At 37.4% G+C, this 142176-nt stretch overlaps 15 protein-coding genes and 1 long non-coding RNA gene across 17 annotated transcripts; 7 read left to right on the forward strand and 9 right to left on the reverse strand.

The window, feature by feature from the left end:
• Positions 1-876: 876 nt before the first annotated feature.
• On the forward strand, positions 877-1842 carry LOC137732764 (uncharacterized mitochondrial protein AtMg00810-like). Its single transcript, XM_068472039.1, has one exon. It carries the CDS (start codon positions 877-879, stop codon positions 1840-1842), a length of 966 nt encoding a protein of 321 aa, XP_068328140.1.
• Positions 1843-8362: 6520 nt separating this feature from the next.
• LOC137730651 (uncharacterized) lies at positions 8363-18462 on the forward strand. The gene is made up of 25 exons (XM_068469624.1): positions 8363-8517; positions 8881-9088; positions 12319-12536; positions 12803-12908; positions 13234-13335; positions 13683-13742; positions 13842-13920; positions 14345-14492; positions 14666-14789; positions 14956-15136; positions 15459-15487; positions 15679-15827; positions 15943-16045; positions 16180-16275; positions 16364-16419; positions 16526-16649; positions 16776-16838; positions 16937-16996; positions 17084-17245; positions 17350-17420; positions 17498-17591; positions 17701-17837; positions 17932-18012; positions 18114-18219; positions 18302-18462. The coding sequence occupies exons 2-25, from the start codon at positions 8915-8917 to the stop codon at positions 18365-18367; spliced, it is 2589 nt and encodes an 862-aa protein (XP_068325725.1). The 5' UTR covers positions 8363-8517; positions 8881-8914; the 3' UTR covers positions 18368-18462.
• A 1330-nt stretch (positions 18463-19792) lies between these two features.
• LOC137730652 (heterogeneous nuclear ribonucleoprotein 1-like) lies at positions 19793-22832 on the reverse strand. The gene is made up of 2 exons (XM_068469625.1): positions 22436-22832; positions 19793-21320 (listed from the first exon to the last, which is right to left on the reverse strand). Exons 1-2 carry the CDS (start codon positions 22655-22657, stop codon positions 20142-20144), a joined length of 1401 nt encoding a protein of 466 aa, XP_068325726.1. The 5' UTR covers positions 22658-22832; the 3' UTR covers positions 19793-20141.
• Positions 22833-27460: 4628 nt separating this feature from the next.
• On the forward strand, positions 27461-28917 carry LOC137730471 (uncharacterized). Its single transcript, XM_068469461.1, has 3 exons — positions 27461-27645; positions 27773-27861; positions 27962-28917. Exons 1-3 carry the CDS (start codon positions 27562-27564, stop codon positions 28614-28616), a joined length of 828 nt encoding a protein of 275 aa, XP_068325562.1. The 5' UTR covers positions 27461-27561; the 3' UTR covers positions 28617-28917.
• A 446-nt stretch (positions 28918-29363) lies between these two features.
• LOC137732342 (uncharacterized) lies at positions 29364-32409 on the reverse strand. Its single transcript, XM_068471652.1, has 2 exons — positions 32020-32409; positions 29364-29810 (listed from the first exon to the last, which is right to left on the reverse strand). Exons 1-2 carry the CDS (start codon positions 32259-32261, stop codon positions 29753-29755), a joined length of 300 nt encoding a protein of 99 aa, XP_068327753.1. The 5' UTR covers positions 32262-32409; the 3' UTR covers positions 29364-29752.
• A 7031-nt stretch (positions 32410-39440) lies between these two features.
• Positions 39441-43134, forward strand: LOC137730449 (actin-related protein 2/3 complex subunit 2B-like). Of its 2 annotated transcripts, XM_068469437.1 has the most exons (10): positions 39441-39529; positions 40311-40377; positions 40528-40735; positions 41151-41317; positions 41422-41499; positions 41699-41831; positions 42007-42098; positions 42220-42276; positions 42422-42500; positions 42809-43134. In XM_068469437.1, the coding sequence occupies exons 1-10, from the start codon at positions 39441-39443 to the stop codon at positions 42997-42999; spliced, it is 1161 nt and encodes a 386-aa protein (XP_068325538.1). In that variant the 3' UTR covers positions 43000-43134. The 2 variants fall into 2 exon arrangements, with proteins under 2 accessions (XP_068325538.1, XP_068325539.1); XM_068469438.1 differs by lacking the exon at positions 42422-42500 and having other exon boundaries at positions 39471-39529; positions 42220-42326; positions 42825-43002.
• LOC137730451 (uncharacterized) lies at positions 39788-41688 on the reverse strand. Its single transcript, XR_011068164.1, has 3 exons — positions 40857-41688; positions 40461-40672; positions 39788-40076 (listed from the first exon to the last, which is right to left on the reverse strand). It is a non-coding gene; the product is annotated as an uncharacterized lncRNA (long non-coding RNA).
• A 1789-nt stretch (positions 43135-44923) lies between the features above and the next one.
• Positions 44924-45790, reverse strand: LOC137732765 (uncharacterized). Its single transcript, XM_068472040.1, has one exon. The coding sequence runs from the start codon at positions 45788-45790 to the stop codon at positions 44924-44926; it is 867 nt and encodes a 288-aa protein (XP_068328141.1).
• A 1256-nt stretch (positions 45791-47046) lies between these two features.
• LOC137732240 (pentatricopeptide repeat-containing protein At1g80550, mitochondrial) lies at positions 47047-49291 on the forward strand. The gene has a single exon (XM_068471541.1). The coding sequence runs from the start codon at positions 47202-47204 to the stop codon at positions 48561-48563; it is 1362 nt and encodes a 453-aa protein (XP_068327642.1). The 5' UTR covers positions 47047-47201; the 3' UTR covers positions 48564-49291.
• A 2174-nt stretch (positions 49292-51465) lies between these two features.
• On the forward strand, positions 51466-52770 carry LOC137731503 (protein PROTON GRADIENT REGULATION 5, chloroplastic-like). The gene is made up of 2 exons (XM_068470621.1): positions 51466-51834; positions 52473-52770. Exons 1-2 carry the CDS (start codon positions 51571-51573, stop codon positions 52575-52577), a joined length of 369 nt encoding a protein of 122 aa, XP_068326722.1. The 5' UTR covers positions 51466-51570; the 3' UTR covers positions 52578-52770.
• Positions 52771-53276: 506 nt separating this feature from the next.
• Positions 53277-55687, reverse strand: LOC137731501 (eukaryotic translation initiation factor). Its single transcript, XM_068470620.1, has 5 exons — positions 55364-55687; positions 54637-54805; positions 54136-54261; positions 53686-53751; positions 53277-53614 (listed from the first exon to the last, which is right to left on the reverse strand). The coding sequence occupies exons 1-5, from the start codon at positions 55594-55596 to the stop codon at positions 53567-53569; spliced, it is 642 nt and encodes a 213-aa protein (XP_068326721.1). The 5' UTR covers positions 55597-55687; the 3' UTR covers positions 53277-53566.
• Positions 55688-70245: 14558 nt separating this feature from the next.
• LOC137732407 (peroxygenase-like) lies at positions 70246-72494 on the forward strand. The gene is made up of 6 exons (XM_068471715.1): positions 70246-70416; positions 70921-71070; positions 71361-71446; positions 71789-71883; positions 71976-72101; positions 72194-72494. Exons 1-6 carry the CDS (start codon positions 70302-70304, stop codon positions 72345-72347), a joined length of 726 nt encoding a protein of 241 aa, XP_068327816.1. The 5' UTR covers positions 70246-70301; the 3' UTR covers positions 72348-72494.
• LOC137732406 (acid phosphatase 1-like) lies at positions 72454-73770 on the reverse strand. Its single transcript, XM_068471714.1, has 3 exons — positions 73324-73770; positions 73026-73235; positions 72454-72756 (listed from the first exon to the last, which is right to left on the reverse strand). The coding sequence occupies exons 1-3, from the start codon at positions 73707-73709 to the stop codon at positions 72579-72581; spliced, it is 774 nt and encodes a 257-aa protein (XP_068327815.1). The 5' UTR covers positions 73710-73770; the 3' UTR covers positions 72454-72578.
• A 955-nt stretch (positions 73771-74725) lies between these two features.
• On the reverse strand, positions 74726-77328 carry LOC137730793 (large ribosomal subunit protein uL14x/uL14z/uL14y). Its single transcript, XM_068469752.1, has 4 exons — positions 77228-77328; positions 76512-76796; positions 75100-75141; positions 74726-74987 (listed from the first exon to the last, which is right to left on the reverse strand). Exons 1-4 carry the CDS (start codon positions 77238-77240, stop codon positions 74905-74907), a joined length of 423 nt encoding a protein of 140 aa, XP_068325853.1. The 5' UTR covers positions 77241-77328; the 3' UTR covers positions 74726-74904.
• A 28764-nt stretch (positions 77329-106092) lies between these two features.
• Positions 106093-109860, reverse strand: LOC137731135 (uncharacterized). Its single transcript, XM_068470227.1, has 4 exons — positions 109612-109860; positions 109380-109454; positions 106789-108662; positions 106093-106375 (listed from the first exon to the last, which is right to left on the reverse strand). Exons 3-4 carry the CDS (start codon positions 108520-108522, stop codon positions 106178-106180), a joined length of 1932 nt encoding a protein of 643 aa, XP_068326328.1. The 5' UTR covers positions 108523-108662; positions 109380-109454; positions 109612-109860; the 3' UTR covers positions 106093-106177.
• Positions 109861-117655: 7795 nt separating this feature from the next.
• On the reverse strand, positions 117656-122436 carry LOC137732401 (uncharacterized). The gene is made up of 5 exons (XM_068471710.1): positions 122175-122436; positions 119660-120484; positions 118883-119068; positions 118621-118746; positions 117656-118464 (listed from the first exon to the last, which is right to left on the reverse strand). Exons 1-5 carry the CDS (start codon positions 122217-122219, stop codon positions 118357-118359), a joined length of 1290 nt encoding a protein of 429 aa, XP_068327811.1. The 5' UTR covers positions 122220-122436; the 3' UTR covers positions 117656-118356.
• Between the last annotated feature and the right edge of the window lie 19740 nt (positions 122437-142176).

Here is a 142176-nt window from a genome sequence, read left to right on the forward strand (position 1 = left end):
TGATCCCAGAGCAACCAACTGTGTTTTCTTAGGTTACTTATCCACCTAGAAAGGTTACAAGTGTTACAATCCAATCACAATGAAGCTTATGGTTTCAAAGAATGTAAGGTTTGATGAAAACATGCCCTACTTCTCAAAGAAACTAAGTTATGCAAATCAAGGGGAGTTTTTTAGTGACATGTTTCCTTTGCCCAGTGTCCTTTATTACCAAGAAAGCCCTACATCACGTGACACTTCAACCTTATCGCCAGAGCTATCTTCACCTCAAGCTACAAACATTGAACCTCAAGTCCTAATTTGTCGAAATCCTTCTAGGGTTCGACAGTCCCCACTTCGACTACATGATTATGTCACTTATACTTTTACATGTCCTCTCATAGATTTTGTTTCCTATAAGTAGTTTTCACCCTCTCATACCTCATTTCTTAGTACCTTGGATAGTACTCATGAACCACAAACATTTCAAGAAGCAAATGGACTTGAAATTTGGCCAAATGCAATCAAGGATGAACTGCAAGCCCTTCATGACAACAAAACCTAGAGTGTAGTTAAACTTCCCAAAGGGAAGAACGTAGTGGGCAGTCGTTGGGTGTACAAAACAAAGTTCAACTTAGATGGGACTATTGAAAGACATAAAGCTCGTTTGGTGGCTCATGGCTTTACTCAAACTTATGGCTTGGATTACTAGGAAACCTTTGCTCCAGTCACCAAAATGAACATTGTAAGGGTTCTATTGTCAGTTGCTATAAATCAATCTTAGCCTCTCTATCAAATGGATGTGAAGAACACCTTTTTGCATGGGGAATTAGAGGAGGAAGTGTACATGAAACTTCCATAAGGTCATCCTCAATCTGGTGATCCTGACATGGTTTGTAAATGCACAAATTCATTTATGGATTGAAACAGTCTCCACGTGCATGGTATGCAAAACTAAGCTTCATCCTTGAAAAGTTTGATTTTCGAAGAAGCAATGCTGACTCCTCACTATTTGTTCGTGTTGGCTCAGTTGGGAAATTAATTGTTTTAATCTATGTTGATGATCTCATAGTGACAGGTAACAACGTTGAAGAAGTCCATTCTCTCAAGCTTGCTCTTCAAAGCAAATTTGCAATCAAAGATTTGGGGACTCTCAAATATTTCTTTGGTAATGAGCTTGCCACTTCACAACAAGGCCTCTTTCTCAATCAAAGGAAATATATCCCTGATCTCTTGAAGGAATCTGGCTTAATGGATTGCAAACCTGTGTGCACTCCTCTGGATAATAAGCTACAACTCACTACTCACAGTGAAGCTCTTTCCAATGTCACTAAGTATCGAAGGTTGGTAAGAAAACTCATTTATCTCACAATCACGTGTTTTGATATCTCCTATGCTGTCAGTATCGTGAGTCAATTTATGCATGCTCCTACATTAGTTCATATGCAAATTATGAATAGAATTCTTCGTTATCTCAAAGGGTCTGTTGGTCGAGGGCTCTTAATGACAAAGAATGATAGCACTACTGCCATGGGTTACACAGATGCTGGTTGGGCCGAGAATTCCCTTGATCGCAAGTTAACTACAGGTTTTTGTACCTTTGTAGGTGGCAATTTGGTAACAAGGCGCAGCAAGAAACAAAGTGTTGTAACTCGATCCAGTGCAGAGGCCAAGTATCAAGCTATGGCTTCCCCTGTTTGTGAGCTTATTTGGCTAAAAAGCCTTTTGTTTGATATAGGATTTCCCAGCAATGAACCTATGTCTATGTTTTGTGACAATCAAGCTGCCATGCATATTGCTTCCAATCATGTCTTTCACGAGAGAACGAAACATATTGAAGTGGATTGCCACTATGTTCGAGCATAAGTTCAATCCAAAATCATAAACACTCACTACACTCGCATTTATGATCAACTGGTTGACATTTTTACCAAGCCTCTCCCTACGGTTCAGTTTCTGTGCATTATATCCAAGCTTGGCTCAAGGGATCCCCTCAATCCAGCTTAAGGAGGAGTGTTGGAAGATTGAAAGATTGGATGCTATTGGAAAAAGCAACTCTTGGTGGGCAAGAGATTGTTTCACATTGCTTTAGCCTACAATTAAGGGATCATGTTTCCTTGTTATTGTAAAATAGTTAGTGGCTTTCCAATGAGTAATTTAGGGAGCTGATTGGGGACTGATTGGAGGTTGTCTTTACTCCGTTCCTTTCTCTATATATGTTCCAACTTGTAAATGATTTACACATGAAATATACATAAAAAATTCAATAGATTTTAACTTTACAATCAAAGATTTATTTACGCTTTAAATATCAAGTCATGTAATAAGTACTATAAAATAATAATAAAATTGATATCATCCTCCGATCAGCCTTTTTTTTTTTTTTTTGAAATATTAAGCATTTAAGCAGTACTTTAGTGTCCTAACGTAAGTGAAATGTCACGGAAAAGATTTCTGCAAATCTTACCTATGCATGGCACTAACCACGGTTCTTACGCTTTGGTTCTGACAACTTTGAATGTCGTAAATACTGAAATATGTTTCTTTTTTCTGGTCAAGAAATTTAAGAGGATACGGACACAAAGCATGGAGGTGGTTTGCTGGAGTAATTGTCCTTTTGCTCTTAGAATTGAAACAATGGTGGGTACGGATAAGGACACATGGTCCCTGCTATTCAGCTGCGGTGGTGTTGGGTGATCTTTCGTCAGGTACTGTTTATATTTAATTTTAAATAAAAAATTTACAATAATTTCTGACCACATAATATACGATGAATGGATGTAATTGAAGGATTTCCAGAATCCTCACAAAAAGGATCCAAAGAGGATCCTCATTCCTTCTTTAGATTCATTTTGCAATGGCACTACCAGTGAGACCCACAACCGTAAATTAATAATAAATAACAATTAATAATAATAATATAGGTAAATTTACCATTGCAATAGCTTCTTCTTATCTGATTTAAAATTTGTTTATCTATGTTTACGTATAATAATAAACATGTTATAAACTTTGTATTTAAGTGTGATTGTGTAAATCTTAAATTAGATCTGATACTAGTCATTCTTCCTTATTAGGACTTGTTGGAGAAGAAGGATTCTTCCCTCCATTATTACTATAAATAAAGACATTACATAGGGGGAATAACATATTCTTTACACAACCCTACAAATACATCTCTCTCCCTACTCTCTCTGTTGCGCCTCCTCTCTCTCCTTGTCAGATTAATATAAGCTACAACACGTTATCAGCACGCTCCTACCGTTGTGCTTAGGAATCTGACATGGAAGTTTTTTACATCAAATCAGTTCATCAATATCATCACGCAATCAGGTTTTTCCAAAACAACTGTTTTTATCTCGACAATTTTGCAGCCCTGATAGCATGAACATTCACCATAATGAATGACCCAACTTTACGTTTTTCAAATTTTAGATTCTACGCTGGAATATTCTTTGGTCCTCACCCGAGCCCATCTGGGCTTGGCTAACGCTCGATCCAAAATACCAGTCCTTTGGGCTTTGGTGTTTCTCTCAACCCAGTGAAGAGATTTGTTTATTTGGGCTCACATATTGCAGCCCATAACTAGCTGCTTGGCCCGCGAACGACACCAGCCCAATTGGGCTTTGGTATTCTCGTGTCCCGCGTTACATTAGAACCGAGTATGCGTGGCTGTTGTGGATTTCCTTCACCGCAGTATACTGGATCCCAGCCTCTGTGCTGGTGCATCAGTGTACACAATGCACAAGATTGTAGCCCTCTTTTGAGCCTCTACCATCTGAGCATGTGCCTGTAACCCATCTCTGTGCATATTGGCTTATTGCCCTAGCTCGACCCGCTCCAAATCCAACCCATATTTAGGCTTAGACCACGACACCAAATTTTTGAAGCCTACCTGTGTGGGCTTTGGTCTATTATTTTGGGTCCCGAGTTTAATTGTCCATTTTTTTAGATAATTTGGGTTTTATAATTTTTTCACCCAAACTTTAATTTTGGCCCAACGTCCAAATAATTAATTCAATTATAATCATAGGCCCCGAAGACTTACTTGTATATATTTGTTGCATATTTCTGTATATATATATATATATATGTGTGTTTGTTTGCAAGTACTATGAACCTGAAGTTCATAAACTTTTCTTGACAAAAACTAATTGAATGGATTTAAGTTTTTCGAACGTTTATGCATGTGACCGGTTCAATTAATTTTATTTCTAGGTATGACTAGTGGGAAAGTTAGTTGACTGGTAGATAGTGCAACCACGCACACCGTTTTGTGTGAACACATCTATTTCACTAACTTCATACCCAAGAATGCACCTCTAACAAACCCTCTTAGGGTCATCCAACCTGATCGAAGGATACGGTAAGGCATGTATAATGTTGTCCAATGGTACAATCTAGACCATTGATGAGGCACTTTATTCTCCATGTTCCAGAAGAACGTTATTGAGTTTCAAGGACATTAGAGATAATAATTATCACGCTGAAACCTATGTAGAAAATGGAGTTGAATTTATGTGCATCACTTCTTATGAATATGTCCAGAGGCGCATTCTAGAGAAGATGGAGCGTATCCCGAGTGGTCTGTATACTACAACATACACCCTATAGAGAGCCACTATGTGGCCGGCCCTACCTTTGGGACCGCGCACGAAATTACACTTTGGCATGATCGTTTGGAACACTCTGGACGATACAGCAATGCGCCGTATCCGTAAATCATTACATGGGCAATCACTAACCCGAAGTTTAGGTTCGTTCAAGGAATCGCATGTCAAACATGCTCCATGGGAATGCTTATTATTATGACTTCTTATGGAAAGATTCGTTTGAAGCCTCCTTTTTTTTTTACAAAGGATTCAGGGGGGACATTTGTGGACCGATTCACCCTCCCTGCGAACCATTTAGTTATTTTATGGTTTTGGTTGACGCTTCCACACGTTGGTCACACGTGTGCTTGTTGTCCACAAGGAACGCTACATTCTCCAAACTATTGGCTTAGATTAACAAGCTCAATGCTCACCACCCTGATTATCCAATCAAATATATTCGATTGGATAATGCTGGAGAATTCACATCTAAAACTTTTGAATTTAAATTTTAAGATATTATTATTAGCACTCCAAAATTTTCGTTATGCACTCCAAACTTATATCTAACTATTTCGTCCCATTTCCAAACACATGCATGATTTTCTTGAAGAAAGAAAATTAAACGTAAACCTGTTTATTTTATTTTTTTTATTTTATTTTATATTTTAAATTGTATAATAAATTATTCTTATAAATTTGTGCGCAACGAACCTATATTATATCTGTAACATCCCACATCGACCAACGGAAAGGGGATGATGTGCCTTATATGTACATGCCCACCTCCATATAGCACGAGGCCTTTTGGGGACTCACTATCTTCGGATTCCATCGGAACTTCGAAGTTAAGTGAGTTCGGGCGAAAGCATTCCCAAGATGGATGACTCACTAGGAAGTTCTCATGTGAGATCCTAAAAACAAAACCGTGAGGGAATGGTAAGCCTAGAGTGGACAATATCGTGCTACGGCAGAGCCGATCTAGGTTGTGACTGAATGGTATCAAAGCCACTCTGCCGTGTGGTGCAAGTGTGCCGACGAGGACATCGGGCCCCTAAGGGGGGGTGGATTGTAACATCCCACATCGACCAAGTCACATCCCAGACCGGCTCTGCCGTAGCACGATATTGTCCGCTCTAGGCTTACCATTCCCTCACAGTTTTGTTTCTGGGAACTCACACGAGAACTTCCCAGTGGATCACCCATCCTAGGAATGTTCTCCCCCGAACTCGCTTAACTTCGGAGTTTTGATGGAATCCGAAGCCAGTGAGTCCCCAAAAGGCCTCGTGCTATATGGAGGTGGGCATGTACGTATAAGGCACATCACCCCCTCTTCAGCATACTCGCATCACACTACAGAGTGGCTCTGATACCATTTTGTCACATCACAAACCGGCTCCGCCGTAGCACAATATTGTCCACTTTGGCTCCCGACCACGCCCTCACGGTTTTGTTTCTGGGAATAGGTCTGAGCGGAACAAGTCCGGGCGCCAAACAAAGGAAGCAGGAATTTTATTTTTTTTATTTTTTTTAAGACTTCGTGCAACCAATTCTTTGTTATGTAACAAAACCCTAAAAATTGGGAGGGCGGACACCAAAAACGGGGCACATGAAATTTTTTTTTTTAAAAAAAAAAATTAAGACTTTGCACGACCAATATTTCGTCAAGTAAAGTCTTTTCCTTCGTCACGCAAAGTGATATGGTTTTTAAAACCAAAATAACTCCTCCACAATTTTCTCAATGTCTCTCTCTATTCTTTTACCTCTCTTTATTTCCCTCTCCCCAAATCCGACCCTTTCTCTCTCACACTTACTCCTCTCACTCAATCTCTCATCTCTCTCTGCTTTTTCTATCTCTCACTCTCACTCACTCTCTCATCTCTCTCTCACTATCTTCTCTAACTCTCTCACACTCACTCCTCTCTCCCTTTCTCACTCACTCTCAATCTTGCCAAAAGGTATTTTCTCCCGAAATTTTAATTTATTTTTTCATTAATATGTGTTTTTGGAGTTAGTTTTGGGTTTGGGGTGGGATTTGGGGTTGCCAATTTTAGGGGAGATTATGCCGATTTTTTGGTATTATTTTATGTTTGTTTTTGGTTATTTGACCATGTTTGTTTTTTCATAGGAAATCGTGGGACTTTGAAGGCGAAAGTTGAGGATTTGGAAGCAATCGGACCATATCCCTCGCCACTACCACCACAATAGACTTGTATTAGGCTTTTATTATTGTACTTTATTAATTTATGAGTACATTTTAAATATTATATATATATATATATATATTAGATAATTTGATCACTATTTTTCATATGTAGTTTTATTTTGATATGTCAATTTAAATTAAAGTAATTAAAAAATAAAGTCACACAATTAATTAAATTAAAAAGTAAAAGTTTGAAAAATCTTGCGCTACCAAATGTTTCTTCGTGCAAACAATTAATATAATTAAATTAAAATAAGAGAAATAATTAAGAAAAAGTCAAAAACCTTGTGTGACAAAATATTTAGTCATGCAAAATATTAAATTAATTTAATTAAATTAAAAAATTAAAAACCAAAAAAACTTTGCTCAACGAAGATTAATTTTCATCACACAAACCCTATCTTCACGAGCTTTGCACGATGAATCATGCACGACCAAAATTTCGTCACGCAAGGTTTTGAGTGACGAAATCATACTTTGCATAACAAACTTATTTCATCGCCCAAAGTGTTTTTTGTAGTAGTGTAAATATAAATCAAAAAATAGAAAGCCTCAGATCAAGGCTAAAGTGTATATCTTAAACTAAAACTAAACTGTACATAGTGCATAATATACTTGTAAAGAATGGAGAAAAGTAAAGTAGGGGGAGAGAAGTCATAAAACAACAAAGTAGAACCAGAGAAGTGAAAAAAATAGTGGGGTTATGCATACGGCCTTTTTGAAAAAATGTCTTATTTATATAAAAATAATAATTAAAAAATAATATAAAATAAAAGAGGTTCGGTTTGGTTCCTCCAGTTCCTAATATTTCCAAACCGAAATCGAAACTGATTTGAGATGGTTCGGTTCGATTTTTGTTTCGATTTTGACTTTTTCGGTCAATGCTTTTTTTTTACAGGTTTTTATTTTGTCATGGTTCGGCGGTTTTTATGCCCACAAAATCAAAAAGCCACAATGGGTTGGATGCAAACATAAATTATAACGAAAATTCTTGAAGGAGTTTAAAATCATACATTGAGGATAAGGATGACCAACTATAGCGGAACCGGTTTAAACTAATACTTAATAATTTCTAATGAATTTAAATTTTTAAAAATTATTATTTGCACTTCAAAATTTTCATTATACACTTCAAACTTATATCTAACTATTTCATCCCATTTCCAAACACATGCATGATTTTCTTGAAGGAAGAAAATTAAACGTAAAACGTTTGATTGGGGAGAGGCCGATTTGGATTAGGACTTGTACATATGGTGTCTAATTGACCAAATTTCATGGAAACTTGGCAAAAACCTAGCTACCAAAATGTGCGGACGGTAACAAATTATTTAGAATCTTTATGGCTTTGAGACAACTACGACTGTCCATGCTCCATCTTTTTGAAAATTATATCTTAAGAACTTGTTTATTCCATTAATATTATTCTCTAATACACGCACACAAAATGTTCTGATTCCTTGTTAGTTGCAGATGCAATATTTGTGAAGTAATGAGATGATGGAGTAATTAGTTAATTTAATAAATAGTCCTAACACTCTAAATAATTAATTATCTCATCGCAAGTATAAATGGACCAGCATAGCGCATTGTCAGTATTATGTGGACCTAGACCTTACTTGGCTTATCTGTTTACTGTTTTTTTCTGGGACTGAGGATGAGAGGGTAAGGTTGCAAACTTAACGGTGACCTTTCTGCTTCCATCTTATCAGTTTCAAAAACTCGGAAGCTCTTAACATTGTGGTAACATTTACTGTTTTAAACTTCTCTTCCTCACGGGATTCTAGTGAACTAGTTTAATGACATTGCTGTCAAAATTTTCCCATCAGTACGAAGTGTTTACATTTGAGGAAAAATGGTGGAATTTATGTATTTTGAGTCCATGAAAATGATAGCATTGGAAGGTTAATGTGGGTGAATTTAGGTCTTTCATTCAAGTTCTTTTTTATTCATGGAAGTGATTTCTACTCGTATATGTTTTTGTGCAGAAGATAAAAAGGAGTGCGGGAATCGTTTTCTTATTTTTTTTCGTGCTCAAGTTTACAAATTTTCTCTTTGCTTCTTTAAAGCAGCTTCGCATTTTTTCTGGGTTAATTTTTTCCGCAGGAGGATTATTTGAAGTGAAAAACTGAGTGAAAAGATGAGAGTGGCAGTGATTGGTGCTGGGATTAGTGGGTTGGTGTCTGCCTATGTTCTTGCAAAGGAAGGGGTGGAAGTGGTGCTGTATGAGAAGGATGACTACTTGGGCGGCCATGCCAGGACTGTCACATTTGATGGTGTTGATTTGGACCTCGGTTTCATGGTCTTCAATCGTGTAAGTATTTTCTTGTTCTCTGAAATTTGCTTTTGAAAATTAGCCTCTCTCTCTCTCTCTCTCTCTCTCTCTCTCTCTCTCTCTCTGTTCTCTTGCTTGGTAAGTAGTCAAATCTTAAGCTAAGATTAATCCTCCGACTTGTTTGAGTTCAAATTCGAACTTATGTTCTGTAAACAAACTTGCTTCACAATGTTTAAAAGGTTTATCGGCACTTCTGTACTACAAGACCACTCCAACCTATTGGGATCAAGCTTTAAAATTTAAGCCATAAAATTTTAAGACGTACCTCAGAAATTGTTTTTCTCCTCCAATCCTTATGGTTTAAAATTTTAGGCCGAGATTATTAAATAATAATTGTAGCATAATTTTTATTTTTCGCTAATTTTTTTAAAAATCAAATTTGTGTAGATTATCCTAATTTATTTTTCTAAACATTTTAATCTAAAAATATTTAAATTTCAATAAGTAATTGAAAATCATACAAATACATAACTATTTATAACGTTTTAAGTTAAATTTGATTTAAATAATTATCTTAAATTATTTTAGACGTTAGATTTAATTTTGAGCCATCAAATCTTTTTTTTTTTTACTATTAGATTTGATCTCATTTGATCATAGCCATTAGATTACAAGTAAAAAACAAAAATAAAAAAGTTTTGATATTTAACAAATTGGTGGGTCCATAATAATTTAAGCCAGCTTAAATCCTTGGGAGAATTTAGCCCAGAGATATATTTTCTCTCCAGAATTTATTTTAGCCCAATGGTTGGAGATGGTTTGGAAGGTTTTAAAGTCTATATTTTAAGTTTTATCTCATAAGTTAGATATGATCTAAATGAGTAGGGCATATAAATTTTTTGGATCGCCAATGACATTTCACAAAATGTAATTTCAAAGTAAAACAATAAAATTAGTTAATTTAGTTTAGTTCATCAATTTATTTAAAGCTATTATTGACACTAAAAAAAATCAACTTGTACTTACCCAGTAAAATAGATTTAAAAAAAAAAAATCAAAAGGTTAACGATTAAATAATTATTAAGTTCGTTTTGCAATTTTTTTTTTTTTTTTTAGTGAAAGTAAATCAATTTAGTTTGGAATGTCAATAAAAAGGTCTCCAGAAATGCTAGCTAAAAAAATTAGACTGATTAATAATTAGACACTGATGAAACCCAAAAGAAAAATTATGAGGTGATGTAATTTTAGTTCTTGTATGTATACAGTTTGGAAAATCTCTCGACGACGAACAGAGGTGTTCGGAATATTTGTACTCTGTGTTTCTGGTTGTTTACCAATTTCTTGGTGTGTATTAATGTTTTCAGCTTTAATGATCTATCGATTTCAATCATGGGAGTTGGTAAGGACACATGGTGAAATAGTGAAATTATTTATGTCTTTTTTTTTTTTTTTTTTTGGGTGAATAAGTTAAGAGGAAATTATAGACACAGCATGGGAGTTGGTAAGGACACATGGTCCCCGCTATTCAGTGGCGGTGCTGGTGGTGGGTGGTACCCCTTCTTTTAAAAGTAAACTAATGAAAAATATTTAAAAACTTTGAGTTTTAATGATAAGGACAAAAAAAAGGATAAAGTGAATAGTATCAAGATTGACTTTTTAGTATAAAAATATGATTTTTCGTTAAAGTAAACAATAAAACTCCCTACTTTTAAACTTGCAAATGAGGCAAAGTAGCTCGAGTATTGCGGGACCGACGTAAAACTGTCATTGCAATCAACCTAGCTCCGTGTAGACCGAGCTAATGTAGCGTTTGGCAACTAAGAAAGCTATGAGGTGATAAGTGCCATTTAGCTTAACCTATACGACTAATCAGGGGCGGCCCAGGCCCAATGCAGGCAAGACGACTATCCGGGGTCCAAAAAAATGAGAGCACCAAAATTATTAGAATGGTATATTTATATATGTTTTCATAAAAGTATAAATTTATAAAATTTGGTTCAATGACACAGAAATTTAACTAGTAAGTGGTGGATTTCTCATTTGAAAATAATGAGGAGGTCTTGGGTTCAGCACACCACTTGTGCTTATTTACTTTCCAATTTTTACAAATTTCTTTTCCTAAGAGTATAAATTTATAAAATTTGGTTAAAGAATTAAGAAGTTTAATTAGAAGCAATGGTTTTTGTTGTTTAAGATTGACGAGAGATCCTAAGTTCGAAATGCTACGTGCATGTTTATTCTTTTCAATTTTTACAAATTTTTGTTTGATTGTTAATTTATTTTTAGTTATTAGCTAGTAGTTATGTGGGTTGTTATTTTTAAATATTTGTTTCAATTCAAGTCTAATCTTCAACAATGAGTAATACGTAGAACAAATTTTTAGAGCAAATTTGCAAATTATATGATGTGTCATCAAAAGGTTTAATTTAGTGACTATTCATTACTAATACATATCATTTAAAGACTCGAAAACATCATTATTTTTTTAGTCCCATATTGACAAGGTTGGTAAATAAGAAAAAATGTCTCACGATTTATACAAAAATACTTTCAAAGTTCAGAAGGAAAACAAAAGTCATCATCTATCTACTTGTAGGCCCGGAGTTTTTTTGTTTCCTTCTCTCAATACAGAATAAATTAGTTTTTCTGTGTTTCTAAATTATTGAATTTGAAATGTTTTTCTAAGTATAATTTTATTGATGTCTTACGTGTGAAAATAAATAAATTTCTTATATAAAGTTAAGGCATTTTTTTTGGCGTCGCCCTAGGCTTCAAAAATCTTTGGACCGGCCCTGCAATTAATGGTAATGGAAAATAACTTTGAATGTAGAAAAAAAATGCACAATAAGGAGCTAAATGATTAATATGGTCGCTTGTGCATTTTATATCCTTTCATTTTGTTACCTAACAATTAATATTAATTTAATTTTAAGATATGATATTGTCCACAACTTAGTCAATAGATCTAATACCTTGGCGTTTAGTCAGGCCAACGTTGGGTTTCATGTTAAAAGGTTTTGGTGCTATTAGTAGCAGAACAATAACTTGTAGATTACTAAGAATTTCTCATATCATATATTGTTCTAAATCCTTGACTTGTATCAAGCCATACAACAACATTAGCTATGTAACGTGTTAAAACTAGAGCATTTAACTCAAAATCAATTGAAAATAATACAGACGTCAAGGAGCTTATATGGTATGATGCAAGGCTTAGAATTTCTGATGTGTGACTGTATATTCCTGTATATTTGAAAACTGGACTGCAGGTAACTTATCCAAATATGATGGAGTTCTTTGAGAGCCTTGGGGTTGATATGGAGACATCTGACATGTCCTTCTCAGCGAGCTTAGACAATGGACGGGGGTGTGAATGGGGCAGCAGAAATGGTTTGTCGGGCTTGTTTGCACAAAAGACCAACTTGATCAATCCATACTTCTGGCAAATGCTTCGAGAAATAACAAAGTTTAAACATGATGCAATCAAGTAAGTAACAACTAAATGGTCATCTGTCACCGTCATGTTATAATTTATATATTAGGGTAATTTTCTCGCAGTAGAATATGTTTATCCTGTCATATACATTGTGAATCTAATATACACGTTTAGATAATGACAAGTATCACTAATGATCTAAATTCAGAGTTTAACGGCATAAGTATCTCAGGCAAGTGGAAAAAGAAAAAAAAAAGATTGTTTTATTGCAGTTACATCTAAATGATGAAATATGATTTTGATGCTTTTTGTTGCAGTTATCTTGGGGAGCTTGAGAACAACCCGGACATTGATCGCAGTGAAACCTTGGGGCAGTTTATCAAGTCACGTGGCTACTCTGAATTGTTTCAGAAGGCTTATCTTGTGAGACTACTACTTAAGCAATTTGAGCCTTTCGGTTCACTTTTTTCGAAAAATTATTTTGCAGTACTGAAATATAGTTACATGGTAAAATACCAGTATACGACGTGATTGATCATATCTTCATTTTACAGTACAATATCAATAAATATCTACTTATATTTACCATAACAATCAATCATGTTTATCGTATTTCACTACCACACAGACGTTGCCCATGCCTTTTGAACTTAAAAAGCGAAAGAAATTACTTGCATGTGTGAGTTAAGTTTATTCAGTTACTTGATGGGCATTGCAATGGCAATGACATTCATTATTGTAAGTGCAGGTTCCAGTATGTGGGTCAATCTGGTCTTGTCCTTCAGAAGGAGTTATGAGCTTCTCAGCCTTCTGTGTTCTTTCATTTTGTCGCAATCATCATCTACTTCAGGTACATTCATATATTTCTCCCCTTCAGTTAACCCCAAAAGACTATTTTAAAATGTAGCATAACATATGAACTCTTTTAGAAACTAGTGGTTTTCTCTTTCGATGTCGGAAGAGGTTTTAGGTTCAAATCCCCTCTCAACAAGTGACAAGAAAAAGTATCTCCTATGATAACATGGTTTAGCTAGAATGTGAGGTCTAAATCAAAACCAATCTGAGTCGGTAGCACTATGTCTAGTGATATTTGCCTTTACTTGTAAGTGAAGGGTCTTAGGTTCGACTCACATGAATAGCAAGTTAGGAACCTAACTAAGTACTTACTCTTTTGGCTTTGCCCTGGTTTATTTGTAGCTATTTGGGCGTCCACAGTGGCTTACTGTCAGATGGCGTTCACATTGTTATGTGAAGAAGGTGCTAATTTGTTGCTTCTGGGAATAACCTATATACATTGTTTGCCTTATTTCCATAGTTTTAGGGTTCTAATTTAAAGTAATTTGGATTACATTTCAGGTCAGAGAAGTTCTGGAGAGTAAAGGCTGTCACATAAGAACTAGCTCTGAAGTACATAGGGTTTCCACATCTGATGAGGGTCGGTAGTGACATTGATAGTTGAGACTCCATTTTCTTCCTTATATATGAACTTGTTTCTCATGTGATGACTCATTTGTTGGCTTGATATACATTGTTGCCCCATTCCCTTGACGGGTTTAGCTTTTGGGGCTAGCCGTTGCTCTACATAATAACATAATCAGGAATCAGGGGCAACCAGATTCCTCCTGCGGAATTAAGATTTCTCTTTCTATACATTGTCGGAGGGTATACAATTCAAACACTTTAATTGCACTATCCAACTTCGTGTCTGTTTGTTTCCATTTCTTGATTTGATCCTGTATGAGTTCTTGCAGTACTACAATTTTTCTTGGTTTAACTTGTTAGTAGAACTTGGCATGGCTTATTTTTGTGTGGATTTCTTAAAACTTAAGTATTAACATAGTTTATATGAGATATATCAGGTTGCACTGTAATCTCTGGTGATGGTTTGGAGGAAGTATTCAATGGATGCATAATGGCTGTCCACGCTCCTGATGCCGTGAGAATTCTAGGCGACCAGGCCACATCAGATGAGTTGAGAGTTCTTGGTGCTTTCCAATATGTGTACAGGTACACTTTGTTTCCCCCCACTGAATTATCATTTGCAGTGACAATTAATTTCAGTTTCCAAGTGACTATCCTGATAACTATTGGATAATTGTCATTCTGCTGGAGGATGGCAATTGCTGCTCCTGGAGCTAATTCACTCAATACACTATCATTGTTGAACTCTCTATTGGCAGTGACATTTTTCTGCATCGTGACAAAAATTTAATGCCCCGCAACCCAGCAGCATGGAGTGCGTGGAATTTTCTCGGAAGTAATGGCAACAAAGTTTGTTTGACATACTGGCTCAATGTGCTCCAGGTAAAATAGTGTGTTAGACTTAACATTAGAAACATGGACTCTGATCTAATATGTTCTATATTGTTCCTTGTGTGGTTAAGATTTGGAGGAAGTTGTGGAACTCGAAAAAATTGATCACTTTGCTGTTCAACGATTTAACCAGTCCGTGGAATTTCGGAATGTGCAGAACATTGATGAAACCGGTCTTCCATTTCTTGTGACCCTGAATCCAGAACACACACCAAAACATACCTTGCTTAAGTGGTCGACAAGCCATCCAGTCCCATCTGTTGCTGCATCAAAGGCTTCGCTTGAGCTTCCTCGTATTCAAGGAAAAAGAGGAATTTGGTTTTGTGGAGCATATCAGGGTGAGTTTTACCTGCTCAGGAGAAGTTAACAGTTTTTCAGCTATCAAATATTTTCGCTATCTTGAATAAAGACACAATTGAATGTCATTACTCCTTCATATTGACCGAAAATGTGTTTAGATGAATATCTTGCTACTCAAGTATGAAAACATGTTTCTTGCTAATGAATTAACTACAAGTATGAAAACATGTTTCTTGCTAATGAATTAACTACATGAGTACCATATTCAGGATTACCTTAATTTTCATGGCTCAGAGCTGATATTTTTGTGTTCCGAATCATCTGACCGTCTAATGTTACATTTTTTTTTTTTCTCTTCAGGGTATGGCTTCCATGAGGATGGACTAAAGGTACGGTATGACAAAATAAGTTCTTAAAGATCATTTTACTGTATTAACCAATTCAACATGTTATGTAAAAAGATTCAAAATTGATTGACATCCTACACATTTATTCGTTTTTGGTTAAGTGATACAGTGCTGCCTAAGAATCTATCAAATTGGTGGATTTCAGCTTAACAGTGAAGTGTACTACTTTGCAGGCTGGAATGGATGCAGCACTTGGTTTGCTTGGAAAAGGATGTGCCCTCTTGGACAACCCAAAACACATGGTTCCGTCGCTGACAGAAACAGGGGCACGCCTTTTTGTTACTAGATTTCTTGCACATTTTATCTCTACCGGATGTTTGATGTGAGTAGTACTTGTGTTTCATAAGAATCTTCCAGTTATTGCTTCCTTTCTTTTATTGTGTCGAATAAGTTATATACTTAATCAAGATAATTCATATATCATTGTCATCGAATAGTTTCTTAGAGGAAGGAGGAACAATTTTCACCTTTGAGGGAACCGGAAAAGGGTGTTCTCTGAAATGTGTTATTAAAGTTCATAGTCCTCAGTTTTACTGGAAGGTATGTATTGTTACTATGATTTTGACACTTTTTGTGTGAATTATGTGCTGCACGAAATTAACGTCAAGGGAAATGATCTCATTGTGAAAGCAAGAAATCACTTTCACTGATAAGCAGTACGATTTGTTTGGCAGGTAATGACACAGGCTGATTTAGGCCTAGCAGATGCATATATCAATGGGGATTTTTCATTCGTTGACAAAGACAAAGGTCTTTTAAATCTTATAATGGTAAGATAATTCATCAGTGTCAGGTGCAAAATCATTTGTGTACTTTGCAGATTCACAGAAATGATCGTCTTGCTAATTCATTTTCCAGATTCTCATCGCCAACAGAGACGCAAATTCTTCGGACTCAAAACTGACCAAGAAAAGGTGTGATGAGACTTGGTTACTAGCTTAAACTTGAATAATGATATAGCTCTTATCTAGTGGTTAATGAAATCTCAATACAATCCGGACTCACCTATTTTCGCTGTAGGGGATGGTGGACGCCACTGTTATTCACTGCTAGTATAGCATCAGCAAAATACTTTTTCCAGCATGTTTCGAGGCAAAATACTCTCACTCAGGCTCGCAGGAACATCTCTCGTCATTATGACCTGGTATACAAATCATGACCTTGAAATTCATTGTTATTTTCTATCTTTTCCCATTGAGGATCTTAAAGGTATTTGGAACGGAGCCTAGGATCTCGTCACAGCTCACTATTAGCTTTCTGTGTGTTCTAGAGTAATGAACTATTCTCGCTGTTCTTGGACGAGACAATGACGTATTCCAGTGCTGTATTTAAGGTCAGAATACTTGGCTTCCAATCAGTTTACACTGCATGAAAGAAAGTACACTGTATTTTTAACTTATATCTCGGTTTCTATGTTAAATCATTCTATAGACAGAAAATGAAGACTTAAAGGTTGCTCAGCTGAGGAAAATCTCCATTCTGATTGAAAAGGCAAGTCTCTTTTATATTAACAACTCCGTCAGGTGGTTGTCCTTCTTTCTGTGCTATGTCAATTTGTTTTTCCTTCCAATAATTCAGGCTAGAATTAAAAAGAACCATGAAGTTCTGGAGATTGGATGCGGTTGGGGAAGCTTAGCTATTAAAGTCGTCAAACAAACAGGTTGCAAATACACCGGGATCACACTGTCCGAGGAACAACTGAAATATGCACAAGAGAAAGTGAAAGAGGCTGGCCTTCAGGTATCAAATGTTGTGAATAGCATGTTTATATAAGCATATATCAAGGGTTTTGAATGCATGTGCACGTACGCGAACTATATGTAATTTCGGTTGAATTCTACCAGGACCGCATCAAATTTCTTCTGTGCGATTACCGCCAGCTTGCTAACAACAAATATGACAGAATTATATCTTGGTTAGTGTTGCTCCGACCAAGTTTAGTTCATGAATAATGCTCCTGGAAATAACTTGATCCGTGGTGGAATTTTGCAGCGAGATGCTAGAAAGCGTGGGGCATGAATTTATGGACGAATTCTTTTCGTGCTGTGAATCTGTGCTAGCAGAAAATGGCCTTCTTGTTCTACAGGTAACATTGCAACAAGTTGTTAGTTCATTGACTGATAAATTGTAACTCCTATAAACTGTGACATCCAATATGTTGCTAATAGTTAAGGGTGGTTTATCATTCCTTACAGTTCATATCAATACCAGATCAGCGCTACGATGAGTACAGGCGAAGTTCAGACTTCATAAAGGAATATATTTTTCCGGGTGGATGTCTACCTTCGTTAAGTAGGGTAACATCGGCAATGGCTGCTTCTTCCAGACTCTGGTATGATCTGTTATCACGGGAACAAATCCATCGTTCGGTTTAAATTGGTGGTATGCGATTTTTGTTTTGACTTTCGCAAACTTCATTCCTGCAGTGTGGAGCACCTGGAAAACATTGGAATCCATTACTTCCAAACACTCAGATATTGGAGAAAAAAATTCTTGGACAGACAAAGGTAAGAAGATTTGATCTAAACTCTGAATCCTCCCCAAAGGCATTTTAGAGTAAGCATGATTTAGACATTGTAAATGTTGATGAAATACTTTGGATGTGTAGTGAAATACTCGCTCTTGGATTCGATGAAAAGTTCATCCGGACGTGGGAGTATTATTTTGATTATTGCGCGGCCGGTTTTAGGACGTATACTCTTGGAAATTACCAGGTACATTTCTACACCTTGAAACACATTGATGAATGCTGTTTGAAGCTACAAGCACAGCTAAAAGTACAGATATGCGATGCAGATGGTGTTTTCACGCCCCGGCAATGTTCCGGCATTCAGCAATCCGTACGAAGGCAAGTGTTGCTGATTTTCCTGTTATTTTTCCTTGCTTTAATTTTAATTTCTCACAATCAAGCTCAAGCTGACTTGCTTTAATTTTAATTATTATTTTTCATAATAAAACTGTTTTCTTTTATTTATTTATATGGCATCAAGGCCGCCTTGTTTCTTAAAGAAGCTTACTTGCAACGGGGATGCAATGGTAGCGGTATCAAGCCCGATCACGCACGTCCCCGTTGCATGGTAGTCCTTCAATGTGTGGCGGAAGTTAGCACCTTCACGGCGAAGATTGAAAACAAAAACCATCTGCTTTGGTTTGTGATCGAAAGGATGAGAGCCATCGCCTACATCTTTTGAAGATACTAAAGCAATGTATCAAAACTCTGTTGGTGAGGTTGTGCCATTAAATCCAACTCGATCACGTTAAGTGCACACGTTTGCGCCAATATAGTGATCAAGTAAACACAACTGAAACAACTAGGCATTTACCATCTTTTCCTTTGCCCAATTTGAAGGAATCTAAAACATAGGAAGAACAGTTGTACATAGAAACAAGATAAGACTTCTACCTCACCGCACTACCTCCGGGCTTTTCGAAGCACACAACGCTCACCACAACACAAGAAAGAAGACAAAGTAACAAGACATGGAACAAGGCAAGAAATAGGGCAGGGTACTCTAAAACAAGGACAGGAGAAAAACAAAACAGCCTGTAGTGTTACAACAGTCATGATTCTTACTCAAATACTGCATAACGAAATCTACCGTGATCTCAAATTTGGATAAATAAATGAATAAAAAAGCAATGGCTCGTCTACTTCATTCTAAAGTTCTAAACTATTTTTAACAGACACCTCCTTTCTGCTTCTCTAATTATCCTACGATCAACAGAGTTCCACAATCAAATAGTGATACTGGGTAAGCTGCTCAAGTCAACATACCGTAGGCCGAGGCTGTTCACCTCACAATCTGTCATGCAACCACAAACCTGAGTGACGTTTACGATACCAATGACGTGAGCTGGAGGACTCTGCAGAATTTGACAGAGTTGGCATGGCCTGACTGGAGAATGACCTGATTAATTTCAAGTGAACAAACTTCCCAAAATTTCATTCCATCTCGAACATACCCCCAATGAACATGCCCCACCATGAAGCTCGTCTTCAGCCATGATGGACACTTCACTTTACAACTCGTGCACTTCCTCCTGTACAACACAAGGCCAAATACAGGGGAAAATGATTATGCCATCGTCAAATGTCAACTACCACTACGACTATCGCTACCCATTACGAAGTGAACAGCCCATAGCTCCATTGCTATCAGAGAACTACCCTCACTACATCTTTGTAATTCCTACTTGTCATATCAAATCAAGCATAGCACCTAGTGGCCAAACTTCCTAAAGCATCTAATCTTCAGCAAAAAATAAACGGAAAATAAAGCAATGATAAGATTTCAAACAACAGAATACTTTAGCTTTAACACTACGGTCAAAAAGGTAAATGCTACTAGCAGCTTGTAGACAATTATAAGCACGCCAAATTTAACACCACTCAGAAGCAAAAATTAAATAGGAGCATCTAGTGCGCACTAAAATACTATTTATTATAGGCTACCAAAATAGAAACTGCAAACTACTAGAACTTAAGCAATCCAACCAGTCCCAAAGCATTGTCATCCAACTTGAGCTGTTCTTGCTACTGCCGCTCGTCAAGAGAAACCATTACTAGCTCATGCATAAAGAGATACAGATCCATAAAACAGGATGCAATTTCAATTGAAACAGTCAACCATCAAAATTACTGCTGCTGGGATTGTCGTGCCTGAGCACTTCCATACCCACTACCATAACCAACTTGTCCACCATTTGCCTGACCACCATAATTTCCAGAAGCTTGTGATGGATCAGATCTCCAACCAGCATTTCCATAACCTGCATTTCCATTTGAATCGCCATAGCCACTTCCACCGTAGCCACCAGTACTACCTTGCTCCCCACCTGGAGCACCAACATTGTTATTTGGGACACTCCCCGAACGTCCTCCAACAGCTCCATATCCAGACGGATTTGCATAGGACGCATCCGTTCCACTGTACCCACCATAACCATAACCTTGAGTTCCATACCCAGCCGCTGCACTAGGTGATTGACCAGCAGGTGCAGAACCAGGGCCACCACTGCCTGTACCTGCACTGCCAGAAACACCCCAAGGAGCAGTATTCCCATACCCCATAGCACCATATCCAGAGGGAGCTTGAGAGCTCCACGCACTTCTAGGGGCACCTGGCGGACCACTAGCATAACCGGCATTTGGGGCATTAGGGTTTCCATATGCAGCAGCTGCTGGCCCTCCATAACCAGTATTGGTACCTCCATAACTTCCATAACTGCCATAGCCAATTCCATTACTGGTAGGACCATACCCGTAACTGGGTGCACTATACCCAGAAGAACCATAAGGTGGAAACCCACCTCCAGCACTCTGGGATTGCATGTACCTATTGGAGTCCATTCGGACATCATATGAATTTGGGTTGCCAGCAGATACCCCATAGCCTTGATAACCACCACCACCAGCACCGCCACCACCTTGACCGCCGCCCATGCTACGGCTACCCCCACCGGGGTTGGCATCTTTGGGAAGAGCCCGCTTAACTTCCACTTGCTTACCATTTAAATCATGAAATGTCTTGTGCAAAACCCTATCAACAGCTTCTTCAGTGTCAAATGAAATAAACCCAAAACCACGAGGACGTCCAGTACTTTGGTCATACATTACTACTACATCAGTTACATGGCCATAAGATTCAAAATACTCACGGAATCCTTCCTCACTAAGAGTGGGGGGCAACCCTCCAACAAATATCTTCTTGGTCCTAACATTTCCCCCACTTCCTGCACTTCTAGTAGGATTAGCATTTCCAACTCTTCCAGTGGTTTGCTGCTCCTCTCTTGATAGGGCCCTCTTAGCCTCAACCTGAAAATTCAAACTAGTGATTATGCAGCAGAAGTAAAAATACCTTGTGTGTCACGGATGTGGATCTTAAATAACAAGCAAGAGCCAAAGCAACTTTATAGAAATAATACTCAAAGCCTCAATGGTGTCAATATATCAATGGGTATCATAAGCAACACTGACAAGAAAATATTGTCCATAAGGACCATTTTTTAAATTAGTTACCGACCCGAACATGTGCAGCCAGTACAAAATGGTTAAAAGGTGACTTATAGTGGCATGGCTCATACAAGAACCACTTTAGATATATAAAATGTAGCATCGCTGCAGCAGAACAACTAGGTTAGAAAGGAATATCCTCTTCTGAGGCAAGAAAGATAAATCCTCTTTGGAAGCCTAACACATTGAAGTATGGTACAATTTCTCTTTCTACACGATTTTCTATACAATCCATAGAAAAGTTTCCAGAACTGTTACAAGCTAAAATGTTAGCATCATTATCATTGTGGGATGTAAAACACTTGACATGCAAACCAGTCGTAAACCCTAAACCCTTAACCCAGTCACAGACATAACAAAGAATGATTTCATAGCATGTAAATAAATACACATCCAGACATTTGTTCACAAGAATAACTTATTGCTCACTACTGCAAACCAACAGAAGTACAACAGAACAACATGTATACCATCAGCTTAGAAAAACACATTAGAAGCTTCCAATACAAATGTTTTTGACTCTTGCTCCTTGGTATAAATACAGTGAACACAATTAATCAAAGACTAAAGCTCTTAACAAGCAAACGTTATGTTCTATTTAGCAGCCAAGCCGTAGTTTTACAAATTCAATTAAAGTCTTACTTGCAAACATATTAGCAACCAGCAAACCAGAAAAACTGCAACCATACATACTTCAATGTCCAATAAAATAAAGCTGGACACGAGAATGAATACATTCACAACCAGACTATCAGAATTACAAAACCTAGAAACTAAATCTCAAAAAATCAAATAAAATTAACAATGACCAGCTTAAGCGCACTAAAAAATAGAGGCCCAATTAGCTTAACACCAAATTAAACAAAAACCCACTAAAAATAAAAAAAACAAATAAAAAATGGGAATCTGAATCTCACCGTTCTACCATCGATGGTGTGCTTATCCTGAAGAACCCTATCGAGAACAGCAGGATCTACAAAAACCACAAACCCAAAACCCCTGGGGCGGCCGGAGACCTTGTCCCTCATGACCACCGTCTGCAAAACGTCGCCGTAGTTGCTGAAGTACTCTTTAAGCTTATCCTCCGAGGTCTCCCATGAAATCCCACCAATAAAAAGCTTCCCCTGATCTGAATCCATGCGGGTTTTCACTTCACTGCCTCTCCTTCTCACTGACTGCGTGTGAGAATGAAAGCTTCGATCTTTATGTAATTTCGGAGGTGTGTTTTTGGATTTTGGGGGTTTGGGATTTGGGAGAGAAAGGAAGGGTTTGTGGCCGACTAAAGAGAGAGAGAACGGGGTTCGAGTGCGTATGTATGCTTCGAGATTGGGGGAAGTTTGGGACTTGGGAGATGGAAGTACGCGTTTGGACGGATGAGATTTGCTGCATTGGTTGGTCGGGAAGACTTTGATGTTTTGTACGGTTTGGATTTGATGTAAGTCGAAATCCGCCAGTGAGTTGGCTCATTGTCACGTGAGATGCACAGAGACGACACCTCATTCATAGTAACTGGGAAAATCGTCACACTAACATGACATCATTTCATTTCCAAATTGTTTGTTTTTTTAGCATCATCTAATAATTGTTTTAGAAAAAAAAAAATTCAATTAATTTAAGGACTGTTTAGTTATTCATATAAATCAAAGAAATTGATAGTTCATCATTAGGATGAAGTTTGTTCTTATAATCATTAATTTGTTTTACACAGGTGAATGACTATAAATGTTCTTTAAAGCGAAAGAATTTTTTTTAAAATGATCTTTAGATGATAATAAAGAAACTAAATGATTTTGATTATAATATTTGTAAGGTAAAATAATATCAAGTTAGAGAGGAAGTATCATCCTCCTCAAAATATAGTTTATGCACCAAAATTAGTTCAATCGTTTCCTGTCCAATGGTTTGTGCTATGAAAGCTAATAAATTAAAATAACCACCATGGGGTGGCTTAGTGATTGGGACGAATTCCATACCTATATTCCATACGACACGTCTTGGGTTCAATTTATGATGCTTGTGAATCGCACGATGGTAGCCAGGAGAGGCTGAAATGCCTCTGTGAGTATTTCCCGCCCTTGGAAGGGTGAATGTCGTGGTGACGCCACCAGCTGGTCCCCTTTTTAAATATAAAATAATTAAAATGAATTTAGGCTTTGTTTTGTGAACTTGTAAGGCTATCTCCAACTCAAGGGTGAGAAATTTGCTCATATTAGTGCTGGTGAATTGCACAATGGTGACCAAAAGTAGGCAAAAATACCTCTGTGAATTTTCGTAGCCCCTAAAGGGTGGACTGTTGTGGCGAAGCCACCAGCTGGTCCCTCTTTTAAAAAGAAAATAATTGAAATGAATTTTATGTTTTATTTTGTGAACTTGTAAGGCTATTTCCAACTCAAGGGTGAGAAATTTCAACATTTAGCCCCATATTTTCAACTATTCAACAATATGTATAAGGTTAGTCAGTTTTTTCCTACAAGGTAAGGACCTATATTCCATCCTCAACTTGATAATTTGTTAAACTTTTGTATTTCTTTGATCTTGTTTTTGCTAGTAGTTTTTGTATAATTTATCTTGTTTTTACGAACATTTTGATATGTAAAAAAATTCAAATTCAAATTCAAAAAAATTTGTTAAGATACTTTTGAGTTGGACATCATTGGATTCAATATGACAACTATTTTTGACATAATGTGAACTATTTGTTTGGATATCCTACATACTAAAAATTTAATATTTTAAGATTTTTTTCTCTTACTTTTCTGATTTCATATCTTTTCATATCTTATCTTATCAGATTTCCCACACATTTGTTATCTTCAATTCTTTCTTTATAAGAAGAAGGAATTCTAGGCAAACACACACCTCCTTCTTAAATCTCATACTTTTGCTTAAGCACTTTCATTTTTCAATGGGTTCAGTCGTGAGAAGCAAATTCATATACTAGAAGCATTTGATATAGAAGAAGACAACCATCAAAACGTTGTTGTTATTGCTCGTCACCAGGCATTGTTGGAGGCTTGTGATAGGCGAAACATGGCGGTTTGGGTTGCTGGTCATGAAGTTGTTCATCGTGAAAGATAAATTTGGCATGAGAACCTTCTGAACGACTACTTCATTCTCCACCCTACTTTTGGACCTTCTAAATTCCGTAGGCGACATCGACTGGTAGAAGGGATGCTTATCGTGCACTCCTCCGCAAACAATCTATTTGACATATTGCATTTGACACGCGGGGCCTGCCCTTGTCTTGTCTTCACATGATGCAACTACAAGCTAAAGGGCCAGGGGCCTTAGCCCACTTGCTTCCCTTATCCATCTAAGGGGGTTGCAGACCCAAATTCCCACCCCCAAACTCAAAATCCCATTTGCCCCAAATTTTGGGTTTTTTTGTTTTTTTGTTTTTTTTTTTTGTTTTGTTTTAATAGACTATATCTATTATGAACAATAGGTAAAGGAAGTTGGGGTTCCATCATAATTTCAACATAAATGTGTACACAAATGTTGTCTTCATCAGAAAGAGAATCTTCATGAGGTAATTGTTCGATTATGATGGTATTAATTAGAGTAGGATTAGGGAGTGTTGAGAGGTCGTAAAGCAATTCCACCTTTTAAGGAAATAATTGTCCAAGCAATTACATAATAGGCAAATGATTTTTCCAAACAATTGGTATTAAAAAATTAACAAAAGATGACCTACGTATCCAACACATCAAACAAAAACAAAAAGATGGACAGGACTATCTTTCTCACACTTCATCACTTTTAATCTCTCTCTCATCTCCCATTCTTCTCCAACTTCACAAACCTCTACACCTTTTAGCAACCCACCACCGCCTAACTCCAACTCATCATCATTCCCCTTTCAATCCCTCTCATACTATACCAACTGCCTATCCCACCTCCACTCCCGTCACAACGACATTTTCTCCCCTGTCGTCTTTGGTGCCACCATGTCAAATTTTAACAAAATCAGAGTCTGTGTCATTTGAGTATTCATGGATCTAATCTGGATCCGATTCAAAGGGCTTGCAATTGCCAAAATCTCCAGTTACTTCACTTGGGTCTCGTGAATATTTGTGTTCTTCAACGTTAATTGCAACGGCAGAGCATTTTCGTTTGTTGCACTGTCTGGTTTGATGACGAAGATATTCTGGTGACTATTAACGCTCAAAACTGGTGAGGCTAACAAAGACCATAATGATCGTATGTTGGCCCTTGGTGGGCTCAGGATTTAGGATGGTAACAATTGAACAACAACAATAATGATTAAGTGGTTTACTCCTAAAAATTGGGCTATGTCCTCTGAGTCTCTGGAATATATTGAATACAAGGTTACAAATAGGCTCTCAATGAGCTCCTAGTTCCCGAGGTCAAACATTTTACCTCATTTCCATTTAATGAGAAAAATGCATAGATTTGACATGCTAGTTGTCAATTCACTCTTTGCCCAACACGTGGCAACGAAGTGACATTTATGTAGATCCACTTGCATGCTTTCTTAGGAGGACAACACATGCCGAGCCCCTTGCTCAACTTTGGAGTTGGTGGGAACTTGCACCCGAGCGCCCTATTGATCAACTGTTATGTCCCTTCATAAGCTTATGTTCTCTTAGATAGCTGCTGCACGGCATGGAATTGACGTCTGAGTAGGCATTGCCCTCTATTCCTAGGACTTCGTGTTGTAAAGCTGTCAGTTCACCAATTTGTCATTCGAGGATTGGAAAGTACTTTGTTGGGAAGCGTTCGGCCTAATCACTGATAGGCAATCTGGATTGCCGAGCCATCTTCTGTAACACTCGGGTTTGTTCTCCCAATCTCATCGAGCCTTGGCCTTTCCTTCGACTTCCTCTTCAATGAAGACAATGATGCCGCCTTATTCAACACATCATATAAAAATTTGAACGTGGCTAACGTCACCATAACACATATCCACTAGGGTACACAGTCGGGCATGAATTGACTGGGTGGGTAGTGCGGCACAACTGGGCTCACCAATTGCCTTAGTTTCAGGGCTGGGTTGGAGTATGATTTTTTCAATTTTTTGGGCAATGGGCTGGTGCTGCTCTTAAATCTCCCCCTGAATGGGCAAAGTTGAGAGGTCTTGGATCATAGCAATACTACCCCGTTTGATCATGAACATATTCTATAAATATACGCTTCGCGACACGTGAGTCCAAGTTACTTTTTGGTGCTTGAGGATTAAGACGTGGTGAACTTCTAAGTGTTGGAGGAGAGTTGAATAGGAGTTCGAAAGTTTAAGATATTGGACGGAATGTGGTTAATAAGGTAGAGACACGGCCATAAAAGCTTTCCAATAACATCGATATCACACTTAAATCAACTCCACAAATATGAGAAAATAAGGACAAAAGTAATTTCCTAAGGGATCCAAATTATGTTAGTGTCTTGTGCCATAACCAAATTTCACTTTTTTGCTTCTCCGTTTTATCACCACCAGCCTTGAAAGCTTGAACGAATTGTTTTGTCACTATTCACACCACCCACTATAAGAGTGAATGAATAATTTGTCATAGATCACATGTCATATGATTCGTTTGATCAGAACTCAATAATTCATATACTATTATGTGGTGGTATATAGACGAGCAGTCTCGAGAAGAAAAATATTTTAAGATGTCAAGTAAATTTAACATCTCTCAACGGTCAACTTCCAATAAAGTAGATTCGAATTTCGTATAAGGCAACGGATTCCTTGTCCAAATTACCAAAGAAACATGACTCCTTCCATAAATTCCCATGAATCAAAAAGGCAAACAAATAATAAACCAAAAAGCTTTGTTTGTTGTCTCTGCCTCCCTGCCTTATTAAACCCGTGCACCCACCACATCCCTTTCATCATCATTCGACTCCCCAACGTTACTATTTTCAAAAACCCTTTGGACTTGGAGCCAAACGGATTTAAAAACTTCCCATGTCCACCGTCACCTCCTAAACCCCTTTTCCTTCTATCTGTCTGCCTATATCAAACCACATTCCTCACTGCTGCGAAAACTAATGAGGAGCTGGTAGCTAGGGGACTTCTACTATGGGGTGTTTTCTTGCCTGTTTCGGTATCTCTAAGAAGAAAAAGCGGCGAAAACCCGCTACTAAAGCCGCCGGTGGTGACCATGTACATTTCTTTATCTTAACCTCAATCCATGCTTTCAAGTTTCAGTTTTTGTGTTTTGATGTGTTGGTGTCACAATATTAACCCAAAGTCGGGATGTTTGATTTTTTATTTTATGATGTTGCTGTAGAGACGTGTGAGTTATGTACCACTCGATTCATCTGTCACAATTATTGGTGTTGATGGTGCAAAAGAATGTTCGAAATCTGAACTATGCAGGTCAGTTCTTGCTTTTAATCTCCGACCTTGTATTGAGATTTGATCTTTGGAACGATTATTTTACCGGCATTCGTTTTCGTTGAATATTTTGTTGTTTCAGAGACAAGGCAAAGGAGCAGACAAGGTTGAAAACCCGAAAGAAAGTTAGCTTCAATCCGAATGTGCAGACCTATGAGCCTATTTCGACCGATTACCGTTCCTTGGAGAGCCATGAGGAGGAAGACTTGGAAGAAAAGAATGTCAAAAGCCTTTCCACTTCAGCATCTAAAGGGGATTCAACTACATTGAGATTGGGACTGTTTCCCTCATACTACAGGTACCAAAATGTACGGGACAGCTACGAAGAAGAGGAAGGCGACTCAGATGACAATGATGTCGATGTTGATGACGAGGATGACTACTATGATGACGATGAAGAGAGTGATATCGATGAACAACGAACAAGCCGAGTAGGGTTTCCGGAGGAACTGTGTTCTGCCTCTAGAAATGGAGAATCGGAGTATCCAAATGCTAGGGATTATAAGTATGTACATTCTGTACTGAGTCCAGTAGAGAATCTCATACAGTGGAAAGCAGCGAAAGCGAAAACAGCAGCACCACAAAAGCACCAAAAGGAGAATATTGCATTATTTCAACAACCCCAGATGCCTTATAGCAGCAGGTCGAATGTTAACCGGTCCACGAAACCTCTATTGCAACAAATCCCAGTTCATGCCAGTCTTTCGAGTTGGTTAAATTCGCAAAGTACTAATTAGTCGGAGGAGACCGGATTGAATCTTGATCGTCAATAGTTGCACAGTTTCTGTAACTGGAAATTAGTGCATTGGACAGATTACATTTCATTCATGGCAAAAAAGAGAAGTTGATACAAAAGGTGTGATTTTTTGGGGGATTTGTTGGATGTGTTTGTGCATTTGTTTCTGAGTGTCTTGATTCTTGTAAAAGAGAATGTTTGATAGATTTGTGCTCGTATTGGGGGGCTTGGTTGTTTGTGTAAGAAATTGACTGTAATTCTGGCAGAGAAATATATGAGAACCCAGATTACTGAACAATGGTTTGCCGCAAAAGATTTGATGGGTATTTTGGTCTTGGCAAATCTTGGATTTGCGGAGTCAGGAATTTTCGAGGGGGTGGGCTACCTAATTTTTTACCTTACATTTGGAGTATCTTAGTAAAGTACGTGAGTTAGCGCTACCACACTAAACAAAACCTAAAACAAGCAGAATAGTACGGATAAACTTTTTCTCACCCCAAAAGGTCCGGTTAAGCTTGTGTATGTCTCTCTCTATGTCATGTGGAGAGAGACATAAGAGAATATACAAACGGTTACAAGACTGAAGCTGAGCGGGCCAAGTTGGTGGGATGAGTTTTAAAATTCACTCTACCAAATAGTGCAAGGATGCAGGATGGATGATGTCTTTTCTCCTTTCTGTCAAGTGCTGAAGGAATAGAGAAGAAAAGGAACAAACAGAATCGAAGCACGTTTATTTAACATGATATGGTTATCAAAGTATGCTGTAATTCTAATTACATACAAAGTACAAATTATGCATATCGTAAAACAAAATAATTCTCGACTGTGTTTGATATATTACATAATGTGGAAGCCAAATTGCCGTTATCTATGTCTGCTTTCATCCCCGGAAGATGGTCCACTCAGTTTGCATCTGGTTATAACGGCAGTCATGGAAACTTAACCCAAAAATGGTACTATACTTGGATGCAAGGCATGGGAGACTGGCTGTCTTGCTTTGGTCTCAGGACCTTTGGTCCATCCTTGACGCACTGTGTTATAAAAGAGGCAGTAAAATTCATAACAATCAGCTTCGAGAAAATTCCTAATCGAATTACCCAGCAAACGTATCCTGATAAACGGTGTACCGAATGATATCTACATGATGGTACATATGCAAGAATCTGCATCCTCATCATCAGAATCACTAACATCGCTGCAGATGAACAATGAGACAGGGTCAGAAACTAGTAAGTCGAAAATAAATGTTAACAGTTATTTCATACGGGTGCAAATACCATCATAAATAGTTACTACTGCATTAGTAATTTTGTTTTCCAACTTTAACCTGATTACAAGCACATAGGTACGCCATGAGAGATTTCTTACTTCAATCTAGCAAAATGTAGCAAAGCAGAGTATATATTTTCATTTGAGCAATCAATAAAAGATGTGCTAAAACAACACTTTGTGATAATTTGTTTTTCCAATTCCTTGAGTGCACGTCGCACACACTCACGTACTAAGACACCGGTGAGAAGTTACTTCCTATGTGAATTGCAGAGAGTCATTATGTTTATGCAGACAATTGAGCGCCAGATAAAAGGATATTTCAGTATCGATAGCACGAAAATGAAGGTTACCATGTTCATAACAGACCAGAGACATGAAGGTGCCCATTCTCAGCAGTTCCATAACAGGCCAAAAAGTTGTGGAGTAACGATTAATCGACTTTACGAACATTTAGGGCAAAAGAAAAAAAGTAAATATATTACGATAAAGTCAAAAGAACTTGACGTCAAGAGCACATTCAAGCGTTTAGTCACGCACATCTGCATATCCACACAAAAATGGATGTCATCTACTAAAGTATCACATTTCATAGTCAAGATTAGATAATGTACTAATAGTCATATTAGTCAACCCCACTCGTGATAAAGACCACTAAAATGCCTATAATTTATTAAATTTAATAAGTCTAACTTAACAAAGGCAGAGACCAAATGCCTCCAACATACTTTCCCGTTATTTAACAAGCGCAAAACATTGCTCTAGAATCATGGACCAGAAAACATTGAAAAAAATGACCCAGATCATCAGGAATTTGTAGCCCATGCAAACTTGGCTTAGGCATTTCATCTGCCTCGCCATGTTTGGCAATATTATTCATATACTATATATATACACACACATAAAAACAAAGAAAAATAATTCATCAAATGCCTTGTTTTGTATTAACTTAAGTTCACAACAAGAAATCTAGGCAGAGAGGATCAGAGAGGATCAGAGCAGGTGCCTTACATTATTAAGGTAAGATTCTCGATGAGATGAAAGCAGATCTATTCATCTAACTGAATTGACACTAAAAGGGTGAATTACAAGGTTTTGATATTATATGGTATTCATGGGAGGTCTAATGGGGGTACCTTTGGCATTGATAACTATTTCTTAAAAGAAAAAGGGAATTTTATTAGCACTCCAAAATAGTAATCTTACAATCATTCCTCCCTTAACATTTCATATTGAGGAGTGCACGATGTCTATTTTGGAGTGCCAATAACAGCTCCCAAACAAAAACTGAACGAAGATTGTGACTTGACAAAGATGGATATAATGGAAACTTTTCCAGAGCTCATATACAGAAAATTAAACAAAACCTCAAATATTCAACTAACCAAACCTACTCTAACGATATAACAATAAACACTCGTTCACCGTAGTAGAATGGAACCTGAATTTTTCGACTCTTAAAGTCTCATGCCTCAAAATCAAATAGGTTACAAGGGTAGGAAGAGTTGATAATCACTTCAACTCACTTTTGTGGCAATAGAAGTCAAGTAATTAACTAATTAGTAGAATCACAAGCTAAATTCACTTCTGTAGTCTATCCAAAATGATGCCAAATATCTTTTTCAAAAAACCATGTAACCTATGCTGTCAGGCAACCAAGCTAAGAAGGACTACAACATTGTAAACAAAACGGGTGGCTGCAGGCTTGGACGACGGCAGATGCCTATAGGGACAACGGAGAAACCCAAACCGCAAAGAAGTGCAGCTGGCTGGTAACGGTAATTACAAAAAGTAAACTAGAAAGCCGGCCCCTGTAAATAGATAATGTGGGATAGCAGAATTGGAAAGTGTCATCACAGACGGAAGGGACAAATAAATAAGAGACGAAGACAGTAAATTCTAAAGCTAACCGCGGCATAAATGACGCCTGAATCAAAGTCAATACGTAGAGTATAACAGCAACATGAAATTAAGAGACAAAGATATTGGCCAACAGTCAATCAAAATTCCAACAACCAGATCACAACGACGACAACGATAACTAAACAAAGCAAAAAAAACAAAAAAAAAAAAATTGCAACAATTTGATCAAAAGAATGCACATGTAACGAGATAGAATTCAGGAAATGCATTACCTCGGTTCGAATTCCAGGACCTCAACAAGCTTATTCCCATTCCTATCATTCCACTGCACTTTTCGCCGAGTCTTATTCGTTTTCCTCGACATGCCCCCTCTCCGAGGAGGCAACAAAGAATTAGACTCACTGTCTTCATCTCCATTAACATTTTCCTCAACTTTCTGAGAGTCTCCGGTATCCGACGTCGTCTCAGTTTTACACCCATTAGCAGTACTAGCATCCTTAGCATCCGTATCCATCAACAAATTCACAGCCCGACCCAACAAAATCGCACCCCAAAAGAATCCAAATTCAACCAGAAACCCTTCCAATTTCTGAAATTTATCAAAAACCCAGTTGATCCAAATACCTGATTTGGATAAATTCGCAAAACTATCCCCTGAAGTTCAAATCTTGCAGGTCGTAGTGGACGTGAATCGCCATTTCCGCGAAAAGTCAACGCCCATCCTCGACGCACAGCTTCAAACAGCAATGGGATGAAATGGAAAAGACGACGAAATCGAAAGAGAGAAGAAGGAAAGCCTGGCAATTATTAAAAAGTAGGAAAATATTTCACTGGGAAAATCCTGACATTTTCCAGAGAAGGTGACGAAAAATGTACAGTTTCTTTTTCTTATTAGACCCCTTTGCAGGAATAGGAAAACGTGGTCTAATAAATGAATACTCTGAACCGAGAATCATCATGGTCACCGGACCAACGGATCCGGATTTTTTAAATATCATCCAACGTTTCACTTGTTTTGATTTTAAAAATCATAATAATTTTTTATTGTTGGATAAAATTTTAAAGGCTTATATCATTTGATACAGTGATCTTGTTAGAAGAGATTCAGAGAAATATCTTTCCCTCTGACTGAAGAATAATACGATAGTTTTCTTTATTATTTGTTTTTAAATTAACCAGCTGGTGGCTTTGTTAAAGTAATCTTTTTTTTTTTAAAGATCAGAAAAACTCACAAAAATAAAGGCGTTTCAATCTTTTTCAATCATTATTGTGTGATTCAGGAGCTTCATAAATTCAATTTAAAATATTTCGGTGTCAATTTATTTTACATTTTTATATTTTTTTAAAACGACCCTGACAATATTACTTTTTGTCACCTATGATAAAAATCTTATTTGCTTGATTTGAAAGGGCCGGATGAGATGAGAGAACGCGACGGTAAAAGTAAACAACTCATAATTTGCATGAGTTTAATTTCTTTATGGGCTAACACGTGGCAGGATATGAGGGTATGTGTGTGTGGTAGTTAATGTCGTTGTAACAGTGAGGGTTGGCGGCGTCAACACTCAACACTATGAAATACAGCCAAACGGTACAATTGTACAGCCGACATGTTTTATCTTCTTTTTCTCTATTTTGGAATTTAGTCCCCCTTTTTTTTAAAATCAGATAATGACATTTTTTTTTATTTGAGTAAATTGCTGATTTCTTTTGAACTTTTATTTAGTTTTCATTTTTTAAAATCAAGGATTCCAATTTTTTTTTTTGGTTGATTTTCCTTGCAAGTTTTTCATTCATTCCATCCAAATTTCTGTTATATGAAAGTATGTGCACAACATGTGAGAGTAGTTCAGTCGCTTTGTTCTTTAAAATAATTGAAAACTCTAGGCTAAAATGTCGACCTATGCAAATCTGTGTGTGTGACATCACACATCGCCCAAGGGAGTGATCCTTAAATGTATATTCCCATCCCTACCTAGCACGAGGCATTTTGGTAGCTCACTGGCTTCAGGTTCCGTAGGAACTCCGAAGTTAAGCGAGAAGGGGGCTAGAGCAATCCCATGATGGGTGACCCAATGGGAAGTTACTTGTGAGTTCCCAAAAACAAAACCGTGAGGGCGTGGTCGGGGCCCAAAGCGGACAATATCGTGCTACGGTGGTGGAGCGGGGCCCGGGAAGTGGTCCTGCCCGGGCCGGGATGTGACAATTTGGTATCAGAGCCTAACCCTGGCTGTGGTGTACCGACGAGGACGTCGGGCCCCTAAGGGGGGTGGATTGTGACATCCCACATCGCCCAGGGGAGTGATCCTTAAATGTATATTCTCATCCCTACCTAGCACGAGGCCTTTTGGGAGCTCATTGGCTTCGGGTTCCGTAGGAACTCCGAAGTTAAGCGAGAAAGGGGCTAGAGCAATCCCATGATGGGTGACCCACTGGGAAGTTGCTCGTGAGTTCCCAAAAACAAAACCGTGAGGGCGTGGTCGGGGCCCAAAGCGGACAATATCATGCTACGGTGGTGGAGCGGGGCCCGGGAAGTGGTCCCGTCCGGCCCGGGATGTGACAGTGTGATTCTATAACTTTTGTGTCTAAAGGTCTAATGAAGTGATGCTTTAGAGTTAGCGTTAATTTGGATGAAATCTATGGAAAACTCATGGTAAGGGGCAATCGGCCAAAAATTAGTTTTAAGTCCTTGATTTTCCAATTAAAAAGTTTAGGGGGTAAATCGAAAGTTAAGTGAGAGTTCAAGAAGAAATCAGCAGTTTACCTTTTTTTTTTTTTTTTTTTTTTTTTTGGATAGTGTTATTGACGCATTCTTGTTCATTTTTGTCAATTAATTTTCTTTAATTTGTTCGATCCAACAACTCAAAATTGAAAAGGGTGCGTGAGAAAGAAAAATAGGCGTATGGATAGCATTATCTTATTTTTTTTAGCTTTACTTTTTGAAATGTGTGATATTCATTTTTTGTATATGAAATATATTTATACTAAGAGATGGAAGGAATGAATTAGATCAAACTCGACTTTGACAAAATTTATATTTAAGAATTTGACTTATAAATGAAAAAATATCATTAAACAACAAAACCAAGTATTCCTTGAAATGCTAAGAATTCGTACAAGCATGATCCACATTTTATTTATTTACAATCTTTAGGGGAAATGTGGGCAATATTGAACTTTGATCAGGACAGTATAAATTAATTGAGCGATATATATCATCAAACTTTTTTTCTTTATAATTGGTGCCATTGTATAACAATACCATTCATAGTGCCAAAAATGCTTTTTCTTCTTTCAGCTTTCAAAAATCAAAATAAAAAATGAATTAAATAAGTGCAAAGTCGAAAATAGTTTTTAAATAAAAAATTCAGAAGAAACAACCTCACCCACATAAAAAAGTTAGTGGCCTTTTTCATGAATTTGTCACAAATAAAAAATTGTAAAAAGTTTTTTTCTCAAGAATTAAAAATCCAACAAAAAATAAATTAAATACCAAATAGTCAATTAGCTCGTGGCAAGAGGCTAGTAGAAAAGAAAATGGCTTGCCTTTCAATGCATGTCAACTTTTGAAATGGTTAGGCACACCAACTTAGCAATATTAACGTTGTCTTATTGTCCTACATAAGTTTGCTAATTCACTCCGAATTTTTTCATAATATGTATTGTTGCGTGGTTTGAAAGGTAACGGTTAAATCTTGTATATAGAGATCTAATGAATATTTACACTGGTTGAATTTGAATAAAACTCATACCATTAAATAAAACGTAATATGATATATATTATTGTGTGATTTGAAAAATAATGGTTAAATCTTGTATATAGAGATCAAATGAATATTTACACCGGCTGAATTTGAATAATACTCATACCATTAAATAAGAGGTAACATGATAATTGACCTCATAGTACTGGAGCTAATTTCATGTGTCAGACTTTTTATTTTTAAAGGAATCTTGATGGGGACCATTGTACATGTTCTTCCAGAGGGAAGAGGAAGACACAAGAGCATAATTTTGCATTAAAAAAAGGGACTAAATACTAGTTTGGTATTAAAGTGATTTTATAAAAAGTGGATATAAAAAAAAACTAAACTTAAAAATATGTTTGGTAAACACTTAAAAACAGCTTATTTTCACATTTTTGTGTGAAAAAAAAAAAAACTAAAAATGTGAAGCAATAAAAATGAGCTTATTCTCACAGCACAGCAGAAACGGCTTATTCTCATGGCACAACAAACGGTTTTTTTTTTTCAACACATAGTAATACCAAACCAGCCCTAAGATTGTCTCTTCTCCTACTTTATAGCCGTCCATTTCTTGCCAAGGTAATTTAAGGCTCCAGATTACGCCACGTCACCAACAACACTCAAGTTTATTTAAGCCCAATTTTCCTAACTCTTACGCTGCCATTCCCGCCCCCTCCAATCTGCCATAGGCATAGCCTGTGTTTGTAAAACCTTTTATATAGAGTGATGTTATTTTTATCCCAATATCTTATCTTCCCACTCACCTTTTAATGAATTTTTTTAATTACAAATTTGTCCATTTGTAAAAAGATTGATAAGAACATTAGTTATCTTGTTTTGCTTAATTTAAAAAAAAAAAAAAAAAAAAAAAGTTGGGCGTGGGAGGCGATTTGTCTACCTTAAACCCTAACTCATATTTTCATCTTCTTTCATTCAGAGAAAGTAAAAAAAATATAACAATGGACTTAGAAGATGACTTTTTCATTGAAGAGGTGGAAGATGACGCTTCTACAGAAGAGGTGGAAGATGATGCTTCTACAGAAGAGGTGGAAGATGATGCTTTTACAGAAGAGGTAGAAGATTATGTTTCCATTGAAAAGGTAGAAGAATAATTTGTGTGTGAATCATTTGAATTTGTCTATCGTATTTTTGAATTTTTCATCGAATTATTTTGGATTTGGATACCTCTTTCGTTTTCATTTGAATTTGTAGACCTTAGTGGTTTTCATTTACATATTATTTTTTGTTTATATTTTTTTAAGGGACAATTTTATAATTTCATATGTATGTATATATTAAAGGTTATTTTGAGAATAATAGTGGGTGGGGAAATAACATTTTAATTTTTGAACTTTTTAAGGTGGGTGAGATTATAACGTGGATGAAAAAATAAGACAACGGAGTGGTCTAATAGCTCTCTTTATATATTTGTTTTGTTATATACTATGTTTTTGTTGCTAATACAAAAGTAAGAGGGCTTTTGCTGGAAAACAAAATTTCATAAGCCTAGAATGCATATTCAAAACTAATAAGCCTGGATTGCAGCATCAAACTCTGCAGATTCAAAATTAAACACTTGGACTTTAGCACCAAAAACGGCAGATTCAAAATTTCACAAAAAATATTTGTTTTGCAGAAACCAACGGTATGAGTGCTTTGAATCTTTCTTCCTCCTCATATGTCGTTCCATAAAAGCACCATAAGGTGCAAAATTGTGCACACAATATCCTCACCATCATCAATGGTACTTTTTATTCTTAAATCAAGGGATTCCCTATATTGTTCTTGAAAATCCTCAAATATTGTTGCTAAGACAAAAGTAAGAGTGGTTTTATGGTAGGAAAATTGGAGTGGGAGGGAAAGGCAGAAGAAAAGCCAGAAAAATTGGGTTTTAAAGAAACTTGAGTGTTATTGGTGACGTGGCTAAATCTGGAGTCTTAAACTAACTTGTCATGGAATGAACAAGTGATAAGGTAGGAGGGGATGGAAAAGGATAAAAAGTAGGAGGAGAGACAATCTTGGTCCGCAAATATGATATGGTGACTTGGATAGCAGCAGTGGTCGAGATTATATCGAGAATAGCCACATAATTATCAAAAGGGAAATGATGAGATAAATTCCAAGAGGCATGATAGAATCGAAATACATCATACAACCTATCATCGAAGGTATCCGCTCCTATAAGTACAACACGACAGTCAATTTGAAGGGACTTTCAAATCAATACATAAATTTGTCCTGCGTAATTTCTCGCTCTATGAGAACGCTCTTGCTTTTGAGAATACAATTGACCTCCCTAACTTCGTCAAGCATACCTCTCAATTTGTGTTAAATAGCTTTATGACTGACAACCGCCAACATCTCTAGTTTATGTTAAACAGCTCTAGAGCCATTGAGTCAGACGACCGAGGAGCATCTCATAGTTTGTGTAAACAACTCTACTCCAAGTTCGATTGACTACCTATCCAAGTCTTTGTCAACAATGGTTATTTGAGTCCTTGTTGGAAGATGTCACTTCATTAGCTTTCTCGATGGAGTGAGGTGTTACCGGGTGACATTGTTCGGCACAATGAAAACCGAACCCATTTTACGATTAGATACTCATAAGTACACTTCAGAGTTCGGCATTCCGACAGGCGAACCACATTTACAATCAAGACACTTTATATCTTTCGAGTATTTATGTCCATACAGTCTAGTATCGATTCGGCGCACTTATATTTGCACAAATATAATTGAAGCAATCGAGCTTGGTGCAAATGATTCGTGAACTTCGCAGTGACTAGCAGCCTTGTCTTCAGGTTCTAGGACCCAAAGGTTGAGACGAGTTCCTTCCTCGTAAGCACTCAGATAAGAAGTCAGCAATGCGTTTGACACCACCACCACCACATCATTTACTCACCGACCAAGCTCGGTTGTCGAGTTGGCACGCCCTGCATTCAACCAAAAGTAGTGTTCTAAAAATCGACTTAAGCGGCCGTTTACGACGACCCACCATTGTGATTATATCAAAAGCGTTCAATTAGTCGGCGCCTAGATGGCCGACTGGGAGGGCTAGGCGGCCTCTGGCCGGTTATGTAACTTAAAAAAAAAAAAAATACAAAAGTTATGGTTGCAAAGGTTGTGCATCTCCGCTTCTTGTTGCGTTTTCATCGTGTCCTGCATCGTGTCCCCTCCTGCGTGGGTAGAAGAGGAGTCGGCATAAAACATTTAATGAGAGAAACCTCTATAAAATTGAAATTGCAGAGAAGAAAAAGTGAGACGGCGCAAAGGTTGTGTTGACTAGGGTTAGAGTTAGAGATTTTAAATTAGCTGATATGTCTTTTAAAATTAGGGAATAAATTATATTATTTATTTGATGTGAAAAAAACGAGGCTCAATCCTTTTTTGAATGAAAAACAAGGCCCATCAATTATTAAAATATATAGGCTTATAAAAAATGTTACAAAACCAAGAGAAAGCATCCTAAAATTTTACATATATACTCATATTTTATAATATATGTAATAAATTAATCTATATGTCATTTTATTTTGCAATTTATGTATCTTGATACAATTATGTATTTTTTTAAATGTAAACAGACGCTTATTTTTACCCACAACAAAGTTTTTATGAGACAATGAGGATTGCATCGAGGATTTAACATAGAAGATATTACTTTACTATGTTTCTTCAGTGACTTGGATTGCATGCAAAGGTACAACTTAAATAAATCCACCAAGAAATGAGCACAGTGACAGAAAAGTGCTTTTGCTTTGTATTTTATTCACTGACAAGTTAGCAGCAAAGAAGAGTGAGTAGGCAAGTTGCTTCAGAAGTTGCTAAACTTGATTGCAACATTGAACTTAATTTTTACTCCAATTTCTATTTGTCCAAAAGCAGTTGTTGGCTGTGACATTGTATATATTTACATCCCACCCACCCATTTGAAATTAGGAGGAGATATGAGGGGTAGAAAATTTCCGGGAGTCAGGATGGCATGCTTAGAGAGGGCATCCCCAGCTTTGAAGGGAATTCTGCTCAAACGGTACCGGTAAGTACATTCGAGTTTTCGTGCTTACAATACTTGATTCGAGATACGTATTGTAGCAAATTTGTTACGTTATGTTCTTCACAGATTAGAAAGAGCTGCTTAGCAATAATCATATAGAAATTTAGATGTCTGCATTCCTGAAAAGAGTTGAAACAGTAAACTGTTACTGCTGTTAATCAGTTATAATCAGTGTGCATGTAAGGCAGCATTATCTTCATCCATCAGTGTCAAGCAAGCCATCATCCGGCGACGTTTTACAAAGCGTAAAAGCTAAAAGAGCGAAAACTAAGACCGAGAAATACGGGAAGAAAATTTGACATTGTAAATTTCTTCAGTAAAAAAAATAGAGCAAATACAAGAGATTTAACAAGATTATTGACAATGGAACAGAAAAATGTCGTAGACAGAAATTATTACAAAAATGTATAAATGGTAGGAATTTGGTGACAGGGAGCTGTGGTTTCCAGGTAGATAAGCATTATGTGTCCAGCAATGAGTTGTGGGTAGCACAAACCTGTATATATGGTTCTCCCACTAAAACCAGTACCTGCGACATATTTCACCAAATTGAAGAGAAATGTCACGTTCACCATCTTATCGTCTAAACTCGAAGCTGGTTGAATAGAAGAATTCCTAAACAGCGCTGTTTTTGTGGTGTTTAATTAATAATGGAATGATAAATTACTAAAAGCTTTTTCCCAGCTCGAAGATGGTTGAAGCTGTCAGTATTTTACAAACGAAAACACATTCTGATAATTAGTAATTGTTGCTTTCATAACAGTGACAGCAATTTCATGGAGATTGATCATCACTTATACGAATTCGGTTCTGTTGAATACCATATCCAGGTGAGTCCTCAGTGTGTACAGATTGAATTTAAAACATTGTAGCCAAGATGTGAAGCTAGTAATAATGTGTGGGTGGAAAATACCTCATCATATGGTTTTTCAAGCAGGTAATTTGATATCTCTTCTGATGATTTTCGTGTAATAAAACAGTCTTCAGCATCAGATACACATTATATCTACTTGTCAGTGTCAACCCCGCTCCTTTCCCAGGGAGTCATGCGTCCGTATGGGATTTCACAATATACTAAACAGATGGTAAAGGGAATTCGTCCTGACATTGTGGAGATTGTTGAACCTGCAAAAGAAGGATACCAGCTTACTTTGAGACTTGATTTTTCTGGGATTCCAATTGGAAAAGGTTCTATATTCTTTCACACATCATCCCAATAATATACAAAAATTTAGTCATATCATATATGTCAAACATAGCTTGTTACCAAGATGCTTGCAAATTTCATTTTGTTTAGATGACTGCTCACCTTGATAGCCAAAAGAACAAAAGGAAACAAAATAATGAAACTCTGTAACCAATTACGCTAACAATGCTTTCTTGAATTCCAAGCTTCTTTTTCCTCCCATCCCTATAAATAAAGATGACATAACTTGTCAATATGGCAACACACCACGAGCTGCAGTGAACGTCTCAAAACAAGTCTGAATAGTATGGAAAGCAGCTACGTCCTGCATATTTAATCAGTACGATAGTAAAACCATTTTCGTACAGTACTGTCGATGCTAACATTGTAATTATGCATGCATTTTTCTCTCTCTAGATTCTGTGAAGGTAATTGCAGACATTGCTGCTGTGCAAGCAGTAATCTTAAGTTCTCAGCTGAAAGAAATGTTGATGAATGTTAACCCTCAAGATACATCGCAAGGAATGTATAAGCCACTCAAACTCGAATATCACCCAAGAGAGCCTTTCTTTATTATTAGACAGGTAAATCATTAGCAAAATTAAGAAGAGTGCTGATTCAACTGAACTTATTCTAATTAATTTACTCTATAGTTCTAATGTACAATGAAGATATTCATGTTTAACAGCCACAGAAAATCATAGCAGTATTCCCGATACGTTTCAAAGACAAAACAGATGTCACTATTGCAACAGCATTCTTTCAGGTTTGTGACTGACGACTGATACAGTGAAGTAAAGATTTTCTTATTAGTAGTCAATGAAATCATACTATTCCTGCTAATGTAAAGATTCTTATTAGTACAGTCAATGATCTCACCCTTCCTGCTATTCCTTGCAATAACTGGTTTACATTTTATTTTTCTTGATTTTCTATTTTGATCTCCTTCTGGGGAATGGAGACAGGAGCTTATGGATGTCGGAAGTTCTGAAAAATGGAGGAAAGCGCCTCCTTGTTGCTGGTCACCCATTCCACCTCCAGAGTTAAGAGGAGAAACTTTTGAAGATTTGAGTACGAATGGAGGATTTGTCTCTTTTGGTATCGTCTTAGACTCCAATCTAAGTATTCCAAGTATAAACTTTCCTCTTAATCACTATAGATTTTAAAATTTCCAGTAACGAAGCTGCTTACTTAGCTTATGGTTGGTTTTCCATATATGAGATGAACATCAGCTAGACTCAGTCTAACACATTTGGTATTGACTTATATACAGAGATTTCTTCACGTCATGTCGAAGGTAAAAGACTAGACAAGACAGTATGGAGTTTACTGAATTTCTATGCCTATGTTAAATACCATGTAAAGGTAAAAACTCTACTATTTTATCGGGTTTCTACTTTTCCTTGTTGAGAAAATTCTCGCCTTATTCTAGAAATTTTCAACCAATGCATGGTTACATATTTAGTTAACAAGTTTGTTCAAGCAGAGCACCAGAAGTTTTATTCAGAGAAGGATGAGAAAGCGTCTTGAAGGACTAGTTGAGGTAAAAGTAAACCCTGAAATACCAAATCAACTCAAGAATAATTTTTACCAGTAAACAATCTATTTCCCTTCCCTCATATGCAAAAGTCATTTTGGAGGAATACCCCAACAAGATGAGAAAACTAATATTCTTTACATGCTTGCAGGTCCTGGGTAAGCGAAGAAACACAGAAGAAAAAGAAAAAGACGAGGAAGAAGAAAAAGAGGGAAACCACAAGGTTCCAGGTGTGCTTTAAGCCTGCATACTTTGACAAACTCACCAACTACTATAAGTATATAAAAAGAACTTAGCTAATTTCATTACCACTCACTAATTTCACAAACTCACAAATTCATAGGACAGATTCCATGCAATCCATGGAATGGAGTATTTTAGAAAGTTCTCAAAATAGAAGCTTTACAATGATAAAGTGACTGGTCATTACATTATTCTTATTAACTTCTGTAAGCAAACTATTTCTGACCAACAACAATTCATATTTTCTTGATTCCTGGTTATAACTCTCTCATTGCTTGCTTTGAAGCAAATGCAGGATGCATGAACATGAGAAAACTGATCAAGATATCAAAACCTAAAGTCCTACAGCGAAGGTATGATGACTTGAGCACGAAAATCAAGAGAATCCGTTGGCGGATTAAAATCCATGGATTTGGGCGTTTTCGTCGTCGATGGTTGAAAATGCCAAAGTTTTCTTCTTCAATGGGATATATCAGATTAGAATAAGTTATTTCCCTACCTTATATGTTAGCTATTTATGACAGCAGTTAGAATAATGAACAATGCCCCCTATACTGCTACTTATGCGGAAACAATACAAAGACTGTAGATACCAAGTGAGTACTGTTTATAAACCTTCATGTGTTTTAAACTGGAACTCTATCGTAGCTTAATTTGTATGTCTTAGTATGTAATTCTGTGAAAGTCAGATAAACAGACCAGATTGATAACATGTTGTCCAAAACAATCAAATGATTCAGTTTGTTTTAAAATTTAAGAAAATAAGACAGTACTCACAGACATTTGCTGTACAAAGTTATGGCAACATCCATGAAAGGAAAAATAAGCAACGAGCACCAAGACAGCAGTTATGTATAAATTCAAAACTTGAAACATTAATAGTATAGTCATAAATTTGAAAATTAGAATCAACCAGTGAGATGATAGCTAGAGAAGTTTGGTGTAGCTGGTTTACTTGCTGCGGAAATAAGTAATTTGTGTGTTCTGAACATTTAAACAGAAAGATGTGAAAATAAATAGCAAAAAAATAGTAATACCTTATTTTGTGCTGGATTACTGAGATACTATTAAGAGGTTGAGGATTGACTTACCAGGGAATTTACCAGCTTCCACAATGAATCCTGATCATAGGAGGCCTTTAAACTGTCAGTTGTTAATAGCATTTCCAACTTCTAAGGAATCCTTTCAAATTTCAACTTTCATTCTCCTCCCTTAAAATGCATGTGGTTCACTGTACATTTTGAAGGAGGGAAAGAACATTGTATGTGGATAGTAAATTATTGATAAACTATGGAAACAGCTGATTTCTGTACCAAGGCACATATGTAGCCAAGATGCAACAGTACAGATTCTAAAAGTTTAAACATTAGGCAACCAGTCCACCAAATGCATTGCCAATACTTATTTCATACTAAAACATGTCTTGGTAAGCTACCTTATAAAGAGAAGCAAACAAAATTGAAGCCACAAGGTGAACAGTATCAACAAAGACAGATTACAGTGCTTGTTATGTTTCTGAAAAGCTGCTGTTTTAAATCCATTTGACGCCATTGTCATTGAGCTCTCCAATTGTTAACTTTCAGAAGATAACCTTTAGAGTCTTACTTTTTTCTGTTTTTAGCCTTCACCTATCCTTTTCTTCTAGATCCTAATTCCTAAAGCTTGAAGATCAACCAAAACATGGTATGTTGAACAGATAAATAGACGATGCAACCAGAATCGAGGAAATCTCATTTTTTATGGATGTGGAAAAATACAACATAGACTGATACTATTCCCTTACCATTGAACAAATGTGAGATCTTCACTTTTATCTGGTCCTCAGTTGACAAAATATTTCTGTTTGGTTCTCTGTTACTTAAAAATTGCAGCCTGAGTGTGAATATCCAAACACTGCAAAAGCTTGATATGTTGTTTTGAAAAACCAATTCAAATTTGATAAATGGAACAAGAGGTAGCTGTCATCAATGAATTCACTTAGATCATGCTCTTAAATTGAAGCAGTTTTATTTCCAATCATCAAAGAGAAAAACCAATTTGTACACTGCAATTGGCACATGCAGAAAGGAAGATCTTGAAGGTGGTTCCAAATGATGAAGATAAAAGGGATATCGAAAGTAAGTGAAACATAGAGTTGTAGCTACACAACTAGCGCTAATTTGTGAAAATGCACACAAACACAGGTCGTAAACTCTTTATGAGGATTACTGATACATCGAAAAAAACCAAGTTATCCATATAATAATTAATCTCAACTGGAGACAATCTAAAAACCAAATGACGGCAAGCCATTAAAAAAAAGAGGAAAACACTACAAACTGAAGTGAAAGAATGAACAAAAGAATAAAATCTCCATTATATCTGAAACTTTGTACCAAAATTGACAGTTAACGAAAACAGAACAAGCATTTCATTCAAGCTCAATCTCACCGCCAGGAGGCATCAACACATGCTCCGAATCTAGCTGTGCTAGAAACGGACCACTGCCCTCGCCACCCTGCAAGTTCCAGTTACTTGCCAGCAAAGCAAACAACACAAAACTCAATACCAACACCGCAATCGCATGCCCGATGAACAAGAGCATCATCACAGCAACACCCCTTAAGCCGTCCTCCTCAAGGTCACATTTCCACTCAGCATTGTCCTGGTTAGGCCACACTGACATTTTCTTACACCCGTTTAACCCAAATGCATCAGTGTACAAGGACAACCCCAGTTGCAAAATCCAAGTGCCCTTAAAAATCAATCCAGAGGACAAGAAAAACTCGGCGAAAAACGAACATGGCCTAATCGACAAATACAGGCAAGAAAATGCACAAATTAGAGTCAATGCAGCTAGCATATCATACACAGCGCCACCAAGACCCGAAATTCCCTTGCCGATCACAGAGTACTCAACGAAAAAGGAAACCGCTGCGAAAACGAAGACGAACCCTTCATTGAAATTCAAAGGGTCGATGTTTTCACGGAAGATGATCAGAAGGACGAGTGCCCAGAACATGAAAATGGCGGCTGATTGCTGGAAGAAGGCGAAGCGGTAGGTGGGGTGGCCGGAAAAGGCCAGAAATATGAAGATTTCGGAGAAGGAGGCGATGGGGAGGGCGATGGTGAGAGAGTACAAATCGAAGTTTTTCCATTTGGGTTCTGAGAAGTACCAAGCTTTGGATCGGTAGAGAGATGGGTTCTTGAGGTAGAGGGCGGAGGAGCAGATGAGGCGGCGGAGGCCTATGGGGAAGAGGAGGGCGAAGGCGGAGAAATGGGTTGCTAGTGATGCCATGTGAATTTATGAATTTTCTGATGTTTGCTTCTTCTGGTATGTGTTTGTTTCTGCTTTTCCTGCCTTTTTTCGTTTCGTTTCGTTCCGTTCCGTCCGTTGACGTTATGATTCTTGTGAACTTGTGAGGAAAGCTGTGAAATTCAGAGACACATCTTTTACCCCTTATCCTTTACTCTCACAGAAGGATTTTTTGTTTTTTTTTTTATTCAATTGGATTCTTTATTAAACCATCAAAGTTCCAACTATCTACAATTTAAACGTAAGTATCAAAAATTAAAGTTGCGTCTTAATAAATCACGCTGCCAAATAACACTTTTCACTTTAGCTTTCTTAGTTTCCTTTATTTCGATGAAAGTTGGTTTATATTAAAGCAGAGTGCTACCAACTTTCTCGCTTAATTTCTCATTTTAATATTCTCACTTCTACTCATGTCAAGTATACTCTACTAGCACCCAAAACTAAAAATTTAATTACCTTTTAGTTATACATTAGAAAGTGGGATTCTCTAACATCTTACAGTTTAACGTCAATTCATGTGCCAACATTAGAAAATATTGTGTTAAAAGTATGAGGTGACATAGAGTCTATAGAGAGTCCCACTTTTGAGAAAGACCTCTCAAAATTTTCTCTAATTTTTTTTTTTGTTGAATTGGAAGTGCTTATTATTTAATATCTCACCAAAATTGATGTCCAATTAATGTTCCTCCTCATACAGTTCCAATACTAAATAAGATGACAATGTATTACTGACTTCAAAGTTGAAACTACTTACCGAAAGAGCTTGAAATTCTTTACTTAACTAAAAATGCTTTAGTAGAAAAAGAAGCGCTTTTAATTATAAAAGTACTCTCTTGGGTTTTTGATAAATTTTTCTTGTGCTTTTGATAAAAGCGTTTATACATAAAGTGTTTTTTACATAAATTTACATAAACATCTCCAATCGAGTATAATCTAATTGCTACTTCAAGTTGGAGAGAGTTTTACTCAAGTGACATAGCAAATGAAGTTTGTTACTCCATTGCTCCCTCTCGCGAAATTAAATTAAAGGTGCGCATCAAACTACAAAGTCGAACCGTCTTGGCACTGAACCAAATCGTATTGAAATGGTTCAGCCAATAATATTATTGGTTCTATATTAAAACCGCTTCAAATCAAACCAAATTAAACCGAATCAATTCGAAGCTCATATACAGCCCACTTACTCATCATTATGACAATATCAACATAAAAGCCCATGTTCGGCCCACATACTCATCGTCAACCCCAAGTCAGTCTGCAATTTCTCACTCCGGCTCGCTCTTTTCCCTGACGAACAAACAGCTCAAAATTTCCTAAAACCCTGATTTTTTTTTTTTTTTTCCATTCAAATCCCTCTACAAAGTTCGGACCTTTGGAGCCGAAAACTACAGAAATGCTCTCTTCAGCAACCTCTCGACGCCTGAGACCTTTCCTTCTCCTCCGTCTCCGCCAAGCTCAAATCCTCTTGCATTCCTCAGTTCCTCACCCTGTTTCCTCCAAACCCTTTTCAAATCACACCCCCACCGACCCGGAACCCCAATCAAAACCCACTATATACGACCACACCGCCGTCCGCGAGACGCTTTCTTCCTACTGCAACGACTGGAAAAAAGCCCTGGACTTCTTCACCTGGCTGGAAACTGACTGCCACTTCCAGCACACCACCGAGACATACAATCGGATGCTCGACATTCTCGGTAAGTTCTTCGAATTCGAGCTTTCATGGAACTTGATTAACAAAATGAAGCACAACCCAGAAACTGTTCCGAATTATACTACATTTCGTGTATTGTTTAAGAGATATGTGTCTGCCCACCTTGTGAATGAAGCTATAGATGTTTATAATAGATTGGAAGAGTTTGGTTTGAAGGATGAGACTTCTTATTGTAATCTTATTGATGCGCTTTGCGAGTATAAGCATGTGATTGAGGCCCAAGAATTGTGTTTTTGGAAGAACAAAGATTTGGGTTTTGATAAGAGTACTAAGATACATAATTTACTTCTTCGCGGGTGGTTTCGAATGGGGTGGTGGCGCAAGTGTAGGGACTATTGGGAGGAGATGGATCGGAGAGGTGTGCGTAAAGATTTGCATTCGTATTCAGTATATATGGATATATTGTGCAAGAGTGGAAAGCCGTGGAAGGCTGTGAAGTTGTATAAGGAGATGAAGAGCAAAGGGATCAAACTGGATGTGGTGGCGTATAATACAGTTATTCGTGCCATTGGTCTTTCTGACGGTGTTGATTTTTCAAAGCGGCTGTTGAGGGAGATGAAGGAACTGGGGTGTGAACCCAATGTTGGAACGTATAATACAGTTGTAAAGCTTTTGTGCGAGAATGGGAGATATAAGGAGGCGTTCTCGATGCTTTATCAAATGCCTAAGTTGGGTTGTGTTCCGGACGTGATCACTTATCATTGCATTTTTAAGCATCTAGAGAAGCCAAATGAGATTCTTAGACTGTTTGACAGGATGATTGAAAGTGGGGTTCAACCAAGGATGGACACTTTTGTGATGCTTATGAGGAAGTTTGGGAGATGGGGATTCCTCAGACCAATGTTTCTTGTGTGGGATAGGATGGTTAAACTTGGGTGTAGTCCTGATGGGTCTGCTTACAACGCTTTAATTGATGCTCTGGTGGACAAAGGTATGTCAGACATGGCTAGGCATTATGAGGAAGAGATGCTAGCAAGGGGGCTTTCAGCTAAGCCCAGGAAGGAGTTGGGAACGAAACTTGTGACCAGTGATGATGGGTAGTTGCAATATGATTTCTACACCAGCAATCCCAATATGATTTCTACAGCATCTAAATTACTGACATGAGTATCTGGAATACACAATTTTCCACCTGCATCTTTCTATTGAAATGCAAATGGAAGCTAAGGAATACCACCTGAAAAGCGCACTCTGTACTGAAGTATATAGTATATATGGCTCACAGATGATACTATGAAGATGTGCAGTCGAGAACATTAGCCATTGAGGAAAGAGTTTGGGGTGGTAACTGCATATCACTTGATGACCTTTTGTGCTGGGCTTGATATGGAATGGACACCTATTTCCTGCTCATATGAAAATTAAATGTTGAAGACCTTTTTGATTTAGGACATTGCATGCATCCAATGCACCTGTGACTGCTGCCTGTTATTTGAAAATGTTGATTGTATTGGTTGTCCAGAGTCCAGACAATGCTTCTGTTGACTTAAAAAAAGTGTTATTTTACAATGATCATATACGCAAGTTAGGAAGAGTTGGAATCCTTGAAGAAGAGTCTTGTATCAATGCTATTACGGTATTACCCTTCAACTTCATGGTTCATTGCAGCTTGAAATGCAGGCAATCAAAGATTTTTGTAATGGAGATGTAATTTCGGGGAGTGGTGTGGTTGATCTTGGGAAATGCCATTCAGGTAAGTGTATTTAGCCCCTGACTTCCAAATTGTTGGAGATTCATTGGTGGTATTGGCACAAAAGCATTGCTGAAAGTTTTTGGGATTGTTGGTACTATTGATGATGCCTTGATATTACATCATTCTGTCTTATATTTTCTTTCTATGTTTCTTTTTATAAAACATGAGGTTTTCTTGATTGTTTGCCACATGATTCCATGTAAGCAACACTAATATTGGCAAATATAATTTTTGAAGAAAACATCTTTGCTACATCGTTGTGTCTTCCTATATATGATTCAAAAGTTCAATCACACTAGTTTATGCCATAGTGGAAGACTTCAAAACAGTTAGTCACGGTAGTAAACAAAAACCCATCAACTGGCATATATTCCCTTGATGTTATTTAGCAGTTGCAGGTTACCATTGACTCTTGTCGTCATGTTCTTTTAGGTAGACAGGTTCAGTCATCATATGCATTCTTAAACTTTGCTGCTGCACGTAGTGTTGGGTGCAATTGTGGTGGAACAGTTTGACGAGTATGTAAAAGAACATATGTTGCTACGCTTTCTCAAAGGATATTCATTCCTCTTCTTTATTCACACATCTCATACTCTACAGCTGCTATCACCCTGAGGTGTACTATGCTGCAGTTTGTTCAAGCCTGCACTTATAATTTGAATCTTGATCCTTCGTGCGGGAAAAGGACTTGGAAACTGATGTTTGCTGGGTTTCTTCACTTGTTGTGTGTTCTGTTTTATTGTTTTTAACACTACAATTTTCAAATGAACCAGCTATCAGAAGCAATCAGTATTAGCAGCTTCAGCTACCAAAATGTATAGTTCTCACCTAAGGAACTAGTGATAACTTAAAACCATTGCGTGTCCGTTCTAAAGAGATGGGCAAGATATCATGTCTTTGTGGTGTTATCCCCTGAGATTATCTTTGGTTGCAAACTGAATTCTAGTAACTGTAGATACATATGATCGGTACATGTTCTTCAACATGCAGGACGAGCTGGAAGAACTCATCTTGTGAAATGCCATCGGTTATATCTTCCATGGTTTACCGAGTTCCAGAAATTCAGTGTTCATCTCATGCCTGAAGTGGTCTTTATTCGAACTGTTTAATTTTCTTGATTCTCCTTCCTGCAAGTCTAATTTCTTCTTCACTCCTTTTCTTCTCTTTTCAGCCTTTCAGGCATACAATTAGAGTTCCTAAAAGAAATAATAAAAACTCATGTCATGACCAACTGTTCTAGAAGTTCTTCTTTGCTTGTCGATTTTCTTGTTTCGAAGAATCGAAATTAGGGAGCTAGGCTTCCGAAACATCATTTTAATCGAAGAAAAACATGCGTGGAAGAAATTCTTTTCGCAGTTTTTTAATCATGCTGTTTTTGTTTATGGCTTCCAAATTCTAATTTTCCTCATTGTTAAAGCTTTTGCCACTTTTTACCTATAGCGACACTTCTGATGTGCTTCAAGCACCGTCCGCAGGAAGCAAATTTGAAACCTTTCTCTAGAATCTTCTTCTTCTTATGACTTCAACCATCCAAGGTTGAAAATTCATGCTCTTCACATGCACGTGCTAGGAACTAGTTGAATTGTTGACATACAATTTTGCAATAAACACCATCTCATTCTTTATATGTAAGAAGAGTCAATCAGTCATGGGCAAAAACAACTCATTGAATCACAAAACCAACAAAAATCTTGTGCCGTATGTCAATTTGTGTGTTGGAATACAACTTCTTACGTGTTAGTAGTCAAGTTTTTTTCCTTTCAATTTCAACAGACTAGTTCTTTTTAACAACACGGTAATCTAACATACTCTACATTATGAAGAAGGAAATCCGAACTTGAGTGTTGGAGCCGGGCGCATTGTCCGCGCCAACCCGTCACCGACCTGTACAAATTTCAACAGTCTAGTTCAAACCGATGAAGTTCGTGGTTATTATGCACCGTTCTGTTTAATTCAAAGTTTGCTTTCTAAAATGTCCCTGTTTGAAGAGTTTCAAAAAAGGGTTTCTCAAACCAACCGCTGGGATCATCCCACGCATGACAGAGTGGCTTCCAAGAAGGTGACAAGTGGACCAAACCCAATTCAGATTCAGATCCTCCAAACAAATAGGGACCGTCAGTGCCATAAAAGACTACAAATAATACACATATTTGTGGAAAGTTCAAAAAAAAAAAAAAAATGGAACAAAAATCTAAGGCCATAAATATATGTGGCTCCTAACTGCTATCCAATACAATAAACCAAAGGCTCTCGAAATTACACAACAACTATCACAAGTTGAGTCACAAAAACATTAAAGTCCGCAACTTTCTCAGAAACTAGAGCCACGGTTTCTGTTTCTTTTGTGTTGGTTCAATGGCAACCTCAGTTTCTGCAAGTTTGAGTTCGTCGTTCCATGGAAGTTGGGGGAGTTCGGTTGTCGGAGAAGATTATGGGACGCTGGTGAAGGCGGTCCCGAGCCAAGTGAGAGTTGGGAAGGCAGTGAGAGCGCAGCCGATGATGAAGAACGTCAATGAAGGCAAGGGTGTCTTTGCACCTCTTGTTGTTGTCACACGTAACATTGTTGGCAAGAAGAGGTTCAATCAGATTAGAGGCAAAGCTATTGCTTTGCACTCGCAGGTAATTAATATGTAAATCTTCCCCTTGTGTCTAAGATTAAACTTTGGTTAAGTAATGTGTCATTCTTGATCAACCATTAGCATTGTCGATGGTCAATTCTGGGTGTAGTTAGTTTTATCAGCGTGCGTCTCTATACGAACTCAAGTGTGAAAACCCTTTCTCATAATTTACTTTAAAAATAATTAGAATACTGTTCAAAGCAAGAGAAAAAAGGTCACGTATACCACTTTGAAAATGCTTTAAATTGGTAACCATCAAATTTTCAGTTTTTCTTTTTTGTTAATATCAAATTTTCAGCTTCGTTTTCAATTGTTTAAGATGAAAACATAATTGGTAGGTAAAAAGACAAATAGTTGAAAAAATGAGGCTTTTTGTTTGAAGGTAATTTCAATTATGTTCTTTTTGTTCACCTTCTCTTTTTACCTCACAAAACCAAGTAGTGAGAGAGACAGAGTATGGTAACGAGTTAAGATTGTGATAGTTTCACGTTCGGTTCCCTCAAATTATGGAATTGTATACCTTTATAAGCATATAAAGTTTTCCCTGTCCAAGATCTTAGCCTTCATTTGAACCAAAAGAAAAAGGGTGGTATTATATAGATGTTCTTGAATTATTAAGAAACTCTATATTCCCTGCAGGTGATTACCGAATTCTGCAAATCGATCGGAGCAGACGCGAAACAAAGGCAAGGACTGATCCGGCTGGCGAAGAAGAACGGAGAACGGCTGGGGTTCCTCGCATGATCGAATCAGTAGAGCATGGACACCTCCATTTTGTTGTCACAAGTAGAAATTTGATGTTATAGTGTAATTTTCATACTTCATTCCAAAACGACTTCCACATGCATATACTCCCCACCAGCTGGGATTCCTTCAACATGACCACAATGTATAATTTGACGTCTGCTCTCCATAATATATGCACTTTTCATGATCATTCTTCAGTCAAGTTCCACTGTTTCATTACTAAATCTGAGCTGGGCCAGTTGGCTAGGATCGTGTGTCCGCCCCCCTAAACCAAATTTCGGATCTCCTTCTCAAGACATTGATACCGATATAGAAAGTTCTTCACCCGTATCCTCGAAATTTCCCCAATATCGGCCTTCAATAGAGCATAAATGCCGGATTTCCTACAACATCGATTTGAAAAATAAAGAAAGCGGAAGGAAGGGCAACTACAAACCTCAACATTAAAACTGGCAGCCACCGATACCACCAGTATCGGAAATTGGCAGTCAAGATATCCACCCCAATATTATCTGCCTGGCCTATTTGATAGAACCTGGAACGACAACAGAACCCTACAAGTAACATCTTCCCAAACTGAAACTGCTATAAATCTGCAAGTTAACCTTGTAATTGAACCTCAATTAACCATTCGTGAAATCAAACGCTATGGCTAATCAGACACAATATCCATCTACAAGAGCGAGAAATACGAAATCTAGCAATCATGCAGATTTGAATCATTTGATTGTCAACTCAAGTAAAGCATGGGTGTATTACAAACAAAACTAAATTTTAGGTGTACTCTGAGAAATTTTGAATGTTACAAACAAATCTAAGTTTCTGTGTACTTGAGAAAATTTTCTAAATCATAACATAAAGAACAAGATCATACTATGCTAATCAATATATGTAGACAAACATCTCCTCTAGCTTTTCTCAACAGAGAATTTGTGATGGTGTTCACAACTTTGGTAATGAAGAGTGAAGACCTGGCACCAAATCAATTACACATAGTATCGAGGCTTTGCTGATCTTTCCCTTTTAGAATCATCCTGCAATGACAGAAGAAGTGAGAAATAGAATTAAGATAACTCCATCACAAATAATACCGACTGAAACTTACATGGAAGCTGTAGGTGATCTTATCGGTAACATCGATTATCTCCTTCCACTTTCTCCCAATGCTCATCTGCATGACAAGATAAAAAATTCAGCCACTTGCCCACATCTGAAAGTTGCAACAGATCACATGCAAAAATTCAAGGAAATAGAATCAATAATTAATGGATCCACCTATTGCTGATGGGGCAGAGGTCAATCGAGTATATAATATAAAATCAATCTCGTATTAAGAATCATATTTCAGTTGATTAATAAAGATCAGCAATTTTTCATGGATGCTTTCGCTTCTTAGGATATTCAAAGATCTATATCATAGTTCACAGATAAGCTGGGGCTTTAACCATATCATTGTTAACATCAGAGCAGATTAAATTCACCCAAACAGGAATATAGATCAAGCAAACCCACAATGCTTAAAACATCCTATTTAAAGTGTAAGTTTGAATGACACCTGTGCAGCCTCGTTTGCGGCATTCCTAGTCCATAGTGCAAGTTTGTCCTGCCTCTGGCGCACACTTGCTACCACTCCGCATATCTCATCAGCCTCATCAAATTGCTCTCCAATCAGTGCCATCAACTATCCAATAAAATAGAAACCCCTTAGTATCAATTTTCAAGTAAACCTTAACGTAACATGAATCAACCTAAGTGACTAGCCCAATGCACACAATAATCTTCTGCCACAGTGAGCAAGAACCAACCATTCTCACTGCTGAGGAGATCAAGATTATATATAGAGCAATATTCAGTGTCCATATAGTTTAGCATGCTATGTGGCAATATCAATCAAAACCGTTAATTAGGTGAAATCAAGTCTAATTGTATGTCTTGATTCAACGTCTGGAAAGAAGTATCCTGAACTATGATTCCTCTATATGTGTGTGTATTGTGTAAGTGCGCGTGTGTGTGTGAATCAGTATAATGTTTAACTATAAGGAAATCGAAATCTCACAGTCTCTAGCCACATGGTATCAAGGTTAGCCTTCCTGCTGCTGGTGACAGTCCACTTCCCTCCATTAGCACACTCAGGATCCTCCCACTTTGGTTCAACCCCAGCCCGGAACAAGTGGAAGTCTGCATTAACTGTCAATTTGCTGGGCTTGAATACGTGATCATAAAGACTGCAAACAGATTTTGCATCTCAACGTCAAATTTCCGGATTGGAATCAGATTAAAATTCAGAACTTGATTCAAGTGAAGTTGCATATAAGCAGAGTTTGTAGGTCCACAATGAAACTATAATTCGGATGGAGAAGAACCGAAATATTAAAAAATTAACTAAATGCAGCTGGGTAGCTCAATTGTCCGGACTTAAAGAAATTCTCAACTAAATTTTCTCATCAGCAAGCATAATCTAATTACAAAGTTAGAAACGTTAAAGCTCAATTTTTTGAAACAAAAAGACCAAATACTCTGGTACATTACTTGGATTTACAGAAAAATTCCACTAAATTTTCTCATCAACCAAACACGATCTAATTACAAATCACATACCAATAAACAAACTAGCAAAAGTCAGCAAACACCCACATATCACAAATACGAAAACAAAAACCGAATGGAAAAAAATACAGAGAAATAAAATTAATTCAATATTCAAACCCAATAATTGAAAATCCCAAATTAACAAGGGGGAAGAAATGGGGCATTAGGTTTAGGTCATGTAATCTAATTCTTACCACCAAAACTCCTGGACGGTTTCGAAGGTGTAGGCTTTGCGGAGCGAGGAGCCCCACGCAGCACCTTGCTTGGGCTTGGATTGGTTATCGAACCAAAAGGTCCACTTTCTCTCCAGCTTGTGGGGACCGCTGCTTGCCTGTATCTTGGTATCAGAGGCCGCCGCCTCAGCCGCAATATTCTCCTGTGTGTCCACCTCTGTTCGCGGCACCGCTGCTGCTACCTCTGTCGCCATTGTTGTCACTTGTGAAAACCTTTTGAGCCGTCTGTACGTCTGGGTTTTGTTGATTGGAAGGAGGAGGAGAAAGGAGAGAGCACACGGTTTTGGTATCGGGTCCTTATATTTGGAGGATCCGCGAGGCCATTGTTATGTTATGTGCCCCTGGTCTGACCCGATGGGTAGGCTCGCATGAGCACAACTAGGTGGGCCGACAACAATCCAATGTTGTTTGAAGAAATTTTTAACACACGTCATTGTATTATTATGCAAAATGTCGCTGTAGTAACGTACCCATAAATTACTCTCTAAATCATAAATTCAAACTCAACATCTTACAATTTAGTACAAAGAAAGAAGATTCTTATCCCAAACAAAAGCCTAAAAGAGTGGAACGCGGCAACATTTGAGATTTAGTTAAATTCTCACAAAATGAGCGGGTGAATAAAGCTTGGAAGATGATGTATGTACAATCTTTCTCCCAAATTTTAAATAAAAAAATTATCATATTTTCTTAAAATTAGTACTTCAATATGCCTGATATGCCTGATATGTCTAATTGTTTGATTAGAATCTTCTCAAAGGCTCAATTTGAGGTGTTTGTCGCTTGGTGTGGTGTTGACGTTTAATGGTGATGACATTCGTCTATGTTACTGAATGAGAAAATTGGGGTTTTTTTTTATCCGAAGATATTTCATTAAGGATTAAAACATGATTTTAGAAAGTACGTTCAGCTGGGTGTACGTCAAACTGGGTGTATTTTTTCAGTGATCAAATCCTTGATTTGAAAATAGTAAAACACAACAAACAAACATAAGTACATTCTCTACATAACCACCACAAACAGCACAATACAGAAGAACTAGCGGTGTAAATATTCCGCAATAGATCAGTAGTGACAAATTCCAAACCGAGGAATACACAAAACCATCACGAAAATGAGGCCACACAACCTTTGGGCGGCACAAATAAACACAAACTTCAACTAAGCCGACAAGGAAATCACCAACAACTCATCTTCACAAAGAAAAACATGGCAACTTGTTCTGATCATCAAAACCATCACCGTAGAAGAACATGCAAACATAAATTTTTATTTACATCTTTGGGCGAAATGAATAATTTATATTCCACCACTAAGAGCTTTCTGACCATAAAAAATTAAAATGCCCATTCGAAAATATATACTATTTAGTTATTGGGATAGCATAATGGTGAGCAGTGGTGAAGCTACTAAGGTGCAAGGAGGTGTGAGCACACCTTTCGTCGAAAATTGACCCTAAGAGAGAGAATTCGTCCTTCTGCTAGACTATTGTTGTGCTCTTGCGACCATTATTTCGAGCACACCTTTCATTAGAAATTAACCCTAAGAGTGAGAATTCGCCCCTATGTTGGACTGTTGTTGGGCTTATGCGACCATTGTTCTAGGCTAAGCTATGCAGGTCTAGACAGGGTTGGACGAGCACTAAAGGGTATGTAGAGAAGCCAGAATGTGAAAATGTTTTTGTTGCAAAGCTGGCGTGCGTAAGAAAGAAGATAATATCCTTTTTTTTTGGGAATTGTTATTAACACTTCAAAAATCTCATTTTACACTCCAAACTTTCTATAATTAGAAAGAAAAATACACTTGTGAAAAGTGTAGAATGAGATTTTTGGAATGTTAATAACAGTTCTTTTATTTTTATTTTTTATCTTTAACTAATCTTGTATCCCTTTTTTTACATTTAAAATGGTCCCACCATCTTTTCTTTCCTCACCTTTATATTACTTGGTGCAAGGAAGTGCGACCATACCTTAGGTCATTGAAAATCAACTCCAAGAGCGAGAATTCGCTTCTTTGCTAGATTGTTGTTTCACTTATGCGGCCATTGTTCTAGATGGAGCTATGCAAGTCTGGACAGGGTTGGACAGATGCTCAGGGAGCGTTTATGGAGAATGCCAAAAATTTGAAAATGTTTTTGTTGCAAAGTTGGCGTGCGTGGGAAAGACGATGGTAACTTTTTTTTATCTTTTTTTTTTAATCTCTTCTTTTTATCTTGGGGGTTTTAATAAAAATGGCTTGGCACTATTCATTCTTAATCAAAAGGACATTTTGTGTATGAAAAGTCTATAATGGGTCAATCTCTTTTCTTTATTTACTCTTATGTCATTAAAAGCGGTCAACAATGATGTTGACATTTCTGTTTGGAAATACATTATTTTACATGATGCTATTCAATTTATGCTAATTTGCTGTCAACTTTTCATGCTTCCATCATGTTGTCGATGTCATGCAGCTCTTCTTCTGTCAAATTGTTCCAGTACTATCCATCGCCTTCTACTAGCTTTGCGTCTCTTTCTCTATTTTCTTTCACCTTTTAATACATATCCTTTTGTTTCTCCTTTGAAATTTTGAGGCTTCCAGTATGGCTGATGGCAGGCTTTTGACTTGTTGTAAATATGCATTTCTTTTTGCTACTAATATCATATCATACCTAAAATCTTCAAACTCATCTAAGGCAAACATTTGAATCCCTCGAAATTTTAGAATATTGTTGTATGAAGGAGTCCACCTGTGTGGAATAATAGGGTATGGTCTAAAGAACTCTTCATTAATCATGGCTATATGCCTAACTTTCTCCTTATGCATATGTACATACCAATCTGGAGGACTACTAATAAAACTTATGCAAATTTCTTTCCACTTTTCTAGATAATCTTCTGCTACTTTCATAAGTTTTTCAAGAAATGATTCTGGTTGGGAAATATGATTAATGAATATTTTATCAAGATAGCCAAACTCTAATAGTAAAGCAGGGGTAACTTTTACCACATTGTGCTTTTTCTGATGCTCATAACTAAAATGACATGGTCTAAAATCTCTCATGTTATTCCTGGCCACATCTATGCTAACTTCTGGTTTACAAATACAATTATTTGTACTATCATAAAGACATGGTGGATACTTCTTTGTAATAATATTCATCTCTGGTTTTGGATCAAAGATTGACTGATACAAATCACATTGTAATTGTAATTGTAATTCTTTCATGGACTGTGGTGCTCTGCTCAGGATTTCATTTTGTATGTTTGGTGGCATTATTCTTGGTTTTGCTTTTGAAATTTCTTCTAATAAAATATCATCTAATATTAAGTCTAAAGGTAAATTCCTAAGAAAACTTTCATATTTTTCTTGTTTTTCTTTGTCACTCAGATGCTAATGCTGCTCATTATTTTGATGCTGCTCCATTTCAATGTCTTCTTCTAAGAGCTCAATCTTAATCTCTTCCATGGACTTATTAGCCTCTTGTCTTATGGGTTCAATAACCTCTTTTTCTTTATTCTTATGTTGCTCAGTTGTTTCCAAACCTATTTTTAATTCTCTTTTCAGGGTGTTACTTGCCTTTTGCTGCATTATAAGATATTGGAGTTCTTGGTTCATTTTGGTAAACTTACTAAGTAATGACTCATGATCTCTAGAAATGACTTGAAGGTTGTGCTCAAGGGAATGAATATGATGCTGGCTTTGATGGAAATTGAAATTAAAATTATCAACCTTTTGTTCTAAGGCTCTAATTAGTTTTTCATGACCTAACCTTATGCTTAACTGTTTAATTTGGATGTTCCAAAAATTATCTAAGAGAACCTATTGCTTATCAGAGAGTTTTGGTACCCTTATCCTATATCTCAGAGTTAGATTTCTGATTCCTTCAACAATATTGCCATTAAAATTGAAAGTGGGTACTGGTGGTGATGTTGGTCTGCTTATGCTATTTTGAAATCCAATGTATGGTGGAGGTCCATGGTGCATGATTATGCTATTGAAATGTGCTCTTCTGCCTTGTGATTTTGTGCTATTTGAGGATGATGGTCCACGATATTTCATTTCTAATCTTGATAAGATATCAGCTAATGTATTGTTATTACCTTTTATATGTTCAAAAATTGGTTTAAAACCATTTACTGTAATGGAATCAACAAAATTAACCCATCTTTAGGCTGCTTGTTTATTAGCATGTATTTTGTTATAATGAGAAACTATATTTTGACAATTTGTTCTAATTGTAAAAACTTCATTATGTAAAAATAAAGAGAATGTTTCAAGTGAGTTAATTATTCCTAAAATTTCTAAGTCTATTGATGGTAATCTTGACTGTACATCACTAAATTTTTCTGATGAATATTTACAAACTTGTTCGTCAGATTTTGGTGAATCCTTATGCTTTTTCTGATATAGTATACCTGCCCATCTTAATGATGAAACATCTGTTTCAACTATTTTGTAACTATCATCTAATGATAATGTTAATTGCTTAAGTTGAATAATTTCTTCCTTTATATTTTTAACTAATTTAATATCTTCACTATTAAAATACTTTTGTTCAGTTTTGCTAGTTTTACTGTGTAATACTGCTATTTTTCTTCCAAAATCAGGGATAAAATTTATTGCATAATTTAACAATCCTAAAAATGCTTGTAACTTTTTTTTGTCTTCTAACTTATCTGGAAATTCTAAGACATTTTTAGTTATATGATCTTGTAATTGTATTGTGCTTGACTAAAAACTCTATATCTTGCTTTTCTAATGCTATTTTATTTTTACTAATTACAATTCCATTTTCAATAAATTCTTGTAAAATTATCTCTAAGTGCTTCCTATTTTCATTTCTATTTTTACTGTGTACTAAAATATCATCTACATAAACACTACAAAATTTATCATATTTCTTGAAAATTTGCTCCATCTTTCTTTGAAAGATTGATGGAGCATTTTTAAGTCCAAATGACATAACAAGCCACTCAAAATGTCCTTGTAGACAAGTAAAAGTTGTCCACTTAATTGATTATTTTGCTAATCGTATATGCCAGAATCCTGATTTATAATCAAATTTGCTAAAATATTTACTCTCTTGAATTTTATTTATGAGATCATCCTTATTTGGTAGCTTATAACTATCTTCATATGTATTATCATTTAATCTCTTGTAATTATAAACTATTATAGCATTACCTCTCTTTAATTCTAAATGTTTTCTCACAATAAGTGCTGCTGATCTATGTCTAGAGTTGGAAGGTCTAATTACTTTTAAATTTAACAACTCTTTTATTTGCTGTTTAAACTCTTGTTTATCTAATAAGCTACAAGACATATCAGCTGTCTTAATGGTTAAATTTTGATTGATTATATCTAATTTTGCTAATATTTTATTTTTATTCCAATGCAACTGAGGGTCTTCTCCTATAATTTTAGTTTGTTCTGCTAATTGTAATAATTCTTCTAAATTCTTTGGTATATCTAACTGTAATATTTCTATACGAGTTTTTTTCTTCTAAAATCGGATATTCATGTTCAAATATTTCTTCATCAAACTCTTCTATATTATTATGCTCATCCTCTTCTTTTGAGTTTTCTAAATAATAATCATCTTGACTACTAGGTTCTTCTATACTTATGCTTTTATATGCTTCTATATATTACTTTGGTCTGTTATTGTAATACCTTTTTTGAAAAATGTTATGCTAGGATTCATAAATAAAAAACCTTGTAAACTTTTCAAAAAATTCAAATCTAAAATGAATAGGTATGATCCTACTGGTGAAACAAATGTTAATGGTAAATTAAATTCTTGTTTTTCTACTTTAATAAACTCATTATTAATACAATGTGTTAAGTAAACTGGTCTCTCATCAAATTGTGTTATTCTCACTGGTTTTGCTAATTTTTGTCTATATTTTTATGGTACTAATTCTTCTCTTATGACACTATTTGTACTCTCTGTATCTATCATAACTGTCGTTTGTATCTTATCTTCTTTTGCTAATTTTATTTCACAATTTATGGTAATTAAGGAACCATTTTTTTACTTTTATATACTATAAACAATGTTTCCTAATATTTCAGTATTTTCTTGTGATTCTGCTGAATTAATTTCTAATAACTTATTTTTATAACACTTTTCGCACAATATTAAATATGTATTATAGTATTTATTTGCAACCAATTTACTACACTTATGACATTTTTCTGGCCAACCTAAATTAATGTATTTATATTCTTCTTCATGTTGTTCTTCTATGAATACACACATATACTATTCTAAATCACTATTTGTGCTACTTGAATCTTCCGAGTCTGAATCTATAATATTTATACTTTCTATACTATAAATACTCTCATTATCACTCAAATTATCTAAACTATATATTGACTGTATGTCTTCATCTTCTTCTAACTTAAACAACTCCATTAAATGTACTTTTTCTCTCGGCTGTTTACCTAATTTTAGACATTTAGGTCTAATGTGTCCAACTTCTCCACATGAATAACATTTACAGCTACTTTTATCATTTGGTGCTTTATATTTTCTAATCCAAGGTCTACCACTCCTTTTCCTAAATTGTTTTAGAATATATTTTGTCTTCCTATATGTTCTTGAAGGTCTTATGCTGAAATTCTTTTACAACTACTTTTATCATTTGGTGCTTTATATTTTCTAATCCAAGGTCTACCACTCCTTTTCCTAAATTGTTTTAGAATATATTTTGTCTTCCTATATGTTCTTGAAGGTCTTATGCTGAAATTCTTACGCTGTTTGTATGGTTTGTATGATTTATATTTCTTTTTGTATGTTTTCTTATGCTTATTCTTCTTATGACAACCATACTTTTGTGGTAAATCTGTATTTTTACAACTCATGTAAAATTGTTTCCTAATTTGTCTCTTAGCTTTTATTTGACTACACTCTTGTCTAAGTATATCATATACATGTTGAATTCTAGGTCCTATTGCAATATCATTTTTCTTTGGGTGCTTTTACCATTCATTCCAAATCTTTTCACCTATTGGTCCTTTTATTTTTGTCAAATAAATGTCTAATAAATTAATATCACTAATTTTACATGTTTTTCCTAAATATTTAAAGAAATCTGTGATATATTCAGCTATATATTGTAAATCACAAATTTGTAATTGTTCTAAATTTCTAATTGCTCTTTTTTATTCTTGTTCACTTCTGCAATCTAACCTATTATGATCCAAAAATTCTTGTTTAATCAAAGTAACAAAACCATCAATATTAAAATTTGTTTTAGCTGCTTGATGTTATTCTGGATTTTGGACTTTCTATGACTGGAAATAATAAAAAACTAAATCATCTAAAGTATGCTCAAAATAATCTAATGCTCAAAATAATCTAACATATTTTGTGAATTACTAAAATCTAACATTAATGCTGCATGTACTCAACCTTTTTCTCATCTCTCAATCGTTCTTTCCAAATCTTGTGGATCTACACTATCTAAATTTAATATATTAACTGCCATATTAATTTGTTTTAAACCTCTCAAATATGGAATCCTATTTTTTTCTAGGTTTTATCATGCTTTCTTGTATATGGTCTACTCGTGCTCCTTCATTCTAGTGTTCATTTGTTGGTCTAAAAAATTGTTGATCAGTTCTACTTGCGTGTCTTGGATTTGGATTTTCTACTCCTGATGTACTACTTTTTTTCTGTTGGATTACATTCTACTTTGCATTTTGCTCTCAATTCTAATAAATTATTATATTTTTTTTTTATCCTCAAATATGTTCTACTCCTATTTCTAAAATTAAAATTTTCATCTCTTCATCTGAAATTTTATATAGTCCTAAATCATATGTATTATATTTTTCTAAGTATTATTCTTCATCTAAATGATCAAAATCTTCTATAAGTTTATCTACAATATGATCGAAATTTTGCTCAACTAAATTAATATCTAAATTATCAAAAGCCATATGAATACTCTCATTTTCGATCTCACTTTCATCATCTTCTATTTTTTCTAGTTGCTTGTAATTACTAAAGCTAATTGTTGTTTGACCTGTACTAGTTTCATATATTTGTACTTTATCTGGTTGTGTATTTTTTGCTACTTGTAAATTAGGTAATGCCCATTGAGTTCCTTCTAAAAAGCTGGGTTTTACTTCTATCATATTTACATGTTTACTACCAAATGTTTGAACTAAATTTTGAAATTCTAAATTAAACTTATGATTATATCTATTAGACACTTTACCAATATACATTAAGCTAATACACAAATTTTTATATTCACCTTTCATATTATAATTTTTTGTTATTATGCTCACTTTAATATATTTACTAAATTCATTAATTGTCATAACATAATTTGGAATACAACCTATGACTGCTAAGTTTGAACTTATGTCTACTTCAGCTGTTGTTATTGTTGCTTGATGGTGATTATGTGATATCCCACATCGCCCAAGGTAGTGATCCTTAAATGTATATTCCCATCCTTACCTAACACGAGGCCTTTTGGGAGCTCACTGGCTTCGGGTTCCGTAGGAACTCCGAAGTTAAGCGAGAGTGAGGCTTGAGCAATCCCATGATGGGTGACCCACTGGGAAGTTGCTCGTGAGTTCCCAAAAACAAAACCGTGAGGGAATGGTAAGCCCAAAACGGACAATATCGTGCTACGGTGGTGGAGCGGGCCCGGGAAGTGTTCCGCCCCGGGCCGGGATGTGACAAATTGGTATCAGAGCCTAACCCTGGCCGTGATGTGCCGACGAGGACGTCGGGCCCCTAAAGGGGGTGGATTGTGATATCCCACATCGCCCAAGGTAGTGATCCTTAAATGTATATTCCCATCCTTACCTAGCACGAGGCCTTTTGGGAGCTCACTGGCTTCGGGTTCCGTAGGAACTCCGAAGTTAAGCGAGAGTGAGGCTTGAGCAATCCCATGATGGGTGACCCACTGGGAAGTTGCTCGTGAGTTCCCAAAAACAAAACCGTGAGGGAATGGTAAGCCCAAAACGGACAATATCGTGCTACGGTGGTGGAGCGGGCCCGGGAAGTGTTCCGCCCCGGGCCGGGATGTGACAGATTATCCCATCCATCATCATATATATATATACTAAAGCTTTTGTGCCTACTTGTGCTCTAGTTAATCCTGCTATTACAATTAATATTGTTCCTATGTGAATCTGACTAAATTGTGATTTTCTCAAACGAGTAATTGCTTTCTTACTAATTAAATTAAGTGCAGCTTCTTTATCAATACAGCTAACTTCATATTGACTGATGCTACTTAAAATTCTGCTTCTATTTTCAAATAAACCTAATTGGTACAAATTATATTTATTTTTCTGTGTTCTTTCAAAACCTATTATAATAAATTCTTGTGCTTCTTCTTCATTTAGATAAATATTTTCGACTCTAACTACTTCTCTTCCTTTTTTCCTAAAGAGTTCCATTTTCTGTTATCTAAAAGATTTAGCTTAGGTCTTCTATTATTATTTGCACTTAAAGTTAAATTTTCTAATTTATCTATCAAAGATAGTGGAAGTGATGAAGATGCGTTATGTAAAACTTGGTTTATTTCTGCTATTTATTCTTCAACTTGATCTAATTTTTCAACCAAACTTAAAACTAATTGAATAATTAAATAATTTTGCCTAATGGGAATATTTGTGACATCCCGTCCCAAAATTCATGTTAACGTACGTGTGAAATTACAACTTTGCCCCTAGTTCGTTTTCGTCATGTTTTTGGTTGCTTGGTGTGGTGTTGGCAGGTGCTGGACCACACACACACACTCTCACCTTCACTGTCTCTCTGTGTCTTTCCCTGTCTCTCTCTCTCCCGAGTCCTCTTTCCTTCCTCTTCCTTCTGAAAACGTACGGACACACACCAAGAACCATCAAACCTTAGCAGATCGAGGGAACCAACTACACCTTCGAACTCGTGAGGCTGAGGGGAACACAGTCGTACCATTTTCAGGTAAGAACTTCACCGTTTTCACGTCGTTTTCACGAAGACAGTTTGGGGTACTATTCATGCAAAAATTATTCATCACGTTTTAGGGATTTTGAAGCTCGTAGGTAGCTTGGTGGAGTCCCAAGGAGCCTCGGAGTGCTTCGTTTGACGGAAGTGGACGTCAGAATCGCCTGGTTTGAAGTTGGCCGGTTTTTGAGTTTGGAGACAGGTATGATCCCGTGATTTTTAGGCTTTAAAACTGGGCTTTAATTTGGTGCAAGAATCGTGGAAAACGGTTGAGAAACGAGTGAGAAAACGTAGGTTGCAGGTTTTTCCAGTTTCCGGCGCCGGCGACATCGCCGGAGGCTCGCCGGAGAAGGTGACGGAATATTCCGTCAAATCTGAAGGAATATTCCTGACACCGTTGATGGAATCCGTTAGAAATAACGGAATATTCCTCACGGCGTCAGTTGACGCCGTCAGCGTGCCAGGCACGTGCCTGCCCGTGGCCGGCGCGTGGGGGCGCGTGCAGCGGAGGAAAATTTTTCTAAAAATATGGTTGTGATCCTGAGGTTGTGTAGAGCACGTTGGTATATTCAATTGTCCAATTTGAGCAATGTATGAGAAATTATTACGAGAAGTTGGTTATGTGCTTTAAAATTAACGTTTTTATAGTTATTTCGCATATAGGTGATACGTATCCCGAGGACGAGCGTGCGCACTCGAGGCAGGGGGGCTACGACCCTTCCACATACCTATGAGTGGGCTTTTGTTTTCCGTATATACCTATATACATTTACTTTCCCAGAAATTGTTTAAAAAGGGTTAAGTGTTTTATGCCATGCACCATATTATTATCGTTTATGCATCGTTGCATACATTAGTAGTGGTATACATATACATATGCATATTTGGTGCTGTGGACGCACAGGTAAGTGCCAGGTAAGTGGTATACATGTTTATATTTCAGTAGTGGTTTGAGATGCTTAGAGAGCTCATAACCTGCACCCCCGGTGTTAGTGCTCTCGCCCAAAGTAGGGCACAGTCCTTCACATGATGTTCACCTCCCGCACCACACGCTCAGCTTGGATCCAAGTTAGGTGCACAGTCCTGTCGTATAGACCACTTTAGGTGGTTCCGACTCGTAGGTGACCCGCGATTATTCGCACAACCTTCACGTGATCGTAGCACTAGAGCGTACATAGGTATTACACCCAGGCCTGTCGTACAGACCACTTTAGGTGGTTCCGACTCGTGGGCAGGTTCAGTTATTGAGTTTTGAGATTTGAGCTCTATATGCAGCCGTACAGGTCACGTTAGGTGACTCCGGCTGCCAGATTACATAGTATTGTTATGATTTATACTTGAACACTTGCATTTCATTATGAGGTTCCGACTTGGCATATTATTGTGCATGATTGGCATACCCTTGAGCATGTTTGGCATATCTATATACATACGTATATATGTTTATTTTCTGGGAAGTATATAGGTTTTACGGCGAGGGGTTAGAAAGTATTTTACTAAATGGTTTTGGAAAAGCTTTGTTTTTGCCCACTCACGCTTTTGTTTTGCGCCCCTCCAGGTTCTAGTTGCTTAGCAGTTTCGGTGGTTTCCCAGAGGGTTCTCCCGGTTTTTCTGACAGACACTCACCAGCGTAGGGTCACCTTCGGGTGTACTATAGTCGCATCTTTTCTTTTGGACTGCTGTAGACTTGCTCTGAACTTAGCGTCTCACTTACGCTAGCACTTGTTTTAGTACTTTGTATGCTAGTTTTTAATTATTCGTACTTTTATATTACTATCTTATTAGCTTCCGCACGTGCACATGATTACGTCACCTCCGTGTGACGGCCAGCACGCCCTGATCTCGGTCGAGGTGTGTCAATATTACTACTGGCTACTTGTGTTGAAAAATATGTTAAACCTACTGGTTCTGTGTCTAGCTTACTAATTTCTTTCAAAACTTGGATATATTTTCTACTAGTTCTAGAATCGGTCATTAAATTAATAATTTATCTATTTTATTATGCAACTTATCTACTTGTTCACTCAACTCTTTTTGCATTAATTGAATTTTTTGGACTTCTAATTTTAAGTGCTCAACTACTTCTAATGATCTAAGTTCTACTTGCTTAAGCTTACTATCTATGAGGTCAACAAGCTCTTTTATCTCTCTTTTGCTAGGAAACTAATATTATTATCTTCTAACTGAGATGTAATATAGTCTAAATTTTGTCTAATTATTTTTATGGAAATTTTTTGAAAATACTCTAACAACTGATTTAACAAATAATTATGCTTATTATTTTCTAATTTTATATTTTCTGCTTGACTAATAATAAGATCTACAATACTATTGGTTTGTGGATTTTCTTCACTATGCAAAATATGATTATGTTTTCTCAATGGAAAATAACAATCTACATTTTTCTAAAATTACTGCTAACTGGTTTCTTAGAAACTCTCTTTCTTCTCTTAAGGTCTCTAAAATTTGATCTGTTGCTTTTTTTTCTTCTAAAACTTTATGCTGCACTTCTGTGTTATTATATTTACGAATAAATGAAGGATGTTCAAGATAACTAAGATAAAACTTTTGCTTCTTTAGGGTCCTGCTAATTCTTTTGGATATGTATGCTAATTTTCTCTTTATGCTAGTTATAGTTGGATGTCTGGGACAATAAATACCTAGTGGTTGTGGTTGACAAGGTCTATAAGGACAATAATATCTGCTGTTTATACAAAATAAACAAGTGTGATATCAGTTGTATCAATGACTTCCGTCCTCAAGCTACTTTACTATTATAATTGTACTATTAAAATGCTAAACTTGTCTCTGATACCAGATTCTGAAAGCAAGCCTGGTTAAATAGTCGAATGACCATTATAACAACTAGACATAAAACCTTGTACATGGAACTCGACATGTTTCAGCATCACGCCCACTCACAGTACAAGTATAAGGCATTAAAGGCTGAACTCAGAGGTACTCTGGTTAATGTCCAATTATTTGAATGGCAAGCATTCAACTATAACAGAGTGCTCGAATAAAATATGATTGTCAGTTTATCAGGTTAATAATACAACTACAATATTGTTTCCCTGTTTTAGACTAGAAGTCTAAATAAACAAACATAATAAAGAAAGAAAAGAAAGCTTACTTAAGACTTGAAGATTGCTTGAATATGTAAATTTGAACTTTTATTGATGTATAGAATGTTTACAAATATAATTGTTTACAAGAAAGTGTTCACAAGGATGCTATGAAGGCTACAGATGCTTGAAGATGATGTGTGCATATGGTGATAGTATGGTGTTCTTTTATGTTGAGAGTTGAGAGTTGAGAGGTAGTTGTTACAATGAAAGGAATTTCTCCTTATATACACTGAATGAGGATACTAACATACAAAATTCTAATTGAATGGTGTGCATGGTTTCTGAATCTGTAGACACTGTTTCTGATTCTGACGGGATCTTGTCTTGTCTTTCTTTTGCTTTGATAAAGGCCATGTGAACCCATGTGAATCCTCCTGCATGGTTTCTTCTTCTGAAGCCCTCATTTGTCACCATTCTTATGCCCAGTTTGGGTATTATAAAAAAAATTTGTCCTTATGATGAAAATGAAAGTTTTTTGGGTGTTTTGGTTAATTTTCCTTTTTATCTTTAACTAATCCCGGTATCCCTTTTTCCTCTTTAAAATGGTCCCACCATCTTTTCTTTCCTCACTTTTATATTACTTTTTTTTTCTCTCTTAACCAATCTTTTGACTTCTGTTTTTTCATTTTTGAGTGATGTTGTATTAGTTTTTTTTATCTTTTTAAGACCAGGCCATTTCAATTCGTTTATCAAGCTTTGTACCAAATAATATAATTATACCCAATTGTATAACTTTGGCTAAATTTATCGTCTTTAGATTGGACGCGTGTTTTGAGACTACTTTGGAAATGTTAAAACTCTTAAGACATGAGGTTAAAAATATTTAATAACAATAGATTTTCTTTTAGTTATCATAGTTTCTATTTTTTATTTTTTTTAAGTTTTTAAATATCTTCTAATGTGCTTTATGGTGGATATATAGGTTTTATACTGTTTAGTTCTACTAAGAGCAAAGTGCATCGAGATTTTATGCTGAGCAATGTGAATCTTGCATTAGAAGTGATACTTATGCTTGTGATTTCGTGTTCAATTTTTGTACCTTCTGTTCACTTGAGCCACTCTTGTTTCAATCTCTTCATTGACTACACTGTCTATTTTTTAACTTTTTTTTTCTGAATTGTCCAACGTATTTAAAATGACAATAAAACCTAAACGTTTTGCCCATTTCTTTTATAATTTCTGGCTTTGTCACTAATGGTGAAGGTGTATAAGAATGGGTAATGAGGGAGACCAAAATTTTAAACCAAGTTAACAAATCAAATGATGTGTCATCAATATAAAATAAGCATGTTAATTAACGCTTAAGTAATTATTTAATCATCAACAACCACATTATTTGGTTTGCAAATTTAATTTGAATTTTTTTGTCTCTCAAGCATTATTAGTATAAAAATATGTTAGATTCAAACTTTGAAATGTTAACCGAAAACCTTCTCTCACACATGATTTGTGAGAGAAAGGCAGGCATGGCTGATGCAGTTAAGCATAAGATAATCGCAAAAAGAGAAAGAGATACGTTCATGGTGTCCAAGTGTAAGAAGGGAATGAAACAAGATTTGCATGCACTTCTCACATTGAGCCACAACTTACCCTCCAAAATCAGGTGGAGTTTGCATTTCTTGCCACGCATAGCGTATTACTTGCTGCTGACTTTGCCTTTCCCATAGTAATTTTCTCTCTCTACCACCGCTCTTTATAACCAAAATATTCATCACCTAGCTAGTCTTCTATATTTCTGCACCTCCTCCATATGCTAGAGAGAGAGAGAGAGAGAGAGAGAGAGAGAGAGCAAGAAGGTCAGAGAAGATCGCAGAAAACTGTATCGATTATGGCTGCGAGTGCTGTGACGGAGAATGAAGCACTGGCCACACAAGCTCCATATGCACCTGTCACTATTGAGAGGAGAGTCAGGAGTGACTTGGAAACCAAACTTCCTAAACCATGTATGTGAGACCAATTTCATTTTCTTTCTTTCTTGCTATATATATAAATATATCTCTCTCTTTCACTTTTGTATATATTTATAAGCTTATTACTCTTTATTCTTCTTCCAATATCAATATGCACACCGAGATTCCATAACAGGAATCAATGATCTCGATGAGAGAACTAGTTGATTGGGAAATGATAATTGCACACCGTTTTTTTATTTATTTTTTGGCTTTTATGCACCGCTTTTTATTTTTAGTAATTGAATTGAATAAATTAATGAAACGAAAACAAAGAATAAAATTTAACAGAGGTGTGGATGCTGAAGTAAAGGTGTGTTTTATTTATTTATTTTTTTCTACTTTGATAAATTTTTAATTTCTTATTATTCGAAACTTTCCATGACAAAAATGATGGTAATTGTGACATGTTCTGGTAGGTTAGGAAATAAAATGCTAATACAGCACCCCAGCACACTAATTCATATTTAATCATCTTTAACACATACCCAACTACAGATATGCCCAGAGCATTGGTTGCTCCAGACACAGACCATCCAACGGGAACAGTCGGCCATCAGCACCGTGACATGAGTGTTCTTCAGCAGCATGTCGCTTTCTTCGACCAGGACTACAATGGCATTGTCTATCCTTGGGAAACTTTTGCTGGTAAATCTTCATGTTATGTGTCTGCTGCCTTCAACTTACCTTTCCTTACGAGTAATGCTAGAGATACTAAATTTGTAGACAAAATTTGCAAACCAAATGATGTGTCATCAATAGCAAATGAGCACATTTATTAACACTTAGTTGATAATCTAATTATCAACTTCCATGTCATTTAGTTTACAACATTTTGTCTACTGGCTTCAATCTTTCCTTAATTGTACATTAAGCACCCTTGTAGTGGATTTAATTGGTTCTAATGTATTCTTTATTCCTTTCCCTTAAATAATCAGGATTGCGAGCCATCGGTTTCAATCTTATCGCCTCCGTTGTTATGACTGTTCTTATCAATGGGGCTTTGAGTTATCCCACTCTACCTGTAAGTTCCATATTGATTTCCAAACTTCTTTATAAGAAAGGAGATGTTAATTATTTAATTACTAGTAGGCATTCTATGAGTAATTAACTTGTGCCGCTAATCTCACTACTATATCCTAAAGTATAAACTCGCTGCTCTGATACCGTCACACACGAGATGATGTTGTTAACTGCCATATCATGTGCTTAGTTACTGCAATCCGTTTACCTGCATTATGCGATGATCAGTGTGTCTCAAAGCGCGGTGAAAGTGAGTAAATGTGGTAGAGAAGAAAAGCTACTTGACTGAAAAGCGTGACTAATCAAAGATGCTTTGTATCTCTTGAATTTCTAATTTACACAGGGGTGGATTCCTTCTCCTTTCTTTCCCATACACATATACAACATTCACAAGGCAAAGCATGGTAGTGATTCCGGGACTTATGACACAGAAGGAAGGCATGTAATTATAAATTAAATGCGACAAAGTAACGATCTTCGATAATGGCTCGTAAAGAAATCACTAGAATTCATGTTCAATCATTGTGCAGGTTTAGCCCAGCCAACTTGGAGAACATGTTTAGCAAGTATGCCCATACCATGCCTGACAGGTTCACGCTGGGGGAGCTTTGGAAAATGACCGAGGGGAACAGACTTGGATATGACTTCTTTGGATGGTATGCCCTTTCGGGTCCCTAAGACACTACACTTTGGTACAAATTAGTTTTTGTTCTTCACTTGGCTAACTTACAGAGTGTGGTTCGGGCAGGATCGCGAATAAGTTGGAATGGGGGCTATTGTATGTGCTTGCTAGGGATGAAGAGGGTATGCTGTCAAAAGAAGCCGTTAGACGCTGCTTCGATGGAAGCTTGTTCGAGTATTGCGCTAGGATGAATACCGTCGGTAGAGCGAAGATGGGCTAGAACAATATGGAAGCTATGTACCAAAATGCAGTATATGTACGCGTGTAACGATTTAGCTTTTGTTTGAGACGTTGGAACTGTAATAAATTGAGGGATGGTCCTTCACTGTTTCGTACATGATGAAATGATCATAATTTCACTTTTTCATTTATAATTCTTCATTTAAAGCCTATTAAGTTGCATAAAATTCCGATAAAATTGAAGGGATATAAAGTAAAATGTGGTAAATCTTCAGAAAGTGTAGTACATTGGGTTTGGGAGTTTGAATGTCCTTTTGGCGGTAGGAAGTCCATTGATGCTGCTGTATTGGTCTCCCGCAATGCCCCAAATGGTGTAACCATCGGCAATCAATTGCTTTCTCACTCTACTCTTGTAATTCTGCACTCCTCCCAGTTCATCGTCAGTACCACTGAAACCACATACAAGTTAAAACAAATTAGATGCACGATGTACATGAAGAGAGTGAGAAAGATGTGGATTCTCATGCCACGTTAAATTGTCCGCCCAAGACGATAGACACATAAAAGGGTGACCCTGAATTTGGGTTCCCGGCCCCGAGTCCATCAAAATGGACCCGAATGCAGGATGTCACTTTTGTTTGTGTCTTGAGCAGACTAATAACGTGGCACGGAAGTCTCTGTCCATAATGAGAGAGAGAGAGAGAGAGAGAGAGATAACCTCAGTATAAGGCTTGTCCAACCATAATAGCCAACATTGACAAGGTTATCAATTGTGGGTGATCTTAGAAGCTCCCTCCTTGAAGAAACCAAAATGATCTGCAACCCTCTGCCTTTCATCTCATTGAAGAGTTTGAGTGAGTTCTCTAAAGCAGGTGCCTTTCCACAGCTCATCCATTCCTCCAGAGAAGTCAGGTTCAACTTCTCACCCCTACAAACAAATTGCTTTACAAAATTACCACACTTGAAATTTCGTATGCCATCTCATACTTTCGAATCAAACATATATAATGTCCTACCCGAAATTTCGTTTCTTGTAGTAAGGCACGGTCGAAAGGAGCGTATCATCAATGTCGAAAATCCATGCAGCTCTACCATCTTTCTTCAGATTGCAGCTAGTGCTTAGGTACACTAGCGCCTCCTCGACCGCCCTCTCAGAGTCCACCTTGTACTGAGTTGAAGTAATGTATTTTCCAACGTATCCAATGCACTCTTGAGGCACGGTTTCGAACTCTCTGATGTTGTGGAGCTCGACATTCATCCTCCAACTCTCGCAGTAGTTTCTCAAGCTGATGTCCCGTCCATTCTTGGTTCTGTGATCCAATATGTTCCACCGCGACTCGGCGGCTGCAATCGCAATAGAAAGAATCAAAAAACAAAAGAAGAAGCTTTGATTTCTATCCATTTTCAATGGCTTGAGGTACAAGGAGAGGGAGATGGAAAGTGGGTTTAAGTAGGAATTGTATGGGGAAATTGGAGCAAGAAAATGTGACATGGTAACATGGGTTTTGGAACAAGCATTTGTGGTTTGTTTGGCATGTTGTACAAATCACATGGTGGTCCGGCTGGCGAATGCTTTATGATTGATATAATTTTTATTATATATTCCATGCTTTCGTTGTTTGTTTTGAAATTTTATACACAATTATTTTGATTATTCTGTCGGCTCATACATTACGATACACTAGAAATCTTTGCTTCAGATTTAAAAAAAAAAAAAAACCTTCGTTATATTAACAACAATTTGCACTAGATTAAAGCCAAATTGCACTAATCATTCACATCGTCTCGTTAGGAAATTCTTCCTTGCACATTGTTTTCACAAGCTAGCGGTTAGAATTTTAACCAATTGGGAATTGAGGAAATTGTAATAATGGTCTATCAACTTTAACTAAATTGGAGTAATGGTTCATTAACTAAAAATTTGTGACTATTGATTCTTAACTCATCAAAACTTGTAGTTATGATCTTTTTCATCAACTTTGTTAGAACTTCCATCAAAATAAGCCACGTGCCACGCACGTGAGAGTGAATCAAGGGGCTAATATGAAAAACCAATGAGAAAAATTGTAGCAATGTCCCTTAACTTTAACCCAATTGTGAAATGATCTCTCAACTTTAATCCAATTAAAACAATACTTCTCCAACTTTAACCCAATTATAACAAGTCTTTTTAACATGACTCACATCAACATAATTTCAGCAGAGTTGACGATTGCTCCAATTAAGTTCAAATTAAAAAACCATTGCTACAATTTTCTCTTGGGAATAAGTTAAATTTCAATCTTTCTATTTTGTGTTTTGATGTGCAAGAGAGCATCCCTCCAACCTCATAAACGACACAAATCGATTTTGCACCCTTTTATAGATCAATAGGAAGGTAATATTTCAGGAGATTAACAAAATGCAATTTCTAAACTCTGAAAAATAAGCATAATAGTTATATCTAGAACAAAACAGCATCCATTTAAGTTTGCACAACACATCAACAAGATGAAACAAAATTTAGTCATATTTCCGGAACGACCTCCCTTCTAATAACAAAAACAACCATAACTCAATCATACATCTGTCCTATTCAAGAGCACGGCGAGTAACATTTAGACAATGGCATTAGCAGCACTTGCAATCCTAGGCCAGAGATCAGCGCACTCCTTCCCGATTGGACCAGTAATAGCAGACCCTAAACAAACACGCAGAGCAACCGATATGAAAGGGTGACTAAATTAACCTCTCAAAGTGTTACCAAACTTTACAGCTGAGGAAACAGTAAATGGTTATGATTTGGGATGTACCTTTCATTTCTCCCTTCGGATTCACAATAACACCAGCATTATCTGCAGATAAAGCAAACAGTCTCAGTAAGATACAGTGATTAACAATGAAATGCATACAAGACGATGTTTTGTGACACAGTATGTATTAAAAATTTCAGAACAAATGAAATCAATAAAATGTGTATTAGCAATAACAAATATGTAGGGACCAGATGTAACAGATGTGAGCATGTAAAGCAAGGTACGCCTGTAACGATGGGCACTGTCAATTTTCCAGACGTGTAACAGCATCAACTATTAAATAAAGAGGATACTTGACTTCTGTCTGGTTATCTTACAGCTATGTTTAAAACACTTGGAACTAATCAAATAATTCCACACACAATATGTAAGAATAATTATACTACATTATAACCGGTCAAATTCTACAAACATTAATCAATTTCAATGCCAAAACAAGTATGTAGTGACCAAATGGAGCAGATGTGAGCATAAGTGCAAGCACACCTGTAACGATGGGCACTATTGATTTCCCAGACGTGTAACAGCATCAACCACTGGATAAAGAGGACACTTGACTTATGTCTGGTCATCCTAAAGATGCATTGGAACTAAATACAAGGCCGACTTATGTCTGGTCATCCTAAAGATGCATTGGAACTAAATACAAGGCCAGAAATGTAACAGCATCAACCGCCAAATAAAGGGAATGCTCGACTTCTGTGTGGTTATCTTATAGTTATGTGTTAAACACTATCGGAAATAAACGAACAATGCCCAACACAATACAATACGTATGACAGTCTTACTACACTATAAACAGACAAATTCTACAAACATTAATCCATATCAATTCCAAAACAAAAATGTAGTCCCCAAATGGAGCAGATGTGAGCATAAATGCAAGCACACCTGTAACGATGGGCACTATTGATTTTCCAGACGTGTAACGGCATCAACTACTAAAAAAGAGGACACTTGACTTATGTCTGGTAGTCCTAAAGGTGCATTTGAACAAAATAAAAGACATGTATCGAATGGCGAAAGATAAGATTCCATACAGAATAGAATCCAATCGAAAATTATTCGACAGATAAGTTTCATTAGTGTAGCTGGTATTAGGATGTACCAAATCATTGTGCACACATAACTCCACTGATGGAGTTATGTGCCCATAGTGACACTGCTTAACCAGCATTCTGTTTCTCATTCCATAAAGTCATCAAAATTACAATTAGTCAACTCAATATCAAGATCAACAGTTATGCAAGATGATCCGCTCAGAAAACAGAGTACACATCCCAAGATACTTATCATATCATCTAAACAAGAGAACAAACCAACAAGACAATTAGACTGCAACACCTATTGGATAATAACACAATCAGAAACATTATGACACATTAATCAACAAAGGTAATAATATTGACCTTCAAAGTACATGAAGACACCATCCTTTCGGCGCCATGGCTTGCGCTGCCTCACGATGACAGCAGGTAGGACCTTCTTCCTGAGGTCAGGCTTTCCCTTCTTGACAGTGGCCATGACCATGTCACCAACGCAAGCAGATGGCAACCTATTCAAACGACCCTTGATTCCCTTCACGGATATGATGTAAAGATTCTTAGCTCCGGTGTTATCGGCACAGTTCACAGTGGCTGCCACCGGAAGACCCAGTGACATCCTAAACTTGTTTCCAGCGGACCCTCCACGCCCTGGGCCAGAAAACCAACATCAGAACCATATCATACTATAAAATCAAACACCCACAATTTTTAACCTCAGATTCATATGTTTTGCCATATGGAAAGAAATCAAAGACCCAAAATTCAAAATTTGATTTCAAATAATCATACCCCACAATCTAAATCTTATTAGACAAAATGCACAGATGGAGTTTATAACATTTTCATGGCTAAAATCTGATTTGTTAAATCAACATGGAAAATGTTCAATCGAACCAATAAACATTTCATTTTCCTAGAGAAATCAAAGGAATCAGCAACTAAGAAGCTAAAATTGATCAATGACAAACAAAAAGAGATAAAAATTGTTGATTGGCATGCATCAACAAGAAAATCCTAGGAACCAAGCAGAATATTAAGCACAGCGAGTATCAACGAAGGTGGGGCGGCCAAGAACTGACCTCGCTTCGACATCTTGGCTGCTGCGGAAAGGAGACTGAGGGAATGGTAGGGTTTAGCAAATGTATATATATATATAGAGGGAGAGCGACGTAGGGTTTTCTGCGGGTAAAACTTTGTCAAGTTACAATTCGCTCCATTCTCTTTTCTTAAAATACCAAATAGATCGTGGGCCTCTTCAACATTGTGGCCTCGCTGGGTAGTGGGCTTTTGAGAAGGCCTTCTTTCTTCATCGTTGTCGAAGATATCCACAGAAGCCCAACGTTTCATTTCAACTTTTACTTGGGTTTTGGTACATTCCTTATATTGGGCCAATTTGGGCATAGGAACGGTTCGGTTCGGTACAAGGTGGTACCAAAACCAAAGTCGTAACAAAAATTTGGTACCGTTCCAAATGCAGATCGAATTCGGTTCTTAGCCTTTAAGGAACAATTTTGTTCCGAACAAGGCCTGTTTTTGTATTAAAAAAAAGGCCCAAATCAGTTTTGGCCCAAATTTTTACAAATTAAAAAAAATAGGACCAAATCAGTTTTGGTTGGTCCAAATGCACAAAGCACAGCACGAGTCCTTGTTTGCAAACATCAAACAAAAGGTCCTGTATGATTGGTCCAAATGCACAGTGCACAGCACGAGTATCCTATTTCTCAATCGAACGGACATCAAAATTCAAACATCCAATTTCATGACTCTTGCTAGTGTCAAGTTCAAATTTTTGTAACAACATCAACCATATACAAATTCAATCCAACAACAAAGTTCAAGTAAATGCATTATAGAATTAGTACAAACCCAAATGAAAAATCTAAGTTTATGTCAAAGCCTAATGGAATTAGTACAAGCCCAAATGAAAAATCAAAGTTTATGTCAAAGCCTTATGGCAATAATACAACCCAAATGTAATAGCAAAGTTCGACTTAATGCCTTAATAAGTTCAATTCATTTAAAATAAATGCAATTACACCTTAGGGCCTTCACGTTTGACACTCTAGTGGTTGGAGGTTTGGGAGAAGGGGCCTTTGGTTGAGCACTTTTTGAAGCTCAAGGAGGTTGGGTAGGAGCTTGGGAAGCGGATGCTTGAGAAGGCCGGGTAGGAGGATGTGAAAATGACACTTGTTGTTCCGAATTATTAATAGAGAGAGAAGAGATGCTAGATTTCAACAACTCTACATAATACAAAAATATACACAACTTGTAAATACAAAAGAATAAAATTTAGAAAAATTATAACAAATAAGAACTAAGAAGAAATAAGAATCTTACCTGCTTCAATACCTTTGTAGAACTCTAGGTGCTCCAACCAAGGTGCATCATCCTTTAAGGTGATAATACCATCACCCCTCATCCAATTATGCATGCAAATTAATGCCTCCACTGATTTAGGAGTTAAGGAACTCCTAAAATCCAAAATTACTCTCCCAAATACTAAATGCACTCTCCAAAGCCATGATAGATGCTTGAATAGCAAATATGTCTTTTGCAGTCGCCGTTAATATAGAATACTTGCAACCACTAGTCTTTCACCATGAGAGAATTTTAAAAGCGCCCTTGGTTTCTTTGTTGACCTTCTCCAAAGGATCCAACTCCAACTCATCTCCCACCACTTAAATCAATCCAATCATCTTCAAAGGATTCAACAATAGGTAAAGTAGAAGGCTCTCAAGGAGGTGTGGGGATCTTCATGTGCTTACCCACATCAACCCTTGGTTTTTAAATGGATGAATACCATATAACTGATGGATCAGTCAAGAAATCCAACAACATAACCTTCTTGCCACAACATTCTAAAACCTAACTTATCCATGCTTACAATCATCTTCGGTAATGGCTTACCGAAGGGGATATAAAAGGGAAGGCTATATGGGTCGGTTAGCAAAGTTTAAGCCCTCATTTCATTTTTCACTTTGTTTCAAAAATGGCAGGCAATCATTTGAAAAGTTTACATAAAAGTGTTTGAAGATAGAGTTACGGGTGCAGTTCTTACACAAATACTTGGAGTTTTACGAAGGCACCGTTGCTCTCTAACTCCGAAAAACCCCTAAAATTCTTTCAAAGGCTGCAAACATTCACTTATTCCAATACATCTGTTTGGCAAACATAACATCATGACAACATTCAATCCAATGGATCGAAGCATCTGATGATCATCAGCCAGCTGTTAAGTTTTTAGTTGTTTTTTTTATTTTAAACAAATTCTTATTTATCAGGAAGTCAGTTGCTTTTAGCCATTCCTTAAGAGAATCCCAGTTGAATAGGAGATTGTTAGTCATGGGATAGTCGTTACTATTTTTATGCAATTAGATTATTTGTAATTCTATTTAAGTCAGACTATTTTTCAATGAATTGTATGCAGTTTTTCACATAATTTCCTTCATCACATATTAAGCAAAGCTTTCGTAACTTTCAGTTACTAACAAGTGGCTTTAGAGCCTCCATTGGGGGGCCTGATTTGAGAAAACATCAACTTTTTTCTTCTTGCAGCAGCATGATTTGATGGTTTTTTAGAACAACTATATGCAACTTGTAATTCCACCTTTCGATGGTCACTATGACAATTGGAGTATGTTGATGGAGAATTTTCTAAGGTCAAAAGAGTATTGGAGTCTTGTAGAAACTGGCATTGTTAAACTAGCCAGTGGTGGTGTGATGACAGAAGCACAAAGAAAAACACTAGACAATTAGAGGTTGAAGGATCTCAAGGCCAAAAATTATTTGTTCCAAGTTATTGATCGTGCAATTTTAGAGACTATTCTTCAAAAAGACACTTCTAAGCAGATATGGGATTCCATGAAGAAAAAGTATCAAGGCTCAGCAAAGGTGAAAAGGGCACAGCTTCAAGCTCTTCTCAAGGAGTTTGAGATTTTCACATGAAAGCGAGAGAGTCAGTCAATGACTATTTTTCAAGAACTCTTGCAATCGCAAATAAGATGCGAATCCATGATGACAAAATGGTGGACATCACAATAATCGAAAAGATTCTTCGATCGATGTCTATGAAGTTCAACTATGTAGTCTATTCAATTGAGGAGTCGAACGACATTGATGAGCTTTCGATTGATGAGTTACAGAGCTTGTTAGTGCATGAGTAGCGGATGGCGAGCACCACACCTAATGAACAAGCTTTGAAGGTGACAACGCATGGTGGTGAATCTTCAAAGGGATACAGCAAAGGCCGTGGTTGGTCGAGGAAGCGAAGGTTGAGGCAAATGACGTGCAAATTACCAGAAACCATTTGACAAGTCCAAAGTTGAGTGGTATCGCTGTCACAAATATGGTCACTATTAGTATGAGTGCACAGAAAATAAGGAGAAAGCAAATCTTGTAGAGGCAGAAGAAGAAATGCTCTTAATGACATATCTTGACAAAGAGTAACTCCAATCAGATAAGTGGTATTTAGATTCGGGTTGCAATAATCACATGTGTGGAAATAAGGCATTATTTTTTGACTTGGATGAAACTTACCAAGATATTGTGAAGCTTGGGAATGATTCTTGCATTTCTATCATGAGGAAAGGGAATATCAAATTTCATATGAAAGACAACACAATGCAAACAATTTCCAGTGTCTTTGATATTCTAGAATTGGAGAGTAATCTCATTAGCATGGGTCCATTGCAAGAAAAGGGATATACAATAATCATTCAAGCAGGTTATTGCAAAATTCATCATCTAGCGAAGGGCTTAATTGTGGAAGCAAGAATGACAAACAATCACATGTTTCCATTATACATGCAGGACAATGTTCAAAAGTGTTTCTCTACAAAAGTGCATGATTCAATATGGTTATGGCATTTCCGTTATGGATATCTCAATTTCAATGCTGGAAGACTTTGCAAGAGAAAAATATGGTGACAGACCTTCCTCAGATTCATTGTCCCACAGAAGTATGCGAAGAATGTGTTGTTGGCAAACAACATCGGGTTTCCTTTTCCAAAGGAAAAGCATAGAGAGCTGAGCAAACACTACAATTGGTTCACTCAGATATTTGTGGATCAATCAATCCAGCATCAAATGGCAACAAAAGGTACTTCATCACCTTTATTGATGATTATAGTCGAAAGACATGGGTTCATTTCTTACAAAAAAAATCTGAAGCTTTTATTTTTTTTCAAAAGATTTAAAGCTCGAGTTCCATTAAAGTCCTTAGAACAGATCGCGGCAGCTGTGGATGCAAATTTCTTCCTCTTTGTTCTTCGACAAAATTGCACCTACAAAACAAATAACACCTTGGGTCAAGACCAAGAACCTCACGCACCCACGATGAATGAGGGGGCTTTGGCCGAAGAACCTCTGTTGCCAAAGTTAGAATTTAGAGAGAAAAAGTGTTTGGAGAATTTTGAGTATTTAGCAAGAGTACCTAGATTTTTAGAGAAAATGGAGAGCTATTTATAGGGATATGGCCGGCCCTATTAAGAGAATAGGGACCGGCCATTTGGGGTATTTTTTGGGTGCAATTTGTAGTTAATTAACCATTAATAGATTAATTAGGTAATAAATTCATTAATTGACTAATTAACATAATTTGAAAGAAATAATTTGGGAGCTACCTTGTGAGGAAGATTTGATGAGGATGGATGAAATAGATTTTGAATTGTTACCTATTTTGGGCACTTTTGACTTGGTTAAGGGATGATTGCCCACTGTTCGCGCGTAGGAATCCCGATGTGCCTCAAGGGTATTTTTGCCCACTACTTGGTTGAAGGATGGTTAAGGGATGATTGTCTGCTACTCACGTGCAGGATGATTGCCTGCTGCTCGCACTTTTAACTCATATGATTTTGCAAGTTTGTGTGAAATATATGGAATACAAAGGCAACTTACAACTGTGTATACACCATAGCAAAATGGCGTGGTAGAAAGAAAGAATCGCATAATTATGGACATGGTTTGAAGTATGCTGGTGAAAAGAAACATTTCAAAGAGTTTTTGGCCAAAAGCAGTCAATTGGAGTGTCCATGTATTAAATCGAAGTCCTACATTTGCTGTAAAAAATATTACACCAAAAAAAGCTTGAAGTGAAGCCAGGCCAGCGGTTGATCATTTTAGAATTTTTGGGTGCATAGCATATGCACATATTCCACATGTAAAGAGAACAAAGCTAGACGACAAAGGAGTGAAGTGTGTGTTTCTTGGAGTTAGTGATGAGTTTAAGGTGAACAAGCTATGTAATCTCATCACCAGGAAGATAGTCATTAATCGTGATGTTCAGTTTGATGAAGAAAGCACACGGGATTAGAGGAGCACAGAAACTCATCAAAATTCAGTTAATCATGATGAAGTTTATGATGAGATAGAAGAGCAGCCCATTAGTGATCAGAGGATTGAACCTCTAATTCATCTGATAATGATAATGAGGTAGAAGAGCAGCTTCAATCCCCTATTGGTGGCATATAAGTTATATAATCCCATCACTAGGAAGATAGTCATCAGTCATGATGTTCAGTTTGATGAAGAAAACAGATGGGATTGGAGGAGCATATAAACTTATCAAAATTCAATTAATCATGATGAAGTTTATGATGAGATAGAAGAGTAGCCCACTAGTGGTTAGAGGATTAAACCTTCAGTTTAGTCATCTGATAATGATAATGAGGTAGAAGAATAGCTGCAATACCCTATTGGTGATGAGAGAATTGAACCTCCAATTAAGTCCTCTAATGAAGGTCCATCAAATACTTCATCAAGTGTTCTTAATCCACATGAAGATCAGCTAGCAAGACCAACAAATCAAAGACAAAGGAAGATACATGCATGGACGAATGATTATATAAGATGAACTATTTGATAAAGATATCATTGTACAATTTGTTTTATTCGCAGACTTCGACCCTATTAAATTCGAAGATGCAGTGAAGGAAGAAAAATGGAAGAAAGCCATAGATAAAAAATTCAAGCTATAGAAAGAAATGATACTTGGGAGCTTATTGATCTTCCAAAATGGCAAAAGACTATTGGTGTAAAATGGGTTTATAGAACCAAGTTGAATGAGAATGGCGAAATTGAAAAGCACAAAGCTTGGCTAGTGGAAAAATGTTACAAGCTGCAATATGGAGTTGATTACAGGGAAGTGTTTACTCTAGTAGCTAGGCATGACACTATTCGTCTTGTAGTCTCATTGGCAACACAAAATTCTTGGCCTATTTTTAAAATGAACGTGAAATCAGCCTTTTTGAATGAAGATCTCTAGGAGCAAGTTTATGTTAAGCAACCTTCTGGATATGTGCAACAAGGAAGTGAGGAGAAAGTTTACAAATTGAAGAAGGCTTTATACGGACTGAAACAAGCACCCAGAGCTTGGTACAGTAGTATAGATGCCTATTTCTCTAAAGCAGGATTCCATAAATGTCCACATGAGCATATTTTGTTTGTCAAGTCTGAAGATGGAGGTAAAATTTTAATTGTATGTCTATATGTAGATGATCTTATCTACACGGAATGATTGCACAATGTTACAAGAGTTCAAAAATTCCATGAAGGCTGAATTCGAGATAACTGGTTTGGGAATGATGTGTTATTTTCTTAGAATTGAAGTGGTGCAATCATTAGTAGGAATTTTCATTACACAAAAGAAGTATGATAAAGAAATTTTGGAAAGGTTTAACTATTAGAATTGCAATCCGTTCAAATATCCAATTGAACCAGGTTTAAAGTTGCATAAGGATCTTGGTGGCCAAAGAATGGATAACACTTACTACCAACAAATGGTTGGAAGTTTGATGTACTTAACAGCCATTAGGTCGGATGTCATACGTGCAATAAGTCTCATAAGCAGGTACATGGAATTTCCAACAAATCTTCATTTTCAAGCTGCAAAAAGGATGTTTCGTTATCTACAAGGTACAACTGATTTTGGAGTCTTTTATAAGAAAGGAGAAGTTTCAAGACTTATTGGATTCGCTAATAGTGATTATGCGGGTGACTTAGATGAAGAAGAAGTAGTTCTGGTAGTGTTTTTATGATGAGTTGTCATGGTCAACAAGAAAGTAGAAGGTGGTTACTTTGTCCACAACTGAAGTAGAGTTTATAGCTGCAACATCTGCATGTCAAGCTATATTGCTAAGAAGAATTCTTGAAGAGTGATAGAAGCATATTCATGCGACTTAAATGGCTTGTTCTCGTGCATTTACGTTATGTTTCTCTAGTTATTTTAGTCCTTTATGCTTCTTTTGTGTGTTTTCAGGTTCTAAGGGCTTAGGGAGCAAGAAAGTGCATTTTGAGGCTATTTGGGGCACTTTTGGGCAAGGATTGGATAGCTTAATCATGGAGCAAAGAGGATGGACGAAATTGAAGCCTTGTATGCTCTTTGGGGACATCAAACAAAGGGCCTAGCCCAATCAAACAAATCCTTTGAGCCATGGAAAACCTCTAGCCCAATCAAACATATTATGCCATGCAAACCAACCTATTTTAGGCCCTTTCTATGTACTTAAACCCTAGCCCTTTAAACTAGCCCTATTATCACTTATCACTTTCATTCACTTATCATACTCATAATCATCTACACATTTCAACCATTTAAACATATGCATTTCAACTCACATGCACATGCACCACTAATCCCTTCACTTTCATGCCATCATTTCTTCCCCCCCCCAATGCCGTGCACTCCTTGAGCATTTCCAGTTTTTCCCCTTCTCTTTGTATTCACAAGTCACATGCATTCACTTCATCATTACACCACCACTCATTCTTTAAATCCACATGCACATTTAATCATTCATTCAAGCCCCCTTGTGCCATGTTTCCCCCTTTGTTCCCACCCATCACATGCATCATCATCAAACAAACACTCAATGCCGTGCACTCCCACTTCATCATTCCAGCTTTCCAACTTAATTCACATGCATTCCATCCTTTAATATCCAACCCACATGCACTTTAATCATTCAATTACCCCATTCACACACCTTTTCTTCAAAACTAACCTGTGCATTCCCTTGTATTTCCACAATCTTAATCAGCCAACACATGCACAAATCCATCCATGCCGTGGGTTCCCTTTGCTCCCCTTGTGCAATTCCAGTTTTCACATGTGTCCTAGCTGTTTTTCCATCATTCCTCCACACAAATGCTTAAACAAACAGCCATATGTTCCCTCCACTACCCCTATAAATACCCTAGCATTCATTCATTCATGCACATCTCATTTCATACACTTCACACAACACAAACACAACCCTTGTGCCGCAAATCCCCTTCCATTTCTGTGCAGTTTTTCTCCTCCATTGCAGCCACTATCCAACCACTTCCCATCCCTCCAAAACACTTCACATAATCCCCAAAGCTCACCTTAGACCTTGTGCTACAACAACGAGGAAGAAAAGAGTGCCTAAACGTTCATACAATTCAAGTTTGAGTTGTTGGAATGTTTAGGTGTTTCTTTGATTTCAAAGTTTAAATTGAATTCTCTTTGTTTTGTACGTATGAGAATGGAAGAGAAGAGTGCCTAAACGTTCATACAATTCAAGTTTGAGTTGTTGGAATGTTTAGGGGTTTCTTTGATTTCAAAGTTATGAGGAACTAAACCCCCTTTAGCTAGGGGGTGATTCGAAACTATTTTTATATTTGCAATATGAATTGATTAACTTTCGTTGGAATTTCATAAGTTGTGGATTCAATTTGTTTAACCGTTTGATTGATAACTTATTTATGAATGTTTATTAAGAATGCGCGCTTAATTTTCATGCATAAATATGACGCTAGAATATAAGTGAATTTCACCTAATCGTTCTGAACTTATATTCACAAGTAGTGGAGGTTGCTTATAAACAATCGTGTTAAACGAATTCTTGGCATAAGTTTCATGCGTATTCCATAGTAACGAATGCCTCGTCAATACTTATAGTTTTCATAATGCTTAATGATCTTTGATTGTATCTTTATTGTGCTTTTCATGTAAAGGACTTTTGGAGAATGTGGTGAATTGCGTTGCGCTAACCCATCCAATTCATTGACTTAAGGAGAACTTGACGGTTAATTTAAGCGGACCTAATTAACCCGGGGTGTTGAGTTTCACGACTTATTGAAAGACCAACTGAGAATCAATATTTTATGCAAGTGTAACATGTGTGGAGAAGAACCCCTTGGCTATTCCATCATCCATATTTTTATCACCTTTGTATTTACGTTTTGCCCTTAATTATAATCTTTCCATTTAATTTAATCTTGCCCAAACACATTTCCCCCATATTTCGTTGAGTCTTAATCATTCGTATTTGTTTTATTTTCGTGTTTTAAGTATTTGGAGTCTTGTGTACTTGTTTTGAATTCTTGTTAAGTAAGTTAAGTGTTTTAAAAGTTAGTTTTATTTATTTGAGTCAAGTGTTTAGTATCCCTAGTTAATCCCCGGTTAGAACGATCCCTACTTATATCCTTACTACAATTGTCACAAATAGGGTTTAATTTGTGCGCGTATAATTCTCGCATCAAATTTTGGCGCCGTTGCCGGGGATTGGCAAAATTGCTAATCCCTTGTCTTGAGTCTTGTTTAAATTGTTTAGTGTGTGGCAACTTGTTTTCTTACTTGTGCCAAGTCTATTAAGTTGGTTACTTATCTTGTTTACTTTTGTGTGTAGGTACTAGTTTATGACCCGTAACTCACAATCTGTTCGTGAGCATATCTCCGACTTTGACGGTGATTTCGAGAGGACTTTGAGAAGGAACAAGAAATTGCAAGAGTCTAATCCTCCTGGTCCCGAACCTGACGTAGAAGAAGAAGCCACGGATTGGGTTAAAGAGGAAGTACCAACCATGGCCGTGGACAATCGAACCATCAAGGAGCTTTCGGCCTCGGGTTTGGATAATGCATTGCCTCTTTGTATCCAATACCCCACAGCTGCAGAGGGGAAGACTGATTTATTTGAACTCAAATCCAGTTTGTTACACCATATTCCGAAGTTCCATGGCTTGTCTATGGAAGACCCCAACAAACACTTGAAGGAGTTCGAGGTGGTTTGTTCGAGCATGACCCCCGTCACTGTGGATGGGAGTATATTGAAGATGAAGGCCTTTCCATTTTCACTTATGGACAAGGCCAAAGATTGGCTCTACGAACTAGCCCCGGGAACTGTGACTTCGTGGGAGAGTATGAAGCGTGCTTTCTTGGAGAAATTCTTCCCTACTTCGAGAGTGATTCTCCTACGGAAGAAAATTAGTGGTATTCAACAGAATCATGGTGAGACATTCCCGGCTTATCATTAGCGCTTCAAGGGCCTTGTAGCTTCATGTCCTCAACATCAAATGAAGGAGGAACTTCTCCTTCAATATTTCTATGAGGGCCTCCTTCCTATCGAACGTCAAATGCTTGATGCATCAGCGGGAGGAGCATTGGTGGACAAAACACCAAGGGATGCCAAGATTCTCATAGCCAACCGAGCGCTCAACGCTCAACAATATGAAGGAGTGGGCCAAAGGGAAGCCCCACGGCAACAAAGTGTAAATGAGGTGAGTGCTATTTCTGAAATTCAATCACAACTTGCTAATCTTACTTCTCTTGTTTCTCAGGTTGTGATTGGTCCAAAAGCACAAGAACACCAAGTTTGTGGCGTGTGCTCAATTCAAGGGCATCCATCCGACAAGTGCCCTCAACTAATCGAGAATGGTGGGTGGGAATCTGCCAATGCCATGGGCTATGGGAATCAAAACCAACCAAGGAACGATCCATATTCTAACACATATAATCCAGGTTGGAGAGACCATCCAAACTTCAAATGGAGGGAGCCACAACAAGCTGCCCAACAAGGAGGATTTAGGCCAAACCCCCCTGGTTTTTATTCCAAGCCGTATGCACCCTAACAACCCCAACAACCTTCGGCATCATCTCATTCAGGTACGTCCTTGGAAAGTGATCAAGCTATGCAATTACTAACCTCTATTTCGCAGGGGTTGCAAAATCAAAACAACCGGATAGCAAATAACGAGAAGGAGATGATGGATATGAAGAAACAAATAGGGCAGATTTCTGAGTTCCTTGGACAGATTAGAGAGCAAGGAAAGCTTCCTAGCTCAACCACAGTCAATCCAAAGGGAGGATTCGAATCCGCCAAGGCCATCACCCTAAGGGGTGGAAAAGAAGTTGGGGCCGAACCAAACAATCCCAAATCTGCCCAGAAAGTAGATGAAGAGACGACACAACCTGAGGAAGTGTCTAGCTCACCCACGGAAAGGGTGAAAAACCCAATGCCGCAGGCCCCCAATCACCCTAACTCGGCCAAATCAGGTAATTTAAGTTCAAATTTATGTACTTCACGTCCTAATCTGCCCAATGTACCTTTTCCTCAAAGGTTCATGCAAGAAAAAAAGGAAGAAAGCGAGAAGGACATTCTTGAAACATTCCGGAAGGTGCAAGTGAACATACCGTTTCTCGATGCAATCAAACAGGTTCCAAAGTATGCTAAATTCCTCAAGGACCTATGCAATACAAAGAGAAGAAGGGCAAACAAAGAGGTAGTGAAGGTAAGCGAGAATGTGTCCGCTGTTTTGCAACGTAAACTGCCTACCAAGTGCAAAGACCCCGGTAGTTTCACGATTCCTTGTGTGATTGGACATATTCGTTTTGAAAATGCCATGCTTGATTTAGGTGCATCCATAAATGTCATGCCTTATTCTATTTATGCATCTATGAATTTGGGTGAATTAAAACAAGATGGTGTAATTATACAATTGGCCGATCGTTCTAACGCGTATCCAAAGGGAGTTTTGGAAGATGTGCTTGTGCAGGTGAACCATTTAATTTTTCCGGCTGATTTCTACGTCCTAGACATGGAGGATTCAGCCCATTCTACATCTTTGCCGATTCTCCTTGGTAGGCCATTCATGAAGACGGCCCGAACGAAGATTGATGTATACAAAGGCACCTTAACAATGGAATTCGATGGGGAAGTGATTGATTTTAATATTTCTGAAACTATGAGATATCCCGTTGATGACCATTCTTGTTTTTCCATTGATGTTATCGATTCTTTGGCGCAGGTATACCTTGAAGAATTGAACGAGGACGCCCTGGAAACAACCATCACTAAGGCCATAGAGCGCAAAAATGAAGGATTTGGGCCAATGCAAGGCCACGGCAAGGAGGAGGAATTCTTTGCAATGGGTTCTAGTGAAGAAATAATTGAGGTTGTGGCAGCCCTTGAGTCATTGCCACAACAATATGGTAAGGTTCCACTCTCACTTTCAAATTCAGTTTCCACTAAGATGCTACCTTCTGTTGTTCAGGCACCATCGCTTGAACTTAAGCCGTTGCCGGACCATTTGAAGTATGTGTTTTTGGGAAAAGGCGAAACATTGCCCGTCATCATTTCATCAAGTCTCACGGCAATGGAGGAGGAGAAGCTTGTGAGGGTGCTGCGAGAGCACAAAACAGCCATAGGGTGGACTTTGGCCGACATTAAAGGAATAAGCCCTACCACATGCATGCACCGTATACTTCTTGAGGAGGGGGCTAAACCAACTCGAGAGGCTCAGCGCCGTCTCAACCCTCCAATGATGGAAGTTGTGAAAAAGGAGATTATCAAACTTCTTGATTGTGGAGTGATTTATCCGATCTCTGATAGTCGTTGGGTGTCACCGGTGCAATGTGTTCCAAAGAAGTCCGGAGTGACAGTGGTGAAGAATGCTGAGAATGAGCTTGTGCCAACCCGCATTCAAACAGGTTGGCGAGTATGTATCGATTACCGGAAGCTAAATGCCATGACTAGGAAAAATCATTTTCCTTTGCCATTCATCGACCAGATGCTCGAAAGGTTAGCCGGTCATGCTTTTTACTGTTTTCTTGATGGATACTCTGGATATAACCAAATTGTGATAGCCCCGGATGATCAAGAGAAGACCACATTCACATGTCCCTTTGGAACATTTGCTTATCGTCGCATGCCATTTGGCTTATGCAACGCACCGGCCACTTTCCAAAGGTGTATGGTAAGTATATTTTCCGATTTTGTTGAAAAGATCATTGAGGTTTTCATGGATGATTTCAGTGTATTTGGGAGTTCATTTGATAATTGCTTGGATAATCTGACCTTAATTTTGAAACGATGTGTTGAAACTAACCTTGTCTTGAATTGGGAGAAATGTCATTTTATGGTGAAACAAGGTATAGTTTTAGGACATATTGTTTCAGAAAAAGGAATTGAAGTAGATAAATCGAAAATAGACCTTGTACGTCACTTACCCTCTCCTACTTCGGTTAGAGAGGTACGTTCGTTTCTTGGCCATGCAGGGTTCTATAGGCGTTTTATCAAGGAATTCTCCAAGATGTCCAACCCTCTTTGCCGATTGCTTCAAAAAGATGTGCCATTCAAGTTTGATGAAGAGTGTAATTCGGCATTTAACCAACTCAAGGAGAAGCTAGTCTCGGCCCCCATTATTGTACCTCCAGATTGGAGCCTTCCGTTCGAGCTCATGTGCGATGCATCCGACTATGCATTAGGAGCTGTTCTAGGACAAAGAAGAGACAAGCGGCCGCATGTCATATACTATGCCTCTCGGACTCTCAACGATGCCCAATTGAACTACTCCACGACGGAAAAAGAACTTCTAGCTGTGGTTTTTGCTTTAGATAAATTCCGTTCATATTTAATTGGAACTAAAGTAATCGTTTATTCTGATCATGCAGCTTTGAGGTACTTGCTCACGAAAAATGAAGCAAAGCCGAGGCTTATCCGATGGATGCTTCTTCTCCAAGAATTCGATATCGAAATCCGGGACAAGAAAGGAAGTGAAAACGTGGTGGCTGACCACTTGAGCCGTATGGTGCATGAAGAGGATGCCGTGCCTATCATAGAGACATTCCCAGATGAGCAACTGATGTCCGTCAAGGGTTTAATTTGTATGCGTGGAGGAGGTACCCCTCCATGCCGTGGAACCTAGTCAAGCTTAAACGGAGGTACCGTCCGGCTGCAAGACGTAAAAGAAAGCGCTACTTGGGAGGCAACCCATGCATTCAACAAAGGAAGACTTAGAAAGCACTCCAATTCCAGATTCCTAAAAACTCTTCTCTTTGTTGATATTTCGTTTCTGCCTTGTTAGGTTGTTTAGTTGTTATTGTTTGTTTGTTTATTAATTGTGTGAGTCTATGATTGTAACATTAAGAAAATGTTTGGTTTATTGATAGGCACTGCTAAACAAAGAAAGATGGAGCCTTCACAAAGGGCGTTTACTTGAAGCCCCACTACTGGGCAAAACTATCGGAGCGGGAGGCATCGATGCGGGAGGCATCGGAGCGGAAGGCATCGGAGCGGAAGGCATCGGAGCGGAAGGCATCGGAGCGGGAGGCATCGGAGCTAGAGCATTCCAGGCCCCAATACTTGGCCAAACGCTGGACGAGCCAGGAAAAATGTGCCTCTGGAAGTAAGCCGAAAGCCTTTGACGGTCACTTTGACGGTCACTTTGCATTCGACCATTGGATTCTTGCAGCTCATCAAGCTTCCTCTTCATGCCCGTTGAATAGTTGTTTGCAATCACATGCAAACTTCTATTCTCATACTTCAGCTGCTTGATCTCTTGCTTGAGACTTTCCACCTCTGCCATCAATGATTCCACTTGACGGGAGCGGGCAAGCAGGCGTTGGCCCATATTGGACACAGAGCTCGCACACTGAACATTAAGTGCGAGGGACTCTTGAACGGCCAACTCATCGGACCGTCCTGACAGCAGCCTACTATCTTTTGGAGTGAGGAGGTTCCTAGCTACTATTGTAGCTGTTGTGGCGTCCTGCATCACGGAGTCTTCACCTGTGAGAAGACCGTTAGAAGATAAGAAAGAAGGGCGCCATACGTTACCTTGACGCGGTGCGCCCGTATCACTGCTAAGGCTCAATTCCAAGCTAAGGTTCGATGAGTTTGCCATTTTTCAAAAGTGTTCAAAGAGAATGGATGAAGTTAAATTTCAAAGGGCCGGAGTCGATTTTCAAGAATGGGAATTCTTCAGAGTGTGTTTGTTGTGGTGATCGATAGCTCTATAAAAAGCCAAGGCGACGCGTCCACCGATTCAAGAAGCCGGAATTTCCGGCGTAATTTAGGCGACGCTCGGCTTTTCAGAAGGCGCGTTCAACTTTGTCAAAAGATTTCTTCTTTTCAGACAACACGTGGAGGCCATCATCGCAACTACACATCTTTTGCCGACAAGCGCAAAGTTCGGCGACGCTTTCTCTGCTTTTCAGAAAACGCGTGCAGCTTTGTCAAAAGGAGCCGCATCCGCACTACTACGTGTCGTTCAGAAAGCAAAGGGGCGTCGTTCAGAAATCGAAAGGGCGCCTGCTCAGAAATCGAAGAGGCGTCGTTCTGATATCGAAGAGACATTTGTCGACAAGGGTAAAAGAATAGTACCACCACTTGATATTATCTCTATATATGTCGACCTTCGTCTTTTATGGCAAGGCAAACCTGAAGAAAATGCCCAAACTCTTCCGCACCTCTGAGGGCGCTCTCCCAGCAACGCCTTTTGAAATACTCAATTTTTTCTCCCCCAAAGAAGATACCAGAAACCTGGAGTACAAATAAGGCAGAAGGAAACGGTCGATCGAAGCATGTGGAGACAACCACAACAAATACATGTGCTGCTTCATTCACCGTTTCTTTAAAAGCAAATGTATCTCATATCATCAAGGTCTAAAGCAAAAGTATCTCATATCATGCTCTTTCCCTGTCCTTTTCTTTGTCCTTGTTCTTACTCGTATGGCAAAGTGAAAGAAGCAATCAGCCGGCACTTGGAGTCAGTCTTCCGATCTGGAGCCAACTGCCTGGAATCTATTCCTGATTGCTTACCTAGCGTTGCTCTCGAGTAGTCATCTTCAACGGAGCAAGTAAGGCAAGGGAAAATGATACATTGAAGCATGTGGAGACAAACATAGGCTGAGTTATCCTCCAACCCTTTTCAATACGAATTGGAAAGATTGAACAAAGAAACAGACCAAAGGAGTAAGCTCAGACTTTCGGGGGAGACCAAAGAATCCTGCTGCCCAGATCAAGAGTAACACAAAGGAAAATCAACGATGGGCGGCAACCAGTTCGAGAGTAAGCCTGTGGAATCATCAAGATCAAGCCTTAATGCAATCAACAAAGAGAAGATGGAATTTACACTCCATAACCAGATTTGCGTCCCTAAACTCTTCTCTTTGTTAATTACATTTTGCCATGTTTAGTATGTTTAAGTGCTTTTTGTGTGTTTACTTATGTTTTGTGTGAATCTATGCTTAAAACATTGAGGACAATGTTTGATTTAAGTGTGGGGGGGGTAACTAATGTTGTTAATGCAAATTCGTGGGATTTTATCACCCATAACTTCAAATGTTGTTCCTTGCTGTTTTAAGGTGTTTTTAAATTGTTTTAGAGTGTTTTAGTGTGTGTTGTTTTATAACTCCGAAAAACACATAAAAATTTGAAAAAAAAAAATGTTTTGAAAAGCCTAAAAAGAGTGTTTTGAGTCGTTTTTGTGTCGTAGGTCACCTTCCAACACAATGATAAGGATTTGGTTTGTAATTGCATGACTGTTAAAAAGAGTTATAAACATGGATGAAAGTTTGATTTACTCTTGGTATATGCTTAGTTATGGTTATAATGTATGACTTCACATGCAATCATAAAAGAGAAATTCGTTTTTGTAACATGCTTGAAGGAAGGAACTCATAATAACGCTACATCCCTGTGAGACTCGAGCCATTACCTTCTTTGGAGAGTTATATTCTGTGATTCTTTGTTTTCTAAAGTTGTTGCATGATCTCATTATTCCTTGCTTGGTTGCTACTTAGAATGCAATTGTATCATGATAGAACTAAATGCTAGAACTTATATCCGTTTCATTCAAAGCATGACATTGAATTGCATAACATATATCAAGATGAAGTTGTGTAGTTGCCATCATAGCCAAATAGCCTTATTTCCCATATTACGTATATAATGAAAGTTTTAACCCCGTTGAGCCTCGTTTAGCCCATGTTCTTTGTTAACCCATATCATCTCACCTAGCCTAGATTAGGACCATCCGTACCCTTGTTCTTGAAGCATAGTGAGCATGACTTAAATGAATTCCTTTTGAGTTACGTTATGCAAGAAAATGAGTGTGGGGGAGTAAAAGTTTGTTCTTAAGTTTATATGAGATTCAAAAGAAAAAGAAGAAGAAAAAAAAAAGAAAATGAGTGAAAATAAGTAAGAATGAACTCACAAGCGTTGATGGTTGAAGAAAGGGTCCAAAAAAAAGTTGAATATGGCCCTAAGTTTTGTGAGCTTCCCCCTTGAGTGATCAAAGTTGATTTTTGCGTTCTAAAGGGAATTCTAAATGTCTAATTCATTACTTTGCTCACTATTGCTTAAAGAACCCTTGTTTTCCATACTCCTTCTTTGTTATCCAAACACCCCAAGCCCCATTACAACCCGTCACTTCAATCTTGAGTGTTATGTGTTTCAATTTGTGGAGTTTGAACTTGGTATGAGCTTATGGTGTCACTGGTTCTCGCGTCTAAGTAATAGCATTCCATTCATGAGATCATATCTAAACATGCTTATTAACTCCAGAAATTGCGTTCTTTGTGATACATATATGTGAGTGTTCGTTTTCATGTTTACATCAATCTTCTCACATATGACTAGATTAGGGTGTGTAGTTAGAAAATCTGAGTGAAAATCGAGTGCATATCTTGTAAGGAATTGAGCAAATTCTCTAAGGCATGTTACTACATTCAAAACATGGTTTTAAATGCTTAATTGCGAACTAGTATGTGGTGACTATGGTTAAGAATGTACTTAAGGGTAAAGATGGCTAAATTCTGTGGGAATAATGATTTTTAACTTGTCATGTGCATTGGAAATCCCTGAAATGATTGTTTGGAAGGTGTAGGTTGTGTTTTACGTGTTTAGTGTCGTTTTGTTTATTTGTTTTTATTCTGTTTTGCTCGAGGACTAGCAAAAGATAAGTGTGGGGGAGTTTGATAGAAGCATATTCATGCGACTTAAATGGCTTGTTCTCGTGCATTTACGTTATGTTTCTCTAGTTATTTTAGTCCTTTATGCTTCTTTTGTGTGTTTTCAGGTTCTAAGGGCTTAGGGAGCAAGAAAGTGCATTTTGAGGCTATTTGGGGCACTTTTGGGCAAGGATTGGATAGCTTAATCATGGAGCAAAGAGGATGGACGAAATTGAAGCCTTGTATGCTCTTTGGGGACATCAAACAAAGGGCCTAGCCCAATCAAACAAATCCTTTGAGCCATGGAAAACCTCTAGCCCAATCAAACATATTATGCCATGCAAACCAACCTATTTTAGGCCCTTTCTATGTACTTAAACCCTAGCCCTTTAAACTAGCCCTATTATCACTTATCACTTTCATTCACTTATCATACTCATAATCATCTACACATTTCAACCATTTAAACATATGCATTTCAACTCACATGCACATGCACCACTAATCCCTTCACTTTCATGTCATCATTTCTTCCCCCCCCAATGCCGTGCACTCCTTGAGCATTTCCAGTTTTTCCCCTTCTCTTTGTATTCACAAGTCACATGCATTCACTTCATCATTACACCACCACTTATTCTTTAAATCCACATGCACATTTAATCATTCATTCAAGCCCCCTTGTGCCATGTTTCCCCCTTTGTTCCCACCCATCACATGCATCATCATCAAACAAACACTCAATGCCGTGCACTCCCACTTCATCATTCCAGCTTTCCAACTTAATTCACATGCATTCCATCCTTTAATATCCAACCCACATGCACTTTAATCATTCAATTACCCCATTCACACACCTTTTCTTCAAAACTAACCCGTGCATTCCCTTGTATTTCCACAATCTTAATCAGCCAACACATGCACAAATCCATCCATGCCGTGGGTTCCCTTTGCTCCCCTTGTGCAATTCCAGTTTTCACATGTGTCCTAGCTGTTTTTCCATCATTCCTCCACACAAATGCTTAAACAAACAGCCATATGTTCCCTCCACTACCCCTATAAATACCCTAGCATTCATTCATTCATGCACATCTCATTTCATACACTTCACACAACACAAACACAACCCTTGTGCCGCAAATCCCCTTCCATTTCTGTGCAGTTTTTCTCCTCCATTGCAGCCACTATCCAACCATTTCCCATCCCTCCAAAACACTTCACATAATCCCCAAAGCTCACCTTAGACCTTGTGCTACAACAACGAGGAAGAAAAGAGTGCCTAAACGTTCATACAATTCAAGTTTGAGTTGTTGGAATGTTTAGGTGTTTCTTTGATTTCAAAGTTTAAATTGAATTCTCTTTGTTTTGTACGTATGAGAATGGAAGAGAAGAGTGCCTAAACGTTCATACAATTCAAGTTTGAGTTGTTGGAATGTTTAGGGGTTTCTTTGATTTCAAAGTTATGAGGAACTAAACCCCCTTTAGCTAGGGGGTGATTCGAAACTATGTTTATATTTGCAATATGAATTGATTAACTTTCGTTGGAATTTCATAAGTTGTGGATTCAATTTGTTTAACCGTTTGATTGATAACTTATTTATGAATGTTTATTAAGAATGCGCGCTTAATTTTCATGCATAAATATGACGCTAGAATATAAGTGAATTTCACCTAATCGTTCTGAACTTATATTCACAAGTAGTGGAGGTTGCTTATAAACAATCGTGTTAAACGAATTCTTGGCATAAGTTTCATGCGTATTCCATAGTAACGAATGCCTCGTCAATACTTATAGTTTTCATAATGCTTAATGATCTTTGATTGTATCTTTATTGTGCTTTTCACGTAAAGGACTTTTGGAGAATGTGGTGAATTGCGTTGCGCTAACCCATCCAATTCATTGACTTAAGGAGAACTTGACGGTTAATTTAAGCGGACCTAATTAACCCGGGGTGTTGAGTTTCACAACTTATTGAAAGACCAACTGAGAATCAATATTTTATGCAAGTGTAACATGTGTGGAGAAGAACCCCTTGGCTATTCCATCATCCATATTTTTATCACCTTTGTATTTACGTTTTGCCCTTAATTATAATCTTTCCATTTAATTTAATCTTGCCCAAACACATTTTCCCCATATTTCGTTGAGTCTTAATCATTCGTATTTGTTTTATTTTCGTGTTTTAAGTATTTGGAGTCTTGTGTACTTGTTTTGAATTCTTGTTAAGTAAGTTAAGTGTTTTAAAAGTTAGTTTTATTTATTTGAGTCAAGTGTTTAGTATCCCTAGTTAATCCCCGGTTAGAACGATCCCTACTTATATCCTTACTACAATTGTCACAAATAGGGTTTAATTTGTGCGCGTATAATTCTCGCATCAAAGAGTTATACTTTCAGCAACATGAACCTACAGTAATCTATTGTGACAACAATTCGGCAATCAAGCTCTCTAAAAATCCAGTTCTACATGGAAGAAGCAAACACATAGATGTGAGATACCACTTCCTTCATGATCTTACAAATGAAGGGACCATTAATTTAGTTTATTGCCAAAGTGAAGATCAGGTTGCAGATATCATGACCAAGCCACTCAAGTTGGATGCATTTGAGAAACTACGTGGTTTACTTTGAGTGTGTTCATTTAAATATCTTGAGCAAGAAGGTTGGCAGCATTGGCAGGTTTTGTGAAGGTAGAAGCTGATGGGCTTGATGATGAAGCCTTCATGATGGTGTCTAAACCCTAAACTGTTTTCATAGAAATCATTTTAAGGGAGGGTGTTAAGTTTTTAGTTGTTTTTTATTGTAAATAAATTCCTATTTATTAGGAAGTCAGTTGATTTTACCCATTCCTTAGGAGAATCGCAGTTGAATAGGAAATTGTTAGTCATGGGATAGTCATTGCTATTTTTCTGCAATTTGATTATTTGTAATTCTATTTAAGTCAGACTATTTTTCAATGAATTGTATGCAGTTTTTCACATAATTTCCTTCATCACATATTAAGCAAAGCTTTCGTAGCTTTCAGTTTCTAACACCGGCTGCTAATCTAAAACACACCAAAAAAGGTGGGGTGGATACGAGTGGGTGGCTTATACGCAAAACAATTCTAAACAAACATGGATGTGTGCCTTTTCGGAGGATCCACAGAGGACTCTATGGCGTGTTGATTTAAATTTGCATAATTGTTTTTTGTCCACTTGTAATAGAGTATGTTGAAATCTTTGTTAAGAAATGTTTGAGAACTCCAAGCACCATTCTTTCTGAACTTGCTCAGTCATTTGATTGGTTGAGAAAATGAACTAACCAGTCCTCGATTACAAACACGAACTTCGTTATCATTCCCATTCTCGTTGCCGTCGTTAGGGATTGAACCGGCGCTGTCCTTTCCATCTATGTCATCATCGTTCAAGGATTCCTCAACATATCAGTACTCGTCCTCCTATACACCAAACACCTTGAACAAGTTAAGCATATGTAAGAATTTAAAATGCTTTTATACCAATCCATATATGTCTACAAAACAATGTAACATCCACATCGACCAACAGAGAGGGGGTGATGTGCATTATATGTACATGCCCACCTTCATATACCACGAGGCCTTTTGGGAACTCACTAGCTTCGGATTCTATTGGAACTCCAAAGTTAAGCGAGTTCGGGCGAGAGCAATCCCAGGATGGGTGACCCACTAGGAAGTTTCTCGTGAATTCCTAAAAAAAAAACCGTGAGGGCGTGGCGGGGGCCCAAAGCGCACAATATTGTGCTACGGCGGAGCCGAGACTGGGATATGACAGACAAGCAATGGTTGCATTTTTGGAAATTATATTATACATATACTTAAACTCAAACTCAAGTGCACTATTCACGGGCAGTGTACGAACTAAATGCCCTTCAATTTGTTTGTTAAACCAAATTTTTACCACCTTTTCCATCGTAAAAGGACAGCCCTGCCCTCGAAGCCTGCACATTGTTTCTCTATTGTTTCCGTTTCTTTGGATGCTTCGGTGGCACGCAACTAGCGAAAACAGAAAAGCCACAAATAATTGCCCCTAAGCACATAAAGGGTACATTTAGTCAAACTCTACTCAAACGATTAAATTTGGGAAAACGGACATCAGAAATAGGTTCAAGACGTCGAAATTAGCCTATGAGGGGTCCCGCACGAAAACCTAAAAAGTCAACAGTTAAAGTCAATGCTGACCGTTGACCGGGTCAACAATCAAACCGGTTCAAAGTCAACGGCTCACGGGTCCAGGTTGGAGCAGGTCAATCGGGTCTGGGCTTGGATCCGGGTTGGGCCTGAGTTTTGGGCTTGGGAGTTTTAGGTTTGAAAATAAAAATAAACAAAAATTAAATAAAAGGAAACAGGGTTAGGTCTTAAAGGGTTTGGGTTTAGTGATCCGACCCAAAGGCCTGGATTTGGATTTTAGACTTGGGCTTGGGTAATTGGGTTGGACCTTGGGTTAATGCGTCGGGTTGACCCATTTTCAGGCCAAGGTTTTGGCCGGTTTCTGGGCAAACTTCAAACGCCCATAACTTCTTCGATACTTAACGAAATTGGGTGATTCAAAAAGGAAAGTTGTAGTACTCAGCGAGTCAAAGAGATTGATACCTTGCATGCCAACCAACTCAACGTGGTTTGGCCGGAAATTGCCTTGAAAGTGGTGGTGCTTGCCGGAAAATTTGGAAAAGCTACTTCGAGCTATTTTCTGCGATTCACACATATAAACTACTTGAAACAACCTTCGATCTAACCCTAAAACACAACCCAAGGGTTTCTAGAAGCTTACCAAAGTTGAAAAAACAAGAAACACATCGGAGAAGATGATGAACAGTGACGTCGTCATTGTTCGGGTTCCATGAAGGTTTGCTTGAGTTTTCCCGTGGTTCCTACGTCCAGTGGTGTTGGTTTGGGGTTGTTGCTTATGTGAGTGACAAATTTGAGAAAGAGGGAGACATCACAGAGGGAGAGAAAGGTCCGGGAGTCACACGGGAGAAAGAAAGAGAGAAGAAGAAGAGGGAGAGAAAGATGAGGTTATGGGAAGAGAAAAGATGAGAGAGAGAGTTATAAAAATCAGAAAAAGAAAGAAAAAAGGAAAGGAACTGGGGGACAAATCAGGGGTGGGCCCCCTTGGGCACACCATTTAAGACCCAAAAACCATTTTTAAAAGGAAAATATCCCCAAACTTAGTGAAAATACAAAAATACCCTTTTTGTTCCGTAAATCCTGAGACCGGTTGTTACAATCTGTTGATGCACAAAATCGGCGAGGACTTTGGTACAACAGAAAGTGTCAAGTTTGTGACCTTCGCTAGGTTGCTCTGGTCATTAGTGTGGATAAGTATGTAAATGAATAGAGACAGGGAAGCAAACAACACAAGATGTACGTGGTTCACCCAGATTGGCTACGTCCACGGAGTAGAAGAGTTCTCATTAGTTGTGAAGGGTTTACACAAATACATAGGTTCAAGCTCTCTTTTAGTGAGTTCTAGTGAATAGTTTAGTACAAATGACATTAGGGATTATTGTGGGAGAATGATCCCCTTTTATAGAAGAGAGTTTCTAGCTTTGTTCTGACATTGACACGTGTCGTGTTGTGATTGGCCTCTGATATCGACACGTGTCGCACTGTGATTGGCTTCTGATACTGACATGTGTCGTGTTGTGATTGGCCTCTTGGTTGGAGGAAAAGTCTTGTGGGTCCTTGACGGTATGCTGTTGACCGGTGCTTAGTAGTTTCGGGATTCGTCAAGTATGGTATAAACACAATCTATCCCCCTTAAAAGAATTTTGTCTCGAAATTTAAAATCACTTACTACACTGAAGTACTCGAAAATAGGAAGAAGAGTATATGTATAAAGAGAAATCAAGTCAGAGTGGGTGCATCAAAGAGAATATGCTACACCGTCGCGAGCAAGCTGCAAAATCCTCTATCATGCCTCCAAGCTCTTACTTTTTTTCCCCATCAGTGTAGAAGTAGAAACATACTTTAATAAGATATAAAGTCGAAAACATATATGGACGTAAGGTCAAAAAATAAGTACGCAAAATACTATAGCATCAAAATAGATATGTATTAACATATAGGTCCAAAACTCGTGCGTAACTTAAAACTGAAAAAGAAGATGTTTTCCCCAAAACATTTGTAACGCCAAAAACAAATAACTAAAGGATGGAAGTTAAAATACCTATACTGAAAATTCAAAATTGGAAAATGAGAGTGGTATTCCGTAACAACTGCTGAAGACGAATCTTCCTGCCCACTTGCTTAACGAACCCATTGAATAACTTATCAATACCATAGTAGGCCGCCCGCGATATCGATCACACATTTGTTGTCTCGATAAGCAAGCATAAATTTTCTGATGGTGCACTAATTCCCACGTAAATTCGATCCTCTGAAAACAAGCTCGCATAACTCCTCTAACAACCAGTGTTGCATGTAGAAACTCTCGTACCACATCGCAAAAAGTGTCATACTTAAACCGGACAAAATAGAAACTGCCGTCATAAAAACTCTATTCAGCACCAAGCATCTCATCCTCCTGAATTCTTTTAAATGTAACCAACTACTCTAAAGTTTCACCAGTAAAGAACCCATTTGAAAACAGTATCTTGGGATTCAAGAGAAGTGGCTACCATGTTAATAGTAAACTCAAAAGCTCAAGCCAAGCAAGCAGAAAACAAGAAATCACCTTTCCCAACAAGCAGTATCTCTTGGGAATTGTTGCAATGCTCAATCCACCTCTCTATTTTTGCTTAGTTGCAGATTTCTAGTCAAACAAGGCCAAAGTTAGTGGAAAGAAGAAGGACTCGCAAGTGATCAATCTAAACACCCCATGAGAGAACACACCATTCAAGAGAAGTGTAAAGATCTTCCGATTCTTGCCTCGACAGCGTTGTGGTGCCATTCCAGAGTGTACCAAACAGATCTGCTAGAAGCGTTTCGACATCCACATGCTCACAACAATAAGGTTCCGAAGTGAAGTAGTGGAAGATGCGTTGAGACGAGCACATATCGTTGGAAAATAACCGATGTGATGCTTATGAATTATAGTAAGATGGTGATACAATCCGCTGACCTTTGGTACTGAGACCTTCATCCAACTCTTACTAAGAGACCGCTCAAACCTCACACCCACGTGCTCGCGGACCGAATGATCTTGGTGCGAGGTAGTGGAAAGTTGTAATGGTCAACTCTGTTTCAGGAAAGAAGTCATTGCTAGTGAAGGGTGTTGTAGAGAATTTGCTTGAGAAAAGCACTAAGGTTCAGTTGCTTGATGGCACTGTTGTACCACTGGATGATAGCTCAAGGAACTATGTTGTGCAAGCTCTTCGTGAGATGTCAACTAGTGCTTTGAAACCACTGAATGATGCACTTGTTTTGAAACTCGCTGATATTATGATCATATCTAGAATTGAGAACATATCACATATCCATCAGAAAGGAATGAGCTGCTGCTTTCAAACTACCTCTCACTTGCTTTTTTTTTGTATGTTCATCATATTTGCTATTGTTTTGCCATCCAAAATTTCGTCTTCCATCTTTTGTTTTACCCTTATATCGGCATGTCACTACTAATAATAATAATATTTTTTTCTTCAGATTATCAATCATACAGGTTTGCTGCATGAGTTACTGGGATGAACACTAAACTGAGTTTCAACTCTAACTTCGAGATCATTTATGTGCAGACTTAGGTATTCAAGACACTGAAGTTGGGTAAGCCATCATACTCTACACACAAAAAAAATTAACTTTCAAGTGATTGCAAATTTGGTTGACACTAGGAAACTATGAAGATTTAATGGTGGTTGGAATCATTGATCTAACCAAAGTGGGTTTCTGTATCATGTATTTCATGAATAGAACTGACATATCATAGATAATTGACTGAATTATATACTCTTAATGTCAAACTTTCTTAACGTCATGTGATCAGTATGAATGGATTTGATATGGGAAGGTCTGCCTCTAACTAAATCCCATTCCGAAGTGATGTTATGTGACAGAATTTATACTGCACTATGTCTTTAAAGGAAATGTTCATTAGTTTATGCTCATAGCTGTTGTACTTACAGGTTACTTTATATATATATATATATATATAGGAACTATGCATGGTAGTTGTTAAATATTATGACATTTGAAATTCCTTAATTCTGTGATTGAGATATGATTACTATGTATTCGTTTTATTTAATTACAATTTACGAGCGATGAAAAATTTAAAATTAATTTATGCCACAATTATTAGGCACTATGTTTCACTGAAATTTAAAAATTACGGAAATACTAAGCAATCGATAATTCACTAATCAAACATGTATGTTTTATCATAGTATTATCCCTGTAATATATGCCATATACAAGGAAACAGGGTTTCTTTTAGATGGGACCCTGCACTACGATATGTGAGAGACCAGCCGAGTAATTGAGATGACTAATAAGCTTTCTTTTGCATGACGATAATTAATAGAAGCTATAATGTTCTCTTCACATTTCTCTCATTCCCTTGCTCAATAACTTTTCACCATTTTTGATTCCTTCTGAGAGTTGAATGAGATCTGGGCAGTCACTTAAATTCAGGGGGTAGCTCTATAAATCCTCTCGGGTTTTTTTTTTTTTTTTTTTTTTTTTTAATTTATTTATTTTTATATATTTTTCTATGTTCTGTAGATTTCACCAAACAGCAGAGAATAAAAGTGGGCATTATCCGTGGAGATTTCTGTTTTTCCCATCTTATTCCATAAAACTGAATTTTCAGTTATTTAAAGATCTGAATTTTGCAATTCTGTGTAAATCTTGCAGGTCAAGATGGGACACCTATCTGGGCAATGTCTGGACGTCTAGGCTTGGGTGGCGACGTGGAATTATGGAAGAGGTGAAGTAGCTTAGCTCTATCTCATTAGCTCTTATCTGTTATGTTTAAGCTCATTGGTGCTGGCTCTGAGGTTTTTCGAAACTCTGAAGCTTTGAGTCCCATTCAACCACAAGGAACTAGAATAACTGAAAGAAAAAAAATTTGTTGTCTTTGGAGTCCGAAAAGAAGTACGTGCAATCCTCTAATTTTATTAATGTAAAAGAAGTGATGCAAATCCAGTACAAGTATAAATAACAAGTATTAGGGAAAAAATAGTTGTATAATTCCAAGCCTTGAAGAAGGCTACAAATATATGAGAATGACGAATCTTCAGAGTGTTAGTGTTCGTTCATTTCTCCCATATAGTTTTTTATGCCTTTTAACGCTTGAACAATGATGCAAGTCAATCAAGCAGATAAGATTCAGAAAGAAAACTCCACATCTGTTGCCAGCAATGCTTAATGGGAGAAGTATAGGAAACCAAAGCCTACAAATCCAAAGCCTTTTAGGTTTAGAACTTATGTATGTGATACCTGTTTAATGAGCAGTAATAGCGTTGATGCTTTATATGATATGTTTTGGGCTATTTTTTCAGGAAAGAGGGATGCTTAAGGAAGCAACTTTGGAGAAACGAGCTCATGCGCCACTGAAGAAGATCACATTAGTCAGGACTCGAGGGGCAAATTCAACAAGTAAACATCAGAACGTGATACAGGTATTTACGCATGAATCTGAACAATTACTTTGTGTATCACTGTCATATAGGCAAATTTGTTATGTGTGATGGTGTATTTACGCATGACTCAAGTGGATGATGTAATTTTATGCAATTTATAATTTTGGGTTTACTAATTTTCTGCTTTTTTATGATTTATTTGACGTAAGTTTCAATCTTCAGGTACAGTTTTCAAATAGGTACTCATCAAATGTCACGAATACTGTTCCTCTGGTTTTTTAGGCTACAAATTAAATTTTGGGGTTGTTCAATTTTGTTTGATTTTTGGCAGTGTTTGGTAGAAAGATGTTAAATGTGATTCTAACAAAATGAGGAACGGTGCTTTCTACATTGAAAGCAATTCTAAATGATTCTGTGTCTACTTCACTCATTCCTTCCTTATCTTCGAATTCTATCTTCTCTTCCACAACTTGTGTCACGATTCACAAAAACTATACACCCAACTCCTACAATTTCAGCAGCCCTGTGATCATGAACATATGTAGCCGTACTTGCACATCACCAGAAGAAATTTGATGTTCATTTTGGACAAAGATAGTCGAATAATTTTATGTGAAAACCTCAGATGTTAACAAAGATGGTCTAAAATTGTGCAATGAAAAAGAAAAAAGCATACCTTTCCAACAGTGGTTTCAATGCACTTGTGCGACACCATCATCACTCTTTTTCGTCTCCTTTTCTCATTAAATCGAAAAGGAAAGCCATAAGCCATAAGCAACAAGGACAATTTATCATGCCTGTTATTGACTTCTCACTAGTACTGCCGAACATGAATTTTCTCAGTAATTAAGTGTTACAATACCTCAAAGAGGAAAAATGTCTCAAGGAAATTTCCAACCATAAAACCACACTTTAAACGCATATGCTAGATTAATTAACATCCACGATATTAAACTCGTAGTAGATCAACAATCCAGACATATCACAGCAATCCACAACTCTTGACCTGCTTCTATTGGCATGCTTTTCACCTTTAACTTTTGATTATGATGCACTCCTAGTGGGTGAAAATCTGCTTTACAAGAGAATCTAATACGACAAACGTAAGCTCTTCAGCTAAAACATGTCCTGATGAAAACAAGCATCAGAAGGAAGGCAGGATGAGAGAAACTTACTTTGTGAGCACCGGAATGATGCATTCCATGTAAGAAGATGGTCTTCAACGAACTAATGGCAACCACAGCAAGCATGTTAAGAAGGAAGGTATACATAAAATGAAAATTTTGTTCAATTGGCTTGATGTTTTGCCATCACTTAATCTAATATCACAATCTTGTACATTCAATAGAAAGGAGCAGGTTACAAGGGTTTATAGCCTAGGAACCTAGTATCAGAAAACTGTGATATCACTATATCATGGTAACCGAAAACCATAACACTCAACAGAAATCATCTCAATTCCAAGGTATAAAAACATATGTACTGTAAATTACCAACTGCTGTATAAAGTAAAAGTTACAAAAACTACATAATTTTCAAACCCTGGACTTTGGTACTTAAAATGCCTGTACATTTGGGGCGGAGGGCTGGAATCTGTGTATGGATAATTGCTACTGCAATTGCAAAAGACTGCAGAACTGACAGAGATGGTTGAAAATGAACAAAATACAAATCATCGTGGACATTCAACATCCTCCATGCAGGAGGACCATGCTCTGAACCCTGAAGAATTGAAATGAAAGACAAGCATCTTAGTGCAAATTCAGATTATTACTCAGTTGCTCAAAAGTTAAATACCAAGTTTCAGTTCCCGTCATGTAAGTCGTAAAAGCATTTCATTCTTCTCTTTCAACTCAGAATACAATACCGCAGGATCTATTTTACGTCCAAAACAATATCTCTTTCAGGAATTACATAACCTTTTCAAATTATTAGGTCTATCATGACTCATGAGAAGTTTTCGACAACTAGAACCGGTAAAGTAACTTATCATATCAAACACCGGCTTCACAAAAATTATCAACATGTGTGGATGAAGTCAATTTTAATACGTGCTCAATAAATGATCTATGTCACGTTGTAATAAACAAAAAGGGGGGAAGAGGGGGAGGTGAGGAGGTAGGAGATTGGCGTACCGTTCTATTTAATTCAAATGACTTGCACTCCCCCTGAGTGTCGGATTGAGGAAAAATGTCTTCTCTGCTTGATTTGGTTTTGAGTACCGTGAGTGGGCACCCCAGATCCCAACCTCCACAGTCACATTGTCCACCAGATCTCCATCTTTCAGTAAGACTTGAAGGACCACCATTTCTGGTCCTTGGCCCACCGTGAATTCCTGCTGGGATTAGAACATCCGTACTGGTAGAGCAGTCACCATTATTTCGACAACATTCGACAGGTACTGAAGCCACCACTGAGTTACTGATTTTCTTATTCCCAACTTTCTTTAGAAATTTCAATCCCCAACCTCCAGCTTCCTCCTTTCGATCATCAGGGAGATGGTCTTTCACAACAATGGAAGCCAATTCGAAATTTGGAGGGAGATGTTCTTCTACCAAATTGGGCATACATAGAGCATCTTGATTGTTGCCTGTATCAAGGCATGGCTCCCGAGAAGGATTTTCAACTATGAAACATGGTCCACTCAATTTGGAGATGGTTCTTTGTTTGGATGAGTGAGTTGTCCTGAATGCTTCGACCACTTTTTTTGATAACCCCTTGCTCTTCCTGAGGTTATGGCTAGAATTGTGCATCTCAATACCACCACCAAACAAATTAAATTCAGTCTCCATGATCTTTGAATTGCTTGGGCAGAGGGAGACCAAATTATTGACCTTCATCTTACCGACAAGGTGTGACTCACTATCACGAATCTCATGGTCCTTTTGCCCACCCTTTCCTGAATGAAACAAATATATATAGTCCAGAGTCTTATCCCCTTCAGACTTGACCTTCCACATGTTGGCTACATAGACCTCCCTTTGTTCATCTGTGGAGAAAACAAAATGAGGATTCCCTCCCTTCCACGTGCATTGAAGCATTCCCCGAGAAACAGTGGCAAGGGTGGAAGCAGAAGATTGATCAGACAATGCTGAGTTTGTGCTGCAGATAGAAATAAGTCTTTTGTGGCCAGCATTAGATTCACTTTTATGGCTTCCCTGAATTGGTGTTTCCTTTTCTAGCATCGGTGAAGAAGAGAAACTAAATCCGCCAGGTGAGTCTGTGAAATCATAGCATATCGAGCCTCTGTCATTATTGCAGTCTATTCTTCTCAAGTCTGTATTGCCACCCAAAGGCCAAAATTGGTGAAACAAAGGGCTCTTTAATGTATTCATAATACTCTTGCTCCCCATAACTCTACCCACAATCCACTGTCCGGCAGGGCTTATTACTACACTCCCACCTCCAGCTGCCAATGGACATTCAATCACGAATCTAGCAGAACTACACGTATCTCCACTTCTACTTTCAGCCACATTCAAGCGCTCGGGCAAAGCACTGATCTTTGAAGAGCTCAATTTCACAGCTGTATTACAACGAGCTACTTTGGATGCACTAATATGAATCAATTCCATGCATTTTTGACGAAATTTTTCATCTAAGCTCAGTATGTGCTTTGGAATACTACTGTCCAAGCCAATACCACTTTGAGACAAGGAACCTTTTATGCAACATTTACTAATTTGCAAACGCTTAACATTTGAAATTAGTGCATGCTGTGGATTTGACCATGTGACCAACCTTTTCAATTTTGAGCCAGAAGAACTTAAAGTACCTTCTCCTGATAATTCCCGCTCCTCGCTCAATCTACGCAACGCATCATCTTGCCCCTGCTGGTCTTTCTGAGCATCAACAAACTTATCATCCATCTGCTGACCCCAACCAAATAGCACACATCAATGACAGATAATTTTTTTATCTATGTTCTGCCTCAAACTGAATTACATAGATTGGTTGGTAGACCGCCTTATATAACTTCCCTCCGTCCAAGTCTTATCTTACAAGTAACCTGAACATAAACACATACTCCAAGCGGTAAGTGTAAGCTATCAATTTGCAGAAGTAAGTAGATATCAATTGGGAATTTGGTAGTTTTTCTTAAGCGAATATATCCAAATATCAATGAAACTATCTATCAACTCAGAAACTTTGGAAATAAATCCAGAAATTGAAGAAGGTTGCCAAATACCATGCTTCTGAGACTGTTTGCACAATCTGAAGTTTGAAGCATAAGGCTCCAGCACAATCTTAAAAAATAAGTTTGGAGATTTTTATTTATTTATTTATTATATGTTATCCAATCAACACCAAATTCAAAATACCTTCAAAAGCTCTAAAGATTCACCAACATAACAGTTTACCTTCTAATTCAATAAAAACAAAAATACTTAACTCCTAATTTGTAGCTGTTCATCTTACAATTTCTCTTTTTCTCTGCCCAGAACAGTACAATTTCTCTAACAACTGAGGAGGAAGATGACAGAAAGACTAAAGATTCAATCTTTACACATCTTACCTCCATACAAACAAAACCCAGAAAGGAAATTCAAAATAATATTTATAAAACTCACAATTAAAGCCTCAAAGTTGCCTATTATTAAAATAAAAAAGCCACAAAGTGGCCATAAAACATGGAACACTGAGTCCTGACACACTGAAAAACAGTTCAACCCATCTATAAAATATACAATAAAAAAATACTAGAGGACCAATTGTTTTCTCTTACCTGATGAATTGGATCCGAGGAGAAGCAAGCAGCACATAAATCAAATGCTCACAGATTAGCAAACACCCACAAGCACTGATAAAAAAAAAGCAGCTTATTTGCCACACATTGAACACCGTTTTGCTCTTCAAACTTTGAGCTTATTCTCCCAGCCGCAAACTTTAAGCACCAAGAAGACTGAAAGAAAGGTCAATAAAGGAAGGGAAAGAAAAAAGGTGAAAGAATAACCAACCAAGCACATGGAAAAGCAGAGACAAGCAACATGGCCGCCGCCACCACCTCCACCGCCACTAATGCTCTGACACGTCTCACAATACTAGGTTCCGAATTCTTTGGTTTTTTTTTTCAAGAAAATGGCGCAACAGTTCTAGGCAGCCATTGAAGAAAGAAGAAGGAAATGGCGGGCGTGGGTGGAAAAAACAGAACAACTTCTATATTCTTGTGTTTGGGGTCTGAAATGGGTTTCGCACGTAAGCCACGTTTTCTGGGTTGAATTTTGTTGCTTGTTTGAGTTCTGCCCAAAGTCCCGGGTTTCATCAATGTGGGCGGGGACCCACTTCATATCCTTACATTTTCTAAGCCACTACATTGACAAAAATAGCTGCTTTAGAAAATGTTCATGACCTGATTTAGTGATATTAATCTTTATTTGTAAGTAAAAAGTTTTAGGTTAGATTTTTGTTAAAAACGAATTTGAATCACATTATTGCTAGTTATTATGGGATAGGCTCACATTTTTCTTTTTTAGTGTAAATAATATCGTTTGTTCGAAAAATAACAAAATGTTTATGAGTTTTGTGTCTTGGTTGATTCTATCTTAGGAAGAAGATTGCTTAAGTGTTCACGGATGAGTTTTTGTTGAAGAGGTCATATTGTTATGTTCTAGGGTTGAAATTTGTCAAGTATTCTTGTTAGATTGTGAATATACGGCTCCATGATCAAACAAATTCCAAACTAAGAGAGGGTTATTGTCAAATAACTCACCTAACCAATGTAATATTATGATTTCAATTTGTTCAGCTTAAGAATTAGAAAGTGGTATAACAAATCAAAATTAGCGTGTTTAGTAAAGTATTTGGTTTAGTGACTAATCTGGTTTGATAATTTCACTTTATAAACAATTATCTTAAATAGTTTATACTCTCTTATGTACGTATATTAAAACAAATCATTATGTGATCGATTGAATAATTACATTTACACTTATATGTGAGACTCAACAAACAAAATTACACTTCGCAATTACCCAAAGTCACAAGTAACGAGTCAACTGAAATATTATATTTTGTGGGATTCTGAATTTGGTACGTTACAATTTGAATTTATAATCTTGTACGAGCTTATCCCTTTACTGTTTGGTATGGTTCAAAAATAGGGAGGAGAGTTTCTTGGAAATAAATATTTAATATTAGAAAGCCAGAATAATAAATGAAGAGAGAGTTGGATAGAGAGAGGTAAAAGGGAGCTTGGCAGATGACCTGGTGCGCATGATACTGAGAAAACCAAAGAACTCCGCAGCGTAGGTCATGGTGGGCCCAACTACTCCTAACCAACTAAGAAGACGCCACATCAGCAAGTTGCCTCTGTTTTTTCTCATATGGCAATTGGGTCGAGTTGAGACAAAACTTTCTTTGTTTTTCATTTCGTTGCTTCAAATTTTGGCTATGTTTTTTTATGCATTGAACGTCGACGTGTGAAGAAGAGAAATTTATGTGTACACTCTACGAATGCTTTGTCATGCTGATGTTTTGTAATAACAAGATAAATATGTGTGTATACTTTTTAATTCACATGTTTTTATTTTATGAATAATGCTAGAAAGATTAAATTTGCAAACTAAACGATGTGTCATCAATAATGATAAGCACGTTTATCAACGTTTAAGTAATTAATCAATCATCAACTTCCATGTTCTTTAGTTTCTAAAACTTTGTCTATAAATTTAGTCTTCCTAGCATTACCAATTAATTGACACAAAATGCTAAGTGGTGGCATATTCATGCCATGAAAATTGTTATATGTATTAGAGAAGGAATTCTTCTTTCAATCAGTGACACTATGTGATAACTATTTAACAAACAATCATCTATATAATCAGTTGTGCCACTGAGATAATAAATTTGTTATAAGAGTATTCACATAAAAAATATTGTCGCATCGTGTTATAACATAGATAAACAATATAATTGACGAGAGTACAAAATGGGGATAACGTAGGAGATGGTCAAGTACATACATACCTATGGGTTCAACTTCCCAGTGACTACCTACCTTTACATCACTACAATCTTTCCCATTATATTATTATTTTTGTTTCTATTTTTATATATTTGTGTATTTATTACTCATATTAGTTTATTTAATGTGTTCATGTTATCCTTCCCTACTTATTTATTATTCAAGCGGTGGATAATATTTACTAATCTAATTCTTGATCTCAGCCGGAGGATTAGATCGGCTATCACCTCAATAGATTTACTTCCAGCATTCAATGGTTATGATGTTGCAATCATAAATAAAAATTATGGCCACTTAATTCCCAAAAATTATTATTTTATTGACTTCCTACAATTTTACAAATACACCTACTTTTTTAATTTATATGCACTTCTTGTTCTACCCCGACAATCTTATGGATATACACCCATTTAAGATTTAAAAAACTAAACACCTACATCCACCATCGTCCACAATCTTAATTGTTCCTCTCTCTCTCATCAGCCACCATCATGGCAGTCACTTGCATCATTCCGGCGATGCAAGCGAAGAAGGTGGTGGAGGAAGGTCAAACTTGTTCTAACACACATTAATATGTTTTTGGTATTTTTCCAAACATGAGACGAGTTCACACTTATAATATTTTTTCAACATTTTGAAAAGAAATGTCATTAACCTATTTCTATTGTCAGATGCCTATGCACTCTAATTTTATGCAACAGTACGTAAGCTTAGTCAAGTTGCAGAGAATATTGTGCCCTACCATTATGCAACTGTCCGTAAGCTTCGTCAAGTTGCAGAGAATATTATATTGTGCCCTACCATTATGCAACTGTCCGTAAGCTTAGTCAAGTTGCAGAGAATATTGTGCTCTACCATCTGCATTGGAGTTTAAAATCGGTTCCGGAGACAGGCACGTTCCACTTTATTTGTCGTACCAAAAGTGGGATGAACTAGTTTTATCTCATTGTGTTTTGTTTCACCTCACGAAACAAACGCAATCTTAAAACCTCGTTTAGTATAGAATATTAGGTTGGAATAAAATAAAACAATATTTTCAAGGCAAGTTAAGGGAATTAAACAAGTAAATAAAGTTAATTTTACTAAAACAATTTGAGTCCACAATTTTTCTGACCACCCTCTTTTGAATCTCTGTTTTCCCTGTGCTCAATAATAAGTTAGTAACTACCAACTAGACAAAGAAAAAGCTGGTTCACATACCAACCAAAGAAAAATTGAATATCTATAATTACATATGTAACAAATTGAACATAGGCTGTTTGAAATTGAACATGGTGGTTGTTGGTCTCCATGCCTAATTCCCCAAGGGGAACTAGTGACTTATAATAAATAAAAGATAACAGTTAAGGAGACTCTCTTAAAGTGGGATTTTTCAGAAACTCTCTGACATTTCATAGTTTAACATTAATTTCGATGCCAACATTATAAAGCATTGTACTAAAAATATGATGTGACAGAAAGTCTATGAATAATCCTTTTTGAAAGAGTCTCCTTAACATTTCTTAAAATAAAATAGTTTTAATGGCATCCCCACTAACACAAAGCATTTGGGATGGCATCTAATCAATCCACTATCCTATTTGCATAAAAAAAGCTTTCCATGTAGATATGCTTTTCTTGATATATGATGGCAATTTGACCTAAGGGTTCCACCACTAGGAAATTGGGTTACAAATTTCCCTCTAATATATGATGATACTTTGTTTTAACTTGAATCGATTTAATGTGGTTGTCTGTTTGTATAATTGATCATGGAAACTAAGCAAATTATTAATGATCATGCATATGTAACTTATAACAAGTGTTTTTATAAGTCTAAATATAATGATATTTAGTAAATGATACGTTAAATTTGAAAAAAATAAAAATTTTTTTTCTAAAAAGGAGCTAATTGGTGACTTCACCATAACAGTTCACCATTTTGGAGTCGAGAATACTCACAGAAACATTTGAAAAGAATAATTGAATGTATAAAGATTTAGATCACACACAATAATATCGACATCTTTTAGTTTCAAATCATGTACCGGTTTTACCAATCCGATTCCCAAAACTAAGAAGAATATCAACATATTTGGTGTTTCTTGGAATCGTAAAAATTTGTGATAGAATTCATCTAGCGTGCATTAATCTTCATTCCTACCCTAAAAACTCAAATACTGTAGAAAAAAATAATTAGAATAAATCTTTCATTGATATGGAAATTTTATATATACATTACATACCTTGTACAACAACAAATTCTCCTACAATTCAGGATTACAATTACAATTGTAATTCAATTAAAACTAATTTACTATATTTGTCTTAACATCGAAGAGGTGATGTCAAAAGCTCCCAACTTGTGCAACATAGTTGAAATTTCTCCTTTCCGAGTAGCTTCGTAAACAACGCTAGCTGCTAAGACGTATCAATATGTCTAGTAGCTATCGTGTCATCAACAATCATATCACGTGTTAAATGACAGTCCATCTCCATTTGGTGAGTTCGCTCATGAAAATAGAATATGAAAACAACATCTCGATCTGAGTTTGGCTGTCCATCTGAGAAACATAATATGATTCTACTTCAAACGCTAATGGGGAGGTTGTTTTGGATAAAAAAGTTTATCAATGTACTTTTAGATGTTCCTACCATTAGATCACTAATGTCATTATTAGATGATTCGAATGGGGAATTAGCTCAAGTCAAGGAACTATGGTTTCATGAGTCGTCCAAACAAAAATCTAAAAGCATTATTAAAAGATGAGAGAATCTGCGAAGAAGAAGTTTCAAGTTTAAAGAGTTAACACTACAGAAAATGTAAGGAACCCAATCACTAACACAATGTTACAAAAGCAACTTAATCGACACCTAAATAGTTGGAGTTGGAGATTCATGGAGTTGTGCCCTAAAGGCCAATTTCGTAATATTATATTATGTAACAACTCCATTTTTAACTAATTAATAATAGGGTTCATTCATAGGTTTAGCTTTATATTATATTATATTATGAATGTTTCCACAGGATTTTAGGTTGTAAGCAATGTCCTAAATAAGATTTGGGCAATGAGACTTGTATTCCATAGTCACTTAGTTCTTAAACAAAATTCCTAGCCATTTGGAAAGTTAATTAGATATTGAATATCCGGAAAGGCTGGTGTATATTGCATTAAGGTTAGCAGGGTCTCGTGTTACGCTTGTTGGACACATGGTGAATATACAAATGTTTGTCTTTTGAACAAGTTCACTGAACATTGATGGGCCAAATGTTTAAACGTATGGATGCTTACTGTAGGAACCAAATTCGTGCACCTCCATGAGCGGTGGAAGCACAAATTCGAGCAACTTGCATAAAACAACTGTGAGTAAGCAAGGGTCGGGGAAGGGGGAGGGGTGTGTCAGCTAAAAACTCTTCGACAGTCAATTTAGTGAATGATTTTAGACTCAAGCAGTGGACAAGAGAATTCAAGCATTTAGTTTGAGTTATCATAGTTGAACCCTAAATAGGTGTATTTATACAATGGGGAGAGAGACCTTGTTAGGATAGAATACTTGTTCTAAGTTGGGATAATCCTATAGGATACCTAGAAGTAGATATTGCATCCTCTTAGGAGTTGTGGTTACTTATGGTGCACGTCAATTGCTAGATTGTAGAAACTCCAAGACTTATAGGATCTAATTGTGTCCATATCCGGATCAGATCGCATGTCTTGCAGAACAAGTATGGTCATCTAGCAGAGTTGCTAGGACTCAACCTAACGTCCATATCCGGATAAGAAACTGCATGAGCTGTTGGCGGTCATTATGACTTATGAGTGCCACAAGTGCAGGAGCGGGTATCGCTATAGGAGGCGAGTTCATCCTAGAAGTCTTTAAGGCGGGTGAAGTAGGCAGAGACGGAGGAGGAGCCTTGGGAAATGGTGGCAAGGTCATGGTTGAGTTGGAAAATACGGCAGCATTGCTTTGCAAAAATCTCTCTTGAAGATCGGCTCATAGGATGTGGGAAAAAGGATTAATTGTGCGAGATCAAGCTCCATCGAATGAATAATCCAAGAGAAGATCATGTCATCGCAGCACGGCCAGGCAACATGTGCATCGAGATCTTTTGAGGAAGACGGCTTCTTGACATCGCATTTGATCAAACCAAGCTTGTTCTTGGCGCTCTAAGAAATATGCATACCGCGTCCCCAAGTCGCGTAGTTGCCTCTATTCAATTTCTTGAAGATAAGAATAAGATTTGGGTGATAGGAATGGTGAAGATAAAAATGGTCGGTGCATTCGGAAGGAAAATCGTCCATGGTGAGGAAAAAACAGGACGACATGGATGGCTTCCAGAGAGAAAAAAAATAAAATAAAATAAAAAAATAAAAAATGAATTAGCATTTGAAACCTGCTCTGTTACCGTGTAAAATAAATATAATTGGCTGGAATAAATATTTCATTGATACAAGAATAAAACATATACAATTACATATCCTTGTACAACAAAAAAATCCTTCTACAAGTACATATCTATGAATTAGTTACTTTCTCTTGTTAAACTTGCTATATATCCTGGCAATTTCTTGCACGACCCCTTAACTCGATACGAAATGACACTAGAATAACAAGTTTCGAGTCAATCCGTTAACGAAGTAGGTCATTATCGGGTCACCCGTTAATAATACGTTAACAAATCTGGTCGTTATTAGGTCACCCTTAAGGTAACGAATATGGTACGAACATCACCCGTTTGCAAGGTTTAGACATTAGATATGACAATTTCTTGCATAACACATCAACTTGATACGAAACGACTCAACCCGTTAACGAGCTGGTCATTATCGAGTCAGCTGTTAAGAACCCGTTAACATAACAGTTTTGAAATGACACGATCCATTATGATAACATGTATGGTATGAAAACGACACAAACACAATAAACACGACTCATTTGCCAGGTGCTGACCGGTGCATGATTTGTTACTCTTATCCCAAAACCAATATTCCCCGCACTGTGAGTAATCAAACATCCAAATTTTTGTACGGCAGGGTGGAAAGAGGGGGACCAACTGATTCCTTACTTAGGTAAATATGTAATTATGCATTCATGCATGTGCAGTGCGAGAAAATTAGAGCAAATTTGCAATTGAACGTTGTTTTTTAAAGTTTGGTCAATAAACGCTTTTAGTGTAAATGATATCGTTTATTGAAAAGAAAAAAAAAAAGGTTTGGTTGACAAACGACAACAAAAGGCTTGTCTATTTAGGGGAGCCGTCTAACATAACAAATCTTGTTGAAAAATTAAAGGCATTTTGCCTGCAGTCTGTAATTTTTCCATACCTAACGATGAGCAATTAACGGAACACATTCTCGTTTCAAGTCTCTCTAGATTTCCCAAAAGTAATGGCATGTGGGCTTTTGGTTTTGACTTTCAAAATTATTGATGCAGAAGAACCTAGGACAAACAAACATGTCCCTTTCGATTCTTCGTTATTACGGTTTTTTTATTTTCTGATAATTATGATGTGGTGATCTAACTAAGTATCATTCAAACTCAAGATCTGTCAATATGTAGTTGTACAACAAAATCAACAAGATTACAAAGAGATATTGGGTCATTAAACCAAAACAATAAGCACAGCCCAAATCCTTAGCTCATGCTTATTCACTCGTTACACCAAAACAAAACCCAATAGCAAACCTAGATTGGAATCCATCAAAATCAAGACCTTTAAACGGGGAATGGGAACTCATTAATTTAACAAATAGTATTACGATGTCCACGGCGATGCCGATGCCGATGCCGATGCTTATGCAATCTAAATGTCAGAACTTTGTATCAACACACGATAAATTGACAAATATTGTTGGTTTATTTCTTGATAGCTTAAGCTTTTGGGATTTCTTGTTGTCTATCATGATATCAGAGCTTTTTTGCAACATGTTCCGAGTTCAAGTCTGCATTCTCTACTTCTTTGTTGTTTGTAGTCTTCATTTATCTACCTCTCCATGTGCAAGAGAAGCACGCACATGCAACAGAGTATAAGCTTGATGTACATTATCTCATTCCTTGACAAGTTAAGCTTTTAGGGTTAGTGATTGTCTAACAAACACGACCACAAGAACAAGGAGAGTGACAATGAAAACACTAACAATGGAAGAGCTAGGATGGTTCCATGTAAAATTGAACCAATCAAAGGAATAAGATCAAAACTTAGGGGTTCATTTGATAATCATTTGGTTTTTGGTTTTCACATTTTGTGCTTGTGGGAATCAAACTCTTTCTCTATCTCTAACCCTATTTTGAATCATGGGCTTTAAAGTTCTAAGAAACTTTAGACTCGATTGTTAAAAAATGCACTACAAGAACACAATCATTGAAATACTCAAGCACTACAAAGTTACTACTAAAAGTCCCGAGCCTTGTAGGTAGAACTTCAAAGTCCCTCGTTCAAACTCACCCTAAAAGTCTCTCGGGGTTCATAAAAATTTAAGTCTCTAAAGGATGAGGAAAAACTAGATACAATGGTTCCACTAGTATTCAAGTAAGATGACATGAAATGTACACCTTACAAGGTTTGAAGTTTGTATAAGAAATAGTATCCTTACATTGTTAAGCACTTTCTCTATACTTTCCTCCTGACTCAATTATCTACATGAATAATATATAATGACCCAATTATTCATATTTTTTATTAAACCAGGATATACAAATCACTGGGGGAAACGGGGTCCTGCAAAATTGGTAGGTTATTAATCTAGTACTATTATACTACTCAAATCCAGGACTGGATTGGGTAGCTGCATTTGAAAGAGTTCACTCCACTGATATGAGCAAAGATATCCGAGGAATCAGCCAAATCCTCTTCCTCTTTCACAGCTACCTGTAAGAATATTTACTAATGTCAGATGACTGGAATGCAATGGACAATAACAAGACTTTGAAAGGTATCAAGACGCCGAGGATAATATAATTCGTATTATTTTGAGAATTGTTTCTTGCAAGATAAGGTATGTGTTAAAAGTGTACGAGGCATTACTTCATCATCTTCATCGTCTTCATGATTGCTTCCAGCAGATCTGTGGGTCTCTCCAAAATCATCGTTCTTTGCAAATCTTCCTCGGACTCGAGGTCTGCTGTCAGCAAGTGTTTTGCGGCAGGCATACTGCATATTTGCTTGGACATTAGTGAGAGTTTAACCCTAATCCCTAATTGCTACGCACATAGTAACATACATGCACACATGCAAATATGAGTAAAGGCATATGCATTTCACACATGTTTTTCTAGAGAGAGAGAACCTTGATTTTCTTGGTGAAGTTCCTCTCATTCCTTTTCTTCATGTACCTGTGGATCTTCTCTTTCCTCTCTTCAACAGAGAGCTTGCCTACTTTAAAATTTGGGTCTTCGGCTATTGGAATCTCAGTTGGTAACGAAGTAGAGTTCCCACCCCCACTCACCAGTTGCTGACTCTCAGCACTAAGTGCCTTTTGTAGAGATTAAAGGTGAAAATTACACCCAAAGAAAAAGTAGCAATGAAAAATAACATTAGTCCCTTCTAGTGCACAAGAAAGAAAATATGTCCTTATTTCGATGCTAAGCGTGCTGATATTATTCGGTTAATTTGAATGTGATACCACTTTCTCCACTCGACATGCAGATGATGACAGTTCAGAAAAAACAGATAAGCAGTGGCCCCTACGAGGGTTTACAACGCTAAGTTCCCATCGGTTGACTTTAATGGCCAACTAAAGCTCATGAGAGAGACAGGACTAAAATGCAGAGAGGTTTTCTAAGAGGGCAGGTTCTTCAAGTTCTTCAATTTTCAACAACTATTCACCACAATTGTTAAAAACTCAACAAATCAACTTGATATAGCAGGAGAAGGGTAAAGAGACTCCATAGACCTTTTCTGTTAGTTCTATATGGTGTATTAAACTTCATTCTTGATTTTAGTTTGAAACTTTGAAACCAAACTAAACTGTTTGATGTGTTTCTTGTTAGAAATAAAATGGTTATTTCTTAAATTATCTCCAAGTATCTACCAAGTACTAGAAGTTGCAAGCAGCGATTGGTACCTGAACCTCTTCAGGGTTAAAAATCCTCGATAATGAATCTGGACAGAAGATTCCACCACTGTCTCCCTGATATTCCAAGTCTTTCTGTTGCAGTTCAGAAGCCATAAGAATGCTGCTGGTGAAAATTCCAGTACCGTCAGCTGATAATGCAGCAGGATTTATAGGCCCAGTAGGCATGTAGGGTCCCATAGGAGGACCCAGAAATGAACAAGGAGGAGAAGAAGGGTTAAAAGGAACATAAGAAGGCACTGAAGACAAGCAATCCTCTTCAAAAACCGATGCTAATGGAGCTGTCATAAGAGTTGGTACAGGTTCGGCAGGGTACTGTGAAAATCCCTCAACAACAGGATCTGCTAATGGCATTTGAGGTGGCACTTGAGAGAAATCAAATTGATCTTCCGGGTTTATGAGAAACGAAGGTACCGAAAAGGGTGGGGATGGAGAAAAATCAATGGAAGCTGATATATCATTGTCAATTTCCTCTTGGGAATCAAAGATTATGGAAAGGTTGCCACTATTGTTGTTGGTGGTATTAGCGGTGGTGGTTGCGGTGGTATTAACGCTGGCAGCAGCGGTGGTGGTGTTGGTGCTAGTAGTTGTGGGGGTTTGGGAAATGTTTGCGTCAGTATTACCATTGTTGTCTGGGTAGATACAGAACTTGGTTTCTATATCTGGGGGTAGTGAAAGGTTTGTTGCAAAGGATGAATTTTCTTCGTAGCAGCAATTTGGAGAAGTGGTGACCTCGGAATTCTGTAGGGTCTCTTGGAATAGTTCCGGGTCGCAAAATTCAAATATTTGAGCGCTAATCTGGCTAGAAATTTCATCCTGCAAGCAAAACATCAGAGTGCAAAATTAAAAATATGATTATCTGACAAAAATCCATGCAAAAAACCCTTTGTCATCAACTATAAGATTGCAAAATAAAACCTTTTTGTTAAGTTCATCATTCATCATAATTTTTAACTTGTTAGACGAGATATTGATGTAGGCATGCTTCATCTTAGTACCGCAAATATATATCAACCTTCCTCACAGTAGAACTTTCCCTCAATCCCTCCCTCGGATTTTTTCTTTTGATATGCATGAAGCAAGCATGTAAAAAGTTAAAAATAAATAGAAAGAATAGGACAGTTTTCCAATTTTTTTTTATATAGTTTCCATGGACCAACCTTCCATGTATATATATGATTCATTGAGCACATAAGTGTTCAAAAGAAGGATGGTTTTGGTGGTGGATTTTTTTGTGCAAAGTAGAAAATGATGTGCATTTGTGCTACATGTGACATGTAGGAAGAAAGTTGCCCAACTGCAGCTAGAAACTAAAGGAGTAAACTAAGAAGGAAGCTCATGGTATGTAAGTTTTGTTCAGTTTACAGAAACAACTCGGTCCGAACAAACAACCAGAATTTATTAGCAATTGGAAGAAAAGAAGCAATTATGTTATCCATGTGAAATGCTTGTCACACTAGGGCTCTCCTTTAACCATCTAAATGCAAAAAGATTCAAGATTAGAAAAGCTTATAGGAGAAGCATAAAAAGCTAAATATTCCCATTCTACTCCAATACGAAAGTGGGAAATAACTAGTAAGCAACCCTAAGACAATGACAATTTTGTGCGTATTATTGGCATCAAAGGTTGAAATAACTAGTAAGTCTATATAACCGGCTCGATGAGTGGTAGCACAAAATTGTTGAGATTTGCTTGTCCAATTTCTATTGACAGTAAAATGCCTTAACCCTACAAATTCTTTGGGAACAGAACTCTAGTAGCAGGTCCATATCGATACTATGAATGCACAGGATCAAAGTTTTGTATTTGCTTTAATTTTATTCCAACTAGTTGATCCAAAACTCAGAAGTACACGAGATGATGAATTTTGTGATTGTCAGAGATGTCGAAATCAAACAAGACATTCAAATTTGAATAATCCAAAATGCACACGCGACCGGGGAAGATAGAGATGCGAAAAGGATTGAGCAAAATGATGGTTACAGCACATATCAGAAATCCCAGAAAGAGGTGAAAGTGAAAGGGAATGGATATGAAAATTCCTTGCTTCTGGACCCCTCAACCAATTGGACCAAGAAATTTTGACCCAAACCAACTAAGAACATCAACATTGAACCCAATAAAGCATAAAAACATGTAAAGAAGTAAAGAACAAATTGATTAGCATGCAATTATCTTTTAATCTGCGACTAATTCTGAAAACCACATTTGCAGAAATAAATGTCAACATAATTAAGAAATACTTAATATTTAGACTAATCCACAATAACCCATTTGCCGAAAGACACTAATTTGCAGATTAAACACAAACACATGTACATGTGTGTGTGTATATATATATGTATACATATACCTTAAAACTAATTCTGAAGAACCCATTTCCACAAACACACTAATATGCAGATTACTAAGATACATGCATATAAACACCATTATCAATCAGAAATCACTATATGAATGCATGCATGCATGAACGGAGAATGAGATTAAAAAATGGGACTTAACCTGCTCCTGCTGTTGCTGCTGCTGGTGGATCATATGTTGCAACATGATTTCCAAATCTCTCTCTCTAGGCTTCGAAAGATTAATCGAATTGGTTCGGTTGCTTAATTAAAAATTAGCAAAAGAATCAATGAGAGAAATATTGTAGGAATAATAATGCATTAATCAATATTTACATACATAATTTGCTCCACCTCACACGGACCCCTGTTTTATTTTCTGTGATCTCGATGGGATGAAACTATATGCAGAAGGAGGAGCCAATGCAAAACAGTTTTATTAAAATTAAATTAAAAAAAAAAAAAAAAAAAAGCTAATTAAGCAGCTAACAATATCAAACCAAAATTTAGAGACAGACAGACAGGATAACGACAGAAGAAAAATAAATAGGGAAGGAAGGATGTGAAAAACAGATAGAAAGAGAGAGAGATTAGGAGGTTATAATGGAGAGAGAGAGAGAGTCAGCTAAGAAAATGGAGGGTGTGGGGTGGCTGGAAACCTTAGTTATATACTGAAATATAAAACGAAAGGGGTGTGTCCGTACTTAGCCGTCAAGGCTGGCACTGGTCAACCCGAGCTTCGCGGGGGATCGCAAGTTTCTGAGTCCGTACGTGCCGTGGCACTCTGGGTGAACACAACTGAAGGAGACGGGACACGTGGCCAACTGGGTCGTGAAGCATTCAGCAATGGCGAGTGACCTGGCTTCCTACTGGATTTTTTATTTTAGCAGGTTATGGTTTTCTGATAACTTCCTTAACTCGCAAGAGTCAGAGCAGAAATTGGCTGACCAAGCCCTTTTGCCCTTGCCTTTTGCCCGATTCTTTGAACTGTTTGTTTTGTTATTTGGTAAGTCCCGATTCTTTGAAAGATTTTGGTGAGATAATGAAACTATCATGAAAAATGGCAAACTTTGCTTCTCTTTTTGCTTTCTTTCTGTTTTCTTTTTGGCACATTTTACGGTTGAAATTCCTTGAATAGCCTTTTATGGATGGAATTGTTGTGCGGTGCAATGTTTTGGTTTTAGATGAGACTCAAGGGCTGATTTGGTAAAACAATAATATTGGATTAACTTGGATTTTGAAATGTTAATAACAACTCATATATAATGCAATATTACGCAATTTTACTCAGATTAACTCAGATTTTGAAATGTTAATAATAGCTCATATATAATGACTGAAATTCCCCTCTTGTTTATTAATAAAAGGGAATTCTCGACACCAGTCAATCATGAGGAGAACTTGGACCAAAAGAATTAAGAAAGAGAATGAAAATGATTAGGAATATTAATGATTTGATTTGCAGTTACATTACATAGTAGATTATGGAATATAATCAACGGTAAATTATTGGAATTAAGAGTAATAATAATTTGGGAATTATGCGCAGTGGATAAGGATGTAGTTAATTATTCCAAATTATGTGAAAAACTGAGGAGTGTTCATATAGAACTAGCTTGAAAGGAAATAAAACTAAAACAGTAAAGAACAATTATGGTTGATTAAGTCGTAGTCATTGACTGACTAGATCGTTTTGAAATGCTTCTGAATCTCATCTTCTGCATGGAATTGGGTGGGAGAATATGGGGCGGATGGCAACATGCATTATCTTGAATTTAATTCTTATGCTCCATAATGCAGTCGTGCCCAAACTGTTCATGATCAATGATGGGAGTCAAATTTAAGGTTAAGACAAGTTTAGGGTATAGGAATTCCAGAAAGATGAGGCACTTCAGAAAATTCGAGATCCTTTTCACTGACAAAGTAATCTAATTTTTAGAAACCCTTAATTTGGTGCATTTTCTCTACTTTTTTCTTTTCTCGTTGAGTGAAATAATTGAAAACTCATTTATACTATTACTAACCAAATATATGCAACAAAAAAAACATGACGTTTATAACAAAAGAGATGACCCACATACGACATGTTCTTTTTACTAACAAAACATATGACTTGTTGAGTGACAGAGATGAACCCATAACCATGTTAATTTTGATTCTTAGAAGCGTTGGTGAACCCAGGAATTATTAGGGAGGAGTGAAATTTAAAAGGGTAAAAGGTCTAACAAAAATATAGACGACCAAATCCTAAACATCAAGCTAATCATTCTAACAACATGTTTGCAAATGCGTAATCCAATAATACTGCAATTAGTACATCTCAAACACAAATACAAATACAAACACAAATAATAACGACCCTAAACCAAAAAAACAAGATCATGAAAGTGGAGCTAAACATAATACATAAACCCTGGAGCTAACACATGGACTTTTATCCACAAGTGATGACAATGCGCTCATTAAAGTGGCGAGGCCCATATCTGCTCCACACGTAGTTCAACCTTCAAGAAAAACTAAGTAGCTGACTGCTACCTTATCAAGCTCTCCTCCCTATAGTGAGGAGAAAAGTTAAAGGTATTAAAGAAATGATTAATTACTAGATCTTATCTTTATGTTTTCCTAATTGAAGATCAACTCAATCAAGCAAGTAATCACAATCACATCTCATCAAGAATATTACAAGATATTCCCAAGATATTAATTAATTAAATAAATCTTCGGGATAATTCTTTCTCTTCCACCTACGGATGACACACATCTAATAAGATGTTGGCGCATAACATGGCAAACCCTACAAATGTGGATGGCCCTAGCTCCTATAAATACTCCATTCTCCATCAAATTTTAGCGAACTTTTTCTATGCAATTAAGCTCTAAAACTCTCTTTTCAAAGAAACTGACTTAAGCATTGGAGATTCGTGGCCAACCCCCATCCCCACAACTTCTTGGGCGCGTGGCTTTGATCTTTGATCAAAGATGTTTATTTGTTTTGCAAGTACAAATTCGTCAAGACTGAAGATGATAAATTTTTGCTACCACAAAATAGTGCTTTCATTGAGAGCCCAATTTAATTATTGAAGAAAGCTCTTGCAATTCCTTTTAGAATTTTCTGTTACGTTAAATTTCTCGTATGATCCTAGTCATTGAACTTCATTAAAGTTCTTTGATCAGTCCTTAGAGAAAGGATACAACGGTAGGATATTCTGAAAGCATGACGAACAACACTCTGTACTTACCTAGGTTTTCACCAATTGACGGAATCATGGTTGCCACAGCATCAGCAGCCCACCCTTCAGTCCAATGAGGCCTAATTATCTAAAGATGACTAGGAGGCATGAACGAGTATTAGTCCATAGTCAAGGCTCGCCCATGGCGCGCTTGCCATCCAGTCCAATTGTGTTGGCCATGCCCAACAAGCAAATGCTGCAGCCAGAGCCAAGGCAGAAGCCCATATAGGCCATTGTCATTGTCAGCCCACGCTGGTACAAATCCAAGAGCTCACGCTGGCAACTACAACAAACCTTGCAACCTAGACGAGGTCCAGAAGCCCAAAGAAGTGCAGCCATCACCGGCTTTAGCAGGCCCAACCTCTAGTGCATAAAGCTTATATTGTGTGAAGCCTAGCATGCTGGCCTCTAGTCAACAAAGGTAAAGTTAACCTGGATGCGTATTCGCATGCCTGCACTGGATCTAGGCCCCACTGCCCAAACAAACCTTTAGACCTGTTTACCCGAACTGCTGGCGAATCGCCAGACCGGTTCTGGTTTAGACTGGATCGATTGGTCCATTGGCAACGATTCTGATTCATTTTTCAGTGATCCCAACCTGTTTTCCAGCAATCCATATCGAATTATGTGCCCAATGTCCACTACCCTTCAACCACTCACAAAGATGCCTATCAGACGAGCTCCTTCATTCCAAATGACGACCACACCTCTTTCGGCAAGTTGCAGACTTGACCAGTGCCCTCATAAGACATGTGTTGTATTAAATTCTTCTTATTCTTTCTCCTTTATTTTCAATTTTGCCTTTTTCTTCTAATTTAACTATAAAAAAATAGTTACCTCTGGTAAATTTGAACCCAAAATCTTTTTCATGTTGCTTTTGTTGTGAAACTAATTATTAGCAGAAGGTAAAAAGATGGCCACTAGAGAAGAGAGAAAGAGTGGAGGGGCTAGAAGAATTTTGTGTGTAATCCCTTGTGCCTAGTGCATTTATTTATACTAATTATAATGAGCTTCGTTGCCTACAAATAATTAAATTATAGAAGAAAATGATATTCTAGATCCTATAGGATTCCTACTTCTAGTTTACACAATCACATTAGCTATAAAATCATATTCATTACACTTACCCTTGGGTGTGTACAACTTAAGTATCGCATCATGTCTTCATGATTAGCACATGGCAATTGTTATCGTCAGTTCTCGGCAAGCACAAGCAATGTATATGTGAGTCTCTAAGAGCAGTTACACCCCTAAAAAAATGTGCCAGCACCCAGCCCATTTAATCCACTTAGTGAACAGTGATAAACCCCAATGAACAGTAATAGGCCAAATGCATCTCCACCCCTAAAACTAAATAGCCTAGTCAATTTTATTAAAATATTATTAATTTTTATTATAAAATAATAATTTGACTTTTATTTTCTAACTTTTTAATAAAATAAAATAATAATAATAAAATAGGCCAAATGCATCTCCACACCTCATATCCTTCAAATATTTTTAATTTCTGCATCTCCACACCTCTTCATTGTCCGCTTCATCCTCCCGTGGCTCCTTCCTTCCTAACACCTTTTCCCGCCTCGACCAGCTTTGCTCCTACAACAACTCCCTCTCTGGCGCAAAAAAAAAAAAAAAAAAAAAAAAGTGGCTAACGTAAGGTAAGCCGGGCCATAGCTTTGTCGATTCTGGGCTAGCTTGGAGACCAGCTTGGGCTGGGTGCCGGCCTAAAAAGTCCTCTGTGGAACTGCTCTAAGTACGGATGCATGTAGGAATATATTGTCACCAAAACCTGGCTACAGTAAACTCAGTGGGGCATACCTGTAGTCTAGGGAGAAAATTTTGAGTTGATTAAGAATGTTGATGTTTCACATCTTTAGGATGATCATTAACATAAACAAGGGTAGAATTAGCCCAATGTTGGTGGCTTATCAAAACTGCATCAGGTTAGCGAATATCCAATGAAAAAGTGCTCCTGTTTGTAGGAAAAAAAAGTACATTAAGGTCATGCGAGTATACTTTAAGATACTCTCCCTAAGTTTAACAAAACTCCCATTAAGAACTATAAACATTTCAAATGAGATAGGTCATACTATCCAATAACTTAGGAAGTTTTTTACAATAAACACCTACAGTAACTTCGTGAAGAGATCATCAAGGTGGACTGAATATGCTTGACTTCAATCTTCTAATGCTTTGCAGATGAGTGAAGGACTTCAGCGTGCAATATGCTTGGTGTTGACTTTTTGGATTGCCTGTTTGCTACAAGTGACATTAAATTCATGGATCTTGTTGGAATCCAACAATAGATGAAAATCCATAAGTGCTTTGAATATGCTCAACAAGAGCTCTCAACCATGTCTCTCACGTGTAGCGTAGTGAGGTGCAGTGAGCTTGGCATAAATCGAAGACATTGCAACTAGGAATGTGGACCTCTAAGATATTATGGTATTCCCTATTAGTAAAGACATAACCATCTGGGAATGTGCCTTGTGCAGGTTTGACAAGGAACTGGTGCCAACATAGTAAACAAAGCAAGCTTCATTTTGAGGATCAGGTGTGTTGGATCAGCTGGAAATGAATAAGGATAAGCCAAATCCACAGTACCTTTAAGGTAGCAGAATAATAACTTTAATGTCAATTTAGCGGGAGCGTGTAGGCGCAGTGTTGTATCTTTACCAATAAATCAACAACGAAGGAGATGTTCTGCCTAATGTAATGAGCTAAGAACAAACAAAAATTGAACTTAAATAAGGAACTTTGGGTTCCAAAACCTCTACAAGGTCTCATTTGCATCTAACATATGGTTGATCATGGTATACCTAAAGGCAACACCTTTTAAGTGTGGTTTGACAGGTGAACCATAATACCTATCAGAACAATGCTTAAACTTCAGGTCAAGACATGAATGATTTTTTCTAAGATACTTCATCTCAAATTTCAAGACATGAATGATTTTTTCTAAGATACTTCATCTCAAATTTCAACTTAATGTGTGAGACAATTTATTAAACTCTTCTTGAGTGTTAGTGAGATTCATGTCATTGACATAGACTGCAACTCTAGCAAATTCGAAATACTTCTTAGTTAACATGCATGGGACATAGTTTATTCACATATCCATGACTAATTAAATAATCACTTAGATGATCTACTTGGATTGTTTCAATCCATAGAGTGAACGCCTCATTTAAATTGAGAGAGTATTCCATGGTTTGAAACTATTTGAACCAGTCCATGTAATTCTTCAAAAACTTACATGTAAATCTCATTTTGGTCATGTCCTCATCATATATATCATCACCAAACCTATATCAATGCAACATTGTAGAGGACAAAATTAACCAGCGTATAAATGAATATAGCTATCACAAAACTTGAAACTAAAAGTGCTTCACACCTCCGTCTTTCTATTCCAAAGTCATTGCAAAAGCCAAACCAACTCCACTAGCATCCAAAAATTAGTCTTCATGTATGCCAAGTTTATCAATTTGAATATATGTGTTTCTCTTTTAAATTTCATACAAATAGAAACATGCCTCATGCACATGTTCCACAAAAGTGGCATCGACCCCTTCCTCAATTTATCTTTTCATCATGTCAATGTGGTCGACAACGAATGCTTAATTATGATGTTCTTTGGTTTTGGAAAAATTATGCAGCTTGAAGTGATTTTGATTATGTCATATATTTTTGTGTACGTATAGATTTTCCTCGGAATCTATGATTTTGTTTTCAATATTTCACTGAAGCGTTACGTACTATAGCAACTCATCACCGAAAACATTTGAAACAAATTCTCTGTTGAATGCGTGGGGAGGAGTATAATAAGCACTCTGTTCGGGCTAGATTCGTCCCTCGCACAGTTCCCAGGTGTCTTGCTTGTCGGGCAAGGTTTGCTGCTTGGTGTGTTGCAATATAAGTTTGCTATTAGTTTGAATGGAGCCTTTATGGGGCCTTTGTTGGGCCTTGAGGCTCATAATCAAAACTAATATGGATTTGAGCGTGCCACTGTTATCTTTGTATAACAAATTGTTCTTTTTGGTTATTAACTGGGTTAATTATGTGCACCACAGGTTACTTGGACTTCTTGATCTTACTGGATTGTTACAGATGGGTTAATTTTGTATAAGGTTCTTTTCTTGCCTTGTAAATAAGGACTTTTACTCATAATATTATGTGTCCAGATAAAGGGAGTTCAGGGCCCTTCCAACTATTTCTTTGATTATCGTTAACACTAAAGAAGCAAGGTTAATTAGTTTAGCTAGATTAATAACAATGAACTTTGAAAAACAGTTGAAAGTGGTTTAAAACACAAAGAAAGATGCATTAAACAACATATCTACTTTATGTAAGCACAAATAAAAGAGATTCGGGCAAGATTATAACCTTGTTAGGCAAGGTTCAACTTCTTGTGACCACTTCTCTTTGTGTTTTACAAGGGTTGTAATATTTGGGGAATGAAAGGTAAAATGAGTTTACAAAAGGGATTCGATACTACAACGCTGGGGAAAATTAGCAGAGCTTCTAAAACTTGACAAAAGATGACTTTCTATGGTGAATCTATGACTAAAAGAGTAGAGTTTGGACAAACTAAAGCTTTCTGGTTTCTGACTTTTCTGAGAGCAAAGTGGGATGTCTTTTGGTTGATTGGTTAAGTGTCATTGTCTTTGGTAGCCCTTGCTGCTTTTATAGACTTTTTAGCCCGACTGTCCAAGCTTTGCCTTTTAGTGATGGCCTCCGGAACGTGACGAGTCACCACTTATTTACCTATCCATACCCTCGAAAAGTACTTTTTTGTTGGGATGAGCTGCCCTTCTGAGTGTCACTTTTCTCATAGGCCTATTGCCTATTCCTTGGCAAAAATGATTTTTAATTCCTCATAGGTTGTCGACTTGTCCTAGCCCAATTCTCCATTTGCTTTTTGTGTTCTTGGGCCTTCACTCTCACTAAGCCTAGCATTAAATATCCACTCAAACAGTGCCCCATTTAATCATTGTCAAGTTTGCTAATCAAGACATTGATAATGATTAAAATAAATTGCATGCTGAAATTGGGTATTAGCGCCACTTAATTACTCGTTTTAAACAAACGTTTGCCCTAACCCACAATTTCCAAAGTTAACTGCCTACCCGTTAAATAACTTCCATTTCACTTTTCTCGGCCACCTTCTTCAGTAAACTTGACTTTCTAAGTTTCCCAAATCTCTTGAATTTTGAGCCTTTCCTTGCCTTAATTTCCAACCACTCTTTCACCTTTTTCTCTTAAACTCAACAATGGCCCTAAATTGCGCCCTGCATGCGAGTCTGGAGAAGGAATCGTCACTTTGCGCCATCGGGTCAATGGCCTTCATCAACTTCGGGCTGGCCTCAATCTATTTATTTTCTTTGAGGAAGAGGGCATACACTCACTAGGGCCTGTTTGGACTACCCAAGTCCCTGTTACAGTGGAGAATAACATGCCCACTGCCAACTGGTTCACTCCCAATCCTTACACTGCAGAAGTTGGAATTTCTGCCTCAAAGTGGTCCAATTTCAAGAGGGCTTTTCCCTTACTGAAGGATGAAGCCTAGTCCAAGTAGGTGGATGAATTAGAGCCTATCTGGAAGTAGAAATAGATGGCAAATGGAATCTATGAGCTCATTATGATGTCTAAAACCACTATCCCCATTGATAGAGATTTTTTTACCTGCAAAAGTAGGGATAAAACACTTAAAATACTTGCAAGAGTACAAGGTAATTGTAGTATAGATGGCTTTAGCAAGGTCGTTCTTCACAGGGAATGAATGAATAATTTGTATCAAATCAAATCTTAATTAATTACTTGAAACAAAGTTTGAGAAAAAGTTGATTTTTTTTTTAATTTCAAATAATAAAAACGAATTTAATAGAAAATAATTAAATAAAGTGATAAAATAAAATAAACTAAAAGAAAATAGTTTTTGAAAATTAAATTGTAAAAGCCTAGGGTTCCGCCGTCACCTTAATAATCCTATGTAGTTCTTGCAATTACGTATGAATTACACATGCATATTTTGAAGGTTAGGTTTTCTTAATATATGCCTACTTGGACCCCCAACATAGAGCGTATATCAAACATGCAATCCCTCTGTGGTATTCAGATCAAATCTAAACATGCATGACTCATTAAGCTTTGTGAAACCTTTTGAAAAACCATACAACCCTTAAGGCGTGATATTCATCCTAAGTGAACTTGCACTTATTAATCACAAGAAGCCTTCATCAATTTCAGGGACCGACCTTTGACCAAAATTGCATCAATTACTTTTCTAAAGATCCTAATGGTAGCTAAGGATTAAGACAATTAGATAGTTTAAATCGGTGATTAATAATTAAAAACTTACATGCTAAGCAAATTGAAAAGAAACTGCATATTCTTGCTAAGGCTCATGGTCTAACCCTAAAAAATGGAAATTAGTTATTAACAATCATAAAACAAAATATTATTAAAAATAAGGATAGAAAACGCCTTGAAAATAAATTTGAATCCAAAAGCTCTCTAAAGTGTGCGTGCGTTCTCTTCTTTCTCCTGTCTTCTCTAAAAAACCCTAATGGCTAAAATGCCTTATTTATACTTCTAGAAAATAAAACCCTACCTAGAAAAGGTCTTAGAATAAAACTAGGAAACCAAATAAATTAAAATAAATTAGGAAACATAATCCTAAATTGACTAGTAAAATTCGCCCAAAATCTGCATAGTCTCAAAATAGCCACGTTTCTGGATCTTCAGGGCTCCAAAACAGGCCCAAAATGGCTAGAATTAAAGATTGAGATGTCCCGAACATAATTGTAGAATGCCTCGAACCCAAAAGATATCATCTTGGATACCAAAAAGCCCAAAGAAACCCAAAACGGCATTTTGACAGCATTGCACGCTGCTCCTTTAGTTCATCACCATAAATAAACAGCTCAGTATAAAATTATGAAACTTTGAGATGACCAATTCAATAGAGTCACGAACATCTTCCAATTGGAATCACTCCAAAATTCATCCGTTTGACTACTTTTTGATCCAGAGGAAGTCGAATGTCCTACATTAAGAATATAAACAAAGTATCAAAATTCTCACAAAATAACCAATAAATTAATACTAAGAATAGGGTAAAATATATAGTATAAAATCTACTCATCACCCATCAAGTGCGAGCTTCTCTCAACAGCTCTTCTCTTCTAGAACATAGGGATGAACACTTACGATTTCAGAGTGGGCTTTATAACTCCCACCATTCTGGATATGGCTCATGTTTTTGGTCTGAGGCCATCGAACAGATGTGTAGACATTACACATGACTAGTCATCCCCTTCTCGTCCTACTGCTGAAGGCTCAGATGCCTCACAGTCCATCACTAGCTTGGAGTACAACCCCACTACCTTTAAGAGTTATGAGACCTCCTTCGCAGGCTTCATTCCATTTGCCAAGAAGATGTTCAACCTACCTTCTCCCACTGCTGACCCAGCTCAGGAACACATGTACTTTCTCCTCTATTGGTTGAATAAGTATGTGTTCCCTAATAAATCCCAATAAGTGAAGCTGGACTGGGTCTTTCTGGTGAAGGCGCTGCATTCATTGGATGATGTCGCCACCGGTCCCTTCATCCTGGCATATCTCTATCATCTTCTTTACGAGATGACAAGGGACCAACCATTCAAGGCAAATGTTAATGTTAATAGAGCTACTTGGATGGTGCAGCTCTAGCTTCAATGGTACTTCCTATAATTTCGGGCTACCAACTTGGAGTTCTCAGAAGGAGTAGCTCCTGCCCGAATCTTGGAAGAGATGCCATCCACTAATCACTTTACCTTAGCCTGCCTCTACTTCTTCAGAATTTGTAGGACTCAGGTTGATTTGAAGTAGGGTGTCTCTGTGCTTAAAAGGTTCCCTTGGTTCTCGGACAAACTCTTCTAGGATTCTTTTGGGAAGAATGCCAACAGCTTATGTAAGGAGAAATTTATTAGCTGCATCCAACAGAGGGACTTGGCTTGGGGAGTCCGAAGCGACCGAGGGGGCTAGAGGTTTACCACTCCAATTTCTGTGGTAGTCAACTGGAGTTTAGGCACGCAATCTCAGTCCATTTCTTCGACTCTGTCCAGTGTGAAACTTCCTATCGCCTCGGCTCTTTTTCTAAGGCTACATTTCGGGCAAGCAAGCACAGCTTGGAAGTGATGAGCAAGATAGCTCACAAGCCCACAACCCTTAACTTTGAGTGTACATCTCTGTTCATCACTTAGTAGGAGGCCAAGTGGTCTAGGAAGTATGATGGCGATCTCAGAGAAGCCCATAATAGGATCTTCAAGCAGGTATTCTTTAAGTCTATTCCTAAGAAAGAAGAATTTGAAAGTTGAAATGAGGCCATCAACTGGAAAAACCAGCTTCTGCTCATAGGTAACCTATATTGCTGCCTCTTTCTTTACTTTATATTTTCAAAGTTTGTGATTGCTAATTCTTTTCTTGATCTTACATCCCAAGGTAATCTTGATGAAGTGGTTGTTGGGCTAAAAGAAGAGGTCGTTGATGCCTTAGTTCTTCAGGAAGCGGCTGCAGAAACAGCTAAGCAAGAAGCAGGCTCTAGCCATGTTCCTAAGAATGTTAGGGACATTTATGTAATGTTCAGTGAGTTAGAGACGAAAGCTAGGCCCGAAGCAGAGACCAGGGTTCCTCATCGCGCAAGGTCTGTTGTTGTGGAATCTTCCGACTCTGAGCCCAAGGTAAGGCCTCAAGCTAGACTCAATCTCCCTACTCCAAGAGCCATTCCTACCAAGAAAAGAACCAGGTCTCAAACCTCTCAAGCCTCCAGATCTCTTCATGCTCTTCTAATTTAAGCGGGCATGAAAAAACAAAAGTCTACCAAGAACTGATCTAAACTTGGTTTTCTTTATTCAATTTTATCTCTTTAAATTTTGAGCTAATCCTGTATTTTCTTGTAATTAGAACCTGTTATCAGCAAAAAGCTCGGTCATTCTCCTCAGGAGATGCCAGCAAGTGAGGAAGGGCAACAAAGTGACAAAGAGGTCATTGCCAAGATTTTGGAGAAGTTGAAGGTAGCATTTTTAAACTTTTAGTACTTGGTTAATTATGAAGTCCCTTTCTTGTATTCAACTAGTTTCTGTTGCTTTTTATCATAGGCTTCCAAAGTAGAAGAAACTTTTCAAACTGAGCCTTCTTCACTTCTACCCCAACCCGTGCATCTTTTTCCTTTTTGGGCTGAGCCTTTAGAGGTAAAATTCTTTTTCTCAAAACTTGTCAACCTTATATTTCTAAGTCTTTAGGTGTTAACTTTACTTCTACAATTTCCCAAGCAAGGGGAAGCGCCCCAGCACCTTAGGTCGGGCAAGAACCAGTTACTTCTTCTTCTTCTATTCCTCCAGCAATAGTAGTGATTCCTACCTTTCATTTCAACCCAATAACTGGAGAAAAGCTTCACTTCGTAGAAGATGACAGCGCCTCTATAAGTTTTCTTTCCTTAAGCCATTTTTTAAGCTTTTCTCAATGTCCTTTCACTTTGAATTTATGCTTTGTATTTTGTCTTTGCCAATTTTTTCCCTTGCCAAAGACTACCACTCAACCAACATTAGCCGCTGAAGAGCCTATAGTCCCTGAGATACTAGTTATCTCAGAGGTGACTAGTCCCAAGGCTATTCCTGCCTCTACTTAGACAAGCCAACCAACTCCCTCCAAGGTAGCTGCAACAACACATCTTTCCTCCCAAAGCACAAGGCTACTCTCAGGTACAAACATGCTTGTAATCTTGTCTTTTCCTCATTCTGGTTCATACTGGCCCATTAACTTGTCTTTTTTATGTTTTGACAGGTCTCTGGTGAAGGCTCGGGCAAGTCTTCTTAGCCCGCTGTGAGTAGGGTAGTCATTCTTCAGCCTCCGTGAGCTTCTAGAATCTCAGGGATCCTAATCCCTTAGCCTAAAAAGAATGCTGCTGTTAAGTCATCCCCTTCCATATTTGTAGATACTACCTTTGATAGTGCTGGTGTGATGCCTCATCCTATAGCTTCTCTGTCAGCTACAACCTCTTTGGCCGAGTTAGTAAAAGAGTTCAGGAAAATTAGGACAAAGCTGAGATCCTCAAGGTACCCTTCTGAGTCTCAGCACCTTCAAGATCAAACGTAGGGTCTTTAGAGAATGGATGTATGAGGACTTCTCTGCCTCATTCAGCCTCAAAACTCTTCAAGATGCTGAGAGAGCTCTCACTGACTTATACCAAACCCAACAGATGACGAAGGTGCAATATGTGTCTTTCTTCTCCTTCTTCGAAAATCTGAAGACTTTGAGGGATCAACATCTTAAGGCCGAGAGACAAGTGAATAGAGTGAGGTGATACAAGAAGAATCACACCGGGACCTCAACTACTCTGCATCAGCTAGTGGAAGAAGGCTCAGCCATGGATGATCGAATAATGGTGGTAGCTGCGGAGATCTAGAAGCTGGAATAATAACTCTCTGTTTTGAAGGCTGAGCATATAACCCTTTCCAGCAAGCTTTACAAGAAAATTGAGGAAATGAAGAAAGTCAACCATGAAATGGATGAGTTTGAAGCTCAATTAGCCAACATCAATATAGCCTTAGAAGAGCTGAGTCGCATTTTCACCATCATGCATACTTATCATTCCAGGATAGCTGATTAGCTAAAGATGTAAACCTGTTAGGCTAGGGCCTCTGTACTTCTCCCAATTATTGAATGAAAAGATTTCTCATTGCTTCACTAGCTTCCTTACTTATATATTTTTCACTAACATCAACAACTGCTTCAAACATACAAAAAATGCCCTCATTTTTCCTCTAATTATTAAACTTCACTAATATAACAGTTTCTATCATCCCAAAAAGTTGGGTGGTATTTCTTTAGAAATTTAGTATTGGTTGGATGTTTCTGTAAGTCTCTCTCTAAATCTGCCAAGTAATACCCCCTCTATCTAATATTTTTGTAATTGTAAATAGGCCTTCCCAAGTGGGACTCCACTACCCAAAATCTCTAACTTGAGCTTCCAAGGGCAGAACTGCTTTCCATACCAGTTCTTATTCTTTGAAAGTCTTCAGCCTTACCCTCTTGTTGTAGGCTCAGGCAACAACCTTTTTCTTTTCCTGGATCTTGTTTAGGGCTTTAATTCAGCCAACATCTAAATCTTCAATTCCTTAACATATGGCCTGAATGAACTCATCACTATGTAGACCAAATTGGTTCTGAAGCCTTACATAACTCACATTGATCTCTATAAGGAGCATTGCATCTTGCCCAAATGTCAATGCATAAGGAGTGGTCCCAGTTCCTGCTCTTTTTGAGGTTCTGTAAGCCCAAAGAGTATCTCCCAACTTCTCATGCCACATTTCTAGGCTATATGCCACCATTCTTTTAATGATGTTCACCAATATCTTGTTGCTAACTTCTGCTTGACCATTAGACTGGGGATAATAAAGGCTAGACTGGATCATCTTTATCTTGAACTTAGTTGTTAACTCTTCTACTTCTTTTGAGATAAATGATGGCCCTCTGTCTATAACAATCGTTTCAGGCACCCTATACATATGTATGATTTTGGTCTTAATGAACCTATTCACAGTAGCTGAATCAATGGTCCTCACAATTGAAGCCTCAACCCATTTAGTGGACTAGTCAGTCGTCACAATAATGAATGTGTGTCCCTTGTTGGAAGCTGGGTATATTTACTCGATAAAGTTCATGGCCCACCCTCTGAAAGGCTATGACTTTATTACTGGATTCAAGGGCACTGATGGTGTGTGCTGGAGAGGTCCATGTCTTTGACATTCTTCATATCCTCTAGCATAAGCTTTACAATCTTCCTCCATGTCAGGCCAGAAGTAACCATATCTTCTCAGCAACCATCGCATCTTTGTCTCGGCTTGGTGTGCTCCACAAATGCCTTCATGCACCTTAGTCATCACCATCATTGATTTCTCCAAACCCAAGCATTTTAACAAAAGTCCATTTGGAGCCTTTCTCAGCAAAGTTTTATCCTACATAACAAACTTAGTTGCCTGTCGTTTGATCTTCTTACTGGTGGGAAGAGAAGGGTCCTTCAAGTACTGAATGATAGATGTTCTCCAGTCCTCTATCTTAGGCTCTTTAGTCATTACATCTAGGTTAAATCCTTTCTCAAAGATAGAGGGAAGATTTTTCCTTTGGATCTTTACTTTCATCTCAAGCCATCTCTCTTGAACCTGTGCTCCAGAAGCCTTCTGTGCCAATTCATTGGCAATCACATTTGTTTATATGGAAATATGGTTAATTGTTATTTCATTACCCCAATAATCTAATAATTGAGTAGCTGCCAAGTAATACCCTACTATTGTGATATGTCTACACTTGCACTCTCTATTTAATTGATTAATCACCAACTCAGAATCACCATACACTTCTACTTCAGCTGCCCCCAACTCTATTAGAATCTCTAAGCCAATAATCAGTTCCTCATATTCTGCCTTATTGTTAGTAGTATCCTTATAATCCAGAAAGAATAAGTAGTAATGCTAATTCCTCTTCGGATCAATGATGACAAGTCCAGCTTCTGCAACATGTTGTGTCCAAGATCCATCGAAATATAACCTTCAAGGAATGATTCATAAGTTAGTTATTCTTTTTACTTTTTGCTAAATTCATTCCTCCTTGCCCAAATGAACTTTACTAGGTGGGATCCAGAGGCTAGCCACTTCCAAAGTTCTGGGGATGTTGACAAGTTCTTCCTTGGATTCTTGGTGTTATGCTAGGAAGCCTACAATTACTTGTCCCTTTACTGCCCTATGAGGTATATATTGAAAACTGAACTCTGATAGTGCTAGAATCCATTTCATAATTCTTCCAGTCAGCATTGGCTTAGACAATATGTACTTGATCATATCAGTTTTGGCAATTATATAAATATGGTAGGGCAACATGTAGTGTCTTAATTTGCTGGTAGTGAGTGCAAGGCTAAACATAGCTTCTTAATTTGGGTATATCTTATTTCTGCCTCGGTGAGGATCATACTGAGGTAATATATTGTCTGGTCTTTTCCCCCTTCATTATTCTGAGCCAATAAACTCCCTATTGATTTCTCAGATGCTGAGATATAGAGACTTAAAGGCTCTCCTTATGCGGAGGCATGAGCACTAGAGGAGAGGCTAGGCAAGTCTTCACTTTATCAAAGGGCTCTTGGTGTTGAGGGCCCCACTCAAATTTGTCTTGACTCTTCAATCTCAATAAAAGAGTCAACAGTTGGATTTTGCCCTCCAGACTAGTAATGAATCTCCTCAAAAAGTTAATCTTCCCAAGCAACCTCTGCAATTGCACTTTGTTAGTGGGGGGAGATGATTCCATTCTAGCCTTAGCCTTGTTATTGTCCATTTCTACACTCTCTTTGATGGACCACGAACCCTATAAAGATGCCCGATCTAACCCCAAAAGCACATTTTCTAGGATTCATCTTCAACTTGTGGGTTCTCATTCTCAACAAGGCTTGTATGAGGTATTCCAGGTGTTGATATACAGATTTAGACTTCACCACAATGTAATTAATGTATACCTCCATGCTATGCCCGATCAAATCATAGAAAATAACATTTATTGCCCTTTGGTAAATAGCACTAGCATTTTTTAGCCCGAAGGGCATTACAACATATTTATAAGCTCATATATGTCCTGGGCATCTGAATGATGTCTTTTGTATATCCTCTTTAGCCATTTTTATCTGATTATATCCAACATTTCCATCCATGAAAGATAAAATTTTGTGTTTTACAACTGCATCGATGGATAGGTCAGCCATAAGCATAGGGTATTCGTTATTAGGAGTTGCTTCGTTAATATTTCTATAATCGACACAACATCTAATGGCATTAGTTACAGTTTTCAGTATAGGTACAATGTTAGCCAACCACTCTACATATTTTGCAGGTCTAATAAAGCTTGCCTTTACTAGCCTGTCAATTTCTTCTTTGACTTTTTCTTCTATCTTTTTCGACATCATTCTCGGTGCTTGCTTTATAGGTCTGTACTCTTCTTTAATAGGCATTATGTGCTTCACTAAACTGGAGTCTGATCCAGGAATTTCTGTATAACACCATGCAAAAAAGTCTTTGAATTTGTGCAAAAGATCAACTATCTTTGCTCGATCTCCGGCTTCTAGCAAGCCACTGAGTTGTATTGGCCTTGGATCATTCTCAGTTCCCAAATTAATGGTTTCTAAAGGGTCTTAAACTTTGGGTGCTGGTTTATCGGGCTCTGTAGAAAAAAATTCTACTGATTTTGGAGCCTCAGGCTTATCCTTTAGCCAATCTAAGTCATATATACATTCTACCATGTGAATGGCTGCCTTTACTTCTTCTTCCAAAATTTCCCTCCCTTGGTCATCTTTGGTGCCTGAAGTTCCTTCTCCCCACTCTGCCATTTCTTTGGCTAAGCTCTCCTTGATCTCTCATCGTTCTCTCCCATAGTTCAACAACCTCTTGATTAAGGACCTGACTGCTATCACTTGGTCCTTTCTCTTCTGGTCTGTCATCATTAGTGTTAGCGAGCAGGGACAATATGAGGTATGTCTTATTCTTCCTGGGTGAGAGAAAATCTTTGTTCTAAGAGCTTTTGGGCCGTCACCTTGGTAGGGCGACCGTTCTGATCAGCACCTAGACATTGTAGGATCCCAACATTAGGATTGTAGAAATTGGCCTTAGCAACATTAGCTGTGGGGAAACATGGTCGTGACTCGGGCTCTACTATCTCTCAAAATCCTTGTTCTGCAGTGGTGGGTTTATGATATAGATCAACTTGTTGGTGCAAGGTAGATGATACAGATAGACTCTGGTGCATCCAATCATTTCCTAGCGATGCCCCATAGGTAGAGCTGCTATCTACCACAAAGAATGGCAACATAATTTTCTTGGATCCTAAGTCTACCTCTAAGAGCAGTATCCCAAGAGTTTTGGTTGGTGATGGCTCTAGAAAAACTAGACACTGTGAGATCAATAGGTATAAGGTATTATTCTCCTCTGTAAAGTCTCTTTATCTGTTTGAGTGGTAGCACATTAACTGCTGCCCCCATCTATCAACACCCTTTTGAAATGAACTTCTTCCAGATGAGCTGTCACATATATAGGCCTTAGATGGCTTGCTAAGGCCAAACTTGGCTTTTTGAACACCATCTTGTCAGAATAAACCCTCTCGGGTTCTTTTTGCATGGGATCAGGTGAGTTTGCCAAGCTTGATTACTTCTTACTAACTTCTTCAATGTTTACAAGTGCCATCATTGGCTTTTGTGCCATATAATCATCCTCTATTACTTCTGGTTGATTTGGTTTTACACAGAACATAATTGACCATTCATAGGTCACGTTCACATGAAAGTTGTTAGGTCCAAGTGTTTCTTCCTTATTCTCCCCAATTTGGCACAGAAACTGATCCATCCATGCTTGAGCATCTTTGGTTAATATTAACTCAAGTGCTTCATCCTTTCTTATGGCATTAAAATCATGCAGCTACCTTGGAGTTCCAAATGGAATATCCTCTTGTGGTAATAGAGGCATCACTTTTTCAGGAGAAATGGTTTCAAAACAAATAGGCTATGGATTCCAACCTGGTGTAGGTACCATCACCATGCTCTCTTGGGCTCTTCTTAATATTTTGTACTTCCCTAGATGAGGGTTTTGAGGAACATGATCCCTTATGCCTTTAGCCTAGCCTTGTTATTAGCCTTTTTTTTTTCTTGCTTATCCAACTGAGTCATCTCTCTCTTCCTTGGGTAAACTTCTCAAACTTAACATTTTCACAAGATTCTGAAACAACATGCATTTTTAGTGAGTTCATATGAGTTTTGTGTTGCCTCTGAACCCTTCTTATCATGGATGCCCCAATTTCTCGAACAAGCATTTCCGTCTCTACTCACTACGTACTGCTTTCGGCCCAGTCGGGCTGAATTTACCTTTGTAATTGGTGGTATCAGGCTTATGGTTCTTCAAGTTTTCCTTGTCTCATGTTGCTGTAGTTGGTTGGTTGGGGAGCCTTAACATCCACCCAGCGTGGCAACCTCACCTCCTTATCTTTTACTTCTTCAGAAGCTTCAAAATTTCTAAACACTTCAAACAAACCCTTAAGCTTTGAATCTCTTCCCAACCTCTGGAACACATTCTTAGTAATTTCTTTGTTTGTCTCAGCAGCCCGAAGAATACTCATGCGGGCATCCTGTTTTTCTATTTATCTCTTTCTGACCAATTCTCGATCAATGATTGCATCTGATGATGGTACCTTAAGCTCACACTCACATTGACATTTGCTACACAAAACTACTTCTTTGATCATAACTGCTTGGGCTTGTCGGGCAATATCCTGACACTTTCTGTTAGCCCACCTGTTTGTTTTCTTTCTCCTCTTTCCTCTTAACCTAATTAAGATTTATCATGTCGATTAGGGCTTCAGGGAATGGATCTGTGTCTACCATCATGTTGGCCTGGGGTTTCTCCAACAATAATTTTCCTTTGACTATAAGGTCTTGGAGCTAATCTCTGAATTGCACATAATTAGCAATGGAGTGATTGAAGGTATAATGGAGCTTGCAATACTTCTTCCCTCTAAGTTCTTCAAGTTTGGGCATCTTCTTGGTGTTGTCGGGCAAGATTATTCGAGCCCTCACCAGTTCCTCGTAAATGTCTATGACCTTGGTTAAGTCAAAGGAATATGACTGATACTTTGGAAGCTTCATGGGTACAATCTTCTAGTCTTTGATAGGTTGAACCAATCCCTTCACCATCAAAAGCTTAAAAGAAGTGGTCATTTCTGCAGCACATAAGTCTATCTTTTCCCTCAGGCTGTTATCATTTTCTCCCACCTCTAGGCCTTCAAACTCCAGTTAATGTATTGGTGTTTTGCATTTCTAAAAAAATGGGCACTTTGGATGAATGCTTCACTTGCTATTCTTCTGCCAACTTC

The sequence above is a fragment of the Pyrus communis genome, chromosome 4 (assembly GCF_963583255.1).
Source record: "Pyrus communis chromosome 4, drPyrComm1.1, whole genome shotgun sequence".
NCBI lineage: Eukaryota > Viridiplantae > Streptophyta > Magnoliopsida > Rosales > Rosaceae > Pyrus > Pyrus communis.

Bases quoted from the DNA above. Each gene is read 5' to 3' on its own strand.
- LOC137732764 (XM_068472039.1), top strand. From the start codon at position 877: ATGCACAAATTCATTTATGGATTGAAACAGTCTCCACGTGCATGGTAT.
- LOC137730651 (XM_068469624.1), top strand. From the start codon at position 8,915: ATGAGAGTGGCAGTGATTGGTGCTGGGATTAGTGGGTTGGTGTCTGCC. The intron at 16,650-16,775 runs GTATACAAATCA...TGTGTGTTCTAG, and splicing joins TCTCTCGTCATTATGACCTG to AGTAATGAACTATTCTCGCT. The intron at 17,421-17,497 runs GTTAGTGTTGCT...GGAATTTTGCAG, and splicing joins TATGACAGAATTATATCTTG to CGAGATGCTAGAAAGCGTGG.
- LOC137730652 (XM_068469625.1), bottom strand. From the start codon at position 22,657: ATGGATTCAGATCAGGGGAAGCTTTTTATTGGTGGGATTTCATGGGAG. The intron at 21,321-22,435 runs GTGAGATTCAGA...TTGAATTTTCAG, and splicing joins ACACCATCGATGGTAGAACG to GTTGAGGCTAAGAGGGCCCT.
- LOC137730471 (XM_068469461.1), top strand. From the start codon at position 27,562: ATGGGGTGTTTTCTTGCCTGTTTCGGTATCTCTAAGAAGAAAAAGCGG. The intron at 27,646-27,772 runs GTACATTTCTTT...ATGTTGCTGTAG, and splicing joins AAGCCGCCGGTGGTGACCAT to AGACGTGTGAGTTATGTACC. The intron at 27,862-27,961 runs GTCAGTTCTTGC...TTGTTGTTTCAG, and splicing joins TCGAAATCTGAACTATGCAG to AGACAAGGCAAAGGAGCAGA.
- LOC137732342 (XM_068471652.1), bottom strand. From the start codon at position 32,261: ATGGATACGGATGCTAAGGATGCTAGTACTGCTAATGGGTGTAAAACT. The intron at 29,811-32,019 runs GTAATGCATTTC...GTTCATCTGCAG, and splicing joins GTCCTGGAATTCGAACCGAG to CGATGTTAGTGATTCTGATG.
- LOC137730449 (XM_068469437.1), top strand. From the start codon at position 39,441: ATGAGGGGTAGAAAATTTCCGGGAGTCAGGATGGCATGCTTAGAGAGG. The intron at 40,378-40,527 runs GTGAGTCCTCAG...GTAATAAAACAG, and splicing joins CTGTTGAATACCATATCCAG to TCTTCAGCATCAGATACACA. The intron at 41,500-41,698 runs GTTTGTGACTGA...GAATGGAGACAG, and splicing joins TTGCAACAGCATTCTTTCAG to GAGCTTATGGATGTCGGAAG.
- LOC137732765 (XM_068472040.1), bottom strand. From the start codon at position 45,790: ATGGCATCACTAGCAACCCATTTCTCCGCCTTCGCCCTCCTCTTCCCC.
- LOC137732240 (XM_068471541.1), top strand. From the start codon at position 47,202: ATGCTCTCTTCAGCAACCTCTCGACGCCTGAGACCTTTCCTTCTCCTC.
- LOC137731503 (XM_068470621.1), top strand. From the start codon at position 51,571: ATGGCAACCTCAGTTTCTGCAAGTTTGAGTTCGTCGTTCCATGGAAGT. The intron at 51,835-52,472 runs GTAATTAATATG...TATTCCCTGCAG, and splicing joins CTATTGCTTTGCACTCGCAG to GTGATTACCGAATTCTGCAA.
- LOC137731501 (XM_068470620.1), bottom strand. From the start codon at position 55,596: ATGGCGACAGAGGTAGCAGCAGCGGTGCCGCGAACAGAGGTGGACACA. The intron at 54,262-54,636 runs GTGAGATTTCGA...TTTATTGGATAG, and splicing joins ATACCATGTGGCTAGAGACT to TTGATGGCACTGATTGGAGA. The intron at 53,615-53,685 runs GTAAGTTTCAGT...CTGTCATTGCAG, and splicing joins AGATCACCTACAGCTTCCAT to GATGATTCTAAAAGGGAAAG.
- LOC137732407 (XM_068471715.1), top strand. From the start codon at position 70,302: ATGGCTGCGAGTGCTGTGACGGAGAATGAAGCACTGGCCACACAAGCT. The intron at 70,417-70,920 runs GTATGTGAGACC...ACCCAACTACAG, and splicing joins AACCAAACTTCCTAAACCAT to ATATGCCCAGAGCATTGGTT. The intron at 72,102-72,193 runs GTATGCCCTTTC...TGGTTCGGGCAG, and splicing joins GGATATGACTTCTTTGGATG to GATCGCGAATAAGTTGGAAT.
- LOC137732406 (XM_068471714.1), bottom strand. From the start codon at position 73,709: ATGGATAGAAATCAAAGCTTCTTCTTTTGTTTTTTGATTCTTTCTATT. The intron at 73,236-73,323 runs GTAGGACATTAT...ATTTGTTTGTAG, and splicing joins TACAAGAAACGAAATTTCGG to GGGTGAGAAGTTGAACCTGA. The intron at 72,757-73,025 runs GTTATCTCTCTC...ATGTGGTTTCAG, and splicing joins TGGACAAGCCTTATACTGAG to TGGTACTGACGATGAACTGG.
- LOC137730793 (XM_068469752.1), bottom strand. The intron at 75,142-76,511 runs GTCAATATTATT...CTTTATCTGCAG, and splicing joins TGTCTTCATGTACTTTGAAG to ATAATGCTGGTGTTATTGTG. The intron at 74,988-75,099 runs GTACATCCCAAA...GTGTTTGTTTAG, and splicing joins TCCGAAGGGAGAAATGAAAG to GGTCTGCTATTACTGGTCCA.
- LOC137731135 (XM_068470227.1), bottom strand. From the start codon at position 108,522: ATGGATGATAAGTTTGTTGATGCTCAGAAAGACCAGCAGGGGCAAGAT. The intron at 106,376-106,788 runs GTACGCCAATCT...TCAATTCTTCAG, and splicing joins CATTTGAATTAAATAGAACG to GGTTCAGAGCATGGTCCTCC.
- LOC137732401 (XM_068471710.1), bottom strand. From the start codon at position 122,219: ATGTTGCAACATATGATCCACCAGCAGCAGCAACAGCAGGAGCAG. The intron at 120,485-122,174 runs GTTAAGTCCCAT...TTTTGCTTGCAG, and splicing joins AGCAGCAACAGCAGGAGCAG to GATGAAATTTCTAGCCAGAT. The intron at 118,465-118,620 runs GTAATGCCTCGT...ATATTCTTACAG, and splicing joins AAGACGATGAAGATGATGAA to GTAGCTGTGAAAGAGGAAGA.